General features: G+C 41.0%; 3 protein-coding genes and 1 pseudogene across 6 annotated transcripts in view; 3 read left to right on the forward strand and 1 right to left on the reverse strand.

The window, feature by feature from the left end:
* Positions 1–13,780, reverse strand: part of LOC116649561 (cytochrome c oxidase assembly protein COX15 homolog) — a 14,717-nt gene extending 937 nt beyond the window's left edge. The window contains exons 1-9 of the mRNA XM_032432492.1: positions 13,590–13,780; positions 12,192–12,382; positions 10,399–10,521; positions 9,735–9,921; positions 7,765–7,932; positions 5,240–5,321; positions 3,335–3,489; positions 1,662–1,775; positions 1–649 (exon numbers count right to left, since the gene is read on the reverse strand). The exon at positions 1–649 is cut by the window's left edge and continues 937 nt beyond it. Coding sequence (XP_032288383.1) covers positions 518–649; positions 1,662–1,775; positions 3,335–3,489; positions 5,240–5,321; positions 7,765–7,932; positions 9,735–9,921; positions 10,399–10,521; positions 12,192–12,382; positions 13,590–13,679 — 1,242 coding nt within the window. The 5' untranslated portion in view covers positions 13,680–13,780 and the 3' untranslated portion in view covers positions 1–517. The remainder of the gene's footprint in view (positions 650–1,661; positions 1,776–3,334; positions 3,490–5,239; positions 5,322–7,764; positions 7,933–9,734; positions 9,922–10,398; positions 10,522–12,191; positions 12,383–13,589) is intronic.
* Positions 13,781–13,848: 68 nt separating this feature from the next.
* CUTC (cutC copper transporter) lies at positions 13,849–42,783 on the forward strand. 4 transcript variants are annotated; one of them, XM_032432495.1, is made up of 10 exons: positions 13,860–14,043; positions 16,869–16,940; positions 19,681–19,740; positions 24,284–24,493; positions 25,198–25,233; positions 27,712–27,845; positions 35,875–35,902; positions 37,810–37,915; positions 38,697–38,751; positions 42,746–42,783. In XM_032432495.1, the coding sequence occupies exons 1-10, from the start codon at positions 13,983–13,985 to the stop codon at positions 42,758–42,760; spliced, it is 777 nt and encodes a 258-aa protein (XP_032288386.1). In that variant the 5' UTR covers positions 13,860–13,982; the 3' UTR covers positions 42,761–42,783. The 4 variants fall into 4 exon arrangements, with proteins under 4 accessions (XP_032288384.1, XP_032288387.1, XP_032288386.1 ...); XM_032432493.1 differs by lacking the exon at positions 42,746–42,783 and having other exon boundaries at positions 13,849–14,043; positions 38,697–39,227; XM_032432496.1 differs by lacking the exons at positions 16,869–16,940; positions 42,746–42,783 and having other exon boundaries at positions 13,859–14,043; positions 38,697–39,196.
* An 11,450-nt stretch (positions 42,784–54,233) lies between these two features.
* On the forward strand, positions 54,234–113,931 carry ABCC2 (ATP binding cassette subfamily C member 2). Its single transcript, XM_032432353.1, has 32 exons — positions 54,234–54,380; positions 55,992–56,165; positions 68,942–69,067; positions 71,142–71,276; positions 71,490–71,597; positions 72,029–72,084; positions 73,279–73,513; positions 75,838–76,001; positions 76,822–76,999; positions 79,932–80,186; positions 81,379–81,444; positions 83,420–83,557; positions 84,107–84,253; positions 85,868–85,955; positions 86,669–86,735; positions 88,578–88,704; positions 90,779–90,955; positions 91,920–92,087; positions 94,742–94,922; positions 99,747–99,870; positions 100,157–100,292; positions 100,996–101,215; positions 101,357–101,511; positions 102,712–102,867; positions 104,325–104,524; positions 105,904–106,030; positions 107,900–108,001; positions 108,435–108,578; positions 109,460–109,618; positions 110,636–110,802; positions 112,599–112,793; positions 113,441–113,931. Exons 1-32 carry the CDS (start codon positions 54,348–54,350, stop codon positions 113,568–113,570), a joined length of 4,638 nt encoding a protein of 1,545 aa, XP_032288244.1. The 5' UTR covers positions 54,234–54,347; the 3' UTR covers positions 113,571–113,931.
* Positions 69,420–70,098, forward strand: LOC116649474 (annotated as a pseudogene).
* Positions 113,932–121,896: the final 7,965 nt, after the last annotated feature.

A 121,896-nucleotide genomic window follows, 5' to 3' on the forward strand; every position in this document is an offset into this window, starting at 1 on the left:
TTTCCCCATTGTGAAAATCAGGATGCCAGAAGACACTACTTCCTGCTGAAGGCTCTCTGGCTACTTTAGGGTGTGTGCCAGTCCTTCCCTTTGAATCTTCACCTGATGTAAGTGAAGGTGAGATCATAAAGAATTTCTACTTAGGCAGAATTTAGGACTCAGGAGGTCAAGGAAACAAGAGATGATGCATGTAGAATCAAGAGCTTGCCAACATTAAGAAATCTGAGACAGTTTATTAAGAAGCAACAAATGCAGACATTTCTTTCTCTACATTAAACATGATTTTCAATGAGAAAACCAAATTTACAAATATTTAAAAAAGGATTCTTTAGTTAACATACTTAATGACACTCCTGATCCAGTGACTTTGTCAAAAACAAAGAATTTTAAATAACTTGACCAATTTGGAAACCACTTGGTATGCCAAGGTCATCCTTTTAGAAGACTCCCAAGTTCTTGTGCTCTCTGATGAGCTCTCAAAAGCACTTTCACTCCTAGGAAGCTGATCCTCTGAGAATTATTTTGGGACTCTTCGGAGTTCACTCATGAGCCAAAGGGCAACACTGAGCAGAGCCAGGGAGCCCGACTGGTGAGTGGCAGCCAAAGGAGTTGGAACGTACATCAGCAGAGTGCTAATGCCTAAGCCCATCTGTTACAGAGGAAAGAATGCAGTAAAAAAAGCAGGAACCACAAATTCAGAACTGAAATGACTGGGCATGGACAACCAGATACATAAACCTCCACATTCTCCCATCAAAGCATTAAAAATATGTATTTTAAAATTTTCACAAGTAAATATACTCGCAGCAGAGGAAATTCAAACAAAATAGATAAACCTAAAATTCTCTTTAATTATCCTTCATCCTAGCCCAACTACCCTCCGCAAAGACAGTCATCAGTTTCTATACACTTGTACTTTTGTATCTATGTTTATAGAGAAACATACTTTTGTGCTTTTAAAAATGGGATTGTTCTGTCACTTTTTTTTTTTCACTTAACAATATATATCTTGAGATATTATTTTTAACTGCTACACAGTATTACACAGTACGTGTGTACCATAGTTGTTTATTCAGGTTGTTTCCAGTTTTTTTTACTATCACAGCAATTGTATCATGAATTACTTTGTACACAGTGTGCCTTAGAATATTTCTAGGGCAGGCACTAAGAAGTCAGTTTGTTGGATCAAAGGATTATATATTTAACATCTTAAAAGCTATTGCCAAACTGCCCTCTGAAAAAAATTATACCCACTCATGCTCTCACCAAGAATATATGAAGGTATCCATTTTCCTAAGCCCCATGCCAATACCTGATAATCTTTTAAAAAAATTTTCCCCCCAATCTGACAGGCACAAAATGGCATGCACTGTTTTAATTTGCTCCTCTGATAATGAGTGAGGCTAAAGAGCTTTTCATATTTATTGGCCATTCACTGTTCCTCTTGTGAGAACTTGTGTATATTGATATCATTTTATTTTCTGATTATTCTTCATTAAGATAAAATCTTAAATAAATAAAAATAATACATAAAATTTATTAAGATATAAAAAGATATAATCAATATTACAAATATTGAAAATATTTTCTCCTAGCCTGTCACCTTTCTTTTTTAACTTAGTTTTGGGGACACCCTCAGACCAAAGAGAAGCGGTTTCTACCTGTGTATATGCCAAAGCTAGCAGAGTCGCTGCGGCCATCCTGGTCCTTCGAGGAAGGGGCATTCTCCGGGAGAGGAAGTAGAGCACTGTCACAGCTGTAACTGAAGTGATTCCCTGCAGGGAGGAAGGCATCTCCTCGAGTGCCAGGAAGAAATGTTCCACCCTCCCGGTTTCTGCTCATCTGATACCTCTCTCCTCTAGAACCAGTGAGTAAGCACAAAGGCTTCTTGTCCCAGACACGGAGAGCCGTCTGTGGCTCCTCTGTGATTACCCCTCAGCCTCCTCCAGCTCCTCCGCTTGCCACTTAAATGCTTGTGTCCCCCAGGGCTCCACCTGCGGTTTCTGCACCTATTGCTGGCTCTTCTCACGTGGGTGCACCACCCCCGCCAGGTGCGGCCCTCACGTTTTAAATCACTCTTTGCATCCTAATGCCTCATTTTACCTGCTCTCTAATCCTGTAGCTCTAAAGCAGGGCTGACCCCAGCACATGAGGGTTATTATTCTCCTGGGCTGTCAGTAGAGGAGGTAGTGGTGCCGGCAGCTAGTGCTGAGAACAACCTAAAGTCTAATTTCCATCTCCCCCCACTGGCAATAGGATCTCCTCGCCCCACTTCCATGATGTCAAGGAGAATGTTCTTCTATCATTTTCTGCCTCTATTTCACTTTTCCTTTTCAGAGCTGTCCATGATGACAATTTCAACCAGACTTTACTTGTTACAAAATGTGGTTGGTGGAGGGGCCTAAGCCCCCACAAGGTAACTGGCCCAAGCGCCCGTGTTGCCTTTGGGGATCTGAGGCCTCTGGATGGACCTGTCTTGGGTGTGCTTCAATCATCTCACACCCAGCACACCTCAATCTGATGACATCCTCCGTCTCCAGCTCAACACTCATTTCAATAGTCCCATATCCCCTCACTGGTTCTAGAGGAGAGAGGGTGTGTCTTAAGCATGCCACAGAACAAACTTTGGGATCTTCTTCACCTTCATTCCTATAGCCAATCTTCTACTCCTTAGAGCCTCTCTGTGACCCACCATTCTCTTCAAGTCCTGCTCCTCCATGCAGCCTAGAGCCCCACCACTCTCACCTGCATTACTGCAGTGGCCCCTCTGCTTCCTGCTGGCCTCCTTGCTGTGTCTTTCCCTGCTCCACTGCATCATGCCCAGGCTACCAAGCCAATCGTAACATGACCCCGGCAGGTCCTTAATAAACATCAGCTTAAATAAGATGAGAAATACTGACTGATCATATAAATCATAATTGATTTATGATGCTCTTAGCTCCCTGGGGTTTTGGGTCAGCTCTGACAATTATGTGTTCAGCAACCACTGTCTGTGCCCCCTCTTCTGTACTCAGCCTCATTTCCACTAAAATGACTCTCCTATGTGTGTGCAGGATTGAGGGAAGTTATCCTTTGCCAGATGGTAAAAGGCACATTTGAACTTCAAGAAGACAGCAGTATCCCGAAAGCCAGAATTTGGTTGGAACGGGTGTGGGTGATTAGGACAAAAACATCTCATCAGAGAAATGGTGCTAAATTTCTTTGAAAAAGCAAAGGAAATCTAGTGCCCACTCTGCTCTACCCTCTCTCGGTGCTGCCATCAGTGCTTCAGACGCCCCAAAGCCTGTGAGAGGCTCTCTGTGCTCAGCAGCCGGTAACCACCAGCCAGACTTACCAGAAGCCGGTGATCAAACTGCACCATGGTGGGATTCTCAAAAACATTCCTCAGGATGGGGGAGAAGGTAAAGAGATCCTCTGGGATCCAAGATTCTCCCATCTTTGGGAAAGAGTTGTAAACAAGCCCAGCATCCAGTCCTGCCACAAAAGCCCCTATATTCCAAGGAAAATGGTATTTATTAAAATGAGGTAGAAAAGAGCTCAAATACTAGTTCTTTTTTTTTTTTAAGATTTTATCCATCCACTTGACAGAGAGATAGCACACAAGTAGGCAGAGCGTCAGGCAGAGTGAGAGGGAGAAGCAGGCTCCCCGCTGAGCAGGGATCCTGACACAGGGCTCGATCCCAGGACCCCAAGGATCATGACCTGAGCCAAAGGCAGACGCTCCACGGACTGAGCCACCCAGGCGTCCCTCAAATACTAGTTCTGACATAGAAAAAGTCTATTATCCCAGAGTTAGACAAAAGGAATAGTCGGAGAATAAAAAGATCTACAGGAGGGGTTCTCAAACAGAATATACATCATCATCATCACCATGGGAACTTAAAAAAAAAAAAAAAAAAACCACCACAACACAAGTGCATCCTCACCTTCTCCCACCCCAAGATTCTGGCATTTCTCCCATAAAGGAGTGAACTAGAAGCTCTAGAACAAGGCACGTTGGATGGAAACATTCCCTTAGTGATTTTGATGCCCTCCTTATCCCACTATGAACTCAATCTATTCTGGAAATGTTCTTCCCCCAGATATCTGCATAATTTACTCCTTCATTTCCTCAGGTCTCCACTCAATGTCACCTTATCAAAGAGATCTCCCCAATGGTCCTGTGTAAGACAGCACTTCCCCAAACCCACCTCTATCCCCTTATCCTGCTTTATTTTTTCCACAGCACTGAACACCATCTGCTGTATGTTTTCATTGTTTATTATCTGTCTTCCCCAAGTGCTCAAAAAAATGTTTGTTGAGTGAACACAGAAGTGAAAAAATTTATAAACTAAATCCTGGATAAACACATAAAGTATCCATGAGTTAATGGATGACTGATCCATTATTTATGAGCAAAGACGACTCAGGGATGTTTAGATCACGTTCCTTGTTTATATAAATAGCATTATAAAGTCAAAATTCATGTTCTTCCACCAAAAAGGGGGGGGAGGTGAATCACTGGTTTGATGGTTTTCTTTAGAGCAGTGCTACTCAACAAGACCTTCCGTGCTGATGGAAATGTTCTCTGTCTGCCAGCCAACACGATAGCTGCTAGCCACATGTGGCTACTGGCTAGTGACTGAGGAACTGAATTTTACATTTTATTTAATTTTAATTAAGCTTAAATAGTCACATGAGGCCAGTGATTAATGTATCGGACGGTACAGTTCTCAAGTGAGAGAGGTAGGGTAGAGGTGTGATTTAAAGAATGAAAAAGTCCTGTGTCAGTCCCTTTGCCCCAATGAGCTCCTCATCTTAGACCATCTTTGAGGAAAGGACTTTTCTCTGATTTGCACCTAGCCTTTGCTACATGCCAGGTACTGTTCTAAGCACTTCACATGTATCACTCATACTATTACCATCATCCCCATTTTACAAATGAGGTCACTGAGGCCCAGGAGGTTATACAGCTTGCCCAAGGTCAGAGAGTTCATAGGTGGTAAAGCCAGGATTTGAACCTAGGCAGTCTGGATCCCGATAAATGTTCAATAATTGTGTTCAAATGACTGGAAAGCAGAGTTTTTGGAAGGGAGGAAGGAATAGAAAACAGAGAATGAAGACAGTGGGTATGAGAGAGGCAGATGTGACAGGGAAATATGAAGGTGCAGGAGGAAAGGACAAAGTGTTTGGCAAGAGAACCCCCCCCTCCACCCGAGGGTGGAACAAAACTAGACACGCTAGATGAGAAGAGTCCGACCTGAGAGAGCAGTAAGGAACACAAGGCCTGCTGTTCCGTGAGCACATCGTCTCAACCACAGGAGCTGACGAGTTTCAAGCAACTAAAGAAGAAAAGAAAACCATTCAGATACACTGTACTGCAGGAACTAAGGGAGGCAGCAAAGATCTCCAAGGCCAAACCCAAGTAACAATCAGATCTTTTCTGACCCTCTAAATGGGTTAAGCACTCCCAGCAGATATTCTGGTCTAACATGCATCACATTTTACAACATTTATATATTTACTGTCTGTCTTCCCTGCTTTCCTATAAGTCTTGTGAAGGCAGGAACTGCCATCTGTCTTGCTTAGTGAAGTAATCCTAGCCCAGTGCTTGGTATGTAAGTACTCAACACATATCTGTTCAATAATGATTTGCATCATTCAAGGAAAAAATGCTTCACCATGGCTGAAAGGATGTGGCTTAAGATATAGGACTAGATTTTCATGTCGTTTGTAATATTTCGTGTTTAGCAAATATAGTCAGAATCAAAACTGTATAAAATCCCTAAAGTAGAGGGGCGCCTGGTTGGCACAGTTGGTTAAGCGTCCAACTCTTGGTTTTGGCTCAGGTAGTGATCTCAGGTCATGAGATCAAGCCCTGCATGGGCTCCATGCTCAGCCCGGAGCCTGCTTGAGGCTCTCTGTCTCCCTCCGCCCTTCCCCACTGTGCATACTCTCTCTCTCAAATAAATAAATCTTAAAAAATCACTAAGGTAGGGATTCTTGCATTTAGTGTTTTGGTAAGATAAAAATTTTATTTTTACTATAGCCAACTTCTTTTTTTTTTTTATTTTTTTTTTTTATTTATTCATTTGAGACAGAGAGATACAGAGAAAGAGAGAGAGAGCATGAGCAGGGGGAGGTGCAGAGGCAGAGGGAGAAGCAGGCTCTCCGCTGAGCAGGGAGCCAGATGTGGGACTCGATCCCAGGACCCTGGGATCACGACCTGAGCAGAAGGCAGAGGCTTAACCATCTGAGCCACCCAGGCGCCCCATTACTATAGCCAACTTCTGATACTAATCAGTGAATCAACAAATATTTATTAAGAATTTTATAAACAGATTACCATAAAGATACAAAGGAGTTAATCAGAGTGCTGCCCTTAAATGGTCTATAATCTAGTATATGAAGAGTGAGGTATCATCACTAAGATATCATAGGACTGTGTATCAGTGCTGTCCAACAGAACTTTCTGTGATGATGGAAATGTTCTATTATCTGCACTGGCCAATACGTGGCTAATGAGGACCTGAAATGAGGCCATAGCACCTGAAAACTAAATAAAAACTTAATTTTATTTAAACTTTAAGTAAACAACCACTTTTTAAAAATAAGCTTAATTTTATTTAATTTTAATTAAAATTTAAATAGCCACATGTGACTAGTAGATACTGTGTTGGACAGAATAGCACTACATGTTTGACTATCATCTCAAATCCTTTCTGCAATTGGTGGAATATAAATAAATAAAAAGAGAAAAACCGTTGATAATTAAAAAGTCATTGGCAACCTTTCAGAGCACCATTTCCCGTAGAGTGTTTAGGAGTGTGTGGGTATTTGTGCAGGCATGTGGGTGAACGCCTGGTGTGTATGTACACAGGTGGGTGGGCGGGAGTGCCAGATGACAAGAATTAAAAAGAAAGAGTGGTTATCAGCAAGTACAGTTACAGCTGTAGGCAATTCAGAGAAGAAGAATTATTCCGATGTAGATTGTCTACTATACCAATGTTTCGACCCCATCTGGCTTCCCTGTGGGGATGACTGCCAAGTCCACAACTCCTTTCCTTATGGGAATTGAGGCTACTGGTTCCAAGTACCTATCGGATAATTCTACTTAAAAGTCCTACTGTCATCTCAAACTTCATTCCACCAACAGGTTACCCAAGTCAACCATGACTTTAATACCTAAAATAATACTCATTTTTAGAAAAACTAGTATTTTCCTTTAATCAGCATAAAGGGAAATACTTTCAGGCAAGATCACTAAGATCACAAGATCAGACTTGTCAGACTTGATGAATGGTAGGTCCCCATCTAAAGAACAAACAACTCTCATGGCTCTCGTTTACCATCAAAGGTCCAGCAACAGCTCTCATTCTGGCCTTCCTCACCTCGCCATCCACCATCCCTCTGGGAGTCAGAAATGGTTGAGATTGCTCTTGCTGCAACCCCTTCCCACCATTCCTGAAATTTGTGTTTTCACTTTTCCCAAGAGGCAATGCTGATAGAATATTTGGCTCCTGTACTAATTTTCCTTTGAATGAGTTGCTCCAGCTCAAAAGAATAATGGCACATTTTACTTTGCAGTTCCAAAGCTTTCCAGAGTCTCAAAGTTCAATGTTTCTGTCATCTTTGGTTTTATCTAATTTCTGGTAAATTGGTAGGTGTAACTAAGGGAATGTGTGTGCATTTTGATTTATAATCTCCCATTAGAAACAGAATTTCTGTTCCTTTGACCTGGTCAGCATCTGTGCAGATATACTAACAATCTAGACTGACTTTTACCTTGTGCTGAGGGAGCAGCAGTGAGAGTGAAGTCCACAAGCTGGCACAATAAAGAACAAGGGCTGATCCCAGGTGGGCAGCGAGGCGGTACTGACTGACCCGAGGGATGTCATGGGAGTCTGGTTTTTCTTCTAATCCGCTTTTCACCATATACCATCCCAACAGACCCTGGAACCAAAAACAGAAGAGGCAGATAAAACAAGGCTGGATCTGTCCATTCAACTGTACTATGTGAGAAAGTGAGTTGTCAATTATCAGGAGTACTCCCCACCTGGCCTCTCCTTTCCATACCTTCCCATATCCCCAGTATCCCAGGAGTCATACCCTACCCACATTTTCAAATATAGCACCATAAATGCTTAACTGCTGTTTAGATTAACATTTTATTAAAGTATAAGCCAAATGTAGAAAAGTGCACAGAAGCTTATCAACAGGCAAGCCTTAAAAATACTTGATATAATTTAACATTATGTAAAATGAAATATAAGTGAAATATAAGAATAAATGAGAGTTTTTTCTATAAAAACTAGATTGTTTTGGAAAAGCTTTGATAAAGATAACTGCTTAAAAACAATTATTGTCAAGTTAGTAGGAACAGACAATTATAAAAGTCCTGGGTGGAGGGGAATCATAAAAATCTGTAAGGCTATGCTGGCAGATGGCTTTGCAAATGGCTAGGTTCCCGCTGCTCTTTAAGGAAAATGAAATGAAATGATAGTTTATGGGGATGCAAGAGATCTAAAGTTAAACTCCAATCAGAGAACTCAAAAAACAGGCCTTAGTTCTTCATTAAAAAAAAAAAATAATCAAAGTACAAGTTTAAGCATAAAAGTTCAAGGTATGCATTACTCTGATACCCTGCTTTAATTTTTTTCAATTAACCAAACAACTGTTGAGTTTCACTTCTATGAGATAAGATACAGCCCTTTCAACTCCACCCTCCCAAGTCAATAGAAGCATGTCAGAGAGGTGGGATTCTCCCACCTCTTCTAATAGATCTCCTCAGGAAATCTTTTGGGGCATGTCTTGCCCCCTTAGTGATTATCCTGGATGTTCTACTTATCTTGATTTCATCTGCACAGGACACTGGAAGACAAAGGAGTATACAGTGTGATTTGCCAGCCCTGCTTTCTTCTTCCCATAATCCTATCTGCCATCTTCAAATTGCTGCCTTCCTGGGAGTCTGTCTTCGGGGTGTTTTTTATTTTTTCATTCCAAAATAAACTCTCACTTTGTTTCACCAACCCTCCCCTAGTTGTTATTAGACTTTTATTAATGTCTCTTTATCTGTTTCTGTTGCCTCTATTTTGTCTCCTCCTTCTCCCTCTTCAATTCCTTCTAATTGGTTCTTATTCTTACTACTTCTGAGTCTAATTAACCAATTAGCTTATTCCTGATCAAACTGTGATGTTTCTTTGATGCTCTATGACTCTTTTTGAGGGCCTATAATCGTGACCAAATACTCCTATGTACCTTCTCTCATATCCCTTTTCTTGGCTCTCAGTCTCAGCGAACCCCTTAACTGTGGGAGTCTTCAAATTCGCTTCTTTAGCTAGAACACAGGGATCCCATTCCCCATCTAGCACACAAGTCAGAAAAGGGGAGGAGACAAGAACCCAGGAAGAAAGCCATGAGAGGAAAGAACCTCTTGTGACACAAAAATGTATTTACTGAGCGCTTACTAATTCCAGGAACTAAACTAAGTACTTTATATGCATGATTTCTCTCATTTAAGTCACACAACCTAAACAGTAGGCACTATTATTATCCCTATTTACGGGTAAGGAAAGGGGCCTACAGAAGGTAGACAACTGGCCCTACTAAGTGGCAGGGTTGGGTCAGGCCTGTAACACTAAAATTCATCCTCTTTCCCACTCTGTTATATAGACTCAGATTCCTTCCTTAAAAACAGTCCCAACGAGGAAGCTCCTGGAAGCATCTCTGGTTTCCCAAACTTGAATAAATCTTACCTGAAAGCAGACTAACCCACACAGGGCAAGAACACGTCCTTTCATGCCACGGCTGAGCCAGCCCTTTCTCCAAAAGTAGGCAGCAGGCAGGATGTATGCAAGGCCCACAAGGCGACCCCACATTCGGTGTGAGTACTCCATGTACCAAATGAACTTGAATTCGGCCAGTGTCATATCATGATTCAAGCTGGGTGAAAAGGGAAGTCAAAAAAGAAAGAAGAAACATCTTGATTTTTATTTCCAGACAGAATGCAAGAGCATTCTCAGTTTTGAAAACTTGAAATGAAAGGTCTGCCTTCTTCCTCATCAGTGACCTCAGGATCACTCTGGAACTGGAGGTTTAGAGTAGGGAGCTCACTAAACATAACTGAAGCAAATATTGAGCAATAATGGAATCTAACCATTCTGAAATGTTTAAGCAAAAGATTAAAAGGGCCTAGTGGGAGGTTTACCTGATTTTCTATTATACTTACTTTTTTAAAAAAGATTTTACTTATTTGAGAGAGTGAGAGAGAGAGAGAGCATGAGTGGGGAGAGGGAGAAGCAGACTGCCCTGCTGAGCAGGGGACCTGACACAGGGCTCAATCCCAGGACCCCAGGATCATGACTTGAGCCGAAGGCATATGCATAACCGACTGAGCCACCCAGGCGCCCCTATACTTACATTTTAAATTCCGGAAATTGCTGATATTTTTGGAATTCTGTTTTCCATTCCTCTTGACTGGTAGGTGGCTTCATCTCCTTTATCAAATGCCAGTCTACCATTGAGAGACCAGACTCTGTCAACCTTAAGATAGGTAAAAAGTGTGTGTGTGTATGTACGTGCGCACACACACATGCACACACAATGCTGGATTTCTCGTAAATGGTTTACAGAAACAAATGGATCTGAACTTAACCCCTCTAAAAGTAAACACTTCATTTCAGTGTATCCTTTTTTGACACCTTGCTTTCTTCTTACTGCTTAAAATTTCACCAGAAACATCTGCCATCAGGTACAAATTTCTTTATTCCTTGTTCTCTTGATCCTTTCATTCAGCTCTCTTTACTTCTTTCTTTCACTAGCATTCCTTAACAGGTAAAATCAACCCTTAGAGCAAAGAAACATGCCCTCAATGAATAAGTGACATTATTTACAGAGGGAAAAGAGATTTGTTACAGATATAAAACAGTTTAGATTCTTGAGTGAATTTAAAGCTAATAAAACTTAAATTTGTTGCAGTTTCCCATAACAGTCTATATAACATATGGTATTTTAAATAAGAGCACAGGGAATGTGGAGAGAATCTGAGGAACATATACTGTATTAATACCAGAAGGTATTTTCACCAAAAGAGTGAGGGTTTCTAAAGTGAAAGGCTGATTTTAGGTCAGAGGCAGGAAATGAAGATGAACCTGGAACATCTTAACCAGAAAGCAAAGAATTTAATTACTAGGTTACTAGGATCCTGTCAAAAAGACCCAGGAGGCAATCTGAAGAGGCTCCCATTGACTAAAGATGGAACAATTTGAGCAAATCATCAGTGCAATGGATTGAAACATCAAATACGTTTAAACCTATGAGCTTATAATACTTAAAAACCCAAACCCTTTATTGATCACCTTTGGAGGATGCTTGGGAACCAACTTATTATTTTCAAAACTGGTAAATAAAGAGAAAGCTTCAAGTACTTATCCTGCCTTTCTTATACAAACTACCTTATGATAACCAAACTGTTGATGAAGGCAAGTTTTTCTTTAGAGTTGAGCTAATAAAATATTACAATTTTGCAAATGTAATGAAATCATGGATCTAGGCAATGACCATCAATGGCTGTTGGCATCTCTAATGGACACCAGATATTTATGAATGTTGTAATCACCTGTGAAGTATTTTATCCCCCACTCCCAACCTGAATCTTATCAAGCAAAAACCGGTTTACAGGAAATACTGGGGATAATGGGACATGTTCAACACCACAAGTATGCAGTTAGCAAAATCCAGACCAGGAAACTCCATAGGACCAATCAGTTACGTTTCTTTAATAGCAAAAAAACTACATGGAATGGGGAGGGCGGGAGAAGAATCTAAATCTATAAAATCTCTTTATAGATTTAAAGGGACCTAAGAGGCATACAAACCAATTGTGATCTATTTATGAGGATTTAATTCAAACAAACTGTACAAAAAATTTTGAGACAAATTTGAAAACTGTTTGTAGAGGGAAAATATATACAGATAATGCACAGCAAACAGGCAAGACCTAAACCAGACTTTATGAAGGGCTCCCAATAATAAAACTCTTAACTGTTCTACGGCAGGCCAGCCCTCAGGCGTGTCCCTCTTTAGGCCTCAGTTTCTACACATATAAAATGAGGGAGCGAGACTAGATGATTCCTAAGGTCTCTTCCCCCTTGGTCATCCTGTGCTTCTACTGATGACCCAAAGAGCTGACTCCCTACAAGCGAATTACTCACCTAGTCACTCCACCAAGAATAACTGCTCCAGCCACTGTTCCACTGCAGACCAGGAGCCATCGGCCCACCACCCGCTCAGCAGCTTTTGAGGGAAGGGACACTGTACCCCTTCCAGACTGCAAAGATACTTCAGAGATGGTGCTGTATTGCCCCGGCCTCAAGGGGCGCCTGATCCCACAGCTGCAACCACACTAAGGATCAACAAGACAGACAAATTACAACTGGAGACTGAGGGAAAGGCCTCAATCCACTGCTCTCACACAATCCCACTCTGTCTAGAGTGGAGTACCCTGTACGGCCACATCTCCACTGCGTCTGCCCTAGTAAATCATCATCTCCTATCTGGATTACTGCATCCATCCCACAACTGGTTTTCCTGCCTCTAGTTTTGCCTCACTCCAATCCATCCCCACACTACATGAACCTTCTGGTCTCTGCATACTTCCCCCAGACTTAACCCTACACCCAGATATGGATTATTTTCTTTCTCACTGACTGGGATGCTCCTTCTCCCCTGATCGAGATCATCTACTATAGATCTCAGTTCAGATGTCACCTCCTCTGGGAAATGTTCCTAGATTCTCCTGGGTCTGCAACAGGTCATTCCCACAGCATACTGTACCTTCCCTATCTCAGCCCTTAACACATGATAATGTACTTCAGGTTCATTTGTCTCCATCTCCCACTAAGCTATGAGTTGCCAGACTGCAGTGTCTGGTCAGTCTGGCTCTTTCTCTCCTGCTGCTTTTGTTTCTAACACAGTTCCCTTACATAACAAGACCTTAATAAAGATTTGACAAACGAATGACAAATGATTAACTGTGCTTTCCTCCAGGGCAGGAGCCTTTTGGTATTTATCTTTTGCTTCCCAGTTCCCAACACATAATAATCACTCAATAATTACTTGTTGACTGAATGCACGTCCTCTTCTGACTCTGTCCCTGAGTCTAAAGATTCGTTTTCTGTTTCCTAACTTTAAACAAATTAAGCCTCAATTTCCTTCTCTGTAGAATGGAGTTATAGTTCCTTACCTGACTACCTGGGGACTTTTTAGCAAAAATCAAATATGTAGGTAAAAATTACTGAGCTTTTACTATGTACTAAACGCTTGCTGTATATGAAATTAATTCAGCCTCACCACAACTTTATGAAGTAGGTATTGCTATTCCCATTTTACAGATGAAGAAATAAGGCACAGAAAGGTTACTGAACTTGGCTAGTATCATACAGCCAGTAAGTGGCAGGTCCGGATCCTACCTCCGGGGCTCTGGGCACAAAGAAATGTGTTGTGAATTCTAAGGAACTACGGCAATGTTGATGTGGGGTTACCTATTTTCTTTCTCCTGACTCTTTCGACCCCTGTCCGATTCCACGACTGAGTCCTCTGCGGTGCAGTACCTGTGTTCTAGGCGCCGCCCTAGGAACCAGGAGCCGGAGACACGGGCTCCCCATCAAGGTCTTCAGGGGCGGAAAGAGTAATCGCTGCATACTGAAGACAGTGCAAAGAAACCACCTCTACACCCCAGCTCTCTGTGGTCTCCTTTCTCCCCCACCGAACAGAGAAACACTTCCGGGTCATGCAGAAGGAGCCCCTCCTTCTCAGAAGGCAAGGGCTAGTGGTGACTGCGACTGCGACTGCGCCAACGGCTCGGCTTTCGCGGGGGCTGCTGGGTCTTGGTGTCGGGGACGCGCAGGGGTGCGCGCAGCCGTGAGGCGCGCTTCCTTGGTCGCGCGCGCCGGAACCCAGACTCCGAGGAAACCGAAGACGCACGAGGGAGGAACGCGTCGAACATGAAGAGGCAGGGGGCCTCCTCGGAGCGGAAACGGGCGCGCATACCTTCCGGGAAAGCCGGTGCGGAAGGGGGCGGGGAGGGGGCGGTCGTCCGACTTGACTGTCCCGGGCGGGCCTGCGGGAGTTCTGGCCAGCGGTGTCGCGATTTCTGTCAGAGTACTTTGCCCACCTCCTCACAGCTGCCCGCGCGGCACGTTCTGTCATTCTGGCTTTAAACGTGTGGAAGCTGAGGGCCTGAGAAGGGGCTTGTAGCGAGAGTGACCGGGCTCTGGAACCAGATGTGTGGGTTCGAATCCCGGCGCCATCACGTCTAGTGTGCGACGACCGTGTTCAAGTTGGTTAACTTCTTCCAGCCTCAAGTTCCCCTCGCCACGCGAGGCTACCAGTCCCCACCCCGTGGCATCGCTGGGACAGTTAGATGCCCAGCGCTGAGCTCAGTGCCTACCCCTGGTGACTGCTTGGTAACCTTTAGCTGCTGCGGCGGGGGTGAGGACTGTCCCCAAAGCTGCACAGCGGCCGGTGCCAGCGCTTGTGGCCGCCCAGTGCCCAGTGCCGAGTGCTTGCTGCTGCGCCAGGCATGGCAGGTGCTAGGGAATTTGGCCGACTCCCTCCCCCCGCCCCCAACCCCGTGAACTCTTGGTTCCGCCGGAGCGGAGGTTCTCAAGCTTTCTGATCTCAGGACTCCTTTTCCCTCCTAAAAGTTATTGAGAACCTCAGAGACCTTTTACTTACATAAGCTAAGTCTATTGGTGTTGACGGTATTCGAAGTTAAAACAAATTTTAAAATATTAATTAGAAACCCATTACATGATAGCACAAATAACATCTTGTGTGTGTTTGAAAAGTAACTGTCTACCTAAACAAACAAATAGAATGCCAGTGTTTTATATTTTTTTGCAAATCTCTTTAAGATCAGGATTAATGGAACTGTTAGATCTGCTTCTGCATTCAGTCTGACCTGTCAGGGAGCCGCTGGAAAATTCACTCCACTTGTGAGAGAAACAGAGTGAACAAGGCAAATAAAGTCTTAGTATTACTATGAAAATACTTTTCACTGCACAGACTCTGAGAGGGTCTTAAAGGCCCCCGGAGCTAACGGGGCTACCACACTTTGAGAACTACTGCTCCAAACAAATGTCTTTGATTCCTACAAATAACTTTGCTTCCTGGACAACTATCTTAGTCTGCCTTCTGTCACATAGCCTTCTGTGTGCACCTCCACGCTCTCCCGGCCAAGGTCCTTTCTCCTGTGAGGCAAATGGTACCTCAGCAGCACTGTCCAGTTAGACTGATGTGACCCCTGGTGTGGGTGGCTCTCCGGAAACTCTTGGAATGAATGCAGTGCTGTTGGTTAAGAACATAGAGTGGCACTTAACTCTTAAACAGTTTGAGACTGACAGTCTTCTTTTAAATAAGTGAGGCAGTTGCAATTTGATGTAAGCAGATGATGTTTGTTTTTCAAATTAAAAATAGCCTTTTAAAAAATGATAAAAACAATATTGGGTAGGAAAAAAGCAACATAGAAAAGTAAAAAGGGGAGGAGCCACAAGGCGGCTTAGTCCGTTAAGCATTGGACTCTTGATCTTAGCTCAGGTCTTAATTTCAGCCTGGCGGTTGGGCTCCACACTGGGCTCCACACTGGGCTCCACGCTGGGCTTTTTTAAGTGGAGCCTACTTAAAAAAAAAAAAAAAAGGTAAAAAGAGGAAAGTAAAAGTAATTCCAAATCTTACCACCCAGTAGTCAGCATTATCAGCACGTGGTGATTCTTTCAAGTATTGCATGAAGTATACATTTAATACTCTTATTAATTGTAAAAAAAAAAACAAAAAACACCTTATGTGCTTAACTTACAGAAAAACTCAAAACTTATTTTCATCACACTTTTAGTGTGAATACATGAATGAAATTTATGAACTTGTAATTATTCAGCCTTTAGAAAGTCTTTGCATGACTATTGTGTACCAAGGTAGACACTGTGCTTGCTGTGGGTGATGATAAAGGTTTCTCACATAAAGACCTTACTTAGGAACTTCAGGTCAAGTAAAAGTGAACAGACATCTATCTACATACTTAATAATAGGAGGTAGAAAGTAATTAGTATTTTTAAAAGATATCAATTAGTGTTTTAAAGAGGAACATATAATTTATGAAGAGTTACATGAGTTCCAAAGAGGGAGATCCTACTTTGGGAGAGAAGAGATATGGAAATGTGATTTAATGTTAGCCTTGGAAGATTTTACCATTCAAAGATGGAGCTGGCAGGACTTTGTGGGTTGAGGAGATGGCATAAGCAAGAGCAGAGATGAGAATTGAGTGGAACTGGAGATGTATAGAAGAAATAATATGTAGTTTATTAATGATAACTTTTTGTACATATGGTAGGTACCCTCCACTTTACATGAATTATTTAGTCCTCACTACTCTGAGGTAGGTACTAAAGCCTACTCTTGTTTTATAGAAAACTTAGGCTAAGTAACTTGTCTAGGATCACACAAGTAAGTAGTGGGGCCAAGATTTGAAGTCCATCCTTGTTCTTAAACATATGATCTTTATAAAGACATTTAAACATATTCTGAAAACATTGAGAAACATTGAAGAAAATCTGACTTAGAATTTTATAATGAGGGCTGTGTTTTAGGAAGATTAATTTGGCATTCAGTGTATATTTTCTTCAGTATAATTTCTTATACATATGTCTGTATACTTATTTCACAGTTCAAAGACATCAATTTAATAATCAGTATGGTATTTTATTGCATTCATGGTATATTTACCTACTTGCCTATTATTGGACATTGGTTTTGGGCAGCAAAATAAAATGGTGGTAGATTGGTCTGGATGGATAGTATCATCATGAAATTGCACTGTTTTCCATGTATTTTAGGAATGACAAATGGATTTCTCATGGAAGTGTGTGTTGATTCAGTAGAGTCAGCTGTAAATGCAGAACGAGGAGGTAAGACAAAAGAGAATGAATAACAGTTGGCAGTCCTTCTAAAAGTCTGAAAATGAGGGTGCCTGGGTGCCTCAGTTGGTTAAGCATCCAACTCTTGATTTCAGCTCAGGTCATGATCTCAGGGTTGTAAAACTGAGCCCCAGGTCGGACTCAGCGCTGGGTGTGGAGCCTGCTTGGGATTCTCTCTCCCTCTCCCTCTGCTCCTCCCTCCGCCCTTCTCTCTCTCTCTCTAAAAAAAAAGTCTGAAAAGGAATCCTATGAACTGATCTTGGGAGCCCTTGTGATCCTAGTAAGGATCCTAGTAATTTTTTTGAAAACAGCCAACCAACTGGAAAACATACTGGAAAATTATCATCTTTATCATCTTCTAATCTTACTCCTCCAATAGATCACATTTTGAGTCAAGTGTCCACAATAGTGCTTACCTACCAACTTCATTTTTTTTTAAATTGAACTTAGCAAAGACTTCATTTTTTTAAACTGTTGACTTAAAGATGATTTAAGAGTTTTGCTGCCATTTTCATCATCAAGACTTTTATAATTATGTTTCTTTTAAAAAAGATTTTATTTGAGAGAGAGCAAAAGAGAGAGCACAAGTGGATGGAGGGGCAGAGGTAGAGGGAGAAGCAGGCTCCCTGCTGAGCAGGGAACCAGACATGGGGCTCTATCCTAGGACTCTGAAATCATGACCTGAGCTGAAGGCAGACACTTAACCGACTGAGCCAACCAGGTACCCCCATTATCTTTTTTTTTTTTTTTTTAGCATTATCTATTTTTACCTCAAGGTTTGTTTTGCATTCTGAACCTGCTTTAATGGGGAAGCATAGAAATTCCCATCATATCAGGATCAGAAATTTTTAAAAACTTTTTATTATGGGAAATTTCAAACATATATAAAAGTAGAATAGTGTAATGAATCCCCGTGTACCCATCACTCAGTGTCTACTAGTTTCAGCACGTGGCCAATATTTCCACTATATCAGGGAGTCAGGACACTTTTTATAAAGAGCAACATATAATAGGGGTGCCTGGGTGGCTCAGTTGGTTAAGCATCTGGCTCTTGATTTCAGCTCAGGTCATGATCTCAAGGTGGGGGGATCAAGGAGTCTGCATGAGATTTTCTCCCTGTCCCTCTGCTCCTTCCCCTGCTCTCATGCATGCGTGCTTGTGCTCTCTCAAACAAACAAACAAACAAATAAATAAATAAATCCATCCATCCATCCATCCCCTGCTCTCATGCATGCGTGCTTGCACTCTCTTAAATAAATAAATAAATAAATCTTTTAAAAAAAAAAGAGCCACGTGGTATATATTTTCAGTTTTACTGGCAACATTTGGTCTTCATGGAATATTCTTTGTATTTTTAAAATGATCCTCTGAAAATGTAAAAACGATTCTTAATTTGGCAATAAAAAAGAGTGAAGTGCTGATACATGTTACAACATAGATGAATCTTGAAATTTATTCTAAGTGGAAGAAAACAGTCACAAAATACCACATGCTATATGATTCCACCTATATAAAATGTCCACATTAGGCAAATTTTAGAGACAGAAAGTTAGATTAGTGGTTGCCTAGAGTTGAAGGGCACGGGAGAACGGGAGATGACTGCTAAAGGGTATAAGGTTTCTTTTTGGGGTGAGGAAAATGTTCTAAAATTAATTGTGGTGATGGCTGCAAAACTCTAAGTATACTAAAAAATATTGAATTATACACTTTAAATGGATGAACTGTATGGTATGTGAATTATATATCAATACAGATTTTTATTTTTTTTAAAAACAAACACAAACATTTTTAATTAATAAGTCATATTGTCAGCCTGATCCATCCTTTATAAGCTTTTCTTTCATCTTTTTACCTAATTATTTTAGCAGTGCATCTTTTAGTAGGGTTTGAAATATCATACTATATTACATTGAACATTTACTTTTCACTTATTATCAGTATGCTTCTTCTATAAAGAACTTTCCCTTATCAACTGTTTGTTTATATTGAGGTTCAGTTACTATAAGAGGCAGGATAAATGCTTGCTCCTTTTCCTCTGTTTACTGATTTTAGGATAATGAGTTTATTCTCTATCCCCCAGTGAATTGTTTTATCATTATGAATCTAGATTTAGACATATTTGATGGTTTTACTCCACTATAGTTTTTCTTCTTACTGATTCTCAAAGTGTCCCATGTTTGGCTGGTACTAGCCTCTTCAGCCTGGATCCTGAGACTCTTTTGACATGACCCTATAGTCTGATAGTTAATCTGCTTTCAGCATTCTCTTATTCTTGAAATTACCTTGATGTAAGCTACTTAAAATTACCTTGTAGTTTTATAAATCTTAGAATAATAATAAGACTCTTGGAAAAGATTGTTATCAATGAAGAGTCAGTGTTCCACTATGGTCAACCCAGACCATATTTATTCTGAGTCACATCCTTGTACATGGAGAGGCAACCCTGTAATACAAAATTTCAAGAGACCTAGCTTAATTTGAATTAACTCTTAAATTTGACTATCAGTAGCACAATGTGGGTTGCAGAATATAGTTGGGATTAACAATAGAGTTTTACTCTAGTTTTATAATCTCTCAGTTTCTAAGACTCTTTGCTCTATGTTTGAAAAAAATGTTGTTTACTGTTTCATAAATGTTTATTTTGGACGATAATTTTTGAGAAATTCTTCTTAAAATTTTTCTTAATTTTTAAAAGTTTATTGTATTGAGCAATGCTTTTTTTTTCACATAGGTGCTGGCCGAATTGAATTATGTTCTGGCTTATTGGAAGGAGGAACCACACCCAGCATGGGTAAGTGTTTTCCCTATTTTCTGGTTGGAGTTTATAGAGCCTGGAGACAATGGAAAATATGTTTCATTGAGATCCTTTACTAATGTTACTGATATATTAACAATGCTGTGGATATTGAATTAGTTAGAGGTGCTTATGGTTGTAAATAAACCTGTCTATCAAAGATGAGATCCTTATACATCAATAAGTTGAGAGATAGATAGTTACTGTTAACGTTGGTTCAGTTGCTCTGCAGTAGTATCAACAGTCAGGGTTTTATCTTTCCATCCTGGCATCTTCGGCATATTGACTTTAGTCTTCATTTCTCCCATCCTCGTCTTCGTGCTGTTGTCATACATTTTACTTCTGTATGTGTTAAAAATACATACACTCCACACTACATTAGTCTTTATTATGTTAGTCACCATACAGTACTTCATTAGTTTTTGGTGTAGTGTTCCAGGATTCATTATTTGCATATAACACCCAGTATTATTTTTGTTTAAAGAGTCAATTAGGGACACCTGGGTGGCTCAGTTGGTTGAGCATCCCAACTCTTGATTTTGGCTCAGGTCATGATCTTAAGGTCGTGAGATTGAGCCCTGTGTTGGGCTCCTCACTCAGAGGGGAGTCGGCTTGAGGTTCTTTCCCTCTCCCTCTGCCCCTCTCCCCCAGTAGTGCTCTCTCACACTCTCTCTCTCTCAAATAAATAAATCTTCCAAAAAAGAAGAATCTGTTATCTCTTAAAGAGATTAAAATAATAAGAAAACAATCATGTATTTACCTATGTATACTTACTATTTCTGATGTTCTTCATTCCCTTGTGTAGGTCCGTATTTCCATCTGATTTCATTTTCCTTCTGTCTGAAGTAATTCTTTTAACATTTTTCTTGTAGTACAAGTATGCTGGGGATGAATTATTTTAGCTTTTGTATGTCTCAAAACATCTTTCTCCATTTTTTGAAAGATATTTTTGCTGGGTGTGGAATTCTAGGTTGATAGGTTTTTTTTCTTCTTCCAATACCTTAAAGATGTTTCTCCACTGTCTTCTTGCTGGTGTTATTTCTCATATGAAATATCATCCATACCTTTATTTTTTTTGTTTTTTCTATGTAATGTCTCTTTTTTGTAGTTGCTTTAAAATTCTTTTCTTTACTCCTGGCTTTGAGCAATGTGATAACAATATACCTGATTATAGTTTTCTTCATGTTTCTTGGACCTGTGCATTTATAGTTTCATCACATTTGGAAAATTTTCATCATTCAGTGTACTCTACCCCCTCCTTCAGGGACGTCAGTTATACTTGTTTTAGGCTGCTTGAAGTTGTCCCAGAGCTCACTGATGAACTACTCTTTTTTTTTTTTAAGTACTCTCCATGCCCAGTGTGGAGCCCAACTTGGGGCTTAAACTCAGGACTGTGAGATCGAGACCTGAGCTGAGATCAAGAATTGGACACTTAACCAGCTGAGCCACCCAGGCGCCCCTCTTTTTATATTAATCTCCTTTTTCTCTGTGTTTCATTTTGCATAGATTCTACTGGTTTGTTTTCAAGTTTACTAATCTTTTCTCTGCAATGTCTAATCTGCTGTTAAACCCACCTAGTATATTTTTCATCTCACACATTGTACTTTTCATCTTTAGGAGTTTAATTTGAGTCTGTTATATCTAATATATTGTTTCTGAACTGTTTTGAAGATTTGGAATAAAGTTATAATAGCTGTTTTAATGACTTGGCTGCTAATTCTAACATCTATATCAGTTCTAGGTTGGTTTCATTTGATTGATTTATCACCTCATGATGCATCTTATTTTCCTGCCTGATAATTTCTTACTGGTTGCCAGACATGAATTTTGCTTTATTGGGCCCTAGATATGTTTGTATTCCTATAAACATTCTCAAGCAGTTGGGTTATTTGGAAACAGTTTGTTCCTTTTGGTTATTGCCTTTAAAATTTGTTAAGCAGGCCTGGAACAGTGGTCAGTCTGGAGTTAATTATTCCTATTACTGAAGCAAGACCCTTCTGTGTACTCTACCCACTGCCCCATGAATCTTCAAATTTTCCTATCTGCCTGTTGGGAATAGGCATTGTTTTTGGCCTGACAGGTGTGAATGAAAGGCATTGTTTCTTTCTAATTCTTTTCAGTGGATTTTTCTCTGGCTTTGTATGGTTTCCTTGCATATATGCATTCATTAGTACTGAGCTGAATATTGGAGGGAGATTATCTGCAAATCTCCAAAATTCTCTTTCTCTCCTCCCTGGTGCTCTTTGCTGGGAACTCTAGTCACTTGGTCTCCCTGGACTCTCAGCTTTGTCTCTTCAACTCAGAATTCTCTGGCCTCTACCTCGGTTCCCCCTTTCTTGGCTGCAGCCTAGAAAACCCTCAAGGTAGTAATTTGGGTCAGTTATAGAGCTGACTTCATTTGTTTCCCTTCTTTCAGGCATCATTGTTTTTTGTTGCTTGACACACAATCTCTTGCAAACCATTGTTTCATATATTTTTCATATTCATGTGTGTTTTTTGGTTATTATTGGTGGGAGGGCAAATCCAGTCCCTGTTACTCTTGTCTTGGTCAAAAGCAGAAGTCTCTGTATGAATTTTTGACTCTTCCATGTTATTCTAAGGTTGATGATAGCATTATTTAGTATAAAGGGTTTATATATGCAATAGCTCTTTGGAATCTTCTCACTAAAGGAAGGCATTCCCTGGCCATTCTGTGAAATCTCTAGAACATAGCTAAATTTGAGTGCAATCTGTTTTTTGTAACAGCAATCATGATTCATTGCTTGGTATTGGGCATATTGCTATCCCATAGAAAATTGGGGTTCTTTTAGCAAGGAAAAAGAAAGAAATCCATTGTGCTTCTCACAGACCTTATACAGATGGTTCCTGATACATGATGGTTTGGCTTATGATTTTTTGAGTTTATGATGGTGCTAAAGTAATATGCATTCAGTAGAAGTTGTACTTTGAATTTTGAACTCTGATCTTTTCCTGGGCTAGCCATTTGTAGTATGATACTCTCATGATGCTGGGCAGCCACAGCTCCCAGTTAGCCATGTGATCACAGGAGTAAACAACTGATAAACTTGCAACCATTCTGTACCCATATAACCATTCTGTTTTTCACTTTCAGTACTGTATTCAATAAATTACATGAGATAATCAATACTGTGTTATAAAATAGGCTTTCCATTGGATGATTTTGCCCAACTGTAGACTAATGTAAATGTTCTGAGCATATTTATGGTAGGCTAGGCTAAGCTGTAATGTTCAGTAGGTTAGGTGTATTAAAGGCATTTTGACTTAGGATTTTTTCAGCTTAAGATGGGTTTATTGAGATGTAATTACAGTGTAAGTCATGGAAGATCTTTACTATTGAGGGTTTCTGAGCTAGTGATGAATTGTGCCATTTAGGTATTTTTATTTATAGATCTCTACATAAATCACAAACAAGTAGAACTTTGCTCTTTTTTATATAACTCTTTCAAAAAAGGTTTTGATAAGTTTCTTTGTTCATTAAAGGGTCATAAACTTTAGAACTATGTAAACATCTCTATAGTAAGTTCTAAATAGAGCTATAATCAATCAGAAAGGAAAAATTAGATCTTATGGAATACACTGGCAGAATATTGAGCCTGTTAGTTATTATACTTTCAAACGTCATATACCAGCAAAAGGATTTTCTTTAGTCAACTGACAAGTGCTTTCTTTTTTTGCATTTTATTATTTTTTATTTTTTATTTTTTTAAATTTATTATGTTACGTTAGTCACCACACAATACATCATTAGTTTTTGATGTGGTGATCCACGATTCATTGTTTTCGTATAACACCCAGTGCTCCATGCAGTACACGACAAGTGCTTTTAAAAATGCAGTAAATGCCTTCACTTTACTAAATTGCTCTTTTTTACCCATGATTCTCTTATTACTTAACTTCCATTATATGCACATTTTTTTTTAAGATTTTATTTATTTATTTGATAGAGACACAGCGAGAGAGGGAACACAAGCAGGGGGAGTGGAAGAGGGAGAAGCAGGCTTCCTGCCGAGCATGGAGCCTGATGCGGGGCTCGATCCCAGGACCCTGGGATCATGACCTGAGCCGAAGGCAGACGCTTAACAACTGAGCCACCCAGGCGCCCCTATATGCACATTTTTTAATTAATGTTGTCATTCCCTTTAGAACCAGATTTCTCTGGTTTCCTCAGTCAATGCTTCCTTTTCTTGTAGAAGTAATACACAAGAGCAAATGTAAAAGGCCAATAAATTTTATTGACTTCCTTGAGCTGTTAGTTCAAATTTGAATTTTATTTTATTTTTTTAAAAGATTTTATTTATTTATTTGAGAGGGAGAGTATGTGAGAGAGAGAGAGCACAAGCTGGGGGAGCTGCAGAGGGAGAGGAAAAGCGTGCTCCCTGCTAAGCGGGAAGCCTAATACAGGGCTGGAGCCCAGGACCCTGAGTTCATGACCTGAGCTGAAGGCAGACACTTAACCGACTAAGCCACCCAGGTGCCCATCACATTTGAATTTTAATTAGTCTGTTCTCTATTATTTTAGGTGTCCTTCAAGTAGTGAAGCAATGTGTCCAGATCCCAGTTTTTGTGATGATTCGTCCACGTGGAGGTGACTTTTTATATTCAGATCGTGAAGTTGAGGTGATGAAGGCTGACATTCGTCTTGCCAAGCTTTATGGTGCTGATGGTTTGGTATTTGGAGCATTGACTGAAGATGGAAACATTGACAAAGAGTTGTGCATGTCCCTTGTGGGTAAGGATTTGTATCTGAGACCAAAAAGCCTCTAATGATGATTGCATTTAATACTCCTGATATTGAAACTAACATAACATTGTGTGTCACCTCAAATTTTAAAAAGCGAAAGAAAAATGCAGGTTTTTCTGATTGCTTTTCAGTCACACCTGCAGGCACTTAAACTAACCTATATTAAGCAGTAGTTCTCTAGATGTTTGGGGCAGAGGGTATATATGTTCTAGTCCTATTGACTCCTAAGTTGAAGTTGCTGTAGATCAAGTTCTGTTACTGTTCCCGGAAGGTTTAAGGGAGGTTTACCTGGATTCGAAAAAACTTCAAAAGCTATTGTAGTTGGTGAGGATGGGGAGGCGTGGAGAGGACAGAAGCATACTACTTATATTACTAGGCCAAAGTATTTCTTGAAGATACTCAGAGGGGTTAAAGTAGTAGATATAATGCTGCGTTTATAGTAATCAGATCGCATAATTTTTATTTGGTCTAGCTAAGGAATGGACGACCATTTTTTTGGTATGAAAATCAGAGATTAATGGAAACATAGGAATTCTGAATTTGGAAGGCTATGATTTTATTATTTTAGTTCACTGTCTTTACTTCTTAGGAGAGGAAAGTATAGAAAAATCCCATCTAACATGGAAAATTCTGTGTATAGTAATCAGTGATGATCTCTTCATTTATAATGTTATTTGGCTTTCTTTTTATAGCTATATGCCGTCCTCTACCAGTCACTTTCCACCGAGGTGAGTCATTTCCATTTTAAAAGTTCTATTGAACAGTGTCAGTTTTCTTATTTCACCAAATGCCATAACCTTTTTATGGAACACAATACTAGAGTGTTACAGTGTCACCAGCTGTTTTCTTTATACTGACCTTGTTTTCTTTATACTAACTGTTGTAAATTTAGAGATGCACAATTTGAAGCTTTGTTATGAAAATTTGTTAAAAGTAAGTGGTGGTGGTGGGATATAATAGAGGGAGAGATTAGGAATTGCCTACAAGTGTATGCACTTGTCCAAGCAAGAATTTTGAGATTCTTTTTTTTTTTTAAGATTTTTTATGTTTAAGTAATCTCTACACCCAGTGTGGGGCTTGAACTCACAACCCCAAGATCAAGAGTCACATGCTCTTCTGATGGAACCAGCCAGGTGCCCCCTGAGATTCATTTTTATTAGATGGCCTTAGACCATATTAACCACCAAAAACCACTGTGGCCAGTGAAATGAAATGTACTGCCTGGCTTAAGCCAGACAAGACCATTCTAGGAGCTAGTGGTGCAGCCAGCTTTCTCAGATTCTTGGGCAGAGAGAGGGGTAGATATCTACATAAGAATCAGATACTATTTGGAAGGAGGAAAGAAGGAATAGATGGAGATAGTCAATGAAGAGATGTTCACTGTTGTGCACAAAACTATATTATTGATTGTCTACATCAGAATGATTTCTAAAAAATATCTGATAACTTCATGTAAAAAATATCTCTTACCTATAAATCAGGTAGTTCTAATTTCTGTACACTTTTGTCAAACCTTGGTTGGTAAAATGTAGGAACAAGTGTCAGTTTTGCCCGAAGAGGGCACTCTGTTATACATGAAAAGAAAGAAGTCTTAAGAAGAAAGAAGTCTTAAGTCATTTTTTTTAACTTGATGATATATGCTTGAGAAATTGTTGAATGTTTTTCTGGCCTTTTGAATAAGCATTCAAAGATTAGTGGGCATTGGCATTTGCATCTATTTATAGAAGATAGAGATAAAACATTTGTTATTCTTGTTTCTTTTTGAAATGAATAATACCACCAGAAAACTGTTCTCTTGACTTGCTGTTTAGCAATGCTTCTCATAAACTAGCAATAACTAAAAGATGTTAGAGTGTTTAAAATTCAGCCCCTTGAGAGTGGCCAAAAAGCAATTTTTAAATAATGAAAAGTAATTTAAATTAGTAAACATTTATCTGAAAAATAGATAAAGTTTGTTAGTTAGTCACCATACAGTACATCATTAGTTTTTGATGTAGTGTTCCATGATTCATTGTTTGCATATAACACTAACATAACATAATAAAAAAAAGAATAAAAGAATAAAAGTAAAGTTTGGCATGCAAAATAATTTAAAAAATAAAGATATCATGTAGAATGTATTTTTCTTTGTTCTTAAACTAAGAAAATCGCTTCAAATTTCTTTTCCTTCAATACATTTAACAAAAATATTTTCATGTTTTCAGAATTTTGCATTGTCCTGGGTTCTGCATTTTTTTTCACTCGTGTATTTAATGAGATAGTGATAGTTTAATCACTGGTGAGGCACTGCTACAAAAAAGGAAAAGCCTCTGTGGTACATTTAGCTGTCTGCCTACACTAACGGGTAAAGTAAAGGGGTCAAGCACCTAATCCACCATAGATTAGAACTTGCAAATTGTGTAGCAGTGCTGAGAACCAAAGCAGAAGTAGTTTTTCTTTTTGAGGTTCCTAGTGCCACTTTCTTCTCTGAGGAGGAGAAAAGTCTCTTAGAAAATAGAATGGAATTGTAAGTCTAGATAGTCTATTGTAAACAACTGTGCTTATACTATGAGCCTTAAGTATTTGGGGTGAATGGAATAGCATAAAATATTAGTCAATAATGAGAATATGAACCAAGGCCTTTTTTAGAACCAGTGAGTGTAATGTTTGTCTGAGTTCCAGTTAGTCCAGTTTGTCTGAAGCCTTAGAACAGAATTTTCCAAATTTGAGTCACTTGCCTATCACATTTACAGTTTTACCATATCTGAGTGCTACCTGTGCAAATTTATTTAGTAATTTTCTTTAAATAAAATCTTAAGTGAATTTCTTTTAAAGAGAAACTTTTATAACTCGTGAAAAATGGAAACATTTCATTTCAAATCTGTGTTTAAGTAAATACATCTATTCAAATGGGTAGCATCTAAAATGTTTCTGCATACCACCGTGGTATACAGACTGTGCTATGCTGGTGAACTAGTTCTTAGACAAAAAGAGCTCTAATATATAGTATTTGTTGATTTCTGTGGTTTGAATTCTCCCACCTTGACTGATTTCAAGCTGTCGATGGATTAAAAATGATGCTTGCGAAACTCCTGAATATTGAACAATTGGCTTTGGCTCACCAGTATGAGCTAAGTCCAGCACACCACTGTGTGTATACTACATTTTGGAAAGCACTATATTAGAGGATGTCTGTACAAAATTCAAATCAATTTTACTTATTTCAGCCTTTGACATGGTTCATGATCCAATGGCAGCTCTAGAGACCCTCTTAACCTTGGGATTTGAACGAGTATTGACCAGTGGCTGTGACAGTTCAGCACTGGAAGGGCTACCCTTAATAAAGCGACTCATAGATCAGGTATACATAATTTCTTTCCTTTCTTTCTAACTCTGTTGTGGTTGCTCCTGATATTCTGTTGTTCAGCTAGGTTAGGAAACTAAATATTACTGACTTAATAGTTCCCTATACAGAAAAGCAAGCAGGTAGTAATATATTTATATAATTCTTATTTCTTTCACATAAGCGTTAAAATTATTTTTTTAATGATTTATTTATTTATTTGGGGGGGGGAGGGGCAGAGGGAGAGGGAAAGAAAGTCCTAAGCAGACTCTGCACTCAGCACAGAGCCAAACACAGGGCTTGATCTCAAGACCCTGAGATCACAACCTGAACTGAAACCAAGAGTCGGACACTTAACCTACTGTGCCACCGAAGCGCCCCTCTTTCACATAAGTGTTTTTAATGGTTAAGGTTCTTGAGGTCAAATTATAGACAATGCTTAAGGATTTAATCTAACTTGGATAACCACAGCAAATTTTACCTTTTCTCTGCCATCAGCATTTCATAGTTTTAAGCCACATCATCTCATTGTCAGCCTATGTATACTCAGGGAATCCCATATAGAATTTGAAATATCATTTGGAAGTGAATTCTAAAACAAAATTATATTCTTCTTTCATCTTTCCCTATCTATCAAGATAGGAGGAAATATATTTTCCTCTTGTATGAATTTCCAAGATGAGTTAACATCATTTGTAGAGCATTATAAAGGTGACTTTGTAATTGTGGTATATCTGTTGTTTTGACACTAGTCCAGAACCATTCTAAATTAGTATGGACCTTGAGAGAATTCTGATATGTAAGAGCCTTAGCACAGTGCTTGACGTATAACAGATCTTACTACATCATTATTACTACTGCTGTTACTAATATAAGAGGATGCGGAGAAAGGGGAACCCTCCTACACTTCTGGTGGGAATGCAAGCTGGTGTAGCCACTCTGGAAAACAATATGTAGAAATCTGATATGTTTACTTTTCTATAGCCGTGAAAATAATTTTCAGAAATTTCATCTAAGTATCTGATGTGACTTTGCTAGTCTGGAACTTACTGATTATGTAAATATTTATTAAGTATATAGTAGCTACAGGGCATTTGTACTATGGTAATGACCACCGTGTGTGTATGTATGTGTGTGTGTGTGTTTAGTCACTGCCCTTACAGTTTGGTGTACAACAGGCACTTTTAATAGAATAGGCAATTCTAATAGAGTGCTATAAAAAAAAGTACTAAGTGGTGCCTGGCTTGGCTCAGTTGGTAGAGCATGTGACTCTTGATCCCGGGGTTGTAAGTTCAAGTCCACATTGGGGGTAGAGTTTACTTAATAAAAAAAAAAATTTAAAGGTACTAAGGGGGCACATTTGAGAGGAATTAACCCCAGATTTGGGCATGGGGTTAGCAGTAGTTGGCTCTCAGGAAGAAGAGACCTCACACACACTGATAACTCTTACTCATTTGAGTGATGATTAAGAGTTATCTATGTATGTTGGCAAGGATGCGGAGAAAGGGGAACCCTCCTACACTTCTGGTGGGAATGCAAGCTGGTGTAGCCACTCTGGAAAACAATATGGAGGTGCCTCAAAAAGTTGAAAATAGAGCTACCCTATGACCCAGCAATTGCACTACTGGGTATTTACCCCAAAGATACAAATGTAATGATCCAAAGAGGCACGTGCACCCCAATGTTTATAGCAGCAGTGTCCACAATAGCCAAACTATAGAAAGAGCCCAGATGTCTATCAAAAGATGAATGGATAAAGAAGATATGGGATATTTATATACACACACACACACACACACACACACACACAATGGAATATTATGCAGCCATCAAAAAATGAAATCTTGCCATTTACAATGATGTGGGTGGAACTAGAGGGTATGATGCTAAGTGAAATAAGTCAATCAGAGAAAGACAATTATCATATGATCTCACTGATATGTGGAATTTGAGAAACAAGACAGAGGATCATAGGGGAAGAGAGGGAAAAATGAAACAAGACGAAACCAGAGAGGGAGACAAACCAAAAATGATCAGAGAGGGAGACAAACCAGGAAACAAACTGAGGGTTGCTGGAGTGAAGGGGGGTGGGAGGGATGGGGTGGCTGGGTGATGGATGTTGGGGAGGGTATGTGCTATGGTGAGTGCTGTGAATTGTGTAAGACTGATGAACCACAAACCTGGACCCCTGAAACAAATAGTACATTATATATTAATAAAAAAAAAGTTATCTATGTAAAAGCTGGTAGGGAGAGTAGGTGAATGCTTCATGCAGAAGAAATAGTATATACAAAGGCCTGGAAACAAAAGTAAGCATAACTTACTAAGATACTGAAGAAACCAGAATGTTGGATATAAAGAGAAGAATGCTGTCCAGAGCCTTGAAAACTGTTGAAGAGTTTGGATTTTATCCTTGGGGCAGTGGGGAAGTCTGAAGCGTTTTAAAAATAGAAGAGTTGATGAATCAGGTTTTCATTTTAAAACTGTTACTCACTATGGAGGAGACAATAAGGTAGATATAATGCGATAGTCATGTCTTGCATTTCATAATCACTGTTGCTTATGTGATTTGAAGTTTAATCATTGGTTGGCAGGAAGCACTGGGTTAAATATTCTCATATACTAACTTTACTTCTTTTTTATAAAATAAAAATTGCATGTATTTAGGGTGTACAGGATATTTTGATATTAATATACATAGTGAAATGGTTACAGTCAGGCTAATTAACATATCCATCTCCTCATATAGTTATTGTTCATTGTGTGTTTATCTTAGCAAATTTTCAGTATTCACTGCAGTATTATTAACTATAGTTATGTTGTATATTAGATCAGTAGATTTATTCATCCTGCATAATTGCAACTTTGTATCCTTTGACCAGTTATCTACCCATATTCCCCACCTCCTCACCCCTGATAGCAGTGTTCTAATCTCTGTTTCTATGTATTTGACTTTTTTAGATTCCACATATAAGTGAGATCATGCCAACTTTACTTTTTGAAGCAATTACCTAGCAGTGTAATATACTGGTTAAAGCATAGGTTTTGGGATTAGAAAGGTGTGTTTAAATCCTGGCTTTGCCACTTATTAACAGTAACTCTGGGCAAATTACCTAACCATTCTAAACTTCAGTTTCTTCATCTACAAAGTTAGCATATTAATAGCACCTACCTCCTAGAATAGTTGTAGATTACCTCAGATAATAGCACAAAGTCTGATACTTAGGAAGTGCTTTATATTGTTAAATCACTTTGACGGCTTAGGTAAGCATATAGTTCTCAATAATCTTTATGGAAACCAGCCCCCTCCCAAAAATGGTAGAATTAGTTTAATTTTGTCCATGTTTCGGAAAGCTTTCACTTGGAAGAAAGAGTTAAATGTGACTTTTTTTTTTCTCCTAAAATCATTTCAGCATTCCAGATAGTAATATTTTGTATTATGGATGCTTTGCTTTAGCACATTTGAGAATTCTAAACGGTCTTGTTCTTATTTCTCTGAACAATTATTAAATTCTATGAGATAGCTCCTTCCCCCTTTTACTCTCTAATTTCATTATCTTGCTTTATTGTTTTTTTATTGTGCATACTGCTACCTAAAATTTTATTATATAAATATACCTATCTGTTGTCTACCTTCCATGAACATGTAAGCTCCATGACAGTAGGAATATTCTCTTGTTTACCATGTAAACATGAGAGGGAGGAAAGACTATTTCTCTGCCTTCTTAGGTTTTGTGTTTGAGGGCCTCTGAAGTAAACTGACGAAATACAGATTAGTGAGAGGAAAAACAGATTTTAATCAAGTATGTATATGTATTGGAGTTCACAAAGAAATGTGACTCAGAGGTGCCTAGAATTTGGGTCTTATATACCATCTTAATAGGTGAAGAGGAGCAGGGAGAAGGGCACTTAGGAATTTAGAAGAGGAAGAAGACAGAGCATTTATGGCATGGTGGGGAAAAACTTTGGAAAGATAAATAGATGGACCCTAATGAGAATAAATGGAAGTTAGGATAGTTTTATGACAATGTCTGTTTGGATGTGGTGCTAATGAGTTCCTCCCAGAGAGAGGATTTTTGACAATTGAGTTCTTTCTGAGTTCTTTTGGGAGGCTCTGCTTTTAGGAATTTCAGGAACTCAAATGCTTTCAGCTCAAAATAATTTTTATGACACAGTGGCATATTCTGGGTCCTTTCAACCACAATATTATCTATACCCAGAACAGTGCTTGATAACGTGGTAGGCACTTAATAAATATTTGTTGAATGGGTAGATGAGTGAGTAAAGTGACACTGATAAACACTTTCATGATAGAGCAATTTGATCGGGGTTTAAAAAAATGATCAGAAGGAAGTTCTCTGAAAAATCTACAAAATGGCAGTCTACCGATTTTTTCCTTTGGAAAAAGAAACTCATCTTTTTTGGTAACTTTGGAGCTACCTTTCCAAAGTGACATATAATTCAGTCGTCATGAAAAATTATGTGCTTTTTCACTGACAGATGTGCCAGAAGTTGGACTTTGAGGTCACTTTTGATTATTTTACTGAGTCCCTGTTACTTAAATACTAGTCTGGGGGTTCTAATTTCCTCATTATAGAGTATGAGTTGTTGCCTCAGATCTGCAAAAGAGATTTTTTTTTTTCCACCTTAAGGTATTGTAATATGCAACTAATTTATCAGTCTGTTTCCTTTTTTGCACCAGCATATCATTTCTTAACTGAAAAAATTTGGAATGCTTTTCACAAGATAACTTTTATAATATATCTTTGGAGTATGTTGCTATTACGTAAAGATCCTCAAAAATCATAATGAATGCTTAACTTTACACTGCTAGTTACTTAGAGCTCATCTGAAAAGTATGGGAAAGGCTATTTCTCCCTCTACTCACAATCATCTCTATCTTCCCTACTTTTATTACCTTTCCTTTTTACTGTCTTTATGCTATCATTGCTTTTGAGAGTTTCTGCTTCTCTTGCCTTCTTTGCATTTGTTATTCCTGGTGTTAAGCTAATTTTTACTTTACTCCATTCTTTTGGTTTCTGTTCTCTTCTGTCCTCTCATAGCCTCTTTGTCCTTTCCTTTTCTGCCCCTCTTCTCACATTAGACATGCTACTTCTTTTTCTCTTCTCCCCATTTTCCCCTCACTAAGCCAATCGTTTTGTTTTTTTTATTTGTCCTAACTGGTCATGATATAGAACTAAGTACTTTCAACATGAATTGTATTTATTGAATATATTAGTCAGTTGTTTCATTTTTTCTATGGAAAAAGAAACTAAGCTGTATGTGGTTCTTTATTGAAATTTTTTATACTTCAGTAGCACCCAGTAGAAGAAAGATTATGTACCCAACCCTGAGAGCATAAGCTGCATAGTTGAGGCAGATGACTTGGAATTGTGTTAAGGGGTAGAATTGGCTGATCTGGTGTTAAAGACTCATCTCAAGAATCACACATGAAAAAAATCCAATTTCCATACAATTTCAATGGTTTCATTCTAAAAATTAGTGAGCTTGACATCATATGTAATTTTTTTAAATTTAAATTTTAATCAGTGAACATACAGTGCAATATTGGTTTCTGGAGTAGAATTCAGTGATTCATCACTTACGTACAATACCCAGTGCTCATCACAGGTGCCCTCTTTAATACCCATCACCCATCTAGCCCTCTCCCACCTCCCTCCCTCCATCAGCCCTCAGTTTGTTCTCTATCATTAAGAGTCCCTTATGGCTTGTTTCCCTCGCTCCTTTTTCTCTTTTCCCCCTTCCCATATGTTCATCTGCTTTCTTAAATTTCACATGTAAGTAGAACCTCTCATGAGAGACAATGGACTCTGAAAAACAAACTGAGGGTTCTAGAGGGGAGGGTGGTGGGAGGATGGGTTAGCCTGGTGATGGGTATTGAGGAGGGCACGTTCTGCATGGAGCACTGGGTGTTATGCACAAACAATGAATCATGGAACACTATATCTAAAACTAATGATGTAATGTATGGGGATTAACATAACAATAAAAAAATTTAAAAAAAAATTTCACATGTAAGTGAGATTATATGGTATTTGTCTTTCTCTGACTGATTTATTTCACTTAGCATAATATACTCTAGCTCCATCCATGTCATTGCAAATGGCAAGATTTCTTTTTTTGACGGCTAAGTAATATTACATTGTATATATAAACTACATCTTCTTTATCCATTCATCAGTTGATGGACATTTGGGCTCTCTCCAATTTGGCTGTTGTTGATAATGCTGCTATAAACATTGGGGTGCGTGTACCCCTCTAAATCTGTATTTTTGTATCCTTTGGGTAAATACCTAGTAGTGTAATTGCTGGATCATAGGGTAGTTCTATTTTTAACTTTTTGAGGAACCTCCAAACTGTTCTCCAGAGTGGCCACACCAGTTTGCATTCCCACCAACAGTGCAATAGGGTTCCCCTTTCTCCACATCCTCACCAACACCTGTTGTTTCTTGTGTTATTAATTTTAGCCATTCTGACATGTATGAGGCAGTATCTCATCGTGGTTTTGATTTATATTTCCCTGATGATGAGTGATGTTGAGCATCTTTTCATGTGTCTGGTAGCCATCTGGATGTCTTTGGAAAAGTGTTTATTCATGTCTTCTCTGCCCATTTCTTAAATGGGTTACTTGTTTTTGGGGTGTTGAGTTTGATAAGTTCTTTATAGATTTTGGATACTAACCCTTCATCAGATATGTTGTTTCGAATATTTTCTCCTATTCCATAGGCTGCCTTTTAGTTTTGTTGATTGTTTCCTTTGCTGTGCAGAAGGTTTTTATCTTGATGAACTCCCAATAGTTTATTTTTGCTTTAGTTTCCCTTGCCTACAGTGACGTGTCTAGTAAGAAGTTGCTACGGCCAAGGTTGAAGAGGTTAATTTTGATGGTTTCCCATCTCAAATTTAGGTCTTTCATCCGTTTTGAATTTATTTTTGTGTATGGTGTAAGAAAGTGGTCCAGTTTCATTCTTCTGCATGTGGCTGACCAGTTTTCCCAACACCATTTGTTGAAGAAGAGACTGTCTTTTTTCCACTGGATATTCTCTCCTGCTTTGTCAAAGATTAGTTGACCGTATAGTTGTGGGTCCATTTCTGGGTTTTCTGTTCTGTTCCACTGATCTGTCTGTCTGTTTTTGTGCCAGTACTATATCATGTCGATGACTACAGCTTTGTAATGTAGCTTGAAATCTGGAATCGTGATGCCTCCAGTTTTTCCCTTTTCTGGAATTGCTTTGGCTATTCAGGGTCTTTTGTGGTTCCACACAAGTTTTAGGATTGGTTGTTCTAGCTCTGTGAAAAATGCTGGTGCATAATGTGTAATTTTTATTCTGTCATCACTACCTACCTGCTACTAGTAGTTCCACTAAATTTGCATTTGGGTGATATCCTTTTGACTTTCAGTGATACTGAGTATATACCCAAAACTTATTTAGGAAATGTAATGAACATTTTAATACAAGTAAGGAAATTTCAATACCTATCATCCAGAATTATCAGAAATTAATCATATAGTCTAGTTTTATTACTTAAAATCCAGTTAAATGGACTTGTGGCTTTGTTTAACTAATATAATAAGCTAGGGAATTTAGTTGAGGATACAAGATTTGAGTAAGTTGTTTTTTTCCTGTGCTCTTTTTTTTCCTGCTGAAATCTAGTTTAAATCTTGTTCAACTACTTCCATTCCACTGCATACCAAGAACTCAAAATTAGTGTTATTTTTCAGTAATGGCTTTTCTTAAGGTGATGTGATTGTTCAGTATTTATAGTGTAGTCCCCTATTCTTTGTGTTCATCACAGTACAAGTCTTCAAAGCAATACAATAAAATAACCTTTCTGTATAGAAAGAGTTACTATGCTAAACATCTTTCTTACCCAAGATCCCAAAGAAATAGAGATGACTCTTGAAAGTTAGACACTACTACTAGTTTTAAAATTTTAATATACTTTCACTAATGCTTCTGTTCTCACTGCCTTATTACCGCATTTGAGAGAAAGATATTAAAATTTGTTTTTTTTTTTCTTTTTTCAGGCAAAAGGGAGGATTGTGGTAATGCCAGGTATTTAATTATCTGTCCCTTTGTTAGTATAACACTGAGGTGCAGTGGAGGAAGAACAAAGGAGGCAGGACAATACGGGAGAAAATATTAATACATGGTATTCAGAGAGAAAAATGTGTAATTTGATTAAAAATTTAAGACTGGGAGATCTGTGCTGGAATTTTAAAACTTCAGATAAGGAGAACATTCTAGCAGGAATTAGCTCAGAGAGTAGCAAATAGGGAAGTAGATTGATTGGGATTGGGGTTTCTCCATGTTTGCTCTCCCATAGTATAGAATTTTGTGAATATGGATGGTCATCTCTGGTGAGGCACACCAAGTTTGATACTGCTATACTGAGTTAGGGCCAAATGTCCTAGCTCTTAACAAGGTATAAGCAAATGTTTAGGCAGTATCTATGGACAAATATAATATTCTCTTGGTTCTTCAAAATCTCTGATCACCTAATTCTTCCTTATAGCCAGAACAATTGGAGCATATGTTCCTGATGATAACCTAAGATCCACTCAGTACACACTGGCTCACTAGAGATGAACAATTTTTCTTTCTTTTTTTTTATAAGATTTTATTTATTTATTTGACAGAGAGAGAGAGTTAGCGAGAGCAGAAACAAGCAGGGGGAGTGGGAAAGGGAGAAGCAGGCTTCCCGCTGAGCAGAGAGCCCGATGCGGGGCTCGATCCCAGGACTCTGGGATCATGACCTGAGCCGAAGGCAGACGCTTAACCGACTGAGCCACCCAGCTGCCCTGAGATGAACAATTTTTAAAGAATTAATAAGGGGATCTAGAATCAGAGTGAGACAAATATAAAGACAGTCTTAATTTTTTCATATTAATTTTCTCAAACATATAAGAAAGTAGGAGATAGCATAATGAATACTCATATATTCATTCCCTAGATTTAACATTTTGCCACATTTGTTATCATTTTTTACCCTAGGTATTTTAAAGTGAAAAGCATCATGACATTTTATCTTTACACACGTCTAAAAAAAAGTCTGTGTTCTTTCAGCTTCTTAGGGCTCAATGATATTACTGTACCACTACGAAAAAAGAAAACAAACAAGTTAATGAGTTCAAAAGAGTTTGTAAAGTCAAGTTACTTCAGCAACTTGAATAGTTTGAAATACCAAGTATATATTTTATCAGTCATTAAAAAATCTTTATTGAATACATCCTGTATATTAGGAAAGAAGGATATAAAAAGTAATTTTATATTTTTAATCTGGTATCAGTTCAGAATATGATTGTTTATATACAAATATTTAATTAAGAGATTGTTCAACAAAACAAGTCATTACAAAGTACTTGATTGTGCAGTTTTACTAAAGTAGAATCAGATTCTTCTGTGAAAAGCAAAGTTGATATTGTAATGAATAAACTGTGTAATGCCTTGCATTACTCCCATTTCCAATGAAGTCAGTGTGCTCTTTGAATCCTGGGTTAGAGAGAGTACTTGTGTTTTTCAGACAACATCTCTCAGGCTGTGCTTTTGTAGCTTCATCCTCAAACGTATCCTTACTTTTTGTTTTAATTTGATTTTGCTTAAATTGAGGGGGAGCAGGGATAGAGCACTCAGTGGTTTTTCCTTGCCCTAGAGCAATCTTTTTAAAGTCAGTATCATATGGTATTGTTATATAAACCAATGGATGTATAAGATTCCATCATACGGGTTCTGTGACCTTATTAGTTGTTCTCCAGAGCCTGTAGCCTATGTCTTTTATCATTTCTTTCTAATCTCATTCTAGCTTAGTAGGGAGAGAGTAACTCTTGAGTCAATGAGAAATTTTGGTATGGGAATTTCAGGTTTAGCCAGACCTCTCTGAGAGTGAGCAAGCAGTCACTAGTATTCATTAAATTTTATACAAAATTCCATTCTACTTAATGTATTACTTATTCTTCCAACAGGGGGTGGCATAACAGACAGAAATCTACAAAGGATCCTTGAGGGTTCTGGTGCTACAGAATTTCACTGTTCTGCTCGGTCTGCTAGAGATTCAGGAATGAAATTTCGGTAAAAATGTATTCTTTGATTCATACAAGAAGGGACAGATTAATCTTTACATCCTGTTAGAGGAAAACCTTAGTTGATGGCTGATTAATGAATGGAATGTTGTGATTAATATGTAAGTATTGCAGTCATTTTTGCAGTTTTTCAACTGCAAAATGGTTTTATCCTGCCTCACATAAGCAGGCTCTTCTGAATATAGGTGAACTTTATATTTTTAAGTCATTGCTGAACTTAGACCGCTTAATAATAAACCCTAATTCAGCAGCTAAGCTTCAAATGAGTCAGATATGTATGTATGCCCATTCAACTCTGATTTCCTTTAGCAGAGTTAATAATTATGGTATAAGGATGGAAGAGTCATAGTCATTTTTATCCCTCCTACCTTTAATACTTAGTCTTCTCTCACCTTTGCTATTTTTAGTTATTTTGAAATTATACCACCATTAAGAAATTGAAACTATTGAGTGTTTGTTATACTTTAGAAGAATCCTATAATTTAATAGTTAGTAGTTTATTATTTCAATTTAGAATTGGGAAAAATGAGATGTAAAAGAAGCAAGATCCTTAGAACTACATTTCTAGATATAAAATCAAGTATATTGTCGGGTATATTTGGCTACTAGATGTTTCAAGTAATTAATAAAAATTATGAAATATGGGAATCCAGGGTCCTTTACCTACCTGTGTTCTTGAACCATTAAGTAGTCTATAAAATGAAGGGCCAGTAGGAGGGCTCATTTAACAACTTATATAATAATCTGTCTTTTTATTATTTCTGTTGCAGAAATTTCTCTGTTGCCATGGGAGCCTCTCTTTCTAGCTCAGAATATTCTCAAAAGGTAACAGATGTGGCACAAGTAAGGACTTTGAATGCTATTGCAAAGAATATTCTGGTTTAGCCAGACCTCTCTGAGAGACATGGATATCACAAGATGAAGGTAGAAGAGTAGTCTGTAATTATGACACAGCTTTAACCTTCTTCTCTGGCCAGGACAGTCACAGTTTAAGTCTCACATGGCCATGGAGAATGTTTTCAAGAAGACAAAGAATTCGAGCAGGAGCTACAATCACTTCCTTTGCTTAATCTTGCCAGCCATCTCTGTTATCATGGTTAAATACGGTCTGTGCTTCTTCCACAGACAGAGGTTTAGTCTGTTTTGTGGAATTAACTGATGAACTCGGAAAACTGAACTGTAAGGTATGAATTTAGAGTGTGACTTCAGGGTCAATTTAATAACCGTATTTTGCTTTTTCATTTGTAAAATAAAAATTTCCATTCTGTTATGGTAGTCTTTTTTTAAATTTAAATTCAATTTAATTAACATGTAGTGTATTATTAGTATCAGAGTATAGAATTTAGTGATTCATCAGTTGCATGTAGCAGGCAGTGCTCATCACATCACGTGCCCTCCTTAATGCCCATCACCCAGTTACTCCATCCTCCCACCCACCTCCCCTCCAGCAACCCTCAGTTTGTTTCCTATAGTTAAGAGTCTCTTATGGTTTGTCTCCCTCTTTGTTCTTGTCTTATTTTATTTTTCCTTCCCTTCCCTTATGTTCATCTGTTTGTTTCTTAAATTCCACATATGAGTGAAATCAAATGATATTTGTCTTTCTCTGACAGATTTATTTCACTTAGCATAATACCCTCTAGTTCTGTCCACGTCATTGCAAATGGCAAGATTTCCTTCTTTTTGATGGCTGAATAATATTTCGTTTGTGTGTGTGTGTGTGTGTGTGTGTGTGTGTGTGTGTGTGTGTAAAACATATCTTTATCCATTCATCTGTCAGTGGACATCTGGGCTCTTTCCATATTTTGGCTATTGTGGACATTGCTGAATACGGTCTATAGCCAAATATAAAAGGGAAAATTTTTTTTCTTTCATTTTTTCTTTTTATTATGTACTCATTAGATGGGCAAGACAGTAAGGATACAGAGTAAAATGGTACAGCATAAAAATTTCCAGATGTGGGAAGCAGGATATAGAAGTTTTCAGACTTATAAAGGCAGAAGTGATCTCTAGTGTTTACCAGATTACTTCTACCTCTATTCCCAGATAGAGAAATGACTTAGCCAGAAGGTTCACATAATAATTTACAAAGACCTATAGTAAAAATTGGAGAGGTTATAGATGTTAGCAAAATAGCTGTTTCTTTCAACTGAGGCCACAGATAGGTAGAATGGATTCTAGTGATGAAAGATGCTTTTCCTGTGAGCAGGTCCCAAATTGTGAAGTTAATCACTAGCTTTATCTATCACTTTCATATTTATAATCTCATTTTATATTAATAACACACTGGTAATAGAACTGTTGTTTCTATTTTAAGAGAGTAATTGAAGCATAATATAAAGAGCTTGCAAACTTAGAAAGTTAGTGTAGAATATTTGCTGAGTAATTTATGAAAAATTTAAAAACTAACAATAATCTCAGTTGTTTCTTTTCTTGCTTGTTCAGACTATTAGTAACGATAATAAATATTTCAAAAAATAGTTTTCATTATTGACTTGAAATATAGATACAGAAATGTAAGTATCACATTCATACACACATATAATCATATTTAGTGTTTTGGCCCAACCCTACCCCATGCTTGGACTTCACTGTATGATCTTCCAAAGACAACAGCAAGCCATCTTATCATCTCTTTTTAAAATACAAATTAACTAGGGATGTGAGAGGTAGTATGAATTGCTCAAACTTTAACAAAATTAATGTTGTTTATGAGACTTGAATGCTAGGCTACTAGCCTTCAGGTCTTCTGCTTTAAGATGTTTCTGGCATATGGATGTGGTACAGAGAGCAATACTCCTGGGCAAATAAGACACACCTGGGATATCCAAGTTCCAGCTTAAGCATGAGAAAGTTGACTTAATTTTTTCAACTTTAATCCCCTCATTTGTAAGTCAGGAATAATAACTAAACCATGGTGTCTGGTTAACCGATATATTCAAACACCAAATACATAGTGAGTACCCATTAAGTGTTAGTTCTTTTCTTCTAATTTAGCTTTCTAGTATCAGTCTTTGATAGTTTAAAAGCCCTTCCCAGGAAGCTAGGCATTGAGTATTGAAGCTAACACTTTGCCTTCTACTATGTGAATATAAAAGAAGCATAAGGTAATTCCTACCTTGATTTTATTTTTCTACACTTTAGTCCTGTTTTTAAATATTTACTGATTATTTCATATGTATAAGTTTCTTCTCAACAGTATTATAAGTATTTTGAGGCTAAGGGACCATGTCTTTATATTTTTATATATTTCTCATTGCACACATGAAATTGTATACTCATAGTATTGATTACCTTGCTAGTGGAGTAAGCGTGCTGGCTTGTCAGTCCTGACTATACAACCTTTGGTAACTATGCTGGGTATTTTTGGTTTACTCCTCCAGATCCATTCTTCGCTTTGTTCTGTAAACTGAATCCAGCAACATAAAAGTCATTATACGCTATGACCAAGTAGGACTTACACTAAGGAATGCAATTGCTCATTTAACATCCAAAAGTCAAACACCATATTGATAGAATAAGCCATAAAAGTCACACAATCTACCCAACACAGAAAAAGCATTTGACAAAGTCCTACATCCTTTCATAATAAAAACACTCAACAAACTTGGAATAGAGGAAACTTCCTCACCCTGATAAAGAGTATCTGTCACAAAACAAAAACACACAACTAACATCATACTTAATATTTTACTTAAGAAATAAGACAAGATGTCTACTTTCACCATTCCTATTCAACATTGTGCTAAAGGTTCTAGTGAGGGCTATTAGGCAAGAAAAAGAAACGAAAAGCATCCAGATTGGACAGGAAGAGAAAACACTTTCTATTTTTAGTGACATGATCTTGTATATAGACAATTCTAAGGAATACAAACACAAAAGTTAAATGAGTTCAGCAAGTTTGCAGGATATAAAGTCAATATACAAAATCAGATGTATTGCTATACACCAGCAATTAACAATCTTAAAATGTAATTAAGCAAACAATTTCATTTATAATAGTATTATCAAAAAATAAAATGCTTAGGAATAAATTTAAAGAAGTGTTAGACTGTACACTAAAAACTACAAAGCATTGTTGAAAGAAATTTAAACAGACCTAACATAAATAAAAGACATCCCAGGGCGCCTGGGTGGCTCAGTCAATTAAGTGTCCAACTCTTTTTTTTTTAATTTTATTTATTTGTATGAGAGAGAGAGCACAAGAGGGGGGAGCGGGAGAGGGAGAAGCAGGCTTCCCGCTGAGCAGGGAGCCCGATGCAGGACTCGATCCCGGGACTCCAGGATCATGATCTGAGCTGAAGGCAGTCGCTTAACCAACCGAGCCACCCAGGCGCCCAAGTGTCTAACTCTTGATTTCAGCTCAGGTTAGGATCTCAGGGTTGTAAGATCAAGTCCCAAGATGGTCTTTGTGCTGGGTGTGGAGCCTGCTTAAGATTCTCTCTCTCCCTCTCCCTCTTCCCCTCCCTCCCCCTCTCCCTATCTTAAAAAAAAAAAAAAAAGACATCCTATATTAAAAATTGGAAGACAAGGGGCGCCTGGGTGGCTCAGTCGTTAAGCGTCTGCCTTCGGCTCAGGTCATGATTCCAGGTCCTGGGATCAAGCCCCGCATCGGGCTCCCTGCTCGGCGGGAAGCCTGCTTCTCCCTCTCCCACTCCCCCTGCTTGTATTCCCTCTCTCGCTGTGTATCTCTCTGTCAAATAAAATCTTAAAAAAAAAATTGGAAGACAATATTGTTAAGATAGCAATACTCTCCAATTAGTCAATAATTCAGTGCAATCTCTCAAAACCCCAACTGTGTTTTGTTTTGTTTTGTTTTCAGAAAATAACAAGCTGACCCTAAAATTTATCTGGAAATACAAGAGACCCAGAGTAATCAATCTTGCAAAAGAAGAACAAAGTTGGAAGACCTACATTTTAAAACTTACTGCAAAGCTACAGTAATTAAGATAATGTGGTACAGGCATAAAGATGAATATATAACTCAATGCAATAGAATTGAGAGTCCAGAAATAAGAGTCAATTGATTCTTGACAAGGGTGCCAAAACAATTCACTGGGGAAAGAAAGGTCTTTTTAACAAATGGTGCTAGGACAACTGGATATCCACATGCAAAAGAATGAAGTTGGACCTTACTTCACATCAAGTACCAAAATTAACTCAAATGGATCATAGACCTAAATAAAAGAACTAAAACATAAAACTCTGAGAAAGAAACAAGAGTAAATCTTTGTGACCTTGGGTTAGGCAAAGCTTTAGATATGACCTCAAAAGCACAAATGACATAAAAAAAATGGGTAAATTAGACTTTATCAAAATTGGAAACTTAGGCTCAAAGGATAACATCAAGAAATTGAAATGACGACCCACAGAATGGGAGAAAATGTTTGCAAATCATATCTGATAGAGGGCTTACCTCCAGAATATAAAAAAAATACTTATAGTTCAACAATAAGACAACTCAATTTTAAAATGGGCAAAGGACTTGTATAGACATTTCACCAAAGAAGGTATACAGTTGACCAACAAGTACATGACAAGATGCTCAACGTCATTAGTCATTAGGGAAATGCAAATCAAAACCCCAATGAGATACCACTTTACACCCACTAGAATGACTATAATGGAAAAGACTGACCATACCAAGTGTTGGCAAGTATGTGAAGCAACTAGAACTTTCACATACTGCTGGTGGGAATGCAAAATGGTGAAGCTGCTTTGTAAAATAGTCTGGGGGTTTCTCGAAATGTTAAACATAGAGTTTCCATATGTCACAGCAATTCTATGCATAGGTATATACCCAAGAGAATTGAAAACATGTTCACACAAAAATCTGTATCCAAATGTTCATTAGCACCATCATTCATCTTCTAGAATTAGAGAATAACCATTTTACAATCCTTAATGACAAATCAGTTCAAGACCACCAATACTAAAACCAGGTAAAAGGTTGAGTAGGAGCTGAATATCCTATAGATTATTTGCTACTCATCAAAGTAGGAACTTAATGTTATAATCGAGCTATCTGGTGGTTATCAACTTAATCCAGTGGACAAACAATATTACTAGCAGTGGGAGAGTATACTACGGAAAGACAGGATTTGAGAAGGGAAGAGTTCATCCAGAGTGCACAGCCTATGTTAGGAATTGCAGTTTGGAGGTCTCCAGTGTGCCTCAAGGAAGAGCTGGACTACCTGGAAAGCAGCTGTAACAAAGTGTGATGGTTAGCCGTTGATTAAGCAAGAGTGAACTACAGCAGCAGCTCATAGGGTGGCTTGGAATTTTCCAATTTTAGCATTGAAAAGTCCCATAGCCTGGGAAACTCCTCAGTGCCAAGTAAACTGGGAAAGTTCAGTCACTCTACCAGTCAGTAAAATAACCTTTGCCTCTTTTCTTCAGTCCTCACATCCCTGCCCCAATCCTGGAAATTAGATGGCAAGGAATTGAATAACAAGGAAAAATGATAAAAGGAATGACACTTCTCTCCCTGACAGTCACTGAAGTCATTGAGCCAAGAAAAGAGAGTGCCTTTAAAATGAATGTGAGACAGTGAATTATTTCCTCTGATTTGTTCTTCAAATATATTAAAACGAAAACAATTATTCCTAAAAAAATAAAATAAAAATAAAATGAATGTGAGATTGTTTTGTGGGTGATGATAATGTTCCAAAATTGATTACAGTGAGGTTTGCACAACTCTGTGAATATGCCAAAAACCATTGAACTGTACACTTTAAGTGGGTGAATTATATATAATTTATAATTCAATAAAGCTGTTTTTAAAAAATGAGTTTTAAATTAGATTAGTTTAAACCTTTTAGTGCCTGAGGAAGACCAAAAAGCTATAGGATTTGCTGAGATGTGGTCAAGGGCAGGGAAGGAGGTTTTATACAGCGTGGTTGAGGACAACAGTGGAAGCAAAATATTGTTTCTTATTTGTTTTCTGTTTCGTTTGCATCTTGATAAACTGGCTACACTAGTTTGAATGGATTCCTGTACCCTGCCACCAAAAGTTGTGGCTAAGACACCTGAGGAATATACATTCCATCTTCCTGTATAGATGCTAAGTTTCATCCTTGGATAAAAGTACAAAAATTGTATATTTGGATTGCATTGCTCTGATCCTTCATAGAATTTTTTTTTTTTTTAATCAAACCATGTTGGCATTATGCCACTGGTCTATATTGGAGATGTAATAGAAAACAGTTGTATAAAATATTTATAGAGGTGTGTTATTGAGGCCCTAGAGGAGACTTTTTTCCCTTAAGTGTTATTCTGAAAAGTAGCTGGGCTTCTAAACAAATAATTTATATTTTATATGGAATCATGTCACTATCAAGCCATTATCTTCTTGTCTGCCTAACTCCTCCTTTCTGAAGCTGCCCTGGAAAGATGATGCTTTCCTGGTGGGATTGTCAATCATATAGTTTCACTTCCCCTGCCGGTGGGAGAAGGCACATGACCCAGGCTAGCCAGTTAGAATGCCTCATTCTTTTGTCCACATGATTGATCCAGAGAGAACATAACACAAAGAGTACCATTCAGAATCCTACCAAGGATTTTTTTCTGGAGCTCTCAGAAAAGAGATGCTCTCCTTACTTTAGGATTACTGGCCATAACAACCCTGTAAGCCTAGAGCTTTTGTAGTCATCTTTGCCAGCAAGTAAAAAGAGCCTACTCGAGAATGAAACTAACACAGAGGTAAATGTCCTATGGATGTTGACTCTCTGGACCATCTGTGCCTAAAGATAGTTCCATTCATGGTCTTTTCTATTAAATGAGCAAATACATTTCCTTTTTTAAAAAATACCAGTTTGATTTGGATCTATCACTTGTAAACAAAAGTGTTGTAGTTAATGCAGTTACTGAGTACATTTTTCTCCTTTAATTGACATGTAGGAGCCTCAGAATTAAATTTGCATCCCACCTGTAGCAAATTGACAAGATAATATTAAATGAATTTTGTGCAATGGGCTTGTCCTTTGTTTCATCTTTCTCTATTCTTCTTTTCTTTACTCGTATTTTATCTTGTTATATTTTAGTATATCATTTCTCTCTGTGTTTACATACCTTGAAGAAGTCCGTTATTGTTTCCGTGAAGATAGGGCATTTATAAAGTCATCCTATTTGGAGATTTTTTAACCCACTCACAAGTGTCCGCTCACATGATGCCAAAGATATAGCCCTTCCGTTTTTATAGATCAAAGGGAAACAGTTGTCTCTCATGTCAACTGTTTATGGGAATAGCACATTTTATTTATTTAGCCTCTATCCATATGCCCGGCACTGTAACTCCTGCTCTATACGTGCAGCCTCCACAGTACAAGAATTTGAAGTTGACATTATATGATTGAAATTTTACATTTTTATTTTAAATAAAATATGAGCCTCTTCAAACTCTTTTTGCAAAAACCACTTGGTAGGTCCTCTCAAATATGTCCCCAAACAATAAGTTAAAAAGCCAAGTGCAAATAAAATCATTCTCCCAAAATTGCTACATGTAGGTGTGGACATATGTAAACAGAGAGAAATGCATTTTACAGTCTTAGAGTAGGCTTAAAGGTATTTATCCAGCAAATTTTCTTGGGCCCACTAATTTGGCCATCTTCATGCTCTCAATGCACAAAACTGGCAATAATAATAGTCCAACCATAAATTATAAGAATGCATTTGGTATTATGAATTTAAACAACTTCATATTGGGGCGCCTGGGTGGCTCAGTCGGTTAAACGACTGCCTTCGGCTCGGGTCATGGTCCCAGGGTCCTGGGATCCAGTCCTGCATCGGGCTCCCTGCTCAGTGGGAAGCCTGCTTCTCCCTCCCCCACTCCCCCTGCTTGTGTTCCCTCTCTCACTGTGTCTCTCTCTGTCAAATAAATAAATAAAATCTTTAAAAAAAATAAATAAATAAACAACTTCATATTAAAAAGGCCAACATATGTGAAGGCAGTACTTTCTCTTACTTGATAAGAATAAATTCAGATTTGTCTTATCAACAGTTTTTTTTTTTTTTTTTTAAGATTTTATTTATTTATTTGAGAGAGAGAATGAGATAGAGCATGAGAAGGGGGAGGGTCAGAGGGAGAAGCAGACTCCCCACTGAGCAGGGAGCCTGATGCGGGACTCGATCCCGGGACTCCAGGATCATGACCTGAGCCGAAGACAGTCGCTTAACCGACTGAGCCATCCAGGGGCCCTTATCAACAGTTTCTTTTTACTATGTTATGTTAGTCACCATACAGTACACCATTTGTTTTTGATGTAGTGTTCCATGATTTCATTGTTGTCGTATAGCACCCAATGCTCATTGCAATATGTGCACAGTTTCTTTTGATCAACAAATTGCTTTTGTGCTATTTTCGGGGAGCCAGTGTTCTACAGAATTCAACATCTTACATATATTTTCACTTGTTTCCTCCCTTCCTCAAGTTCCCCTGAAATCAACAACTATTAACAATTTCTTGTGTATACTTGAGAAATTTTTATAATTTACTTGTATTTAATTGCTGGTAAAGCTATGTGCTTTTCTGTGTGACAATTACTATTTATGTTGCCCCCATGTTATTTTTGTCAGATGTATTTCCTGTTTGGTTGCTTTCATATTAATATTTGTTTTATAAAATTCTCTTGAAAATTAAAAAAAAAAAGTGATATAAACATTTCTCTATGTTTGGTATCAGTTTTTTTCCCCCCCAGGACTCAGAAGAGTATTTTTCTCTCTACTGTCTTTTTATGCTAGTCCACTTTCTCCTGTTGTCTTATGACCTATCAAGAATATATGTTATGACAACTAATGAATCATTGAACACTACACCAAAAACTAATGATGTACTATATGTGGGCTAATTGAATTTAAATTAAAAAAAGAAAAAAGAAAAAAATATATATGTTATGAGATGATATGAAATAAAGACCTAAATTAATTACTTCTTTCCTATACTAATATGCTGCTGTCCAAAAAACATTAAACAATTCATCCTATTTCTCTCCAGTTTGTCAAAAGTTAAAAGATTATCCTTTGAGTTTACATTATTCTGTGTCATCAATAACTTTTACTATTTTTTTAAGTATATACTCTTTTTTAAAACTATATGAAAGTTTTTAGTAGTTGATTCTTTTCTGGGGAGGCTTTAAGTCTAATTCAATGAGTTCATTCATTATTTAAATCTATTTGCAATTTGTTTATTCTTCCAGAAGAGTTTCACTATATTTCAGGTTTTAATAATTAAAAGGAGTATAGGTCTATAATAAATGACGATATTTTAAAAATTAGTGCTAATTTAATCATCTGTACATCCTATTTGGTCTCTGGTTATTCTAAGAAGATTTTTTTGTTTTAGCAGTACAAAAATATACAGATTATCTTTGGTGGGAGAATTGGGGAGTAATTATCTTATTACTTTATAATTATAGTTTTTAGTTTTTGCTGTAGGAACATAAATTGCTAGGCCACATTTTAAAATATGAAGGAAAAAGCAATCTTTTTACTGTTACCACTTAAATCCCGATATCTATTTTAAGGTATTGCACAAGAAAGAAAACCTTTCTTAAGTTTATCTGTAATCATTAACTGAAAGTATATGAATGACTCTTTGCTTATCTTGAACATTGAACTTTTGCAGATATTTCAAAGTTATTTAATGTAATCATTTATTAATCAACATTTGCTTACTAAATAAAAATGATACAGCATATTTTTTGCCAAGTCATTCTGATCAAACATTCTCTCCAACTGAATTATCTCTATGTAACACATTTAGTGTACACACCTTGAATCATTAAAAAGAGATCTTTGGAGACCATTAGGAAGAGATTTAGGAGAGATTATTTTACATAAGACCAGCAGAGGGAAGGCCAGGATCCAGGTTTCCTGACTGCTTTCCATCTTGCAATCGTTCTTAGTACAGTCTTCACACATTAATGATAACACGAAAGGAGAGAGTTCAGAGAACACCTTATCTGCTAGAATAGGAGCATTCCTGCAAACTTGCTTGTATTTGACACATTCAGATCACATCTTCAGGGCACTAGGACAGCTTGACTTAAAGAAATCCTACAGTGTATCCTCAGGTAAAGGGAATCATTACACTATTTTTGTCTTTTATGGTAAATTGCATATACATTAAATCATAAAATCTTGGAAATCTTCTAGTCAGACCTTCTCCCCAGAGCATATATCTTTTGTCCAGTATTCCCTACCTCATGAAAGGGTAGAAGGACATCTGACAATGTTTCTACTATGCAGATATGGAACATTATTCTTTAGAAATTGTGGGATGTAGAACTATTTTCTTAAACCTTCCAAACCTCAGTTTCCTAATAGGTGAAATTGTAATAAAAGTATCTATCTCATAGCATTATTATGAGGATTAAGGAAGACAAAATTGTTAGTGTCTAACATAGAAATGTATTCATTATTTAAGAAACCTATGTGAGGTTGATATATAATAGAGATCCATTAAGTGAGAGTTATCTTAATGCCTGTAAGCCATTGATACAGATGTTTAAGGTGCCGGAGTGACTGCAAGAGGGTCCTCTTGGCATGCCAGTAAAGCTCTCCCTCAGGTTACATCATTCTGTTCATCTCTTCGAACTACACCTTTTGTAGTTGTCCCACAGTTCTCAGCTATTCTGTTTTCAGTCTAATTTCTCATTGCTTTCCAGTTTTAGCATTTTCTATTGAGATCTCCTCAAGCTCAGAGATTCTTTCCTGAGCTATGTCCAGTCTACCAGTAAGCCCATTAAAGGCACTCTTCCTTTCTGTTACAGTGCTTTTTATCTCCAGTATTTCAATTCTTTCTTAGAATTTCTATCTCTTTGCTTACATTGCCCATTTGCTCTTGCATGTTGCCTATTTCATCCATTAGAGCCTTTAGTATATGAATCATAGTTGTTTTAAATTCCTAGTCTGATCATTCCAACCTCTCTGCCATATCTGAGTCTGGTTCTGATGCTTGCTCTGTCTCTCCAAACTGTTTTTTGCCTTTTAGTATGCCTCGTAATCTTTTCTTGATAGATGGACTTGATGTACTGGGTAAAAGGAACTGCTGAAAATAGGCCTTTAGTGGTGCGGTGGTGAGGTGTTAGAGGAGAGGAAGTGTTCTATGGTACTATATTAAGCCTCAGTCTTTTAGTGAGCCTATGCCTCTGGACTATGAACTTGACAAGTGCTTCCCAGCCCCCTCCCTTAGATGGAACAAGAAGGCTAGAATAGGCTGGATTTGGGTCTTTCTCTTCCCCCAGGTTGGTCAGGCTCTGATGAAACCCCAACAGGCTAAGTTCTGGTTAAAGAACTTCTTCTGAGAGCAGACCTTGTTAAGAAGAACAGAATGCGCTGGTGTATTTCAAATGGCTTTTGTTCTCTCCCTGCCAGAAGAAGGAGATTTTTCTCCAATATTCACTGTCTGAACCTCCTAAAGCTCCTGAAGGTAAAACTCACAAAAGTGTTTGTAGGGTGGAGCTCCCCTATAACTGAGTCCCCCTGGATTTTTTTTTATCTTTCAGACTTGACTGAGACTTCAGTTGGACTTTAGGCAAAGACTGAGTCATCCAGCGCAGATTCATGAACAGGGTCCAGCAGCAAATGAACACTTTGGAGCGAGTCACAGAACTGCTTCCTATTGATTTGATTAAAATATTTGATGAAAACGAGCTGGAGTTGTTGATGTGCAACCTTGGCAGTGTGGATGTGAATGATTGGGGACAACATTCTATTTACAGGAAAGGCTAACGCCCAAACCCTCCTGTCATTCCGTGGTTCTGAAAGCCTGTGCTGCTGATGCTTGCCGAGAAGTATCTCCGGTTACTACAGTTTGTCACAGGGACATCCCAAGTACCTATGAATTTGCCTCACTCTTTTGTCCCAGTGGTTTTCAGCGGTTCACAATAGAGCAATAGTGGAGTTCTGAAAAACTGCCCAGAGTTCACACATGCTTTAACTGCCTTGACTTACCTCCATATGAAACCTTTGAAGATTTATGAGAAGAATTTCTCACGGCTGTGGAAAATGCACAAAGATTTGACGAGGTCAACTGCGTACTCCCTGCCTCGGGGTGGTTGTTTATATAGAGTAAGTCCTGCTTGTACTTTTGAGCTTGCCAAACAGACTTGGCAGAGACAATGGCAGAACAGTTGCACAGTGTGGCTCCTAGAGCAGAATCTTCCCCCATGCACTTACCCAAGTTCAGATGTGGGAAGCCAGTCACAGGTCATATTCCTGCATTTTCTACTACAAATTATCGACTGGATGATGTGTACACTAATTATATTTCAGGAGGACTTTGTCTATTTGTGTTGTACTTTTGTTGGCAAAGCCCTTAATAAATATTTCATGGTAGTTAAAACAAAAAACAAAAAACAACCTCTCAGTGACTCCGTGACTCTCAGACACTAAGACTCTATCAGTTGGTCAATTATAGTTCAGTATTCCCTACCCCGGCACTGGATCCTGTAGAGGTTTTCGTTCATGGGATTTTATTCTATTAAATTGCGATGCTCTGCATTTGCTTGTCTGTCTTTTCAATTTGGGGGGCACCATTTTGCTGTGTGACCTCACTTCTCTTATTGTTGATTTTTCAGTTTGCTCAGCATTTTACTTGTTAGGATGGAATGGTAACTGCCAAGCTCATTACCAGACCCACCCACTTCTTTTTTCATTTAATAATACATCATATGTTTATTCCATCCATGTCAGTATATATCCAATAATCTCAGCATTTGTTTAGATGAATATTTAGATCCTCTCCCGTCTCTTTTTGGCTACTCAAAATGTTTTAAGTACAAACAAATACAAATTCTGCTCATTTTAAAACATAAGTATAATTTCTATCAGTCATTTTGTTCCTCTTATTGGCAATAGACATCACAGGAGGGATTACATTTTATCTAGAGAAAATAATTCCACTCACACCATACCACTCATTAGGTCCTCTCTTTGGTCTCAACGAACATTTCCAATCATAGCTAATTTGCTTTCACAACTACTTGCTAGACAAGTGCAGTCAATAGATCCTCCATCTGCTAGAAAGATAGAGGATTGAGATGGTTGTCAAGGAGTAACTCAGACATTTCGTTAGATGTTTGTATGCTAGTTTTTTCATACTTGAGGGAAACTGTCATTACACTATTGTCAACAAACAAAGGCAAAGCCAGGACTTATAAAAAAGAGACAGGAAAGGAGGAAAACACACAGTTTGGGGAGAGTAAGGGTTTATTCTTGATTAAGCTAATTAGCTGGAGGGCATCAAAGAGGCCAGTATGGAAAGCCTGGTGTTGAGCAGGCCAGCTCACAGACAAAACAATTTCAGATATTTATGACTTTTCTGAAAAGCCCTTGGAGTTTGGCCATGGGGCATGTGTGACCAGTTGTCTAATATCTGCCCGTGTACAATTAGCATCACCACTTTAGGTAAGCCAGGTTTGTACTATTTGTTTCTCTCATCAGAATTTCTCATTTCCTCCCTTTGGTCAAAGTAACTCCTCAAGGAACAGATTCAACCATGAGGATTTCATTCTTTTTTTTTGAGACAATATCAGTTGGATGTCAACTGGGGAAAATATATAAATATAACATTTAATCATTCTGATATTCAACAGTGTAAGCAGGCAACAAGTATGAGGATAATCGCAAATCCATAAGAAATATTTGGCACCATGTTTTTATCCAGGTTTTATTTATGCATTTATACACTTATGTGGTAAGTATGGTGATGCCATCTGATTACACAAGAATAATTTAGTGTGTGCATATTGAGGAACTAGAAAATGTTGTTTGTGGTAAACAGTAGCAAATATCCGTCCAAATATATTTGGACACCCTAAGACCTAAATCATTTTAACACTGTTAAAGACACATAGAAAAGTGTGGACGTTCATCTTATGGTTATCTTATCATAAGAAGAGAACTGAATGACTGTCCTAATAAAAGTTATACATCTTTCAGATGTTAATAATTCACAACATATCCGCTGGTACTAGTGGTAAATGTTACTATCATTTGTGAGTTTAAGGTAACCAAAGGTATAGTTAACTTCAGGCCAGGCGTTAAAGTATACACGAAGTATGTATGTATGTATGTATACATTAAAGTGACATTACGCTCTTGTTAATTACTCCCTGTAAGTATAGTCTGTATATAACATAGAACAAAGAAGTGTTTTTTTACGTTAGTGACCAAAATGGTTTCACACGAACCCCCAAATGATGACATTTGCACTTTAATGTGTTGGCAAGCATGTATGGCTGCTGTTAATTTAGGGTGACCCAATTTTAAAAGAGCATTTGCTTTACTAGGGGAGAGGGTAATGGGGAGCTGTTGACTAACGGGTATAGAGTTTCAGTTGGGCAAGATGAAAAAGTTCTGGAGATTGGTTGCACAACAATGTGAATATACTTAACACTACTGAACTGTATACATTTAGAAATGGTAAAATTTATGTCATGCATTTTTTACCACAATACCAAAAAATTACCTTAAAGTATTATTACATAATACCTAATAATTACGGAAAAATCAGAAAATACAGACAAACAAAAAGGAAATCCACCCACAATCTTAAGAGCTAAGGCTAACACTTTGTTGCATAAATTATATATATGTATTATATAGGTTCACACTAGATACGCTATTTTATAACCTGACTTTTTGAAATAAAATTTATACTACTTTTAAGTATATTTTAAGTTCTGTGGTCTTTTTTTAAGATTTGTTTATTTATTTTAGAGAGAGAGAGAGAGAGCATGAGTGGGAAGGGCAGAGGGAAAGAGAGAGAAAATCTCAAGCAGACTCCATGCTGAGTGTGGAACCTGATGAAGGGCTCAATCCCACAACCCTGAGATCACGACCTGAGCCAAAACCAAAAGTCAGGTGCTTAATCTGACCTCACAAAACTGCACCACCCTGGCGCCCCTTAAATTTTATGGTCTTAATTTAAAATCCAAAGGAGTAGGATATTTCACATTCCTATAAATTCTAAGGCCTTAAAATGGAAGTGAAACTGCATGTTTAAGGGTACTTGCCCCTCCATTGATGCTTCTCTTTTTAGGTCATATGCCTTCAGGAGAAGGAAAGGCTCCTCAACTCCTGAGTTGTCCGCCAGCTCTGCTAACATTTTTCAGTGGTTCCTTTTAGATATGACCGTACCTGCAGAGGCTTCTGGTACTTGGGAAATGGTGAGTCTACCTGCCCCTGGGGCTCCTCAATCCTCAGTCACTGTCTATCCACTGGGATAATGTAAATAAACATCTGAAGAAGGTTAATGAGTAAACTGTTAGGATGAAAGGTCAGGAGACTTGCTTTTATTAGGAACATCAGAACATCAGAATGGGAGATAACGCCTTCCTACTTGCAGTCCACCTTCTCTGAGGAAAAGAGTAAATAAATGAGAGTCACAGAAGAGTCTTCATTCCACAAGTGCTCCAGGAATCATGTTGGAGAAGTTCTGCAACTCTACGTTTTGGGTGAGAAGTAATACTTATTTTCACTGTTGACTCTTCTCAGACAGAACTAACAGATTAACCTCGGTGGTTACCAATAAGAACCAGAAAAGTTAGATGTGCAGGTGGTCTAAAGCTCAGAGTTTTTTGGTTTGGGGTTTTTTTTAAGTTTTTTTTTGGGGGGGGCGCTTAAGAAAAGATAAGTCATAGTATCTCCAGAGGATATTCTATGTGGAAGAGGTAACGTATGTATTCTCTAACGTATATTTATTGTATCCAGATTCTTTTCTCAGACTAGCTAGCTGTAAAATTGTCTTCTCTAAAGAGAAATAGGGAAAAGGCTTCCAATTTCAACAATGTTAGGAGGGAAAGTTGTTGTGTAGTTTGTGGGGTGGGAGGAAGAAGAGAAGACCCAAGGTTGAATCTTGCTGATGTTGAAATGATAGTGATATCTTCTTAGAGGGACTGGCAATGAGTGGTATGGAGTGGAAACTGAGGTAAGGGATGGGCACCATGAGCACTGAGACAATTTCTGAACCATTAGAGCAGAGAATTTCAGGTCAGGGTGAGCAACAGTACCAAATGGCTTAGTGGAATCGAAAATGAGAAGGAACCTAGGATTTAGTGATTCTGTGAAAGTGTGGTCTGCAAATGCCTAGCACAGCATCAGAATCACATGAAGGGCTTGTTAAAATAGTCTAACTATCTTAGGTAATTTTTCTGAATTGTAAAGTTAGATAACTTTATGGAGAGATAAGAAGAGTGGGAATGAGATAGCAGAGCAGGTGGTTAACACTTCACATCTTAGAAAGAACCTGGCCCCAAGGGCCTCAAGGCTGGGACATGTATACCATAGAAAGGTGGGTCTTAATAGTCCCCAGGATCTTACCAGGCCATCCTTTGGAAATTCTCCCTGAGAATATCTGACAGATTATCTTGGTCAGAGCACTGCAATGTTTGCTTTAAAGAGTCTGTGTGAACGACTATACAAAAACAACTAAAAAAATTTTATGAGAAGAGAAAAATCTACCCTCACAAGACTCAAGAAATAAGAACTGGTGCTCCCCACCCTCCCTTCACAAGATACTTCTATTACAGAATGTAAAGACTAGTACAGACTTGCTGGGAATGAGCCTTCTATCCACTAGTGCCTTTACAGCTCCTGAGCCCAAGGTCCCCTCAGGTTCAAATCACTGTAAGCCCTCTGGCCCAAAGGAGGCGAAATGCCATAGTATGACTAAAGCATCCTGCTGCCTGCATGTTTGAACATCCGTCAGGGAGTTTAATTAGTGCTAGAAACAAAAATAAGAACAAGTTTCTGTATCCTAGGGAACTATTTGAAGAACAGTCCATTCCTCTTCTTCCCACAACTTCGCAAATGCAGTGGTGAGGTTTACTTAGAATAGCTGGTGAACGAAAGGTTTTTAAAGGTTGGATTGACCAGAAAAGTCACTGTCATTAAATGTTGACTTTATATCAATGGAGATAAATAGGAAAATGCATCTAGGTAAAGGGCCAGGTTGGATATGGATAGAGAACAGAGTTAAAATTGGGAAAGTGGAGGATGTGCTCACGCTTGTTTTCTGTCTTCAAAAAATGAGTATATTCAACAATCTTTCTGTTTTGGTCCCCCAGAATTCTTCATTCTTGGATAGCCCAGAAGCGGACCTGCCACTTTGTTTTGAGCAAACTGTTCTGGTGTGGATTCCCTTGGGTTTCCTTTGGTTCCTGGCCCCTTGGCAGCTTCTTCATGTGTATAGATCCAAGATCAAAAGATCTCCTATAACCAAACTCTACCTTGCTAAGCAGGTATGGGAACTCCACTATTTTCTAATTACTTGGTACAGGATAGAGAGATTTTTTGGTGGTTAAAGTGTCTTTTCCCTATCTTTAATCAGCTTTGCTGAGACAGGTGCTCACTGGCCCCTTGTCATATTTCTTAGTTAAGGTAACTTTAATTTTTGCATAAGGATAGTGACTCTTGGGGCGCCTGCGGGGCTCAGTTGATAGTGTCTGCCTTCGGCTCAGATCATGATCTTGGGGTCCTGGGATCCAGCCCTGTGTTGGGCTCCCTGCTCAGCAGGGAGTCTGCTTCTCCCTCTCCCTCTGCCTCTACCCCTGATTCGTGCTCTCTCTCTCAAATGAATGAATAAAATCTTAAAAAGTAAAAGGATAGGGGTGGGAGGATGGGTTAGCCTGGTGATGGGTATTAAAGAGGGCACGTTCTGCATGGAGCACTGGGTGTTATGCACAAACAATGAATCATGGAACACTACATCAAAAACTAATGATGTAATGTATGGTGATTAACATAACAATAAAAAATTTTTTAAAAAAGTAAAGGGATAGTGACTCTTAAATCTTATTGATATCAGACTCTTTAAACACCAATGATGAGTAAACAATCAAATAGTTATTGTCTTTTTAATATTTGAGAAGCAAATACTGGATGACCTGTCTTGAAACTATTTTAATAAATCAGGGGACTGTAGTTCGGTTGGCACCTACAAGGAGGTGAAAATAAAATGCACCATTTTCTCTGTACCATTCAGGTAATCCAGCCATCATTCAACTCCCATAACTTAGGTCTGAAATAAGGCTTCCATTTTCCCAAAGTCTTCCATGAGTCTGGACAGTCACTCACAGTAGAGTGAGGTAGGGTGAGTGCTCACAGTGACATGCCTGAGTAAGGAAATATGGAAAGGACAGGAGCTGCAAGAGAGAGCCCAAGAGGAACTAGGGGAGGAGCCTGTCAGCCAGGTGCACTGATTAATGCAGAAAGGGTCTTGTGGGAACCGAGACATTCAATTGAGTTTGAAAAGCCACCTCATAAATTCCACCATCTGCTTTTTTCACTAGTTTTTTTTGTTGGTGGTGGTGGTTTGTTTTTCCCTATCTGTCCTGATCTTTAAACAGGGTTTAATTAAAAATGCTGATTAGATTTGATGTTCTATGAGCACACATACCAATGACCTTAGGTTATCTGCAATCTAAATGGAAGGAAGGAACTTGGCCAAATGAAATGTGATTTTCATTGACACTCCAAGGCAGGGGCTGGTGGTGAGTTTTGTTGGACTCTGGATAGGAAAGAATGAAGTCCCTAAGAGTAGGTGCAGGGTCATTGTCTTCTTTGCTGATCCAAGTGCCAAGCACAGGGCTTAACACTCAGTATGAATTTGTTAAATGCTAATATTAAATGTCTCTAGAAGTAGAGGTTGAGTCAAGCATGTGTTAGATTCTGAATATTGAACAATATGCTTTAATACCCTTGGGAATGAGTTAGAGACTTCCAGGAAAAGGCTGGGTAATGAATAAATCTGTATCTTATCCTACTTATAATTATTAACTACCTATAAGAACTTTTAACTTTTAGGGGCCCCTGGATGGCTCAGTCATTAAGCATCTGCCTTTGGCTCAGGTCATGATCCCAGGGTCCTGGGATCAAGCCCTACATCGGGCTCCCTGCTCAGTGGGAAACCTGCTTCTCCCTCTCCCACTCACCCTACTTGTGTTCCTGTTCTTGCTCTCTCTCTGTCAAATAAATAAATAAAATCTTTAAAAAAAGAACTTTTAAATTTTAAAAAAATAGCTTTATTGAGATATAATTCACATATCATACAATTCACCCATTTATTTTTTAATTTAATTTAATTTAAATTCAATTAATTAACATATAGTATATTATTAGTTTCAGAGTTAGAGTTCAGTGATTCATCAGTTATATATAACACCCAATGCTCATTACATTACATGCCCTCCTTAATGCCTATCACCCAGTTATCTAATCCCCCCACCCCGCTCCCCTCCAGCAACTTTCAGTTTGTTTCCTATAGTTAGGAGTCTCTTATGCTTTGTCTCTCTCTCTCTACTTGTCTTATTTTATTTTTCCCTCCCTTCCCCTATGATCCTCTGTTTTGTTTCTTAAATTCCACATATGAGTGAAATCATATGATAATTGGCTTTCTCTGATTGACTTATTTCACTTAGCATAATTTCCTCTAGTTCCATCTACATCATTGCAAATGGTAAGATTTCATTTTTTCATGGCTGAGTAATATTCCATTGTGTGTGTGTGTGTGTGTGTGTGTGTGTGTATACCACATCTTTATCCATTCATCTGTTGATGGACATCTGGACTCTTTCCATAGTTTGGCTATTGTGGACATTACTGCTATAAACATTGGGGTGTAGGTGCCCCTTCAGATCACTACATTTGTATCTTTTGGGTAAATACCTAGTAGTATAATAAGTGGCTCTATTTTTGACTTTTTGAGGAACCTCCATACTGTTTTCCAGAGTGGCTGCACCAGCTTGCATTCCCACCAACAGTGTAAGAGGGTTCCCCTTTCTCCGCATCCCCACCAACATCTGTCATTTCCTGACTTGTTAATTTTAGCCATTCTGACTGGTGTGAGGTGGAATTTCATTGTGGTTTTGATCTATATTTCCCTGATGCTGAGTGATGTTGAGCATTTTTTCATGTGTCTGTTTGCCATTTGGATGTCTTCTTTGGAGAAATGTCTGTTCATGTCTTCTGCCCATTTCTTGACTGGATTATTTGTTCTTTGGGTGTTGAGTTTGTTGAGTTCTTTATAGATTTTGGACACTAGCTCTTTATCTGATGAGACATTTGCAAATATCTTCTCCCATTCTTTAGGTTGTCTTTTGGTTTTGTTGACTGTTTCCTTTGCTGTGCAAAACCTTTTTATCTTGATGAAGTCCCAATAGTTCATTTTTGCTTTAGTTTTCCTTGCCTTTGGAGACTCAATTCACCCATTTAAATACAATTGTTTTTTTAGCATATTGATATGTACAACCATCACCATAATCAATTTTAGAACAGAAAGAAACCTCCTATCTCCCCATCCTCCTTAGTCCTAAGCAACCACTAACCTATTTGCTATCTCTATGGTTTCCCTATTTCAGACATTTCATATAAATGGAATCTTATAATAATATATGGTCTTTTATGGTTGGCTTCTTTCACTTAGCATAAGATTTTCAAGGTACATCCATATTGTAGCATGTGTCAGTACTTCATTCCCATTTTATGGCTGAATTATATTCTATTATATGGATATAACCCATTTTGTCTAACCTTTATAAATACAAATCTCTATAGAGAAAAAGAAAATCAATGTATTGGGTTTTTTTTTTTTCCTGTAGCTAATAATCCACTCATCCTTGCTCATAGTCTCAGGAGCTCCATTCGTAATTTATACTTTACTTTTTTGGTCTCTACCCTGAGAGTAACAAGCACAAATTAGCTACCTCTTAAAAATTTCAAAATAATTGGTCTCTTCTCTAAAACAGACTGAAGTATAACTCCTCACACAATAAAACTTTACTTCTTCTATGAGAAACTTCTTGGCTCATTCCTCAACTTGATTTTATTTCTCCATTTCCTCTTCTACCTGCTTTTGGGCTGTTTCTCTCTGACTTTCCTGAACTGTCTGTACTTGTCTGAACTAAGTCAGTTTGCTTGACCAAGGTGAGAGATTCTACAGCTTTGGTTAAAGGTACATTCTTACTGAAAGCACCTGATGCACAGTAGGTAATTGAATGAATTGAATTACAAAATAAATGAATGAATGAGCTTAACCCCAGGGAAATGAAAGAGGAATTTGGTTCTGCAGGTTGTGGAAGTGCTGAGATCAGAGCAAGAAAGATGTGCAGCAAAAATAGACTTGGTGTTGAGCCAGTGAAATGTGGAAATCATCTTTAAGTGATTGCAGAATATAACATAGAGGATTACCGGACGTGTTCTGAAAAGTTTCAGAGAGCAGGATCAAGATTAAGTGGGTGGAGATTATTCCAGGGAAGCCCACTTTGGCTAAATATATTGAAGGACTTTATAATAATACTGACTTTTTGAAAATAAAATAGACTGCTGGGGGTCATATTCCCTGAAAATATTGATGCTGAAGTTAGACACTTATATGCCAGGGAAGTGGTAGAAATAGACACTCTGCAATGGATAGAAGATTCAACCAGAGTGCCTATCATTCATAAAACTCTGGGAAAAGGAGGACCTTGCAGAGATGGAGAGATATTAAATATGGCCAAACCACTCTCCTTTCTCTTTTAATACCAGTGAGATTGTGTTTCCTTAAGAAGTTTAATAAATTCCATGCGTGCTTGAAGCTCCTCCAATAAATCAGAGATCAAAGACAAGGACTATTTAAGGACAACCATAATATTTCCCTGATCCTATTTAATAAAAGTGTGTGCATGTTTCTGATTATAAAAATAATGCATGGTTGAGCACCTGGGTGGCTCAGTTGGTTAAGTGTCTGCCTTTGGCTCAGATCATGATCGCAGTGTCCTGGGATCGGGCCCCGCCATCAGGCTTCCTTCTCCGCGGGGAGTTTGCTTCTCCCTCTGCCTCTGCCTGCCGCTCCCCCTGCTTGTGCTCTCTCTCTCTCTCTCTCTCTCTCTCGCTCTCTCTGTAAAACAAATAAATAAAATCTTAAAAAAAAATAATGCATGGTTATTGTAGAAAGTTCGGAAACTCTAGAAATAGGAAAGCCAATTGAATCCATTGATCATTGTTATCACTCTGTATACTCCTATTAACATTTTGGTATGTTTCCTGCCACTCAAAAAAAAAAAAAAAACTGAACAAAGAAACAGAAAATGAAAAGTAAAAGTCTCTTTCTCACCCTTCTATCTCCCAGTACCATTCTCCAGAGGCCTTCATTTAAAATTATTTTGATGGTTACCTCTGTATCTGCAAATAATGTGTTCGTACCTGTATTTCTTGATCTAACACCTTTAAAAAAGATCTATTTCTGCCCTCTGTGAAAGACAAGGAATTCAGTTCATTGGCCCTACCCTCACCTTTCTTTTCTTCTTCCCCTCTTTCTCTCAGTCTTTTAATTTTGTATGATTGTTTTCAGTTCTTCTGTTGGTTACCCTTATTCCTAAAAATAATCTGCCATCAATTTTAGATTCTACATCTTGATACCTCTTTGTGTAAAATGAGAGAATTAGTGCCCCCACATTTCTTGGATCTGAAGAAGATCCTCATATAAAATTTTCAGAGAGAGCAACAATAAATAAATCTCAAAGTCCTTGCTTTCTGAAAATATTCATCTGGATATGGAATGCTAGCTTCAAAAACATTTTTTTAACTCTGAAAATGTTGCTATATTGCTCCCCAACATCCTGTGCTACTGAGTTATCTTCTGTAGAAGGTTTTATCCTCTTTATTCTTGACGTCCTGAAATTTCATGAGAGTCTGTTTAGATGGGTCTTTTCTCATGCAATGGGTTCAACACTTTCAACCTAAAGACTCATGTCTTTCTTATCTCTGAGAAATTTTCATATATTACTTCGTTTACTTTCTTACCTCCAATTTTGAAATTCCATCTCTTTAGAACTTCTTTTAGGTGGATTTTGGACACTGAATTGATTTTCCTTCTCAACTTCTCTCTTTTTTAAATTTCTTTTTCATTTTCACTTATGTTCTGCGATATTCCCCAATTTCTTTTCTTTCAGTCATCCTAAAGAGCCTTTATTTTTGCAATCATGGGTTTGATTTCTAAGAATTATCCTTAATTTCGGAATATACCTTTTTTAAAACATCAACCTATTAATGGATGCACTGTCTTCTCAGATCCCTCTTAGGACATTAATTTTAAAATAATTTAAAAGTATCTTCTGTTCATTTAATAATTTGTTTGTTTTATCCCAGAATCAGTTGTTCTGTTTAATTATCTTGGCTATCTTCTTTGTTGGTATTGGTTTTTCTCAACTTTCTTATGTTATTAGTGTTCTTTTTGCATTTATAAGCAAAGGACTAAGTTAATGAATATATGTGACTGGAGTAGACCCCTCTGCCATTCTGTAAGTCAGCTCCCCCCAAGCTGGCCTCTTCTTGCGGGGAGGACTGCCTTTGAGCTCTGAGTCCTGGACAACTGTGGGAGCTTCTGGCTTCTCCCAAGAGCTTCGGGACTTCTCCACCCTTACTGCATGCCTGCTGAATGAAGACGCGTTTACTCTGAACTTCAGTTAAGACTCTGATTTCAGTCCTTTTTTTCCAGTCTTACTCGCAGCTGGGGCTGACCACAAAGAATAGATTTCTGTCAGTGCAAGATCTCACCTGCAAGTCATACCTGTTAGCTGAGACAATAAAGAATTGATTCTCTTACATAACAAGAAGACCAGAAGCAGTGCAGCCCCAGGACTTACTACTTTAGAAGCTCAACAACCTCAGCAGATAGCTGATTATTTTCATCTTTTTTCTGACTGGCTCAGCCTGTCAAGCCAGTTATTAAGCTAACACATGATTGCAGGATGGCTGCAGCAGCTCCAGGTATCACACCCTCAAGTCTGTCCAGAGGCAGATAAAGATAGCAGACACTCCTATATACCACTTAAAAAAAATAGCTCTATTGATATACAGTCTACATACCATAAAACACACCTGTTTAAAGTGTACATTTCAGTGGTTTTTAGTAGACTCACAAAAATGTGTGACCATAACCTCTAATTCCAGAATAGCTTCATTACTCCAAAAAGAAACTCAGTACCTATTAGGCAGTAACAACCCATTCCCTCCCCTGTCATCCCTCTCCCTTAATCCTGAGCAACTGCTAATCTACTTTCTGTCTATGGGTTTGCCTATTCAGAACATTTCATATAATGGAATTATATACTATGTAGCCTTTAGCACCTGACTTATTTAACATAGCAAAATGTTTTCAAGCTTTCCTCATCTCTTTTTTTTTTCTTAGATTTTTATTTATGAAAGAGGGAGCACAAGTGGGGGGAGGGGCACAGGGAGAGTGAGAAGCAGACTCCCCACGGAGCAGGGAGCCCGATGCGGGGCTCAATCCCAGGACCCTGGGATTGTGACTTGAGCCGAAGGCAGACGCTTAACGACTGAGCCACCCAGGCACCCCTCCATAAGCTTTTAAAATGCAAGACTATTCATCCACTTCACTGAGTTACCAGTTTTCGTTTCCACCATTTCAAAGGGGTTTTTGTTTTTTCCAAATTGCGCATACTGTAGTCATTCAAAAAACAATACAATGTACTGGAGATGACCGAGAGGAAATTCCCACTAGTCGGCGACTGAGGGAATATTCTGCAACTAAATTAGTGGAGCTGAAGAGCCACTTTAAGCAAAAGGGCCGAGAGGGGGTGGTAGCTTGGGTGTTACGACCGTGGGATACCGGGAGACTAAAGGACCCCTGGGGCATCGTGCAGGACCTTAGGATCTGTCCTTGCCCCTATGATCAATCAACCCAATGCTGCAGTAGCTGCTCTGGTGGCTGCCTTAAGTGAAACCAGGACAATCTGTCTGAAGGGAAATCAATTATACTTATTTGTAGAAGTTCAATAAGAATGTTTTCCTTGTAACACGACACTGTTGGAATGACTGGTTGTATTACCAAGGCCTTGACTGGAGTGTCCTATTTGAGAGAGACCTGCATAGACTCAGATGTGACCAGACAGCTTGAAGGAACTAAGGTTGACTTGATGGAGCCAATGAATGACCGTTGGAGAAAAAAAAAAAAAAAAATCAGCCTGGTACGTTCCATATAGGGTTCCTGGGAGCCTTACCAGATAAGTAAGGAAGGTCACTTCCCGGCAAGTTCACAAGATTTTGGGGAAGAGAGGAAGTAACCCAAATCTATAAGCATTGCAGGGGAATTAATAGCAAGTATTTGGCTTGGCTCTTGGCCTCAAAAGGCTGTTTAAGGCACAATCTGAAATTCCTTATGAAAAGTTCCAGCAACTCTGAAAAACAAACTGAGGGTTCTAGAGGGGAGGGGGTTGGGAGGATGGGTTAGCCTGGTGATGGGTATTGAGGAGGGCACGTTCTGCATGGAGCACTGGGTGTTATGCACAAACAATGAATCATGGAACACTATATCTAAAACTAATGATGTAATGTATGGGATTAACATAACAATAAAAAAAATTTAAAAAAAAAAAAAAGAAAGAAAAGTTCCAGCAGGGGCACCTGGGTGGCTCAGTCAGTTTAAAGGCCTGACTCTTGGTTTTGGCTCAGGTCATGATCTCGCCGTTGTGGATCAAGCCCCCCGTTGGGCTCTGCACTCAGTGAGGAGTCTGCTTCAGATTCTCTTTCCCTTTCCCTTCCTTCCTCTCTCTCTCTCTCTCTCTCTCAAATGAATAAATAAAATCTTGGGGGAAAAAAAAAGTTCCCACAAACCAAATTTAAAAGAACTTAAATGGCCAGTCACTATTCTTGCTGCACTTACGTAAATAGGCCAAGTTAAAACTGGGCTTGGTTTATAAACAACTTAGTCTTAACTTGGCTGCCTTTGAGGGTGATTTTTAGAGAGGAAAAAAAATGTTTCAGTAACATATCTTTATGGCTATTAGATTCTAGTTCTGATTGTCTTGAATGTTTATTGTTTACCTATAAAACTAGCCTGGATTCTGAATTATTCTGGTTTCCTTGTATATCTGGCTACTTATCTACCAGATTGCTTGCATACTATGGACCTGACTTTGAAAGTCCACCTGCAGGACCGCCTCCTGAAATGACCCCACTCACTGTTTAATTGAACTGACCTAATCGACCCTGATGTGAAATATAGAATAAGATGCTACAACCACCCGTGAAAGTTCCAAAATAATGGCTCTATGAAGGGTGGGGGTTCAACTTACTACTAAGGAATATCTTTAATTGGATGCAAGGCTGTTTCATTCTTCAAATTCTGATCTATACCCATTTTCAGCAGGAAGAAGCTAGGGTGGTTGTCACCCCATCTCTCCAGAATGAGGAATGATGAAAAGCAGGGGTGGTATTGGCTCATGGGGCCAAAACAGCTACTAGGTTATTGCTGAAATAAGATTTTCCATGTCTATTGCCCATAAAGCATTTGTCTCTTGAGCTTAGCATTGCTGATGTTCCCTCCTGTTGCATCAGGAAATATCTTCCTGTCATGGGCTACCTCTTGGGTTGAAATTCACAGTTGCTTCAACTGTTGGGTCTGAGGAAAGGACCCCTTTACCGGGCCTGGGGGATCTTGCATTGCTGTTTGTATTGCTGCTGTGACCTAGGAATGCAAGTCATCTCCTGCAATCTGGCTCTAGGGTCATAGTGAAGTATGCTGTGCAGGGATTGTGTGGGCCATAAAGATGTTGGGGATGGAATGTAGGAGTGTAGACAACACTGACTCTGTCTTTGGCCCTCCATTTGTTCTCCCCTCTGGCTACTGCAGATAACTAGTAGAGAGCCATCTGGTGCAGAGGTAGTACCACTTCAGATAACTACCCTGTGACCTCACCAGCATGCCCCTCGCTCTATGAAAGCTGGAGATTAAGGACTGGGTGGCTGGGGAAAATGAGCGGGGGGAATTTGGGGTGGAAAATAGCTGCATAGTGCCCTTTGTTGTACATCCATCCACCTACCTGATTACCCCTGTCGGTAAGTTAACTGAATAATACTGTGTAAATGGTATAGAGTGGCTTGCATCGTTTTTCCATATGAAAGCACCTTCTCAGTCTGGAGGATACATTACCGACCCTCCTCCACCTTCTAATAGCTACATAATAGTTCATCACATGAGAATACCATAACTTATTTTAACAACTCTTGCAGCATTAATTCCTCCCAACAAACCTCTCCACCACTGTTTTGGGTTATTTTAGGTTTTATAAATACTTTACTACTAAAACTAAGACTCTGGTTAACATTCAGTGCATAAGTATTTGCCTGAAATTCAGAGTATTTCCTTAGAATGGCTTCCTAGGAGTAGAATGACTATATCAAAGAATGTGAGTAGTTTAGGCTTTTGAAAAATTGGAAAATATTTATCATTTAGGAAGCTTTTTGCCGATTTATATTCTCACCAAAAGTGTGTTAAAGTTTGTCTCTGCACCCTTGCCAGCACTGGGTCTAACCTATTTTTCTTTTATATGTAAAAATGGCATCCTATTGTTTCACTTTGCATTTCTAGAAGTACTAATGCAATTGATGTTTAATTGGTTGAGCATATTTATGAATTGTCCACATCACTTGCTCATTTTTTAAAATGGGCATGTTACTGTATTTAACATTTTTTTCAAATATACTTTTTTAAAATTTAAATTCAATTAATTGGCATATAATGTATTATTAGTTTCAGAGGTAGAGGTCAGTGATTCATCAATCTTATATAATACTGAGTGCTCATTACATCAAGTGCCCTCCTTAAGATCTATCATCCAGTTACCTCATCCCTCCACCTCCCTCCCCTCCAGCAACCCTCAGTTTGTTTCCTATGATTAAGAGTTTCTTATGGTTTTTCTCCCTCTCTGGTTTTGTTTTATTTTTTTCCTCTCTTCCTGTATGATCCTCTGTTTTGTTTCTTAAATTCCACATATGAGTGAGATCATATGATAATTGCCTTTCTCTGACTGACTTATTTCACTTAGCATAATACCCTCTAGTTCCATCCACATCATTGCAAATGGCAAGATTTTTTTTTGATGGCTGAGTAGTATTCCACTACAGTTAACTTTAATCTTTTGAATAAATCAGGATTACAACTCAAAATGTACAAAAGGTACATGGTATTCTAGTCACTCATTCTTGTCTGAATTAGCAACCATTGACACTAGTTCCTTGTATATACTTCCAGAGATAATCTATGTTTATAAAAATGCCTACTTTTCTTTACACAAATTTAGAGTCTTACGTTAGTGTCCGTGTCTTGAAGATCCCTCCATTTTAGGACCTAAAAATCTGCTTTCTAATGACTACTCGTGATGCAGTTATTTGGGTGTACCATAACTTATGTGCCCTACGTAACAGAAATTTAGGTGGTTTTTAACCTTCTGTCATCATAGGTAATGCTGCAGTAAACAACATTTTTACCTGTGTCGGTAGCATAAATTCCTACAAACGAAGTTATGGTGAAGAGTATATTAAACTTTTGTAAATGGTGAAAATTATCCTCCATAGAGTTTTTTCCTCAGTCTCACCAACTTTTTATCAAACTTTTTGATATTTGCTAAGCAGTTAAGTGAAAAATGGTATATCATTATAATTTGAAAATGCACTAATTATCAGGTTAAGCATCTGTTCCTATGTTTAAAAGCCATGTTTTTTTTTTCTTTAAATTTTCCATTCTATGCCTTTTGCACTGGATTGTTTGTTTTCATCTTGAAATGCTTTGTAGGAGTTCCTTATAATGTAAATTGTTCTTTTTGATATGGATTGCTCAGTATATTTCTAATCAATATGTAAGAGTTTAATATATGGAAGCCTGTGGCAAGGCCTATTCTTTTTCCTTGGCCTAGGGAGCTGGTTAGTAGTCTCTTCACCTGTTCTCCTCAAGTCCTCCTTGACTGGGTGCCTTAGCTCCACCTTGCTCTATTTTATGCCCAATTTACCTAAAGGCAAACATATCTTACCACTTCAAAAGCTGTTATTTTTTTCCAGAAAAAACCTCAGTGTCATGTAAGAAAGCACAATATAGTATATTATGTGCTTGAGAAACGCATTCTCTTTATCAACATGTCTTTGACTTTATGCCTTGCTAAATAACCACACTAGTCCTACTACAGATGCATTCATCTCCCTCACTGGTTGGTTTTCATTACAAGCAGCCCAGTATTTCTGCCTGAACCATTCTGGATGAATGAGACATGGGAATGAGTAGGGATAGATGGATGGGAGTTGAAGAGATGGGGGTAAGGGAGATGGTCCTAAAGATCCTCATTTTGAGGCCTAAGATTCTGGTGGACCTCCTCACTGGAAGTAGTAATTTTTTATCCTGATAGGTGGGGGTGATGCTTTAGAATAATACAATGTGTAGCATGTCTTATGAACTCATAGGACAAATATTGATTGGCTTGGAGTCCTCCTAGGGTGACATAGTCACAATTGTTTGCAACATTAACTTCAAACGTTGTCTGGGGAAGAGGCTGGGAATAATCAAGGAAATGGGAATATGACCAAGGAAACTGGAAATCCCAATTGGGGTAAGGGGGCTCCCTTTTTCAATCTATTTTTATTAGTTACCTATTGTTGTATAACAAATTACTCCAAAACTTAGCAATTAAAAAAACCACATTTCGTACATTTTCCATGGATCAGAAATTTGGGAGCTGCTTCCCTGGGTTCTGCTTCAGGGTTTCTCATGGCCTTGCAGCTGATATGCTAGCAGAGACTAAGGTCATCTGAAGGCTTGACGGGAGCTAGAGCATCTAATTCTAAGATGACTCATTCACATGGCTGTTGGCAAGAGGCCTCAGTTACTTACCAAGTGGATCTCTCCATAGAGCTACTGGAGTGTCCTCACGATGGCACTGATAGCTTTTCCTGAAGTGAGTGATCTGAGAAAGAGAATGGGGCAGGCATCTTGTTTTTTACGACCTTCTACCATATTCTATTCTTTAGAATTGAATCACTAAGTTAATGCTCGCACTCAAGGGGAGGGGTACCAAGATCTACTTTTTGAGGGGAGGAATATCAAAGAATTTGTGAACATAGTTTAAAACCATCACACTCAGCATTCCTCAAAAACCTATCCTAGCATACATTGAACTTCATCTATTATCAGGAACCATTCTATTCTAAAGCATGATATCCTCTTAACAGTGGTCTTTTTCCTTCTCAGGTGCTTGTTGGGTTTCTTCTTATTCTAGCAGCCATAGAGCTGGCCCTTGTACTCACAGAAGACTCTGGACAAGCCACGGTCCCTGCCATTAGATACACCAATCCAAGCCTTTACCTGGGCACATGGGTAAGGCCTACCCCCACTCCTGCCCTGTTTATCCTCTTCCCTCTTCCTATTCATAGTTATCTAGTTGAAATGTACTCTTTTGGAATAAAATTAAGTCAATTTCATCTACCTTTTTTGAGGGGCCTATGATGAGGCAAAACTTGGTTGTAATGGGGTTGAATCAAATTTTAGTTTTGTATATTCTTTTGAACACTAACTTATAGATCCTTCTCCCTAGTGTAAATACTAACTTTGATGCCTAAGATATGTATCTTATGCCCTCCTATCTTTCCACCTAATAATTATACATGAGTGAGTGGCAGGCCAGCCGAGGCAGAGACCTACGCTCTGGCAGGCCCAGGAGGTCAGTGCCATGACCCTGTGCCACTTCTGGTATGGTTCACCCTGGCCTACTTCCTCTACTTCATCACCTACAAGCACTGTGGCCTGAGTGCAATGCCTTCTGGAAGTGCGTGCAGGCCAGGGTCACCTACCTCTTCATGCAGCTGTGCAAGATGCTATTCCTGGCCTTGTTTTTCCCCACCTGGGAAGGTGGCATCCCTGACTTCATTGGGGTGTCATGAAGGTCAACGTGGATGTGGCAGGCCTGTTAGGCCTAAACCTTGTCATGTCCTTGCAAACATGCAAGGGGGAATACAAGATCATGTTACTGCCCTAGGCTGGGCCATGGCCACGCTCATTATGTCCCACTGCATCCCATCTGAGTTGGAGCCCAGGGCATGGAGTTTGACTGGAAGGACATCCAGAAGAGCATGGACTCCAATATCAGTCTGGTCCCTTACATCATCTCATCTGCCCAGGTCTGGATGATAACAAGCCACCACCCATACCTCACTTCTCAGCCATCAGTACTCCTACTGATGTTCCTTAGCATCTGTGAGGCCTTTGTCATGGAGACCTTTGTCCATCTCTGTTCCCTGGGCAGCTGGACAGCACTCTATGGCCCTGTATGTCACCGTTGTCAACATGCAGTCCTAGACTTGGTGTCCCAAACATTCACACACCCTTTGCCTGCCTCCAGGCTTCAGTGAAGTAAACAGTATTTGGAAAGTAAAAAATAAATAAATAAATATACATATACACACATGAAAGCCAAGTTTCTTGATGTAAAAGAATTTTCTAAATGCTGTAAATATTATTCTTAAATTGACTAATGACTCATCAATGGATCCCTGAGTCTAGAGTTGTTTGTATAAACTCGATAACAGAAGCTGCTCTCTCTCCTGCAGGCTTGGTTTTTGGGGAGGCCTGCACAGTGTTTTAAAAACAACTGAATTAAAAATAAATAAATAAAAACAACTGAATTAGTTGCTACCATTTTAAAAGAGGAAGATGCTACATAACTATTTGGATTATCTAAACTTTCTTGAAAAATCAGAATGCCTGGTATCTATGGGCCTATATCCCCATAGGGCAATGGTCAGCCATTGTGTGTGCATCTCTTCCCAATGCTGTGTTTAGTGACAGTGTGTTGGGGCTTGAAATCTACCACGGTAGGAATATCTATAGCACAGAAATGAACAAATGCTACTAATCATGGCTTTGTTTTCAGAATGTTAGTTTACAAGCTCAGCACTGAGTCTAGGAAACGAACACTTATTATATTTAAGTGAGATGTTACAAGGCAAGCTTTTTTTTATTGCTTAGTTTGATATTATTAGAAAATGTCATAGACAAGTTGCACCTGTCCAGCAGAAACTGCCTCCCAGGTGGACTACTGCAGCACCTGAAATTAACTTCCTTGGGTCTTGAAAAGACTTTTCCGTCTCCCAAAGTAACTCCATTAAATGCAGAAGGTGACCCTCTGTCTTCTTGGCTAACTCCCCACCCAAGTGTGATGGGGAGATGGGGTGGGGAAGGGATTCCCAGGAAGAGCACGGATGCCCTAAAAGAAGAAGTTGGATTGTATCAGGGAGGAAGTCTACAACTTGGCATTTGTGTGTTTTCTGCTTGGCCAGATTAGTTCTAACAATCTCCTCCTCTAACCCACCATTCTTTCCCTGTCTCTCTGGCCTCTTTCTTGCCTCTCATCCTTGGTGACAGTATTTTTCAGAACTTGTGAATTTCTCTCCAGCTCCTGGTTTTGTTGATCCAACATAGCAGGCGATGGTGCATGCAGAAGGATTCTTGGTTCCTCTCCCTGTTCTGGATTCTCTCAATACTCTGTGGCATTTTCCAATTACAGACTCTGATCCGGACACTCTTAAAGGTAAGGAGGAAAGAGAGGGTGACTTGAGAAGGTAGTGGTGATCAACTTCTAAGAGTGAATGGCAGAGAGTCAGTTGAACTCTGGGATAGAATTTGTTTAGGGGATTTGATGATAGACTTCAATCACAAGCATTGACCTATGTGGGCCATTTAGACTTAATTTGGAAAAAGGCTCATTTTCTTTGTTTTTTGTTGTTGTTTTTCCTCCCCATAGGGCAGCAATTCTAACCTGGCCTATTCCTGCCTGTTCTTCATCTGCTATGCACTGCAGATCCTGATCCTGATCCTTTCAGCATTTTCAGAAAAAGATGCCTCATCAACTGTGAGACCCTAAATATGCCCATCTCGTGTATTATTTCATTGGATGGTATTTTGACACATGTAACTTTGAGATGCCTAGGCCTCATGGGGGTCCCACTAGCCCAGAATATAGCTGTGTGGACTATTTATGGCTTAAGGAAACCAAAAGTGGCTAGCGTACAGAAATACTCTTTTATGAGTATGGAAATACTTTTACATTGACCTGCCAATCTTCAGCCTGGACAATTCATTCACCTACCTATGCCAGAAAATCTTATTTTTCCTGGTGACTTTAGGGTCTCCAGATAAACCTATGTTGTTCAGTCTACTTCAGTCTTATGTCTACTTTTTAGCAAAGCATAGCTAGAAAAAGTCAGTTTCCAATTTTAGAGTCCCACAAAGTTCCTGTTTCAAGCTGATTTACTTTTGATTTTGTGTGTGTGTGTCTTGCAGAATCCATCATTCACAGCCTCATTTCTGAGTAGCATTACATTTAGTTGGTATGACAGGTAAGAAATGCCTGGAGTGTGGGTTGTCCCTATCCCTACCCCCTCATTCTTCTGAAAGTGATGGAATTATTAATTTTAAAAATGCTTTCCAAGGCCTCCATTTCTCCTCTACTTGGAGTCTGAGAATGTTGACTTAATAGATCTATTTATTTCAGACTGAGATGTGGAGGAGAGGATGGAGGGGGCTTTGCTCTTGGTGGCCTGGGGGTTCCATGGGGAAAAGGAAGGATGTTAGGAAAAAGGCAGAAGGATAAGAAGAGGGACGTTTGGGGGTGGGCAGTGTGTCACAATTTGAAGGGTAAGAGATGCACCAGCTGGCCTGGGCTACCAAAGGATCTGCAGCAAGCTCTCTTGGCCTTTGTAGTTCTATGGAGCCCTTGGCAGCTGCTCCTGCCTGTGAACCCCTTCTCAGATAATGATTTCAGCACATAAAGAAAAAGACACAGGTTACAAAGGAAACCAAATATATTGAAATAAAATCACTTAAATAAAAAAACAAAAACAAATTTGTGATGTAACCCAAGCGCTTCTTTACAAACATGTTAAATGACGAGATCTAGTAAAGGAGCGATAGGGCTAATAATGACCACAATCTCAAAGTAGCCCTGAGTGTACATGTACCATGAAAACACTGCGGTGTCCCCTGGTGTCAGAGGAATGTGCAGTCCTGTTTCCAGCTGTCTGGTTGCCTCCATTCATGTTCTAAGGAAAGGCTAGATTTCAGTTAGAAGCTGGTGAAAATAAAGATGTAATTTATTTTGTATCCATGTTCTCAAACACCAGGTTGGTGGGCCCTGATCTAGAGAGAGAGCATAGAGGAGGCCTCCAGGGCTGCTCAGTTCCTTAAGGGCATCATGAAGGCCCCTCAGGGAGATGCCGATGCAGAGAGGCAGCCAGTGTTCGAGGAGGAAAGGGCAGGAGGACGTGATGCTCTTCTGGCTTTTAATTCAGTCGCACTGCTCCTCTTGCCCTTCTCGTCTTATTCCACATTCCATCACCTCTCCCATCCGTTTTCCACCCTCCCCACGCCTCTTTCAAGTGTAAAGGGCCAGGAGATGGAGCAATGGGCCTCCTCCCATCCTTTGTCCCTCCATCTCTGAACTGAGGGGGGGGGCAGGTTTTGACAGAAGCAGCAAGGGGACTGCCCCTGACCCAGCCTGTAGGGTCTCAGCCTGTGGATCGCTCTGGTTCCAGCATCATTATGAAAGGCTACAAGCAACCTCTGACACTTGAAGATGTCTGGGATGTTGATGAAGAGATTAAAACCAAGGCACTGGTCAGCACGTTTGAAAAACATATGGTAGGAGAGCTGCAGAAGGCCAGGAAGGCGCTCCGGGGACGGCAGCAGAGGAAGGCCTGGAGGGGCTCTGGAGATGGGCTGCATGGCTTGAACAAGAATCAGAGTCAAAGCCAAGATACCATTGTCCTGGTAACATTCCCATGAGTGTCTGTGTGAATGTGCTCTAGGTTTCAGGCATGAGGATATCCGTGTCCTAGTGATTCTGTCCTTATATTTTGATAGCCCTGTATACACTGCAGTGCATTTTATGTTATTTGTAGTAGTTATAATACTAATAATACCTTAGTGGTGGATACATTTGGGTAGAATGTGCTATTCTCTCTCTTTTGGGGTATATTTGAAATTTTCCATATCTTTAAAAATAGAAAAATAGGGGGCACCTTGGTGGCTCAGTCCATTGAGCATCTGCCTTCGGCTCAGGTCATGATCCCAGGGTCCTGGGATCGAGTCCCGCATCAGGCTCCCTGCTCAGCGGGGAGCCTGCTTCTCCCTCTTCCTCTGCCTCTCTTTCTCTCTCTATCAAATAATCTTAAAAAAAAAAATAGAAAAATAGTACCTTAGCATTACCAGAAGTTGCACTTTGGTGGGCTTTAGCACTAGCAGCTAATTCACTTATTTATTCACTCAAAAGTATTAAGTACCAAGTGTCAGACTATTCTGGGCACTGGGTACAAGGAATAGCCTGAAAGAGTCCTCTTTAGAGAGCTGGAAAATAATAAACCAATACAGGTTACTCTCTGAGAGTAATACATGTTATTAAGAATGTATAAAACATGTTAATGTCTTTGCAGTGAAGTGCCTTTAGGGTCGTAGGAGAGACTTCTCAGAGGAGGTGTCACTTGAGCAGAGACCCAAAGTCTGAGAAGAGCCCACCTTGGGGACCATCAGAAGGCAGTGTAGGGGCGCCTGGATGGCTCAGTCGTTAAGCGTCTGCCTTTGGCTCAGCTCATGATCCCAGGGTCCTGGGATCGAGCCCTGCGTTGGTTCCCTGCTCCACAGGAAGCCTGCTTTTCCCTCTCCCACTCCCCCTGCTTGTGTTCCTGCTCTCGCTCTCTCTCTCTCTGTCAAATAAATAAATAAAAATCTTAAAAAAAAAAAAAAAGAAGGCAGTGTAATCCCGTCCAAGGGAGCAGTGGTGTGAGGCTAAGGGAACACAGTTTGTTCAGAAAACTGCAAGAAGGTCCTGGGGCATGGACAGAGAGGCTGAGAAGGGGGTGCTCAGGGCAGTGGATAGGGACCGTGCTGTGTAGACCCTTGTGGACCATGGTAAGGAGTCTGGATTTTATTTTACGAAGGATGGGAAGCCAGTGGAAGGTTTTGAACAGAAGAGTAATGGGATCAGATTTGTACTTTTAAAAGCATGTTTGGGCTGCCACCAGGAGGACAGATGGTTGGGGGGCAAGAGTAGAAGCTGGGGGGCAGGCTGGGGCAGTTGCCCGGGCAAGAGAGACTGATCAGATGGGGTCTCAGTGACAAAGTTACAAGAGGATGTCACTAGTAGAAAAACCTGGAAACTAAGGCTGAGAAGCTGAATTGGGGGCCTGATGGGCCCCTGGAGAATGTAATGAAGAGGCCAGATCACAGGAAGAGGAAGAGGCTGGTGAGGGAGCGGGAATGCCCCGGTACTGGATGCTCGGATGGGACAGTGGAAGTTGTGCCCTCACAAAGTACCGCTAGCAGCATGGCCTAAAACAAATGTGCTGTTTCACAGGTAGGAAGCCAGAAGCCCCAAATCAAAGTATCAGCAGGGCCACGCTCCTTCCAAAACCCGGAGGGCAGAAACCTTCCTTGCTTCTCTTACCTTCTAGTTGGGCTGTTCTTTGGCTTGTGGAGGCATCGCTCCAATCTCTGGCCATCTTCTCTCTGGCTCTGAGGCTCTTCTCTTATAAAGACACCAGTCCTGTTGGACTAGGGCCCACCCTAAGGACCTCAGCTTGATTACATCTGCAGAGACCATATTTCCAAATAAAGGCACATTCTGAGGTACTGGGGGTAAGGGTTTCAGCATCTTTTGGGGGGACATAATTCAACCCATAACATCCCACAACAACCACAAGCAGAAACAAACAAAAAGGCTCTGAGTATCAAAAATACATATCCTCATGTCCATGCCTTTCAGTCTCTGGGATTACCCTGCAGGCCCCCTACTTAGGGTCTATTCTTTTTTGTTTTGTTTTGTTTTGTTTTGTTTTGTTTTGTTTTTATGTGGTATTCTCACCAGCTTAGTTGTCTGGTTTTCTCACCCAAAATAGATTAGGAGTATCAGGATGGGGGAAAGGAACCAGTGATGGCAGCTGAAAGGGTGGATGGTGACCAGGCAGTGAGAAGACCAAAATCTGTACAAAGAAAGCAACAGGACTCGGGGGCTTAACACTCTGGAGCCGAGCAGTGCAAGACAAAGTTTTACACCACATGGCTCTGTAAGCACTGTTGGTGTTTGGTTTTATACCTAGGAAGAAGTTAAAAAGAAAAAAAAGAAGTCTGGGACCACAAAAGACTTTCCCAAGTCCTGGTTGGTCAAGACTCTCTTCAAGACTTTCTACATCATGCTCTTGAAATCATTCCTCCTGAAGCTGGTGCATGACCTCCTCATGTTTCTGAGTCCTCAGCTGCTGAAGTGAGTCCTGGGCCTTGGCTCTCCCTTCAGGGCCTCCTCTGCCACTCTCCTCCTTGCTGGCCCCTTGGATATGCAGGCAGGAGCTTATTATTAAATTCCCATTGTTTAAAATGCTGATAATATTCTTCCACCTTATCATGTTGTGTTCATGAAAAGCACAAGGCAGTTTTCAGGATCTAAAATGCTAGGTCTTCCCTCGTTTCTACATCCCTTCCCTCCCAGGAAGCCAGATACTTGTTAGGAGCTCTTGTTAAACAGAACTGATATGGGAGGAGCCATGCCCAAGAGGCGGGCAGCACAATGCAAGAGAGCCTTGTACCTGGTGTCTGTAACCCCATCTCTACAGCCGCAGCCTTCGGTGGGAGGTTCAGCTTAATCAGAACAAGACTTCACAGTCTGCTGGAATCTATGGGATGAATTCTCCTCTATGGGAAGTTCTAACTTGCATTGGATACATGTCTTAATTACTTTTCAGGCTTGGTTTGTCCAAGAACATATCCACTTCTCCCACACAACTTCTTTTACCAGGGCCAAAGCAGGGCCAAAGCCTTGCAGCAGCATGTGTGAGGACCATTTCGTTCATTATCCTGCTCACAGCCATGGGTTATCAACTCAAACCTTTTGCTGCTTGCTGCTAGCCCTGTAAGCAAAAGCAAGAGCACCGGCACAACTGTGGAGTTCAGGTCTTCCAACAGCTTTGGACAATTCTGGTCACTTTTGTTAACTACAGGGCAGGGGTAGGGTAGCTGACTGTGCATGAAGAGTGTGAAGAGTCCTTGGAGACCTGATGGGCATCAATGACTTGGTTTTGTTCTGGCAGATTGCTGATCTCCTTCACAAATGACCGAGACACATATGTGTGGACCGCATATCTCTATTCAGTCCTCTTCTTTGCTGTGGCCCTCATCCAGTCTCTTTGCCTTCAGTGCTACTTTCAAATGTGCTTCAAGCTGGGTGTCTCTGTACGGACAACCATCATGGCGTCCATATATAAGAAGGTGAGTGGCTTGTGTCAGACCTCACTGAAGAAAATCCCCTTAAATGTGAGCATTTATTCCAAGACCGAGAAAAATTTGATGGAAATGATAACTGATCTTAACACTTGATTCTGACTAACCAGATAGCCTCCTTTGGATTTTTCTTTGCAAATTGTGGAAAAGTGGATTCACAGACCTAGGGCATGTGTGTGTTCAGGGACGCAGGGGAGGATGTACTCTAGAGGAAACCCGGCAAGCTGGTCTCCGCCCTGGATCTGCCTTTCAGCCCTGAAGGCTTGCATACCTGTCCCTCTCTTCTTGCCTCTCTTGACAAAGTGAGAACACGTTGGAAAAGAATGTAAGATTAGAGTGCTCCCTTTGGCAGCACATGTACTAAAATTGGAAAGAATGCAAGATCAGAAACGAAGCTGACCCATGGCAAACTCTTAAAACCACCAACATTTAAACTGGATACTACATGAAACTGGGTTCGTAAGACTTGGTGCATCCATCTCGGTGACAATTTTGCCATAGACTAGAATGCTCTGTGGGCCAGGGCTCCATCTCCCCAGACCCACTTTTGCCTAGAGACTGCTTTTTCTAATCTTTAGCATCTGCCCACCCCTTCTCTGCCTGACTGCCTGACTCATTTTTTCACTTTGTAAACACATGCTCTCTGGTTACTGAGTTCTGCAGACTTGGGAACTTTCCCATTTCTATATGATGATTTTGCTAATCTTCCCTCTGATGTTTGCTTTTAACGTTTAACTTTCTCAGAGCCACTGTATTTTCCTTACGTCCTAGATTCAAGGTGAAATATTTTGTCCCTTGAAAATAGAATCAATCCTATCTCAATAAAAAATAAATAAAAAGAAATGAGAATAGAGGAGTTACCATCAGTGACTACAAGCCTGAGGAAAAAAATCATACATGAGGAGCTGGACTTTTTATAGAATAGAACATTAAACACCAGTTGCGTTTTCTTCCCCTCTTTCTTGGACCATTAGAGTGTTCCATCATAGTGATTTCTCTGTTATGGTTCCTGGTTTTCTCCTTTGCATTTGTCTGTTAAAACTGATGTGTCATTGTCTTCCCTGAGCAGATGTTGACTCGTCCAGAGACCCAGACAGGTAGTCCAAAATGTCTTTAGATCAGAAGTCTGGTCCAGTCTTTTGAACTCCTGAGTAGCCTCACACTGGAATTTGTCTCTCCCCACCACTCCTCCCCCCCCCCCCCCCCCCCCGCCAGTTTTTAATCCCCTTATTTCTTTTGGAGATACTGGATTTCTGCTTGTTTGCAGGATACAGGGTCCCTAACTAGGCTATATCAGCCATTTCTGTGAATGTACACTTTTACAGTTGTGGTGATTCATTCCCACTATTTTTGATTCTTAATATATGCCAAGTTTTACAACTGTTACAATCCATAAAGAATTTGTAAAATGGAACCCTATTAGACTTTCATTCAAATAAATATCGCTACTAAGAATTGAAAATTGATTTCCTATGTTTAGACAATGCTTCATTTATGAAATGTTATGAAACATTTTTTTATATCGATTATCAATTCATGGCCCTGTGAAGTAACTGCATTCTCCCTATTTTACAGAGAAGTAAGGCTTAGGTCATTTCAATACCTACAATCACATAGCCAGGTCTTGCCCTCAGATAAGGGCTCCTGGCACTAAATTAATGTCTTTTCTACTGTATTGAGATTTTTATTGAGAATAGAAAAATGATGACCTTGAAGGGTAATTAATTTGTTTGGCTTTTTGGTTTGTTTTGGGGAAGGGGGTGTTTTTGCTCTCCCATACCAAAAGGGAGACATAGCAGTGGACTGACGTCTCTAAAACCTTAGTGGCCTAACATTTCGGAGAATTTCCTTCATTTTACTGTATAACCAAGAATCCTGTTATGTTCCAAAGAAGCATGTCTTGGTGGATTAAGATGACAGTAGAGCTTCTAGGAAGAGGATGGAGGTGGATCCCTAGGACCACCCCTAGTCCGCACACTATCTTTTGTGGGAATTAGAAGGCTCTCCTTCTTCCAGGAAGATGTAGCCCATGCCAGGTGGTGGTTTGGTGAGCATGGGGTGAACTGGTTTCAGTGCCCCGGCCCTAAGTCCCTTGGCTGGGTGCATTTGTGCAAGGCATTGTTGTAAGTGACAGACCTGTGGAGATCAGTCTTTTGATCTCTCTAACATGAAAGCAGGAGCCCATGCTATATGATTCAGCATCTAGATATTGCCTGCAAATTCCTGACAATAAACAAATTGTTTTGCTTCAAATGTGAACCTGCAGCTCTCCTCTTCATTCTGAGATCTCTGTCCTTCTTGGAAATGGTTGCAACTTCCTCATAAGAACATGACTCCAAATAACACTGCCATACCCAAAGTCTGAGGGGCCAGAATCAATACGTGATTCCGCCCTTCCTGTCTTCCTTCAGTATCTGAGGCCCTACTGTGTGCCATGTGATACAGTAGTGAAATGAACAGATGTAGCCCTTGTCCCCACAGAGTTCACATCTGGTGGAGTAGAAAAATGAAACAATTACAGTTCAGTGTGATGAATGCAATGACCAAGGTAAGCCCAGAATGTTCTGGGAGTACACAGGAGGTCCTGGCATCTAACCCAAACTTGGGAGTCCGGGGAAGGCTTCTCTGAATAAATTCCATCTAAACTGACACTAAAGAATAGGAATTTTCTGAGCAAAGAAATGTGTGTGTTGGAGAGGGGTGGCAAGGGGTTCAAGGAAGTGGGAATAACCTGAAAGAGTAGTCAAGAACGAGAGAACACTGTGTGTAAGAGTTGGAGGCAAGAAGGCAGAGCCCCTGGGAAAAGTTGTGTCCATGTGGAGACCATCCTTCTATTGTGTTCTCACTTCCCGAGTTTCCTTTTTACTCCCCATTTTCGTTGGCCTTGTCCATAAATCCCAATTCCAATCTTTATCTATAGGCGCTGACTCTATCCAACCAGGCCAGGAAGCAGTACACCATTGGAGAAACAGTGAACCTGATGTCTGTGGATGCCCAGAAGCTCATGGATGTGACTAGCTACTTTCATCTGCTGTGGTCAGATGTTCTGCAGATTACTTTATCTATCTACTTCCTATGGGCAGAGCTGGGACCCTCCATCTTGGCAGGTGTTGGGGTGATGGTACTCCTAATTCCAGTTAATGCGATACTTGCTGCCAAGAGTAGAGCTATTCAGGTAAAGAAACCGAGTCACCCTGGGGATATACACACCTTCTTCAAAGTCTAAAGTCTTTGGCTTACTCTAATTCTTGGGCGTTGGGGCAGGCAAAGCTGATGGAAGATGTTCCACCATCCCACATGAACATGGCCTACTCCATCTTCCCTTTTCATCTTTTGGCCACTCTTAAGGTTTATATACTCCATCTTTATTCATATGAGAGGGCAGAGCCTAATTAGAGAGGGGAGAGCTGCCCAGGGACCTTGCACATAACTCTTCTACCCTGCTCTGCTAGGCGTCTTTAAAAAAAAAAAAAATTTTAAGGAATGTCTACACCCAACGTGGGGCTCAAACCCACAATCCTGAGTTCAAGAGTTGCACGCTTCACTGACTGAGGCAGCTGGGTACCCCAGGGCTGTTCTTAGAGTTCTGGTGATTGGCCCTGTTTCGCCATCATAGCAGTACAAACCAATCATACAGAGCAGATGCATGAGTTACCCAAACTTTAAGCCTAAATCCTGGCAATCAGCCCTGCTACTACAGGGGGCAGGGCTCCCTGTGGACAGTCCTTTGATCTGCCAGAAATCATAGGTTGGGTGGGAGGACTTGATGGTGTACGTGATATAGTCACTCATTCACTTTGCATTCCTTTAGTTACAAATAATTCTTTTTAAAAGATTTATTGTACATACTATTCTGGGAATATGGCAGCAAATTAGATGATGCTTTTGCTCTTGTGGAGCTTTAGAGTCAAGCCATCAACAGAAGTACACAAGAAAACTATCGGGTCATGATAAGTACTATGAAGAAAATGAAATAGGGTGATAGGATAGCACGTGAGTGGGTGGTGGTTTTAGATTACAGGGTCAGGGAAGCCTTGTGAGGAGGGTACCTTTGAGCTCAACTCCGAGTAGCAGGAGCCAGACTATGAAGGAGCGGGCCTCGGGAAGTACACCCTGGGAAGAGGCCAAGCCAGGCCAAGCCTGTGGGGGTGGAAATGAACTTGGCACGTTTCAAGGATCAGAACGAAGACGGGGTTGACAGGAGCAGCCTGGGCAAAGAGGAGGGTGGGGGAGAGACGCATCCCATCACTCGGCACCTCAAGTTCCTACCAAGTGACATTCACAGTGCCGCCAGCACGACCTAGCATTCGTGCCAAATCTGGACCCTCTCACGAGGAAGTGTGTTTTGTCTTACTTTTTCCTGGCAGGTAAAAAATATGAAGAACAAAGACAAACGGTTAAAGATCATGAATGAAATTCTCAGTGGGATGAAGGTGAGAAGCCCGGCGGGAGGATGGCCCTCCGTGTAAAATGGCAGCAGCGGTGGGTTTGCGTTGCAGGACCCCTCCCCGCTCATCTGCCCACAAGTATCCAGGTCTCCGGCTTCTCCTCCTAGCTGTTTCAGGCCCTCTTTCGAATCTTGATTTCTGTATTATTTACCTTCAATGGTTTGTTTTGTTTTTATGTTTTACTGTAGAAATTGTCAAACACACACAGAAGTAGAGAGAATGATCTGATTAACCCCATGGACTTCTCACCCATGTCTAACAATTATCAGCACGATCTAACTTGTTTCATCTGTGTACCCTCTTCATGCTCTGCTAGGTGATACTTAGAGCAGATCCCAGATATCTTGTCATTTCATTCATAAATGCATTGTATGTGTTTCTAAAAGACTTTATTTTTTTAACATAACCACAATACCATTATCACACCTAAAAAAAAAAATTAGTCATTTTTTGGTACCATTAAATTTTCCTAATTGCCTCCTATGTCATTTGTTTGCTATGAATTCATTGGAATAAGGATCCAAAAAATGTCCACACGTGGCATATGATAGTGCTTTTAATTTACAATAGACTCCCTTTGTTGATGGTTTTTTTTTTAATTTTAATCTTTTTTTGTCCTATTGGAGAAACAAGGTTGTCTTATTTCCTATATTTCTTACAAATTAGTGATCAGATCTAGAGGCTTGATTAGATAGGTTTTTTGTTGGTTTTGTTTGTTCAGTGGGGCTAGGGAAGAAGGATACTTTCAGGTGGTACTCTGCAGGGGTCCAGGTGTGGTCAGCCTGATTGACCCCTTATGAGGCTTCCTGCCATTCTTTCACCCAGAGCGGTCATTTATGGCCCTGGGCAGCACATTTTGACCCCCTGGGAAGTTTGTAAAACCCACTGAGGCTTGGGCCCTAATTCAAACCATTTAAATTAGACTCTCTGGGGTTGAGGCCTAGGCATATATATATTTCTAAAGCTCCCCAAGAGATTCTAATATGCAGCCAAGGTTGAAAACGGTCATGAAAAAGTTGGTTGCCTTGATCTATTACTAGGAGTTGCAAAAGAGTGAAATTTTAATTCTATTATTCCTTTGGCATTGATTAGCTGGAATTCTATAATGAAGAAGTATCTTAATCACCTAGTTGGTTGCCCTAAAATAAAGCCCGTACAGGATAGGCAGGATAAATGCTTACTTCTTTCCCTCCATTGGCCAGCTTCCAAAATAGTGCATTTCCTCCTGCAAAGGTCACCAAGAAGTTATTATTTAATATTTGTGTTGTTTTGAATTTAAGGATTTAAGCATTACCCTAAACTTTTTGAAAATGAAACAGAGGCCTCTTTTTTATTATTATTATGTTTGACATATAGTACATCATTAGTTTTTGATGTAGTCTTCAACCGTCCATTGTTGCATATAACACCCAGGGCTCATCCCCACACGTGTTGTGATGCAGAGGCCTCTTTTAACTCCCTGATCTTTCTCTGATATGCCTTTCTGCTAAATGTAGTAAAATGAAAAGCTAGCCCTGGCTTGGAGTCTCAGCTCTAACACTTGCTAGCTTGGTAACTTTGAGCAAGTTAACTAGCTTCTTCAGCCTGTTTCCTTATCACTAAAATTGATACAATAATTCTACAAAAGTAGGGGACTCTCCCTGGTTTGCCCAGAACTTTCTGGGCTTAGCACTCTGAGAGCCCCATGTCCTGAGCAACCCCTTAGACCCACGCAAACCGGGACAATTGATCACACTAAGGTTGTTACAAGGATTGAGTAAGATAATGTGTATAAACCGTTTGTGTACATAGCAGGTTGTCAACAAATGCAACCTACCTTTCTATAATCATACTTTATAATCTGGATTTCTACCCTCCGTCCCCCAGTTTGGAGAACATAGCCTAAAATCTGGGTGGATGAGACCTCCCTGGTGTCCTTGTGGGACAACAGTGTGAGCTGTGCTGTTTTCTATCCTATTAGATCCTGAAATATTTTGCTTGGGAACCTTCATTCAAAAACCAAGTTCACGAACTTCGGAAGAAAGAACTCAAGAACCTGCTGACTTTTGGGCAGATGCAGTCTGTAATCGTGTTTCTCTTATACTTAACTCCAGTCCTGGTGAGTAACAGGAATCAATGGGTCGGGTGGGCTTCCTGAAGAGGAAGGTCTGTTCTTGATAGACTGACTGCCCAGTGCCTGTAGGCCTAACGCTGAGATCCAGGGAGCTCTGCCCCCTCCTCAACTTCCTGAAGCTACTATTCCTACCTCATGCCCCCAGCTCTAGTTTCACCCTAGTGTACAGTATGGTGGCCTGGCAGCCCAGAGCAAGTCTCCAGGATGGTCCACATGAATGTGGTATCCAGCAATGGTTTGCAGAGGAGAGTATTTTCTCTTCTTGAGGAGACTGTGTGGGTCTAGAGCGGGCAGGAATACCAAAATAGGAGCTGGGAGACCTGAACTATGGTCCCAGCAATACTGTTAATTGACCTTGTGACCCCAGGCAAGATATTTTCTCTTCTCTGGGCTCAGTTTTCTCATCTGTAACACAAGAAGGTTGGGATAATCGTCCCTAAGGCTCCTTCAACTCTGATATACTTTGTTCCTGAGAAAGCATAAGGCTGCTTGAACCTGTTTAGGAACGAATTCCTCATGACCTTGCTTTTCCAGGTGTCTGTGATCACATTTTCAGTTTACGCTCTGGTGGATAGCAATAATGTTTTGGATGCGGAAAAGGCCTTCACCTCCATCACCCTCTTCAATATCCTGCGCTTTCCCCTGAGCATGTTTCCCATGGTAATCTCCTCCATTCTCCAGGTGGGTAGGATCTCTCACTGCTAACTGATTATCTCTGGTTAAAAGCCTTGCATTCCAAAATGACTGGCCTATCATAGCTCACTTCTAGCTTCTGTGGGTGAACTTTCAATTAGAGAGATGTTTGGTCTCTGGAGACCAAGTTTGATCTTATTAAAATCACAAGCTGTCTGAGCCCTAGTTTATCTGAGTATAAAATGGGGATAATCATACCAATCTCCTCTACCTCACAGGGAGACAACAGTTGTGAAAGCATTTAGTGAGAGGATGATAATGAGCCCTGATACCTGGAACATTCCTAAGCCCTTTTCCCAGCCCAGTTTTCCCCACATTTATCCAAGGCTTTGGGGTATTTATACAGCATTCAGGAAATATGGCACAAAGGGGAAGAAAATATTCTCTCTGCATGAAGCCATGTGGTGGTAAAACCGAATGCAGTTCTTGAGCTTCGAGCTGTCAGAAACTGAGTTTGGAGTTCAGGAGGCCTCGGATGGGCCAGAGGGAATGTTGAGGTCCTGAAAAATGAGCACAGTCAGTGAGATGGACCAGGTACCAGACCTCAGGAGGATGTTCACGGGGCAGGTGGTAGACCAGAGTGAGGGGGCCAGGAAGATGGAGTGTGGCGATGTGCATCGACCCCAGGGCTGGCTGCCTTCAGACCGCTCAGGCCGTAAGAATGACGAGTTTAAGACCTCCCTGTCCTGGAGGGTGTTAAGAAAGGCCTACCAATTTGGCTGATGAAGAAACAGCAGGCTCATTTTAGATTCAGATAGTTTCTCACGTAGATTGCAAAAGCAAGATCAGCAGAGGTGTCCGCTCCCCGCATTCCCTGTCTCACAGTTTGACCCCGACACGAAAGGGGCCAGCTGACCACGCACCACGGGCAGTGCGGCGCTCCTGTCTGAGGCGCTGACCCACGCAGCAGCTGTGCTCAGAGGAGGCGGCGGGGCAGAGAGTCCGCGACTTCACCAGAACCCAGGTGGCAATGAGAAACCGTCTCCTGGCAGGCTCCCTGGGGATAGGGAGGCAAGTGAGAAATGTCCTCCCGGGAATCCTCCCAAGTTCTCCTGTTTCGGGAGACCACAGGGTGTTCTGCCAATGCTTAGGTCAGCTGCAGTTTAAACCTGGCCCGTGTGGACATTTGTAAGGTCACTGTGGTGCCATGGCCAATTCCTCTATAAAGGGTCCCAGTCGTGGCTCGGTTAGGACCCCGGATGAGCCCAAGGCATGGACTCAGTCATTTACAGAAGCACCCCAGGGGCCCAGTTATCAAAACCAGACAGAAGTTAGGCTTTTGTCTTAGAAGAAGGCAGAAGACAGTTTCTGGAACTGGGTCCAAACACTGGAGAGATGGCAACAGAGTTGAGCCCCGAGTTTTCTAAAGGGCTGACACAGAACATCTTAAGGGCCCTCTGTCCCCCGAGGCTGCGGGGTGGCTGAGTCGTTGGTGGGCGTCCAGAGGTGCCGGCTGCGGTATATGGTGAATCAGCTGCGGGCAGCCCGGCAAGTTGACGCTCGGCTTCCACATCCAGGGCCGATGACAAAATCAAAATCCTCTCCCTGCTTGTGTTTGCCGTTGGATATTTTACTCTTCAGCTCCTTTGCGTCCCGCTCTAGGCCAGCGTTTCCAGAGACCGGCTAGAACAGTACCTGGGAGGGGATGACTTGGACCCCTCCGCCATTTGCCGCCGTGACTGCAATTTTGGTAAGAGTTCTGAGGTTGCTCCCCAAGCTTCTTCACAGCGCTGGCACTTTTGCTATTCAGGGGCTTAATGGCAGCCAACTGATTGACAGGGAGAGCTAGAGGGTTTACCTTGAACCGACATTTGCATAATAAGCTTACTGTTTTTCCTTAAATGATGTTTTCATTTAGAACAGCATGCTCAGCCAGATTGCTAAACAAAGCTGGGCCAGCTACCCTGGGGATAAGCAGGAAGTCCTACAAAAGATCTAGAAAGCAAAAGTCAGGATGGAGCCAAGCATGTGAATTGGGGAAGGTAGGCTGGAGGGAAGAACATACGCAGGTTCTGAAGATCTGAGGACTGGGGGCAGCCACAAACTGGACCGAGCTGCGTGTCTGGAGTCCAGGGAGTGGCCAGATTTCTATCTGGAGGTGGAATATTTACTAGGACACTAGGCAACAGAGCGCCCGAGAGTGGACCCAGAGTGTCTGCAACTCAGGAATCTGGGTTCCTAACAGGCTTGGACATCTGAGCAAAAGGGCCTTTGTTGGCAGGCCACTTTTGGTCTCACCCTAGGAGCTTTCCTTTGACTCCTGTTAATGGAGGGGCCAGCACCTGATAGCCGATCTCAGGAGCCGCGGAAGGAAGTGAGGAGGGACACATGAGAGCTGAGAAGGGGCAGACAGACACATGGGGATGTCTGTCTGACTAAAAGAGAGGGCCTTCTTCCCCACAGACAAAGCAGTGCAGTTCTCAGAGGCCTCCTTTACCTGGGACCAGGACTCAGAAGCCACCATCCGAGAGTGAGTTGCCTCCTTTCTATCCTGCTGTTCTTCAGGATTCTCCTTGCCAGTCCTGTTCTTGGGGAAGTCCACATAATAGGGCACATGGGAAATGGGCCATGTGCCTACGTTCAGTTAGAGATCAGTGCAGGCTAAACCCCTGGAGCGACGAGCTGATGGCAAAACTCCGGAGCCTCTTTCCCCATCACGGCCTCTGCCACCAGCCATCTTCCTGTGGGACTGTGCACCTCCAGCGAAAGGGCCCACGAAGCTTTCGTGCTCTGGATTGTGGATGGAGGGAGCGCAGCGCTGGCAAGTGGCCTGGGGCTCTGGTGTGGTAAAGGATACACACAAGAATCTGAAACCCACTTCAGTTTATTCATTCATTCAAGAATAGTAATCAAGAATATGGCTTCTTTCCCCAAAATGAACAATGGGAGTTGCCTCTAAGATTCAACTTGAGATCTGGGGTTTGACATCTAAATAACCCATTTCCACATCCCACCTCCTCTGCCCTAAGCCAGCCCTTTCTTGCCATGCTGCTCCTTGCCCAGGAGTTCCCTTATCCACACTTTTGTTCTCCGTGGTTTCGGTTACTTGCGGTCAATCTTGGTCTGGAAGGAGGTGATCCTCCTTCTGACCAACAGTCAGAAGGTCAGTAGTAGCCTAATGCTAGGTCACAATGCCTACGTTATTCACTCCCTTCAGCTCTTCACATAGACATTGTCTCCTCTTGCATCATCATCAGAAGGGTGAGTGCAGTACCACAAGAGAGTAAGACCACATTCACGTACCTTTTATGACAGTATATTGTTCCAATTGTTCCATCTTATTAGTTATTGTTAATCTCTTACTGGGCCTAATTTATAAATTTAACTTTATCATAAGGATGTCTGGATAGGAGAAAACATAGTATAGACAGGGTGAGATACATAGCATACACCCAACTCCACTGAACATAGCACACGTGATACCCCAGGAAGCTTGTGCAGGCCAGATTTTTCTTCCCAACCCAAAAGATCAGCATACCTTATCTTCTCCCTGTTACACTTAGGACTTGCCACACTTCTCTCTTATTCCTACAGGCTTTGATATGGATTCTGGAACTTGCCCCAGGAGGCATCAGGCCAGGAGCCCCTCCTCTGAACCCTCCCAACCTGAAAGCCTCCCTTTGCAGAGAGAAGACTGGACAGAGCTCCCACTTTGAGCTGAACTTCTTTTAGACTTATACTAGCAATGGGCGGGTTCAGAAAGATTGTGAAGAAGTTCCTGATGTTCCAAATATTCTAGGGACTCAAAAATAGGGTGGGCACAGAGTTTCTAGGAGTCCCGCCCAGTGTGTGCCCTTCCCCAGCCAGACACAGCCAGGTCTCCAGGGGACGGGGCAGGGAATCTGTGCCTTCAGCAGGTGTCCCACTGAATGGCTATTCTCATTGAATAGCCAAGTTTGGGAAACACGGATCTATTCCAACCCCATTAGCTCATAAATGAGAGTTCAGAGGAAGTGACTTTCCAAGATCATACAGCTTAGCAGTAGCAGAGTTGAGACTCGAACCCAGGTCTCCAGACTCCCATTAAGGTCTTGTTCAATGATACCATGTTGGTGCTAAGAGAATTTTTCCAGTTGAAAGCTACAATGGTACAAACAGCTTATATAGTTGGGTAAGTTAGGATTTACTCTCTAGCCCTTTAGAGCTTAAAAAAAAAGTATTAAACACTTCAGAGTCTTCTATATACAAGACAAATTTTCCAATCTTGAGGGAAAATTTCCTAATACCAGACTTCCCATGGATAGTCTGAGAAGTGGCCTGAACTACCCTTGAATAACTCTCCTCATCTCCTTCAAATACTCTTCTTTTTCAGTGTGAACCTGGACATTATGCCAGGCCAGTTGGTGGCTGTGGTAGGCACTGTGGGCTCTGGGAAGTCCTCCTTGATGTCAGCCATGCTGGGAGAAATGGAAAATGTCCATGGGCACATCACCATCAAGGTGAGAGAGGATGCCAAGAAGAGTTCTGACATTCAAATGTGGGCCACTTAGTGCTGCTTTCTTGTTTGGGAAAATGCTCTGAGGAGGAGACTCTGATAACCACTGTTGTTGTTTTGCTGTAGGTGCGGTCTTAGAGACATTTGTTAGACTTGTTAACTGTAGATTCTTGCCCCACTCCACACATAGACTCAGACTCTGGGGTAGATTCTAAAAATCTGCATTTTTAATGAGGTTCACAGGTGATTCCCATATGTATACTTCAGTTTGAAAACTTATATAGAGCTCTCTTCCTTCAAAGTAGAGGCGCCTGGGTGGCTCAGTTGGGTAAGCGTCTGCCTTCAGCTCAGGTCCTGATCCTGGGGTCCTGGGATCAAGCCCCACGTCCGGCTCCCTGCTCGGCGGGAAGCCTGCTTCTCCCTCTGCCTCTGCCTGCGGCTCCCCCTGCTTGTGCTCTCTCTCTCTCTCTCTCTCTGTCAAATAAATAATCTTAGGCAATTCTGCTTTATCTATGTTTCTAAAGTGTCATTAAAAACTTACATAACTTTCAGGGTGCCTAGGTGGCACAATCGGGTAAGCGTCTGCCTTCAGCTCAGGTCATGGTCCCAGAGTCCCAGGATCAAGCCCCAAGTTGGGCTCCCTGCTCAGTAGGGAGTCTGCTCCTCCCACTGCTCCTCCCTCGGCTCCTCCCACTGCTCCTCCCTCTGCTCATGTGCTCTCTCTCATAAATAAATAAAATCTTTAAAAAAAACCGTAATTTTGTAACCTAGGTACCAACAAAACCAATAACAATAACAACAATTAAAACAGCAGCACTGTAAATCACACTCAGCATCACAGTTAGTCCTGGGCCACCTTCCTCCTCCTTTGAGAGCTTGGTCTTTGAGGGCACTTGCTTCCAATACAGAAATTTGATAGAGGGTGTAGACATCTTCATCAATTTTTTTTTAACAGAGAATAAATCTTTTCATAGTATCTTTATTAGCACTCTCTGCTTCCCCAGAGAGTTAATTTTAGGGGAAATTATAAGGACTTGGAATCATTTAACCAGACACTATTTGCATCAAAAAAAAAAAAAAAAAAAAAAGGCATGTCAGTAGATTTTTTAGCTTTTTTCCTTAAGAACTTCGTATATTGCTAAGCATTTCTTTTTAATTATGAGAAAGCTTGCCCCTCTGCTTGACACTGACATGCTTAGAAAATTAAGAACTAATGCTTCTTCCACACTGTACTGACATTATTCCCTGATTACCAATCACTTCTGAGCTAGTTTACATTAAATAAACATGCAGTATAGCAGAAGAGACTCTACAGATTAAAATCTATTTCCTAACTCCTTTTTTTTTTTTAAGATTTATTTATTTATTTTACAGAAAGTGCATGTGAGCGAGTGGGGGAGGGCTTGATTTCATGACCCTGAGATCAAGACCTGAGCTGAAATCGAGTCGGATGTTTAACCGACTGAGCCACCAGGTGCCCCATGTTTCCTAACTTCTTTTGGGAAGCTTTTTCAAAAAAATGTTTGACTATAGTTGACACACCATGTTACATTAGTTTCAGGTATATTAGGAAGCTTTTTCTTGCTACCTCATAAGTGAGCTCATTCTCAAACACAGGCCTTTGTCAGGCTCCATCTCTCTTTGGATATGATCTGCTTCATGCATCAGCCTGGCACCCTAATTCAAATCTCTCGGTTCTTCCTAAAAATGTCATCTATATCATCTCCCCTGTCAGTGTTAGCCCTCTGTTGATCTTAGGAAACTCACTGGGGTCTGACTAAAACCTTGTTCTAGAAGCAGCTTGTGCGTTCATCCCCCAATTTTTAGGATCATGGCTAGAAAGTGATAGTAAAAATAAAAAAAGGGGGGGGGGTTAAGTGATGAATACGATATCGAATCTTTCTCCCTGTTTGGTGCAATAAATACAAGCACATTTATAAATATCAGATGCTCAGTTAGCCTAGCATTCATTTTTTCAAATCTAAGTTCTGTTTTTTCCTCCCCATCCTGCCATTCCCTCCTTCAACCCTGCCTTTCTGGAGATACAACTGTCACGTGCTCTGATCCTTCCCATGTAGGGCACCATAGCCTATGTCCCGCAGCAATCCTGGATCCAGAATGGCACCATAAGGGACAACATCCTTTTTGGATCAGAGTTGGATGAAAAGAGATACCAGCAGATTCTGGAAGCCTGTGCCCTCCTCCAAGACTTGGAAGTGCTGCCTGGAGGAGACCTGGCTGAGATTGGAGAGAAGGTACTTGGAACCCCAAGGGACCTTGAAAGGGTGAAGAAATAGCGAAGACAAAAAAAGTGAGGATGGTGAAGAGGATGGGAGTAGAAGAGCTTGCCAGTTTGGGTAGTCGGGTGGGAACAAATACCAGAAAACACAAGTTTACACAATATTTGAAACTTAAAATTTTGTAGCTGGAAGCAACTATTGGAATTGTGTCCTCTAAAAGAAAGCTGATGAGGATCTGAGAGGTTAACTGACCAGTGCCTGGCCCAAGGCTGACCTCACAGGGGGAGGAGCAGAGAGGCAGGACCAGAACTTAGGTGTCCTGACTCTACCTCTGGATATGAGTGAAGCCCAGAGAAAGGTCCCGATAATCTCCTTCACACACTTAGAAATTTAGTGTGAATGATTTTCTCAGGTTATTGAATGCCTTTCTTACAAATAGATTTTTAATGACTCTACTGTATCCATTATGTGGTCACAGCATAACTGGTAACATATTTAGGGTGTTTTCAACTTTCCTCCCTATCACTAACAATGAATAGAGCAGTCTCTGGGGGACATGGATCTTCAGATATTAGCAGACTATTGAAAATACGGCTCTAGAATGATTTTGTTCATTAATTCAACATACATTTACTGAGGACCTACTATGTGCCACATACTATTTTAAGTGCTGGAGTTACATCCATGAGTAAAATAGAGAAAATCTGCCCTGGTCTAGCTCTATATTCCTACGGGGCAGGAAACAAAAATCATAAGTAAACATATAATAGAAAATGGTAATTTGGGCATATATTTAATAATTGGGCCTGAAGTAATTTATTTGAATCAAAGTTATTTATTTATACAGAGGAACTTGTAAGAGTTTAAAGTCCTTGATACCTTATTGAGGCAAATTTCTTCCTTTCCCCTCCTTAATAAATAGTCTCTGTGAAGGCTGAACTATGGAGTAGTGCTTAATAGAAATTATTTTCTTCTTCAGGGTATAAATCTCAGTGGGGGTCAGAAGCAGCGGATTAGCCTGGCCAGAGCTATCTATCAGAATTCAGACATCTATGTTCTGGATGACCCCCTGTCAGCCGTGGATGCTCATGTGGGAAAACATATTTTCAATAAGATCTTAGGTCCCAAGGGCCTATTGAAAGGCAAGGTGAGAAACTAAAGCAAAGAAGACCTTGGGGTGGGGAGACACATCTCCTAGGACTGCTGCTATCCTGAAGCAAATTTCCTTATTTACCTGCCTCCTAGGCTGCTGAGGCGTGGTCTCCCAGGAGAGGACCCATGAAACCTCCCATCTTGAGGTCATGGCTTGTGCTGGAACTGGCTAATTTAAGCCTTATTCTGTGGCTCTGACATTGAGCCTCTTAGGATGATCAATTGTGATAAAACTTTGAGACCTGTGGTATAATAAGACCTATATTTGGTCTTTGTCCCTGGTTCCTGGTACAGACCTCCTAACCCTTGGAATTTCCTGAGTAATAGTAGGAGTGGTTTTTGTTCATAAGCCTAAAGAGTGACTTAGGGTGTGGCCCCTTGATAGCCTCAGTACAGGGCTGTTGGAGAGGAAGCTCAGGTGATGGGCAGGTTAGAACTTTCAGCCCACCTACAAACCTCTGGGGAGGGAGAGAGGGGCTGAAGACAGGGTTATAAAAATTTGTGAACAATGAGATTCAGAGGGCTTCTGGATTGGTGACGGCGTGAAGGTGCTAAGAGGATGGCACAGATGGTGAGAGCAGGGAAGCCCCACAGGTGCAGCCCATACCCGCCATACGTTGCCCTGTGCATTTCTTCCATTTGACTCTTCTTGAGTTGTATCCTTTACGGCAAGCCGACAAACATAAGTCAAGTGTGTTCTGGAGATCTTATGAGCCATTCTAGCAAGTAATCGTTCACGAGGAAGGGGCTTTATAGCTAGTTGGTCAGAAGTATGGGTGGCCCAAGACTTACAACTGGCATCTGAAGTCCGGTCAGTCTCATGGGACTGAGCCCGTAAGCTGTGGGGTTTGTGCTAATTCCAGGAAGTCAGTGTCAGAATTGAATTGAATTGTTGGACACCTGGTTAGTGTCCAAAAACCTCCCAGAGGACCCAACAACTCACCTCACTGGTGGGACAGAGGTCATCCTGCAGGTATTAGAGCTACGGTCTAAGAAGGCACTTCCCTGGATCCCTTGCAGGACGTAGGAATACTTATGCCTGGAAGGGATGACTCAACTTGAACATAAAAAAAAAAAGCTAGAATTTCTTGAGTATTCATTATGTCCCAGGCCGGTGCTCAGCACTTTGATTGCATTGCCTCGTTAGTTCTCACAATGCTCCTGAGAGACAGCACAGATAAGGCAGGCAGAACAAGTCACAAGAGCCGGTGGTAGGTGAAGACTAGGCTTTCCTTACCAAGGGCCAGTTAGCACATTTGTCCAGACACAGTGGGCTGACAGAGCCCCTTGAGGATTTGAATGTGTTGCTCACCAACAGCAAGTGTAGGATGAGGGCTGTCAAGAACATCTCCCTCAGCATTGGTCATTAAAACTCCATCTGTGTTTGGCCTGTTTCTTTCAAGATTTTTTGCTCACTACCAGTTAGAGGATAGGTGGGCTGCTGTCCTTCTGAGGGTCTTTGCCTCTCTTGGATCAGTGAGTCAACAAGAACTCACCTTTCCTGCTAGTCCTGGTTCTGGCTCCTGTCCGTAAGGCCTCTTGGCTCCATTCATTCATGAACTGTATACCACTCTGTGCCTGATTTGTTGCAAAGCCTGGGCGTGCACAGATGAAAAGGTCTGGTCCCTGCTCTCAAGTAAACATACAATCTAATGGGAAGGTATACAGAAAAGCAAACAATAATATTGTAATACAAGAATTATTTTAATGGCAGTCTATACAAACTACAATAGAAGCTTCAGAGGGATACCCAAGTCTTACCTGGGGTCTCAGGAAAGGCTCTCAGAAGAGTTGGCTTTGAGCAGAGACTGGGAGGGTAAGCATTTCCTGGGTCTTCCAGATAAGAGGGATCTACTCTCTGTGGGGCTATGAAGTAGAGAGCAGAGGCAGTGGCTTGGATTATCTCTCCAGAGGCCCTTTCGACCCCATGGCCCTTGTCTGAACCGCATTTCTGATCCATGAGCCTTTGTCTTTCTCTGACTGGAGTCCCTTCTTCATTGGTTGGTGTGGTTAAAAAATACACAGGAATACAAGGGATGCCAAGTCTCCCACACCAGGGAGGGCCTGAGCTGAAGACAAAGTTTGATGCCCCTACAGTTTCTCTAATGTGCTGAAAGAATCTGAGCAGCTCTTGTTAGTTCAGTTGGTTAGCTGGTTATTTGAAGGGGAAGTTAGTTAGCTAGTTATTAGGTTTGTATGCATCGGTTATATTGATAGGCTTTGATCTCAAGTGACATTCCTAAGCTCCCAGGAAGCTGGAAGAATGTGTGTAGGGCAAACCTCGATGTCACTACAGGAAAATAACTGAATAGATCCACAAGGGAAGGAGTCTCATCTTACACACGGGGTCTGGTGTTCGGATGAGGTACTGGGAAGGAAAGAGGAAGTAAAAGAGGTCAAATGGTCAGGGCTACATTCAGCCCTACAGTGAATTAAGATGACTGTTTTTCTTTTTCTCTCTTTTTTTTTAAGAGCAAGCCAAGGAAAGTGGTAGACATGCTGGGTAATTGGAAGTTAGCTACCCATAGGAGAAGTTAGCTAACCCAAGGAGGTTACTTCCTTTCCTTTTCAAGAGCAAGCCAAGGATGGTTGTGGACAGAGAATCTCACAGTGGGAAGGGAATGGTACAACTTACTATTGTTTTTTCAGACTCGACTCTTGGTGACGCATAGCATTCACTTTCTTCCCCAAGTGGACGAGATCGTGGTTCTGGGGAATGGCACCATCTTGGAGAAGGGATCCTACAGCACTCTGCTGGCCAAGAAAGGATCATTTGCTAAGATTCTGAAGACATTCACAGAACAGACTGGTCCTGTGGAAGAGGCCACAGGTATGTAAGGAAGATTGGAACAAGATAAAGCTTGGGTATGGAAAGGGTAGGAGTGATAAACTGCTATTTACTTCCTGAACTATTAAGTATCCAGTAGATTAGATTTGGAAGTGAATTATCCAGAGATCCAAAATCTGTTCTTTCTGTATTATGTCTCTGTAAAGAAACACAGACATAGAAACTCTGTGCCTGAGCCAAACTGGGGGCTCATCTTGCTCATATGGTCTCTGACATGCAGTTGATGGACACTAGAAGGGTATGACTAAAGATTTAGGGTGATTAGCCCTTGTGGAAAAAACACTAGTGGCATCAGGGGCCCCTTTTTAGGGATGCTGTGCTTCTATTGATTCAAATTACACATCCCACCCCACCTACCCTGAATCCACTAAAAGCACTTCCTGGACAGCTTTACAGGCTGGTACTAATAGTGTACTGCAAAATTCTTGATAAGCCCTAACAAAGGCATCTTGACCAATATACCAAAAACCATTGGGTGTTTCAAATCAGGAAAAATCATGGCAGTTGCATGGTCTCACAGTATACCACAGGAATAGACCCTAATACCACCACCACTGGGGTCATCAGTTAGTTCTAGTCAGCAATGGCCCTGATCCCTGAGGACCTTCCCAAGAATCTGCCAACAGTAGTCCTGTACATAGTTGTAGGTATCTGCTTCGGGTAGCAGTCACCAGCAGGAGATCAAGCCTGAGAAAGCAAGATCTGGAGGGTGCATTCCGGAAGTCAGTTGGGAGAAGGAGTAGCTACAGAGCCTGCAAGTGGGGACTCATGCAGGTGTTGAAGTCAGGAAATGTGTTCAAAACCACCCTGGGGAGCACAAGAGATGGAAAGAAAAGTCTAAACCAGAAAGTCTGTAAGTGTTGGGGATACGGCAGGAGCAAAGAACAGGATGCTATGGGTTACTGGCAGCCATCCCAGGAAACGGGGGCAGGGCCACCATGAACCAGCAGAAAGGAAGAGGCCAGAATTTTCCACCAGCCCTTATGTACTCTAGGCACTGGCCTGGAGAAAACTAAAAGCCACCTGCCTGGGGACCAAATGTCCCAAGCCAAAGGGCAGTGTCTGATGCTTAATTCCCCTGAGTCATTGCTCAGTCAATCACATCACCAAGACCTGCTCCAACAGTTTCCTTATGCTAAGTCTAGCCTTCCCCCACCCCCACCCCTGCTGCCTTTGGCCATGATCTGAATTTCTGGATTCTATTATAAACCCCCATGGGTGGATGTCTCCTTTGAAGAATCCTGTCCTTTATGTACAAAGGTCAGTTTGCAAAACAGCTCATCCAGCCTTTGTTCTGGTAAACACTGATTATCTATTTCTGAGCAATGCCTGGCATGCTGTTGTTGTTGGTTCTGGGACTCAAGGTATAGGCCATGACATGGCAGAATGAAGGGAAGGACAGGAGGGCAAGGTGACCTGTATCAATACTGGTTTGCCGTATTAGTTTCTTAATTAGCTGCCATAGCAAAGCACTACAAACTGAGTGGCTTAAACAATAGACATTTATTTTCTCACCGTTCTGGAGGCTAGAAGTCCAAAATCACGGCGTTGGCAGGATTTGTTCTTTCTGAAGGTAATGGGGAAGGACATGTTCCAGGCTTCTCTCCTAGATTCTGGGGCTTTGTTGGCAATCTTTGGCATTTTTGGCTTGTAGACACATCACATTGTTCTCTGCCTTCATCTTCATGTGGTTTGCATGTGTGCATCTACATCCAAATTTCCCCTTTGTATAAGGACATCAGACATAATGGATTAGGGGCCCATCCTACTCCAGTCTGACCTCCTCTTAACTAATTACATCTACAATGAGCCTATTTCCAAATAAGGTCACATTCTGAGGAAATGGAGGTTAGGATTTCAACATATAAATTTGGTGGTGGACACAATTCAGTCTATCACACCAGTCCTCTGACACACCCAAATTCATATCTTTCTCATGTACAAAATACATTCGTGCCATCCCGACATCCTCAATGTCTTAATCATTCCAGTATCAACTCTAAGTCCAGAATCTCATCTGAATGTCAATTCAAGGTCCCACATTTCATCATCTAACTCACGCAAATCAGTTGTGAGTGAGACTTGGAGTCTTGGGGCAGAATTCTTCTCCATCTGTTAAGCTGTAAAATCAGATATCTGCTTCAGTAGTAAGACCGGCAGGCATTAGGATAGACATTCCCATTCCAAAGGGAAAGATCAGTAGGAAAAAAGGGGTCATGAATCCCAAGCAAATCTAAAATCTCACAGGGCAAATTCCACCAGATTTTAAGGTTTGATAATGATCTTGTTTGGCCTGATGCTGTCTGTTGTTCAGGCTCAACCTGGGCTGGTGGTTTCAAACCCTCCAGCCCTGGGCAGTGGGCCCACCCTCTGGAACTGAGGGGGAGCCAACCCCGGGGTCATGTTTCCCTTTTCTTGGAGGATAGCCCATGTTCACAGCTGGATAGCTCTATTGGTACATTTTCTGCCTGTAGAATCCTAGAAGTCTGGCAGGGTCCCTTCATTTAGTCCTGTCTCTGTCCCCTCCAATCCAAGCTGGCAGCATGTCTGCCAAGACGGTCAATCAAATTAAGTCACAGGCTCAATCTCCTTAGTAAATCTGCCCTTGAGCCTTTCTGGTGGATTTTTCATTTTCGTTATTGTACTTTTCTAGAATTTCTATTTTCTTTTTTAAATTTGATCTCTTTATTGATGTTCTCTATTTGATGAGAACTCATACTCTAGATCTTTGACATGGTTTCCTTTTGTTCTTTGAATATATTTATAATAGTCAATTTGAAGTCTTTCTCTGGTAATTCCAACTTACTTCCCAGATGACTGCTTTTTTTTTTTTTTCTTCCTGTATATGGTCCCATGCTTTCTTGCTTTGTAGGTCTCACAATTTTTCGTTGAAAACTGATCACTCTAAATAATGCAACTCTGGAAATAAGATTTTTCTCCCCTCCTTCCCCTGCCAGGATTTGTTGTTGTTCCTCCTGTCTAGTTTCCTGAACTAGTTCTTAGGAAATCTGTATTCTTTGTCATATGTGGCCACGGAAGTCTCCGCTTGGTTGGTCAGCTAGTGATTGGACAGAGATTTCCTTAAGGGCCTGGAATCAATAAGTCACTCAGCTTTTTCTGAAAGGCTTTGTGTGCATGTGCACGTGGTGGGAGGGAAGGCATGTCCTTAACACTCCAGCAGGCAGTTCATGATTCTACTTCACCTTTTTGTTTCCTTCTTGCCCAGAGTCTGAAGGTTAGCCAGGGGTGAGAATAGGGCCTTCTCACTTCTTTCTTAAGCATGTGCACAGCCCTACCCATGTGTAGGGCACTCTAGATTGCTAGGAATACATTAAAAATATCAAAGCTCCCTAAGGGTATCTTCTTCCCCAGCTTTTCCTTTTAAGTTTTTGTTTAGCTTCTTATTTGCCCCAACTGTAATCATCCCTCAGGCAGCTGTGATGTTAAATAGTTGCTGCTGATTATTTAAGCTAGCTCCAAGTCCGGGCCAATAAAGACAAGCCCTGTGAATGTGGTTTTCTAGAGAACTGCCAGCCAGGTCAAATAATGACAGTTCTCTAGGGATTGAAACTGGTAACCAAAGGGTTAATGGGACTGGTAATCACAACTGCAACTTTTTACCCAGACCTTTTTCATTTGCCTTTAAATTCCCCTGACTCTCCTCCTTTGGGGAGGCAGATTTGAGGTTTGTCCTCCTATCTCCTCATTTGGCCTCCTCTTGCATAAACCCTTTCCTTGCTGAATACTCAGTATCTCAGTGATTGCCTTTACTGTTTATCGGGCAGACAGACTTGGATTTGGTTCCGGGATGAGGCTTTTGGGACAGTTTTGAACACATTCTGTTCCCTCCAGCAGTTAGGAGGCTGCTGATTTTTTGTAGTTACTATGTTTGTAAGGTTATTAATATTCTAGGCTCCAGCAGATCTAAGGGAAGAGAGGATGGGAATGGGGTAAACTATCACAAAACTTATTGTTCTTACTGAGATTTAGCCATTTTTCTTAAATAAATGTTCCTTGGATTGTTGCAAGACTGGTTAATTTCAGAGTTATAAAGTTGATTTTAATAATATTTTGCCATTGCTTTTATGGAGTTATCAATTTCCAGAAGTCTTTACCATTGCCACTGATGCCCAGGCTGTTTTACATTTTATTTTTAATTTTAAAAATTTATTTCTTATTGCAGCATATGTTTTTAAAATGTTTTAAATTCAGGGGCGCCTGGGTGGCTCAGTCAGTTAAGCGTCCGACTCGATTTCAGCTCAGGTCATGATCTCAGGGTTGTGGGATCGAATCCCATGTTGTGCTCCATGCTGGTCCTGGGGCTTGTTTGGAATTCTCTCTCTCCCTCCCTCCCTCTCTCTCTCTCTCCCTCTCTAAGAGGAAAAGGAATAAAAATAAACAATGTTTTAAATTCATAAAACTTTGTAAAGTTATTTGAAATTCAAGAACATTTTTCATTTACGCTCACCTCTTTAGTCAATTCTGAGAATTGGGACTCTTCTGCTTATCTACTATGACCCTTAAAAAGTTCTTTTCCTGCTGCAAAGAAACTGAGAAGCTTCTGGGAATATTTCTCTCCTTTTGACCATTTTCTCTTCTTCTAGAAACTCCTCTCTCCTTTATCCTGGTATTTCTCAACGAGAAGATGTACTAATCAGTAATATTCCTGGAGCAAAATTACCAGGCTGTGTGTACATCTGGGATCTCTTGCTCAGGGGCCAGCAAGATCAGAAAAGAATTCTCCTTGTTCATAGAACTTTGCAGCTCTATGTCGCCATCTCCCTAACCTTTGATGTATCTCCCTAGTCAATGAGGACACTGAAGAAGAAGATGACTGTGGGCTGATGCCCAGTGTGGAGGAAATCCCTGAGGATGTGGCCTCCTTAACCATGAAACGAGAGAACAGTCTTCATCAAATACGCAGTCGCAAGTTGGTCATTTCGTCAACTGGCAGCCTTTGTCACTTCCATATTTCCACTTGATCATTCTCTTTTTATCTGTGGGCTTTTCCTGAGGGAGGGGACCCCGGGACACTCCCAGCTCTTGCTTTGTTTCTTTGAATGAAGAGGAGAGGAGGGGTGGGGTGGCGTTTCCCAGAGCCATCTGTTCTGAAATGCACTTCAATGTAAGGAGAGCGACCGTGACATGTGCTTGCAAGAAGACCCCAGGATGCGCCTGCACGCTCAAGAATGTGTTCCTCCCTCTCAATTTCTCAGTTCTAGGTCCAAGAGCAGGCATCGGAAATCCCTAAGAAACTCTTTGAAAACTCGGAATGTGAACACCCTGAAGGAGGAGAAAGAACCGGTGAAAGGACAGAAACTAATTAAGAAGGAATTCATACAAACTGGAAAGGTGAGCACCACAATAAAAAGTTCCATTTGGGGTGATCTATAAGGTTTGGGATCTGAACATTTTAAAGTTTGATGACTTGAATACAGACCTACGGGAGGGATAGGTCTCATGTGCCTTGCAAATCAGTAAATTCGTCATTGAAATGTTGGTAGAGGCTTTGGGCTTTCTATCAAATCATATTTCCAAGAATGACAGGTTTCCCATGAATATCCTCATAGCACATTTCATGAGTAATTCAATTCTGATAGGTGGAGAGAACAACAAAACTGCTTTGAGATGCAAGTCTGGGAGCCAGAGAACACTAATAAATCAGTCTGAGAGCACACAATTCAAATTAATAAAACTTAAGACCTTAAACCTGGTTTTAACTTAAGTCCAAATTAATGAAGACAAATTCCAAGGTCTGCAGTATAACCCCCATCCCACTCTGTTGTCTGTGTGTGTTGTTGTCCCACTGTTTTTATCTCTTTCTCCCTTAACTGCATCTAGAAGCTCATTAATAATGTGATGTTATTTCCCCTGCACTATATTTCAGCATCGATATTATCCTGGCCCAATGCAGAAATAGACCACAGAATACCAAGTTTGGCTACCTGCTATCCACTTTTCCAGGGGACTCCACTCCCCCTTGTGATTGATATTCTAGGTAATTCCTCACGAAAAGCCATTAGGATTTCTAACACTGAGGGTGGGGGCTTTTCAGGTGAAGTTCTCCATCTACCTGAAGTACCTACGAGCAGTAGGATGGTTTTCGATATTCTTCATCATCTTTGCCTATGTGATCAATTCTGTGGCTTATATTGGATCCAACCTCTGGCTCAGTGCTTGGACCAATGACTCTAAAACCTTTAATGGCACTAACTATCCAGCGTCTCAGAGGGACCTGAGAGTTGGCGTCTATGGAGCTCTGGGATTAGTACAAGGTACGTCTGATGGTTGACGGCCATCTCTTAGAGAATCTGTCTGGTCTTTGTACTTTACCTAGACTCAGGGGGAAAAAAATGCCATTGTGTCCTTGGTACAAGTCCTGTGCATTGTGCTGACTAAACTGGTTCCATTTCTAGGTGCATTTGTGCTCATAGCAAATCTCTGGAATGCCCATGGTTCCACTCACGCATCAAACATCCTTCATAGGCAACTGCTAAGCAATATCCTTCAAGCACCCATGAGTTTTTTTGACACAACACCCACAGGCCGGATTGTGAACAGGTTTGCTGGTGTAAGTATCTAAATGGCTGTATGATGTGTTTTTATGCTGAGGATCTTTCCACTCTGACAGGGACAGAATTCTCCTGTCCCCCTAGGCAACACCGTGCAGTTAGAGTTCTTTGGTCCACTTAGCATGCACATGTTTATTGCATAACTTGTGTGAGGTCCCAAGGATCCTGGGGACACAGAGATGAAAAGCTCTGGCCCTTTAAGGAACTCACCATCTAGTGAGGGAGACAACCGAGGAAATAAAGGAGTATGATAGAAGACAATAAAACCAGTAACAATGATGTGTATATAGTGGTGTTCTGGGAGTACAAAATAGTGACAGAGAACAGCAGTACTAGCTCAGCCTGGGTGACAAGGTGGGAAATGTCAGAAAACATGAAACTTAAGTCCTAGAAGGAACTTACTTAGCCAGGGAGATGGTGGAGCAGGGGGTTGGCGGTAGAAGCAAAATGAGAAGGATTATTCTGCAGAAGGAAAAACACAAGTAAAAGCACAATCACTGGCTAGGATGGTGAATAAAAGAGAAAACAGGATAACCCTTGGCTTGGTCTCTGCTCCATTCCTGCTTCTATCTTTGCTACTTTAAGAATAAATTGGGTCTGGACTATGGAAGAGAGCCACCTATAATTTTAATGAGGGTCTAAAACATGGTGTCCATGTACTGCAGACCCTGGAGCTCTTCGCATTCATTTATTCAACAGCACTTACTGAGCACCTGATAGGAGCACTAGAATGCTTACTGACGGGGCTGGAGCCTTCATACAAATTGAATGCTAGTTATGTGCCACGTTCTATTTAGGTACTCAATGGAATTAGGACCCGTGTACAGTTAGATTAATTGAATTGGCTTGGTTATAGGAGGATTTACCTGTAAGGCCCTATTAGCTTACAATGTATGAATGGTTTAATAAATTTGACAAATGAGAATTTCCCTGAGAAGAGCGAAAACCTTTACCAAGTCTATTGAAAAAGTGAAGGGTACCTGCATATCTGTTTGGAGGGATTTAGAAAGATGAAGAAATTACAGAAATGAGATTGGTTATTGGGAGGAGCAGAACAGTATATTGCAAATGAATGTCATGAAATGATTAAATGAAGGAGTCACTGGGAACCCAGAATCAAATTCTCTGCTGGAATCAGGAAGATGGAAAATGGCACAGGAATCCATTAGTATACCATTCTTCTAATTATGTGTTCCTAGGATATTTCCACAGTGGATGATACCCTTCCCTTATCCTTGCGCAGCTGGATATTGTGCTTCCTGGGAATAATCAGCACCCTTGTCATGATCTGCACGGCCACTCCAATCTTCATTGTCGTCATCATTCCTCTTGGCCTCATTTATGTGTCTGTTCAGGTAGGTTTGGAAATAGCTAGGTCTCCTCTCCTCTCTACTTACAAAAGCCCAGGCTCTTTCCTGGGAATCTTCTTTTTTGTCTATTGCTAGTCACTCAGTCCTCTCCAGCATCTTTGTCATTTAGTCCTATATTGATATACCAAGGATCCATAGGCCACTGTCTAAAGCTCAAGTGTCAGCACCAATAGACTTGGTATATGGTTCACAGCAAATCTCACCTTAGCTGCTGCCCCCCGGGAAGCTTATGTGGGGCAGATTTATGTTTGGATCCAAGATGACCTTGAGGTTGGCTCTGGACGATCTTGAAGTTCTGTAAGATCCCCCGTAATGGGTAGGTCATTGGTTGCTTCTAGAAGGTTTATGCTATGGCTGCTTCCTTGATTGGCTTAGGCTTATCTGCTGGGAGATGTCTCTCGGCAGGAGCTAGATCTCTTTTCACCTCAGGGCAGTTCTAGTTTCACTGGGATGTCTATGGATGACTTAGGTTCAATGTCAATATGTTCTTGAGGGAACAGGTAGCTTGAAAGCCAAGCCTCACAAAAACGCTGGAGCAAGAGGAAGGGACTCCATTCCCCTATTAAAAACTGATGAGGGGAGGCAAGCTGTGGAGAGGATTCTTTGGGATGACCTGTTCACCTTGGGAAAACAATTCTGAAACTCTTGCATTCAAGGGCAGCCTTGTCATCTATGGTAAGGTGACACCCCCTGGTATTTGTGTTAAGTTCCTCAGGTACCTTGTTATCTCAGTAACAGCCTCTTGGCCATTAATAACAAACCAACAAATAAGAATCAGGATATTTAAGGAAACTTCCAGCTATAACATTTTGAATTCTGACTCTCAAATGCCCAGCTCTTCCCTGGTTTCAACAAATCTTCACAGAATCTAATAGCACCACTGAACCTCATCCTTCAACCCTTGTGTCTCAAAGTCCATCTGCACACTTTTAGTTCTAGTTCTTAGACTCTCAACACTCCACACATTTCCAGAACTATCTCTACCTTCACACACCATTGCAACACAGTTTGATCACTTACCTGACTGTTCAATTTTTATCTAAACTTCAGGATACCTTTGGCCATTTCCTGCCCATCTCCACTTTCCACGCCCCTTGGGTCCCAGCTGCAATTTACAAAATCCATTTGGAGACCATTTTTCTAGCTGCTACAAAAACTGTCACTTGGACAATGTATGCAGATTTTTGGGAGAATATGGATTAGGCTGACAAAATTCCTCATGTGGTTATAGTCTCACTTTCATCGTCTTCCGTTCCCCACCAACCTCTTCCTTTGGGCCTCTCTCATCATTCCTCTAGCCAGAGGTGAGGCTGGAGGCTTCTGTCCTGTTCAAATATGGGCTGTGCCCATCAAGGTGAAGGACGCCGGGTCAGGGCCACCAAGGAAGAGGTATTGCATATGCAACATGATTATGTGACTGACTCTTTACTTTTGGGGTCCAGATATTTTATGTGGCCACTTCACGCCAGCTGAAACGTCTGGACTCTGTCACCAGGTCCCCAATCTACTCTCACTTCAGTGAGACTATGTCAGGTTTGTCCGTCATCCGTGCCTTTGAGCACCAGCAGCGATTTCTGAAACACAATGAGGTGGGGATTGACACCAACCAGAAATGTGTCTTCTCCTGGATTACCTCTAACAGGTGAGGCTGCCCCTGGGTATTTACTCAAATATGCGCTTTGGGGTTCTACATGTTTGACATTAACTATGGGAGGGCAGGTGTAGCCAGTGATGTGAATTTCACTGTGGCCAGTCATGCCTGTCACGTAAGTAGAAGGAAGTATGGGCTTTGGAGTCAGAGACTGGGTCCCTGTGCCTACTATGCTATTTACCAAGCTATAGGTAAAATGCCTTGACCTTCTAAGAAAAATCTCATTTTTTGTTTTTACAATGACTAGAACACAACCTATATCAGAGAGTTCTGGTGGAAGTCAAATAACCTCTATAAGCATTTGGTATCCCAAGTACAGAACAAGTGCTGGGTGAGCTGGGCATTCTTAGTTGGCATCCCTGAGAGCAGATGTGAGATTCTCCATAGGCAGGACACTCTTCGTAGGGTGGTGAAAGAAGCTGAGGGTGGAGGGAAGAGACTCCATAGTCATCACTCCAGTGATGACATAAATGGAAAGCTCATATCCTATGAGGTGAATCCCCAGGTAGGGTGAGCATTCTTCATTTCTGCAACATTATAAGACGTTGGCAAGAAGTGATATGTCCTTGAACGAAGAAGGTCTTTTTCAGGAAGTGAAAATTCCTGAGTAGCTTCCACATTTTCTTAAAGTGTCAAAGGCAGACTCATGATGCTCGGTATTATCTGGAACATGGAGAGGTCAGGACAGGACTATGATTGTAAAGATACTTTATTAGATAGTTTCCAAGAATGAAAAAATTAAAAATTAAAAAATAAAATCATGAAATCAGGGTACATTGAACCTTCATGCGGTGCTTACTTTCTAACCTTACAAATGGATTCTCTGGCATTATTTGCCCTGCCTAATCAAAAGAAATCACTTAGAACATTTGTTTAAAAATGCAGATTCCTGGGGTGCCTGGCTGGCTCAGTCGGTAGAGCATGCCACTCAGTTTTGGGGTTGTGAGTTTGAGCCCCATGCTGGGGTAGAGTTTACTTAAAAAAAAAAAAAGAAAGAAAAAGTGAATTCCTGAACTCCACCCTAGGCTCCCTGAATCAATCTTCTGGGGAAGAGTCTAGGAATTTTCTTGCATGAATTTTGTATTTTTAACAATTACTTCAGATGATTCTTATGATTTGGCAAGTATGGGAGACACTGAATCATAGGATTCCCTTAGTTTAGCAAACTTCTCTAGTACCTTTTAAAATGCAATTTATTTAATTTAAAAGACTTTAGGAACATATGGTATAGTCAAATTGAGGCATCTTGTGAGAACACAGCCCAACCAACTCAATCCCTCTCAAAATGTTCCATGAACACCTAGGTTGCTGGTTAAGGTAAGGAGGTGAATATCAGTGACCCTTTTCTCTCTGGTTCTGTTGCCCTACAGGTGGCTTGCAGTTCGTCTGGAGCTGATTGGGAACCTGATTGTCTTCTTTTCATCCCTGATGATGGTTATTTATAGAGATACCCTAAGTGGAGACACTGTGGGCTTTGTTCTGTCCAATGCACTTAATGTGAGTCTGAAGGTTGGGAGTTAAATTAATGCATTTATTCTTAAATTGAGTCTAGAGTATACCACAGAAGTTGTGTTCTTGATTCCTTTCTAGATCCAGAGGGACTAGGTAAGACTGAGGTTCAAACCCTGGCTCTGTCTCTTACTAATTGTGTAACATATGGACATGTTCCTTGCTAAGTAGGTACCAGTGTCATCTGGAAAAATGGACAAAAATTCTGTTGCCCTTGGGAGTTAAGAAAGCAATTTGAGGGGTGCCTGGGTGGCATAGTGGGTTGAGTGTCCAACTCTTGGTTTTGGCTCAGGTTGTGATTTCAGGGTCTTGAGACAGAGCTCTGCATTGGGCTCTGTGCTGCTCAGTGTGGAGTTGGCTTGGGATCCTCTCTCCCTCTCCCTCTGCCCCTCCCCCTACACTCGTGTGCACACACACTCTCTCTCTCTCACTCACTCACTGTCTCTCTCAAATAAATCTTAAAAAAAGAAAGCAATTCAATGTGACTTAATCTGATAGTTCTCTTTTCCTCTTTGCTTGTTTCTAGTCAAGAGAATAAATGAGTTTCTTTTCATTTAAGTAGACTCCGTGCCCAACGTGGGGCTCAAACGCACGACCCCGAGATCAAGAGTCACATGCTTCACCAACTGAGCCAGCCAGGCGTTCCCAGTTCTTTTCCATAATATAGTAGTAACAGAAAGTCTTTTGAATATCTTCTCCTATTTTTGTTTTTCTTAAATCACAGAATAGAGTTAATTCTAATAAAGAAGGTAGAGTCCAATAAAACTATATAATGCATCCCTAGCATGACTAGGCAATATGTGTTAGACATTTCCTAGTGTCCAAAATTGTGGCTGGCACTACAATCAATATTCAGTAAATGATACTCAATGAGTCCTTTGGCCATCTTTCATGATATCTTTTGGAACTAATACATTGGTTTACATAACTACCAGTGAGTTCTGTATGGTGCTATGTTCATTAGGAGTTAATAAGGCCCAAGGCAATCATGGTGGGGCACCCAAAATGACTCTGTTGTTCACCAGAGTTAGTCAGCTCCTCGTGCCACTGCTCCGTCATCCCCCCGCCCCCATTTTTAGGTTTATTAACCTCAGGAAGATGGGGCAAAGACAACTGTTAGACTGAATGAAAACAAAAACATTCAAATATCAACAATTTCATTTGGTTCGACCTACACAAAGTGGTTACTCTTCTCTCCAACATCCTGTACTCTCCCTCTTTTTAACCACCATTTGCTCAACAAAAACTCCCTGGTCTAAGTCTATGTGTGAAAGAAGCTTGCCTCTAAGTAATCCACAGATTCCCTAGACTCTAGACTGGCTCAGACTTTGACAACCTCTTACTGCTGGTTAGACGTATTTTTGTAGGCAGGAGTTTATTGGGGTAAAGGAGGGTCCATGTGAATGCTCCACCCTGAGGGTTGGGCTCTTGTTGAGAGCAGAGAGTGGAAGCAGCTTTTTGGAAGGCTTTTCCTACCCTGTGCCTCTTCTTATGCTTTCCCCATTTATAGAATGCCACCCACTACTCCTTCCACAAAGAACATTACAGGCAGGAGATTGGAGTTCTGGTCCCACTCTACCACCTGCCGGCTTCTCCAACCCCGGGTTAGCCCAAGCCCCTCCAAGCTCATGTTGTCTTTCATGTGAGCATCACAGTTGCGCACTTATCTTCCAGACCACATTGGTCTCATTGCCTCCCCCAAGGAGGTGAGGATTGTCACTAACACTTTTCCTTGCCCTCTCGAAGAGCTCGCCGTAGTGCTAGGTACAAAGTAGGCACTGGACTGACCTTACAGTTTGACCAATTGAGTTGGTTTCGGAGCCTGGGATGATCTTTAGTCTTCTGGTTTTTCTATAGATCACACAGACCCTGAACTGGCTAGTGAGGATGACGTCAGAAATAGAGACCAACATTGTGGCTGTTGAAAGAATAAATGAGTACATAAAGGTGGAAAACGAGGTAAGGAGGAATTAGAAGAACCCGGGGACAAGGCAAAAGGAAAATGTTTCCTTCAAGAGAGCATCTTTACCCTGTCTAGTGATTTCACATGGAGTCATAAAGGTTCTCCTAAAGTTTGCCTTGCTCTAATTTAACCCAATTTCTTGAAACTTAAGAATAGGAAATGGTTTAGGGAGAGGTCAGGTCTTGGAATGCACCAAGTTAAAGGTGTCTTCATTCTGGAAGTCCGCAGAGCAGCATCGTGGAATGGAGTTTCTTTAATTGAATAGGGTAGGAACCTTCTGGAAGTACTCGTCTAATTCATTCTAGTCGATGCAGATGCCCACAGATGGCTGGGACACTGCTATCCTTCTAGTCTGTGACATGAGTCCTGCGGGGACTATTCAGTGAGTTGCCACCATGTAAAGCACTTCTCTTCCTGTCTCTTTGCCAGGCACCCTGGGTGACTGATAAGAGACCCCCCCCAGGTTGGCCCAGCAAAGGGGAGATCCGGTTTAACAATTACCAAGTGCGGTACCGGCCGGAGCTAGATCTTGTATTGAGAGGGATCACTTGTGACATCAGGAGCATGGAGAAGGTAGGTGGAGTGGAAGAAAGGCCTGAACGTGAGTCCTTGTGATCAGAACACAGTTGGACACAGGGGTGGAAAGCAGCTGTACTCGGCTTTCATCATCGGGATGGAATGAGAGGGTCAGGGCAGTCTTCGGCCCTGGGGAGGTGCAGGGACACAGTGCCACCACCAGGGGGCAGAATATTGACAAGGGATCAGGCTGACCGGGGCTGGAAGGGTTTTCTGCTCAGCCCTTCCTGTCTCCCTGCTGGCACCGGGGGCGGCAGCATCTTCCCCTCTGGCTGATGGGGGCTCATTTCCTGTAAGGGCCATGACCTGTAGAGGGGAAGTCCGGAAACACCCCGCCTAGTGAAGAAACTGGTGAGAACAGCAATGTGGAGGTGATCCCTTCAGAGAGAATGACTTAGTTCTCTGGTCTACAAAGTCCTGCACCTTCTTATGGGGTTCCTGTTCTCTGAGGACTTGGGGTCTGATGTAAAAATGTAGAAATGTGTAAAAAAAAAAAAAAGTCTGGGTAAAGATGCTGAGGTCCTGCTGATGAGGTTCTCAACTGATGTGAGGCCTGATCCTTCCCTTTTCTTCACTTCTAAACAAAGATTTTTTTTTTTAAACTATAATGTCGTCATAATTAGAACAACAGTTGCTGATGTGTCCATTTCCAACAGTCATTGTAGTTCTGATCAACAATTGAGAAGGTAGAATGAGAAGGCATCTTTTTCTGACATCTGGGCACTTTTCTCACCAAAACCAAAATCAGTTGAACATCTTAGAGATGAAGTAGTCAATCACTACCTCTTTCCACCTGGGATTATGAATGCCCCAGGCTACATTTCCCCCCCACAAAGAAGTATGTGGTGAACTAATGTGCAAAGGAACTGTATTTACAGATTGGTGTGGTCGGCAGGACAGGAGCTGGGAAGTCATCCTTGACGAATGGCCTCTTCAGAATCCTAGAGGCTGCAGGTGGCCAGATCATCATTGATGGAGTAGATATTGCTTCCATTGGGCTCCATGACCTCCGAGAGAAACTGACCATCATCCCCCAGGTGAGCTCTAGAACTTACTCTGTACATGCGGCAGGGGACAGCTTTTTCTGCAGGAAACATATGCATCTTCTTCCTGATGTATATTCAGTTATCAGTGTCATTTCTGCAGGCTACCTGGGACACCTAAGCCACTTCCCTAAGACACATCCTCTCCAGAACTTAAAAAATAACTTTGGCATTTTGTGGGGATATGCTTGTGTGACTGCCAGTGTCTAAGCGCTAGGTGGCAGCAACACAACAGAAGTCCAATAGAGCAGATGATTATTTAGCATTTCTATAGCCCATCCTGGGTTAGCAAGACCTTTGCAATCAACATTAGCAGTTTTGCTGCTGAAGCTTGAAACCATTAAGCTTTATACTCCCCATTTGATATGGTTAAAAGATAGCAGAGGGAATTTGCGGCAGGTTTTTGCCAGCAAGTGGAACGCTTAGTGCATCAGCAAAAAAGGCTTCCCTTTGGCTTCCTCTCTGGACTCTACCAAATAAGGTCTGCCTTGGAGGCTCCTTGGGCTGGGGGGGGGGGGGGGGGGGGCGGTGCCGTATGTGGGTCCTAATTAGAACCATTCCTCCTCTATTCTTGTAGCCAAGTCTCTGGGGGTGGTTTTGGTTTGTCTGGTGTTCGCTCAGTTTGATGTAATCTTTTCTCCAGCTTCTTCAAAAGCCTAATAAATTCTTCCATGAGTGTACTGTCCCTTCCCCTGCCCACCCCTGATCCCTTCACTTCCATGGCCTGAGTTTCTTTTGAGGGTGTGGAACATTCCTCTTACTTTCTTAAGATATGCTGAGGCAAACTTGGAAATCCATAAACGAATCTCAGAATGAAAAACAAAACCAAGAACTCTTCTTAATCCTGTGGCCGCCCCTCTAGTCTTCAGTGCGGAAACTTGGCAAAAGCTTGACAACTAGCCAGCTTTGCATCTCAGGCCAGTCCTATCTGCCTTCTCCTGGCCACAAAAAACTGCTAGACCCTTTTTTGTCATGAGCCTCAATAGCCCCCCCTCCTCCCTTGACTTGCAGGATCCCATCCTGTTCTCTGGAAGCCTGAGGATGAACCTAGACCCTTTTAACAACCACTCAGATGAGGAGATTTGGAAGGCCCTGGAGCTGGCTCACCTCAAATCCTTTGTGTCTGGGCTGCAACTTGGGTTGTCTCACGAAGTGACAGAGGCTGGTGACAACCTTAGGTAACGTTTCATAACCCACTTCCCCCACAGGCAGTGGGAGGGGGTGGGGGGAAGCACCCCTTTGTTCCTGGTGCTAGGTAGTCCGTGGTATCATAGAATTCCTCCAGACCTGGGTGCCTTTTGAGTGGTAGGCAGGGCATGGACCCTGAGCTGAGGAAGCTCAGAACAGAAGGGAGGCCCAGTAGCTCTGGCTTCCCTTGGGAACTTGTTACAAATGCAGACTCTAACTCTAGACTTACTCATCAGAATCTACATGTTAGCAGGATTCCCAGGTGATTTGTGTGTACCTTACAGCTTGAGAAGCACTACCTAGAGCATGGATTCTTAACTAGGCTACACACTGGAACCACTTGGGGAAATATATAAAAATCCCAAAGCCCAGGCAGTACCTACCCCAGACCCGTTGAATAAGGGGCCCAGGTGACTTCAGTGTGTAGCCTTGGTACAGAATGCCATCCTGTTTGTTTTCCATCAGCAACAGATCTAGGAACAAGCAGGATGTAAGTGGGTCTTTAGGCCTATGGAAAAGACCCTTTAGCACAAATACGTATTGATTGTGTACAAAATAACGTCAAGAAGCGAATATGCAGCCGTGAGGGGCTGTGTGGGCCCCTCTGGCAGGATGTGACACGGGGGCCTTGACACATCTGGTTTGTGAGAACAAATCCTACCCGCTTTCTCTGTCCATGCTGGGGGACACCTAAATGGCATGACCAGGGCCTTGATTTCAGACCTGGGTTGGAGGTGTTGAAGCTTCCATTTCTCTGGTGAGTGATGGGAGATGCGTCACGTGGAGAGAGACAGCAGCTGAAAGCCAGACTGGCACCTGGGCCCCAGGCTGTTCTAGAAAGCCCCCCAGGGCCAGGCAGGAGTGAGGTACAACCAAACCACAGTTTTGCCCGGTCTCTGTGTGGACACTACAGAGGAAAACTGGAAGTTCATCTTGGGTGACTTCTCATCTCCCGCAGAAATTTTCTTACGGAGAATTACAGAACTTTAGCCACCCTCTGTTTAATATGTTCCCTAATGGCCACAGCAGGAAAGAGCAATTAGCGAATTCCCGAATATTTCCTCCACATCATTTCCCAAAGCTGCTCTATATAAGTAAGAGGTCCAGCCTTCATTACTGGCTTTTAGCAAATTAAAGCGATTTGCATTTTACAAGCATATTCGAATTCCACATACATTGCATCTCCCACCAAGACATCATGTTCATTAGATAGCTACGTCTCTGATCAAGGCAGAAGGCCTTGAAAAAATAATTAGCCTTGAGACTAGAATTACACATTAAAATAATGAATGGGTTTGCTAAGGCCACTAAGAAATGCCACTGGGGCATTCTGACGCAGTGTCACCCTATATTAACGGTGTCAGGTCAAATACTGCTCCAGTGAACTTGGTGGCCTTCCATCTTACTTTGGAATTGCTGTTCATGTGCTGGGATATCACCTAGTGATGCAAAGAACCGTTCCCAGGCTAGGGTTTTCCAAACTCATTAAACATGGAACTTGCCTGGGGTGCTTATTAAAAATACACATCCTGAGCCTCCTCCCCATTCTGCTTGAGAAGAGCGGAGCCCAGAAATATGAATTTTAAAATGAAGCACCTGCAGTAGGAGAGCGTTTGGGAAACCTCGTCTTAGCCTCTTTTGTTAGGTGTTAATTCTGGGGGAATTTCGGAGTAGGGCTTTCAAAAGTCGGATCTGGAACGTGAGCGGTGCACGTGCGTGTGTGCACATAACCCCATTAGGCCTTGGTCCGGAGGGGCTAATGCTCAGCTTGTTCCCTCGGCTGCAGCATAGGGCAGAGGCAGCTGCTGTGCTTGGCCCGCGCTCTGCTTCGGAAATCCAAGATTCTGGTCATGGACGAGGCCACGGCCGCCGTGGATCTAGAGACCGATCACCTCATCCAGACGACCATCCAGAAGGAGTTCTCCCACTGCACCACCATCACCATCGCTCACAGGCTGCACACCATCATGGACAGCGACAAGTGAGTGTGGTGACGGAGCTTGACAGACACCACTGAGCCCTTGAGTGAAAGGAATAGCATTAGTCGTAAGATCTCCCAAACTGAAGGTCTAGCCCCCATCATTTTACTGAGGAGGAAACCGAGAGTTCCAGTAGTTTGTCCACAATTATACACCAAGCTAATGAAAGCCAACAGGGTTAAGGGAACGGACCTGAGGGTAAAATGGGCAATCGTATATGATTATTAACTGAGTGTGGGGAGGTGGAGGCCCAGCCACAGATGTCTCAACTACACTGGGTCTCAGCAGCTGCCCCAGAACCATGACTAGAAGTTTTCTGCTTCTTCCCAACTCTGGCATAGTACATTAAATATGGGGGTAATGTCAGTAATCTTGGAAACTGTTTGGAGACCACAGGCTCCCTTAAACAATGTATATCTTTAAAAAAAAACTTATGTAAATGGACTTATACTGTATATATTCTTCTACTACTTGATTCTTCAGCATTATATATGGAACACACCCATGTTAATGCAGTCAGCTGCAGTCCATTCGTTCTCACTGCTTTGTAGCCTTTTATGTATGAATATACCACGACTTAGTCCTGGTTGTTCTTATAAAGGCCCAGATTTAAGATGCTGCTAAGACCTTTCTTTCTCCTTTGTTTCAGGATCATGGTCCTAGACAATGGGAAGATTGTAGAGTATGGCAGCCCTCAAGAACTGCTGAGAAATTCGGGCCCCTTTTATTTGATGGCCAAAGAAGCTGGCATTGAAAGTGTGAACAGCACATCATTCTGACAGTAGGTTCCATGGGTTGGAAAGGACTGTAAGGATCATTGCTTATTTTTTGTGAGAGATATCACACAGAAGTGTGTAAAATGTACATTTTAAAGAAGGATCCTATTATATCCAGCTACAGTAGACCCCCGCCAATCCCGCTTTGATGATCCCACTTTGATTATACCTCCTTCCTACTTACCTTCCCAGAGATAGCTACTATCCTGAATTTGGTGATAATCATATCCTCTTGCTTTTCATTTTAGTTTTACTGCTTGGTATATACCCTTAAACAAGTTGTATCTTTTTTAAATTTATGTAAATGGCCTGACTCATACTTGACGTATTCTTTTTTTTTTTTTAATTTTATTATGTTATGTTAGTCACCATACAATACATCATTAGTTTTTGATGTGATGATCCACGATCCATTGTTTTCGTATAACACCCAGTGCTCCATGCAGTACGTGCCCTCCTTAATACCCATCACCGGGCTAACCAATCCCCCCTCCCCCCTCCCCTCTAAAACCCTGTTTGTTTCTCAGGTCCATAGTCTCTCTCATGGTTCATCTCTCCCTCCAATCCCCCCCTGCATTTTTCCCTTCCTTCTCCTAATGTCCTCCATGCTATTCCTTATGTTCCACAAATAAGTGAAACCATATGGTAATTGACTTTCTCTGCTTGACTTATTTCACTTAGCATAATCTCCTCCAGTCCCATCCATGTTGATGTAAACATTGGGTATTCATCTTTTCTGATGGCTGAGTAATATTCCATTGTATATATGGACCTCATCTTCTTTATCCATTCATCTGTTGAAGGGCACCTCGGCTCTTTCCACAGTTTGGCTATTGCGGACATTGCTGCTATGAACATTGGGGTGCATATGGCCCTTCTTTTCACTACATCTGTGTCTTTGGGGTAAATACCCAGGAGTGCAATTGCTGGGTCATAGGGTAGCTCTATTTTTAAATTTTTGAGGAACCTCCACACTGTTTTCCAAAGTGGCTGTACCAACTTGCATTCCCACCAACAGTGTAAGAGGGTTCCCCTTTCTCCACATCCTTTCCAACATTTGTTGTTTCTTTCCCTGTCCATTTTTGCCATTCTAACCGGTGTGAGGTGGTATCTCAGTGTGGTTTTGATTTGGATTTCCCTGATGGCTAATGATGATGAACATTTTTTCATGTGTCTGTTCGCCATTTGTATGTCTTCTTCAGAGAAGTGTCTTTTCATATCTTCTGCCCACTTTTTGACTTGATTATTTGTTTTTTGGGTGTTGAGTTTGAGAAGTTCTTTATAGATTTTGGATACCAGCCCTTTATCTGTAGTGTCATTTGCAAATATCTTCTCCCATTCTGTGGGTTGCCTCTTCGTTTTGTTGACTGTTTCCTTTGCTGTGCAGAAGCATTTTATCTTGATGAAGTCCCAAAAGTTCATTTTTGCTTTTGTTTCACTAGCTTTTGGAGATGTATCTTGAAAGAAGTTGCTGTGGGCGATGTCAAAGAGGTTACTGCCTATGTTCTCCTCTAGGATTTTGATGGATTCCTGTCTCACATTGAGGTCTTTCATCCACTTTGAGTTTATCTTTATGAATGGTGTTAGAGAATGGTCGAGTTTCATTCTTCTGCATGTGGCTGTCCAATTTTCCCAGCACCATTTATTGAAGAGACTGTCTTTTTTCCATTGCATGTTTTTTCCTGCTTTGTCAAAGATTATTTGACCATAGAGTTGAGGGTCCATATCTGGGTTCTCTATTCTGTTCCATTGGTCTGTATGTCTGTTTTTGTGCCAGTACCATGCTGTCTTGGTGATCACCGCTTTGTAATATAGCTTGAAATCGGGCAACGTGATGCCCCCAGCTTTGTTTTTCTTTTTCAATATTTCCTTGGCGATTCGGGGTCTTTTCTGATTCCATACAAATTTTAGGATTGTTTGTTCCAGCACTTTGAAAAATGTCATTGGAATTTTGATCGGGATGGCACTGAAGGTATAGATTGCTCTGGGTAGCACAGACATTTTAACAATGTTTATTCTTCTGATCCATGAGCATGGGATATTTTTCCATCTTTTTGTGTCTTCTTCAATCTCTTTCATGAGTGTTTTGTAGTTCCTAGAGTACAGATCCTTTACCTCTTTGGTTAGGTTTATTCCGAGGTATCTTACGGTTTGTGCTATTGTAAATGGAATCGTTTCTCTAATTTCTCTTTCTACAGTTGCGTTGTTAGTGTATAAGAAAGCAACTTTCTGTGCATTGATTTTGTATCCTGCCACATTACTGAATTGCTGGATGAGTTCTAGTAATTTGGGGGTGGAGTCTTTTGGGTTTTCCACATAGAGTATCAGGTCATCTGCAAAAAGAGAGAGTTTGACTTCTTCTTTGCCAATCTGAATACCTTTTATTTCTTTTTGTTGTCTGATTGCTGTTGCTAGGACTTCTAGTACTATGTTGAACAACAGTGGTGAGAGTGGGCACCCTTGACGTGTTCCTGATCTTAAGGGAAAGGCTCTCAGCTTTTCCCCATTGAGGATGGTATTCGCTGTGGGTTTTTCATAGATGGATTTTATGAACTTGAGGAATGTTCCCTCTATCCCTATACTCTGGACAGTTTTAATCAGGAAAGGATGTTGTATTTTGTCAAATGCTTTTTCTGCATCAATTGAGAGGACCATATGATTCTTCTCCCTCCTCTTATTAATGCGTTCTATCACATTGATTGATTTGCGAATGTTGAACCACCCTTGCATCCCGGGGATAAATCCCACTTGGTCGTGGTGGATGATCCTTTTAATGTATTGTTGGATCCTATTAGCTAGGATTTTGTTGAGGATTTTGGAATCCATATTCATCAGGGATATCGGTCTGAAATTCTCCTTTTTGATGGGGTCTTTGCCTGGTTTGGGGATTAAGGTAATGCTGGCCTCAGAGAATGAGTTTGGAAGTTTTCCTTCTGTTTCTATTTTTTGAAACAGCTTCAGTAGAATAGGTATTATTTCTTCTTTGAATGTTTGGTAGAATTCCCCAGCGAATCCATCAGGCCCCAGACTCTTGTTTTTTGGGAGGTTTTTGATCACTGCTTCAATCTTGTTACTGGTTATTGGCCTATTCAGCTTGTCAATTTCTTCCTGTTTCAGTCTTGGCAGCTTATAGGTTTCCAGGAAGGCCTCCATTTCATCCAGATTGCTCAGTTTATTGGCATATAGTTGTCAATAATAATTTCTAATAATTGTTTCTATTTCCTTGGTGTTAGTCGTGATCTGTCCCCTTTCATTCATAATTTTATTAATTTGGGTCCTTTCTGTTTTCTTTTGGATAAGTCTGGCCAGTGGTTTATCAATCTTATTAATTCTTTCAAAGAACCAACTTCCAGTTTCATTGATCTGATCTACTGTGTTTCTGGTTTCTAATTCATTGATTTCTGCTCTAATTTTAATTATTTCTCTTCTAATGCGTGGCTTAGGCATCATTTGTTGCTTTTTCTCTAGTTCTTTAAGGTGTAGAGTTAGTTGGTGAATTCGGGATTTTTCTATTTTTTTGAGTGAGGCTTGGATGGCTATGTATTTCCCCCTTAGGACTGCCTTTGCAGTATCCCATAGGTTTTGGACCAATGTGTTTTCGTTCTCATTGATTTCCATGAATTGTTTAAGTTCTTCTTTGATTTCTTGGTTGACCCAAACATTCTTGAGCAGAGTGGTCTTTAGCTTCCAAGTGTTTGAATTTCTGCCAAATTTTTTCTTGTGATTGAGTTCCAGTTTTAGAGCATTGTGGTCTGAGAATATGCAGGGAATAATCTCAATCTTTTGGTATCGGTTGAGACCTGATTTGTGACCCAGAACATGGTCTATTCTGGAGAAAGTTCCATGTGCGCTCGAGAAGAATGAGTATTCTGTTGTTTTAGGGTGGAATGTTCTGTAAATATCTATGAGGTCCATCTGGTCCAATGTATCATTCAAAGCTCTTGTTTCCTTGTTGATTTTCTGCTTAGATGATCTGTCCATTGCTGAGAGTGGAGTATTGAGGTCTCCTACAATTAACGTATTGTTATCAATATGACTCTTTATTTTAGTTAACAGTTGGCTTATATAGATGGCTGCTCCCATGTTGGGGGCATAGAGATTTACAATTGTTAGATCTTCTTGTTGGATAGACCCTTTAAGAATGATATAGTGTCCTTCTGTGTCTCTTATTACAGACTTTAGTTTAAAATCTAATTTGTCTGATATAAGAATTGCTACCCCAGCTTTCTTTTGAGGTCCGCTGGCATGGAAGATGGATCGCCATCCCTTCACTTTCAGTCTGGATGTATCTTTAGGTTCAAAATGAGTCTCTTGTAGACAGCATATGGATGGGTCCTATCTTTTTATCCAATCTGCAACCCTGTGCCGTTTTATGGGAGCGTTTAGGCCATTCATGTTGAGAGTGATTATTGAAAGATATGAATTAACTGTCATCATGTTGCCTGTGAAGACGTTGTTTTTATAGATTGTCCCTGTAAATTTCTGTTGTGTATCACTCTTGGGGTCTTTCTCCTTTTATAGAACCCCCCTTAATATTTCTTGCAGAGCCGGCTTAGTGGTCACATATTCTTTCAGCTTCTGCCGGTCCTGGAAGCTCTGCATCTCTCAATCCATTTTAAATGAAAGCCTTGCCGGATAAAGTATTCTTGGCTGCATGTTCTTCTCATTTAGTACCCTGAATATGTCTTGCCAGGCCTTTCTGGCTTGCCAGGTCTCTGTGGATAGGTCTGACGTTATTCTGATGTTCCTCCCTCTGTACGTAAGGAATCTCTTCCCCCTAACTGCCCTTAAGATGGTTTCCTTGGTTCTAAGATCTGCAAGTTTTACTATTACATGCTGGGGTGTTGGCCTGTTTTCCTTGATCTTGGGAGGGGTCCTCTCTGCCTCTAGGTTGCGAATGTTTGTTTCATTCCCCAGATTAGGGAAGTTCTCAGCTACAATTTGCTCAAATACATTGTCTAGTCCTCTCTCTCCACCCCCTCCGGGATTCCAATTATTCTGGCATTGGAACGCTTCACGGTGTCACTTATTTCTCTGATTCTATTTTCATGGATTCTGAGTTGTTTTTCCCTGGCCTCCTCTTTTCCCTTTTTATCTATTATATTGTCTTCCAGGTCGCTTATTCTCTCTTCTGCCTCAGTTACCCTAGCTGTTAGATTATCTAGATTGGATTGGATCTCACTGATAGCATTTTTAAGTTCTGCCAATTCACCTTTTATTTCTGCCCTTAGAGACTCTATGTTGCCATTAATTGATTTCTCCATTCTAGCCATTGTCTTCACAATTGCTAGCCTGAATTCCATCTCCAACACCTTGGTTATATCTGCATCCATTTGTAAATCTGCAGCATAAGTCATAATCTCTGAGTCTTTTCTGTTTTGGGGGCTCCTCCTCCTAGTCATTCTGTTGATGGGTGTTTGAGGGAATGTATAGAGTCCAAATTATTGACCAGAACCCAAGCAAGATGCACCTGTTTTCTTGGGACCTTAGGGTTGCTGGCCTCTTGTTTTCCCAGCCTGTCTTCTGCGGGAGGGGCCTGCCGCGCTGTTACTCAGGCAACCCTGTTTGGGCGGAGTTGCCCTGCGCCCCTGTGGCAGGGGATGGGCTCAGCGGGAATCAGTCTTTGGGGCTTTTGTTCTCTGGCGCCTTTCTCTGGCGGCTTTCCGCGTCTCTTCCACGAGTCAGAGCAGAAGAGACCGTTTCCAACCCTCTGCCTCAGAGCAGAGAGACCGCAGTCTGTTCTTCAGTGAGCCCTCCAGGCCACACTGTCTCCGTTTCTGTCCGTGCTGCTATAAACTGCAGCGGCCTGGGTTGCGCGCCCCTCCGCAGCGCTCCCAGTCCTGCCTCCAGGTCGGGGCACGTCTCTGCCCTTTGTGCTTCTAAAACCGCCAGCTGCTCCCAGTTCGCGCGCACGACCCTGCTGCTCCGGGTTTCTGCCCCAGGGGCTGCAGTTCGCAGGCGCGACCCCGCCGCTCTGGGTTTCCACCCTGGGGGCTGCCCTAAAGTCCTTTTCCCGATGCTACCAGTCTGCAAGTCTGTGCCCTTCCGCAGCGTGCGAGGCTGTCGCTCACCTGTGGTGTAGGATCCCCACGGCCAGGCACCCTCCCGCTGCCGTTTATCCTCTGATATCTGCCCGCGGAATCACGGCTCCCCACTTCATACCTCAAAACCAACCGCCTGCGATATTCTGCTTGTAGAGATCCACATCTTCTTACATCTCAGTTTGGTGTCGTGGGTGCTCAAGAGTGGTCTGGTAGATATCCAGCTCAATTCCAGGGACCAGCTGAAATAGGGTCCCCTACTCCTCCGCCATCTTTTCCCTCCCCTTTGACGTATTCTTATATGGCTTTTGTTCAATATTATTTTTGAGATTCATCCATGTTGATGCACATAGTGAGGTTGGTTCATTCTCCTCCTCTGCAGTATGGCAATGTGTGGATATGCCACAGTATATCCATTTTGATGTTAGTCAGTAGGGTTATTTCTAGGGATTTTTCTCCTATTATGAACAATACTGCTAGGGACATTACACATGAGATACATGTATAAGAGTTTCTTTAGGTTATAAGGTAGGAATGGGGGGTATTCCCGTGCTTACATGCATATACTAGGTAATGCCAATTTACTACACTTTTTGTCAATCTGTTGAGTATGAATTGGTATCTCATTGAGGTTTTAATTTATGTTTCCCTGGTTACTACTGAGGTTTCCACTGGTTCGTATTCAAGGTGTTTTATTTCCTTGTGTGCCTTGTGAATTTTGACCATAAGCTGCTCATTCTCCTTAGCATTTTATCTGTGGGTATTCTTTGAAAGCTGAGTTCTCCTGGGAAAGCTTTTGCCTGTCCCTTGGGGGCATTACCCAGAACCAATTTGAATTAAATTCTCCACTAGGGGTTTCAGACCATAATCTGGCACAAGAACCAACTTGTGGTTTACGAATTCTGAAGGGAGATATCTCCCCTTGACCTAGTGTCAAGTTGGAGATAGACACATTGCCTTGTTGACTCCTTCTGCAGGGTGGGGTTTATTCCTCATTTACCTATATACTGCAGATAAAGGTTTATATAGCTTCTGTGTCCAGGTTTATTGGAGGGTCTCCTGTTACACTCTTTATCTTGACAGGCGTTGGCTTTATCTCTTGCCTTGGCATCCTGTATGTTAACAAAGGTCAAAGTCTTCAGGCTTCAGAAGTCACCCTAAGCTTTGACCCTTCTTATCTTCCAGGGTTTTTTGTGTCCCATTACTTTGGGTTCAGTATATTCTTTACTTCCATTTCAGTGATGAAATTATATTTTCCTTTATTCATCATTTTAGCTGTTGAGATGCTCCGAGACCAAAAGTTCCTGTAGGAAGAGTACAATAGCTGCGAGGCTGGATGAGGAAGGGATTTGTCCTGTTTTGCTCTGCTCCCAGCAGCATCACCCGAGCATACAGGCAGCAGCTCGGATTTCAGTTGGTCCCGTACTCCTGGAACCAGGGTCATCGTGCTCCTCAGAGACTCGAGCAGCGTGCCTTCTGGGCGGCGGTTGCTTCTGGCAGGTGCTAGCTCTCTGATACTTATTTTCCTTTGGCCCTTTCTTCAATGCCTACTTAATTCTTTATATGGTTCTGTTAAAATAATGACTGGTTTCTGTCTCCTGACTAACCCAACTAACTGATAGAACCCGTGGAGATTATCAGGGTCAAGTCTCTTATTTTTCAGATAAGCACATGCCTGAGGAAGGTTAGAATATCCAAAGTCAAAACATGGGTGTTTCTGGCAGAGCCAGGACCGGAAACCAATTTGCTGATTTTTTTTTTTTTTCCTTCAATAGCAGAGGGGTTTTGACCTACCTACTCCTACTGATGCAAATAAAGAGAAGGTAAAGGTCATTCTTTTCTCAGAAGTGATGACTAAGACATCCAGTGATGGTGGTGGAAACCAGAACGAGCCTGGATCTAAAACTTTGGTGATGACTCCTCCCATTTCAAATCTTGTTGGCCCAGACCCTGCATAACTGAATCCCCACTCTGGGCCACTTATAATATGATTGCTCTTTCCTACTTTCCTTCCGGAAGGTCCCCTTCTTTCACTTGCCCTTGAAGCATTAAGATATTCCTATGTTTTGGTCCTTGGCCTTCCAGTTTCTCTGATTCTCATTTCTAGCCCCTTCCTCTCATCCAATTATGACATTCATATATTCAACTGCCTACAGATAGTCTTACCTGGATATCCTTCAGGTGTCTGACACTTAACTCATCCTACTTTGACAGACCCTTCTACTCCTTCCACTCAAAAGATTTTTCCTCTACTTCCTACCTCCAGTGATGACCTCATTGTCCACTCA

Source organism: Phoca vitulina, unplaced genomic scaffold (assembly GCF_004348235.1).
Source record: "Phoca vitulina isolate PV1807 unplaced genomic scaffold, GSC_HSeal_1.0 scaffold48, whole genome shotgun sequence".
NCBI classification, from domain to species: Eukaryota; Metazoa; Chordata; class Mammalia; order Carnivora; family Phocidae; genus Phoca; species Phoca vitulina.

Bases quoted from the DNA above. Each gene is read 5' to 3' on its own strand.
- ABCC2 (XM_032432353.1), top strand. From the start codon at position 54,348: ATGTTGGAGAAGTTCTGCAACTCTACGTTTTGG. The intron at 56,166-68,941 runs GTATGGGAACTC...TTTCCTTCTCAG, and splicing joins AACTCTACCTTGCTAAGCAG to GTGCTTGTTGGGTTTCTTCT. The intron at 88,705-90,778 runs GTGAGAGAGGAT...CTTCCCATGTAG, and splicing joins ATGGGCACATCACCATCAAG to GGCACCATAGCCTATGTCCC.
- CUTC (XM_032432493.1), top strand. From the start codon at position 13,983: ATGAAGAGGCAGGGGGCCTCCTCGGAGCGGAAACGGGCGCGCATACCT. The intron at 35,903-37,809 runs GTATTTAATTAT...TTCTTCCAACAG, and splicing joins GAGGATTGTGGTAATGCCAG to GGGGTGGCATAACAGACAGA. The intron at 37,916-38,696 runs GTAAAAATGTAT...TTTCTGTTGCAG, and splicing joins GATTCAGGAATGAAATTTCG to AAATTTCTCTGTTGCCATGG.